Consider the following 144,179-nt stretch of genomic DNA (forward strand, 5'->3'; position numbering starts at 1 on the left):
GGGGGTGGGGGGGGGGGGGGGTGGGGGGGGGGGGGGGTGGGGGGGGGGGGGGGTGGGGGGGGGGGGGGGCTTCTTCTTCTTCTTCTTCTTCTTCTTCTTCTTCTTCTTCTTCTTCTTCTTCTTCTTCTTCTTCTTCCAGGATGAAGATGAGCCATTGATGAGCACCCTTTGAGTTCAGTCAGTCAACCAATTACAAATTCATCTAATAGTAGCATTGTCCAGTCCACATTTCACTAGCTTACTTGAAAGAATATTATGGGGTACCTTGTCAAAAGCTTTACTAAAATCAAGGTATACTACGGCCACAGCATTCCCTTCATCTACCAAGCTTGTCACTTCATCAAAAAAAAGAGAGAGATAAGATTAGTCTGGCATGACTTGTTTTTGAGAAACCCATGCTGACTTTTTGTTATCACAGTATTCTCTTCTAGGTGCTGGCAGACTGTCTGTTTAATGATCTGCTCCAGAATCTTCCCTGGTATTGATGTCAGGTGATGATAGAGACCTTCCTTCTTCCTCTGGCACCTGCTCCCTACTTCAGCCATCACCTCCTCTCTTTCTGCCCTTCCTCATTGAAGAGCAGCTTCTTCTTTTCTTCCCTTGTTGCTGTCACAATTGCACACTGCAACATTATTTCTAGGGATCACATAAAAATGGCAGCTGAGATTACACAATGTTTTATCATTAAAAATCCTTTAACTTTGGTAGGTTTTATATCCCTCATGTTTTTCTTCCTTTTTGCATTTCAGATTTTTCTGCAAACTTGAGACTTACACTTGATTTGTAGCAAATGTCCCCTCTTTTTTTTACATGGACTCATTGTATAGATGTTCTTATCTGCACTGTGGGGCCCTTGTTCAGAATTAGATATATTGATTACCTAAAAATAAAAAGCTGGTGGTCACTGTTGATTGCTTTTTAATTTATTTTACTCTTTCTCTGTAATCATGCACTCTTTAGCACCCTTTTTATGTTACAAATTTTCTGCAAAAGTTCTGGCAGTTGAATGACGAAAGTATTGATACTGATAATTTGTTAAAGGTTGCCTTGAAAATATCAACAGGGAAAAACATGCACATAATTTGCAGTCTGTCAGTAGATTTTTTAGAATCACTATTTGATCAAAGGGCATGCTGATGACACAGCACCTGTCTCCTTCTTTCCCTCTGTGTTTGTTTTTTTTAATTGATGTTAGTCACCAGGGCTGTTAATGGAGAAACAACATGATGCCGATTATGGCTTTCCACAAATATGTTCATGCCGAGCTGGGCTCTGTAATTGCCCACTCTCCTGCACATCTGTTGTTTCTGTGACACAAAATGCTTGATGATCATCTATACAACATCTCTACATGAAAAGATGGTCAAAAAGGAGAGCATGAAAAAATGGGGTACTGCTCACTCCAGAACATGAACCAAGAGACAGTGGTAGGAAGTGGTTAAGGAAGAGGCATAGGATACAGGTAAACTTTCCACTGCTGTTTTATGTTTATTTGTTTGTTTAAAATGTGTATATCCACTCCTTCTTACAGGCTCAGTGAATTAAAAACTGAAAAAAAATCTACATTTTTGAAATGCGAAATAATATACCATATAACAAATAACTTACTGTATAACATTCACTCCAAGACTACTTTCACAATTCACTGCATTATCATTGTATCAGATAACAGGAATAAAAAAGTTCTTGATCCCCTGGTCCAGTATTCATCAGTGAAAAGGATTTCAGAACAGATAACTTTTACATATTTTCCAAAGGCTAAAAGGGAAGAAGTCTCATGTACAGTTTCAAGGAGACTCAGGACCACATTATGCCATGAAGTCCTAACTTTGTTGTTCAAGAGGCCCCATATGATAAAAATTATACATTATTGTTATTCTCACAGAAAGGACACTGAAAATATAAATATGAATGCTTTAGTTTTGCATGTATACAAAGCAAAAGACACAAAGAAAAAACACAATCTTTTTTCTCATTTAACTCCACCTTCTACCGTGATACCCAAACCAGAGTTTATTTACAAAATTTACATTCCATCTTTCTGCCCTCACAAGGACCACCAAGGTCCTTGGTTAGGAAGGAGGGACCACTGAAGGAAGGCAAAGCAAAGAAAAAAGGCATCACATACTATGGAAGATGGCAACAGAAGGTGACAGACCCTTGGGAGACAGTTCCTAAACTTCGTGTCATGGCCAAGAAGGCCCTCTTCCATGTTGCCACCCACCTAAACTCAGAAGGCAAGGGCACCAAAGCAGGGCCCCCAGACAAGATCATAGTGATCAGACGTGTTCATAAAGGAGTAGGCAGTCCTTCAGGTATGTTGGTCCCATTCAAAGTACTGCTTTGAAGGTCAACTCCTATACATTGTATTATGCCTAGAAGCAAATTTGGAGCCAGTATAGATATGGCCCTGAGGGTCCACTCCAGTCAACATCCTGACTACATCAGTCCGTTCCAATTAAAGTTTCTGAACGCTTTTCAAGGGCAGCCCCATGTAGGTTCCCCGCAACTGGAGAATAATAAAAATTTAAAATGACTGTCAATTGCTTATGTGATGTCATTTCCAGATAAATGTAAACGTGATGTCATGCCTTTAGGAATTGGCTGGAATCATAGGATTAAACCATGGAGTTTGCAGTGATTTCTAGAGAGAATTGACATCACTTATTAAGTTTCCCTTGCAATTAACTGGCCTGGGAAACCTACACCAGAGACACACTAGCCCCAACTGAAGAGTGGTCCCGTCCCATTTGGGTGGTTCTCATAGCAGTCACAAGTGAGCCAGCAGCGCTTGCAACCACCACTGTAAAAATCTCTAGATTGCCCTCATGTGTTATGCTCATCATCTGGACTCGATGGGAAAGGTTTATTTTTGCCACGGTGCAGACATGTTGCTGACACAAGTTATAAAATAAATATACCCATTTTATCATCTGAAAATGCATTTCTTTGCATTTCTTACAATTTTAACAGCAACCTGCTTTCCCGGTACACTAAAGGGACTGGCATCAGGTCTTTTCAGGAAGTGCTAATGTCCTTAATAGGCTGGACAAATGGGTCTTTTTTTCAGAACTGCATCATTTGCTCAATGAAATTAAGTGAAACCACGGATGTGTATGAAACTGGATGCTGAGAGTTCAAAGACAGAACCCACGAAGGCCTCTTTGCTACTCTTCTGGTAATGAAAATATATTCTCTTTCCATTTAATCTAAATCCTGTTTTGGCCCAAGGCTATTTGCTACAAACATGACCAATGAGCACCTGCCTCTCTCTATCCATTTCTGTCTTGTCCACCTGCAGCCCTGGAATATGTCATGGACACTAATAGGGAATAGCACAGAGTCTCAACGTGTTCAGACTCCCTCATGCACTTCTATTAGGCACAGCAGAAGTGTCACAGGACTTTGCTTCAGGCATCCCTCCTCCCTTTGCTTCCCCATCAGATCACTTCTTCTCAGGGTTTGTCTCCAAGGCAACCCTTGGTGGAGCAGGCGAGGTTGTGTCATGGGTAGCCTGTCCATTGTTCATAATCTGTCCCTTCAGGGTCTGGTATTTGTGGCATTTCTGACCTTTGCTACCTGACCATGTACACGCAATGATGAGGACCAATTCAGCTTCCAACCACCTCTTGCTTTTAACTGCTTGTTTGCAGGGCAGGAAGGCATGCTCATCTTTACAGCTGTCGATAGGCTAAGTGTGAGAGAGGGATTAGGAAGAGTTAGCAAAAGTCAGCTGAAGATGTGGGGAAGGGGGGGGGGTCATTAAACTGCTTGCAAAAATTGTACTTTCCTGAAATGTGAGGAGGGAATGAGATGAAGATATTTTGAAAATATTGATGTTATTTTTTTCAACACTGTACAGAATCTGCTGCACTGTTGATTCTACATTAACATTCACTCCCACTAGTTTAACACCCTGACCACTCCACCCATTATTTTTTTAAGTGTATATTTATGAGGAAAATATACACAGAAATTCACAGATTGTATTCAAAAATTGCATCAAAAGTTTCTGCCCTTTGCCTTCAGTAACCTGTAGAAATATATGTCATAGCCTGATGAGATGACATTATGTTTCTCCAGTGACAGTCAAAAAGAACAGGAGTTGGTTGTACATGGGGGGCAGGGGAGATTTTCCATAGTGATCATGTTGGCAATGCAATAGTTGCTCCATTTGCAATTGCAGCAGAGATTCCAGACAGCACAGGGTAATTCAACTTTCCCCCTTTGTTAGTTGTGGTTTTCTCTTCATACCAGATGCAGATTGTAGTTGTATAGCAGTATATTAGGTCCCTCCACCTAGAAAACCAAAGAGAATTTAACAGGGTAAATGTTCAGGAAGCAAGAAGCAGGAAGCAAGAAGTGGATAAAACTGTGCTTCAGAGCCTCCTGAAGGAGCAGCAGTGGTTAAGAGCAGGTGCACTCTAATCTGGAAAACCGGTTTTGATTCCCAGCTCTGCTGCTTGAGCTGTGGAGGCTTATCTGGGGAATTCAGATTAGCCTGTGCACTCCCACACATGCCAGCTAGGTGACCTTGGGCTAGTCACAGCTCTTCAGAGCTCTCTCAGTCCCACCCACCTCACAGGGTGTTTGTTGTGAGGGGGGAAGGGCAAGGAGATTGTAATCCCCTTTGAGTCTCCTGCAGGAGAGAAACGGGGGATATAAATCCAAACTCTTCTTCTTCTCCAGACTATGTGCTCTGCACCTGCTGCAAACACCGGGCAAGTAGATATTGATTCATTCCCTTTTTCAAGTGGTCTAGAGTTCTGATTACTTATCTGACAGATGCTGCATACACTGCATTGTTCACTTCTTGTTTCAATATACTTGATGGAGAAGGTTTCTAGAATCTGCAAGGCCTTGAAAGAAAGCGATGATATACCCTTTTCTCCAAGGAAGTTTACAATTGGGCATGCTATCTGTCTGTTACGCAGGAGATCTGTGACCAGAACTCTCAACATTTTTATTTTCACATATAAGCAGCCATGTGGGAGGGAGAGTCAGAGCAACAATACTGGAGGAGGGAGCACTTAAACTTTGCCTGCATGTGATTTCCCTGACTCCATTGTTTGTCTCAGAAGGACAAACAACAGCCTATGAGCGAGGGGATGTGAAAACTGTGAAAATGCTGGGGGTTGGGGTAAACTGTGAAAATGATGGGGATTGGGGTAGGGGGATAGCCAATCTTCCCTAGATCCTTTGCTCTCACAACATTCCGCCCTGGTCACAATTGCCCTAAAATATCAATGATACTGTCTGGAAATCCAGTCACAGATCTTACACTGCACTGCTGCCATTATGAGTCTACATAGGACTACATAGGATATAAATATAACTGCACTGCTGCCATTATGAGTCTACATAGGACTGGTTTTAATTTGCCTAAGCAAATTATTGCTGGGGGGGGGTCCTTGATATCATCCTCACAATAACTCATGTGAGAAAGGTCTTGCCTCCTTTGCAGATTAGGGATTTACTCAGCAGTGATATCGATTATTTTCAATTGAGCTTGCTCCCAAATAAGTGTAAAAAAGGTTAGACCCTTACAGTACAATCCTATGCAGGGTAATGCCATTCTAATCCCATTCATTCCAGTGGATTTAGGCCAATTATACACTGGTGCTCTGCCTTGCAGCAAGGGTACATTTTCTTCAGGGCAGAGTTTTCATTGCAGATGCATTCCCACTTATGGTACCGCAGATCCCAGAAGCCCTGTGATTTCTGAAAGCAGGCAAACGCCAATGTTTTCCCTTGCTTTGGGATTTCCACTCCTTTTGGTCTCCCTGCCCCCCACTCCTCACAGGCATCTCTAGGAAACCAACAGCTAGCTTTTTTAAAAAAAAATACAAAAATGAATAAAAATGAGCCATTAAAATTGTGGTATAAGAAATATCGATATAAAAATTTAAAGGTTTTTTTAAAACAGCTGGCAATCTTGCGACAACTGGGAGTGACCAAGAATTGGGGGCAGGCAAGCTGCACAGCCTGCAGTCGGGCACCTCCTTGTGCATAAACAAGGGAACTTGAGGAGACCCCACTGCTACTCTTCTGTGGAGTGAAGAGTCTCAAGCAAAGTACTCCATGCATAATGGGTCTAGGATGGCAACAACTGAGCATTGAATAGCTACATGCAAGTCCAGTAGTACTCTAGAGACCAACACAATTTGGGGAGTATAACATTTCAGTAGTTAAATCTCTGGTTCTGGTGGGTTTTCCGGGTTGTGTGGCCGTGGTCTGGTGGATTTTGTTTTTAACGTTTCGCCTGCATCTGTGGCTGGCATCTTCGAAGATTGCTCTAAAGAAAAGATCTGTTTCACACTGATGATACAAGATGTGAAGAGAAAGTTTAGTGTGGTATATTGTCCATGTCCCAGGGTGGGGAACTAATCATTAAGTGTTTGGGTGGAACTTGCTATGCAAAGGTGTGGTTGAGTGCACTGTATTGCGGGTGGGGTTATCAGTCCATTTTTTAAGTACTGGGAGCCAGGCTTTGCTAATTTTTAATGTATTTTCTTTCTCATTGAAGTTGTCCTGGTGTTTGTGAATTTCAATGGCCTCCCTGTGCAGTCTGACATAGTAAGCTTCTGAATTGTCCAGAATGTCAGTGTTCTCAAATAAAATATTATGTCCAGTTTTGTTTAACACATGTTCTGCAACTGCAGATTTTTCAGGATGGTTAAGCTGACAGCATCTTTTGTGTTCCTTGTTACGTTCCTGAATGCTGCGTTTTGTGGTTCCTATGTACACCTTTCCACAGCTACAGGGTATGCAACCATCTAGACTGGGCTCTGCAGGCTAATGGCTACTCCACTACAGAAATCAGAAGAGCTTTAAGGCCAAGAAAAACCCAGAGGACTGAGGAGAAACAGCCCACCACCAGAAAAATATTTCTACCATACATCAAGGGAATCACAGATCAAATAGGGAAACTGTTGAAAAAGCATTACCTACAGACCATCTTCAAACCATCCAGGAAAATACAGCAAATGCTACGCTCAGCAAAGGACAAGAGAGAATCCCTCACTTCTGCAGGAGTATATTGCATACCCTGTAGCTATGGAAAGGTGTACATAGGAACCACAAAAGGTCTACAATGGTTCTGTTTGACTTTCACTGCTTGAGTGTTTCTGGTTTGTCTGGGCCTCCACACCTTCAGTTTCCACTTTAGAGATTCTCTGATTTGACATAGGTTCTGCTGGCTTGCACTGCCTGACTGGACCTGGGTTCTGATGGGCACCTGCATATTGCCAAGGATTTTTGCTGATTTTCTCCCCTCCCCATGTGCAAGGCTTCCAGGGACTGCCCTTGATTGTGAACAGGGGTGGTGGTGGTGGCAACATGTTAAAATGCTAACATTCTGTGGTTTGACAATGGTCCTGTTGGGCTAGTACTGCCAGAGTTGAGTCTGGGTTCTGGAAGGCACCTTAGTGTTGCATTTGGTTCATCTGGGCTCATCTGGGCTAGCAAATGTGCCCTCCTGGCTTGAGTTTTTGGTGATGCGATTCTCTGGTTTGACATTGGTTCTGTTAGGTTTTGCCATATTGACTTGCGCTTCTGCTGGTTTCCTGGATTCTGGTTTTATTCTGCTGGGCATGTGTAGGTTCTTTCAGTGGGAGGCATTGACCTGTGGTTGCTCACAGGCATGCCTCTTTGCTTTTCCCCTGGAGGAAAAAGCGCTGTTTTTCCCATTATTTTCAAAGGAGGATGGATAGGGGCACACTCCTGGGGCTCACTTAACCCAATCTTTACCAAACTAGGCAGTTTTTCTGAGGCTCACCAGCAGCTATGCTGCAAATTTTATGCCTCTCCCTTAACAAACGCACCCATAACCCCGGAAAGATCCCCCATATAATATAACCCTGGAAAGATCTCCCATAGGTTATAATGGAGCCAAAGCATTTTTTCTGACTTTTTTAGGATCAAGTGCCAGCTACATTTTAAAATGTCATTTTTTAAATCTGAAAAAATAGTCAAAAAATATCAGTAAGGTATTTTCCAACTATTATTTTACCTTGGCATTCCCAACTACACATCACTACTGGACACCACGGCAAGGAAAGAATTGAGTATAGTTGCTGTTGGCATGGTAACTCACAGGAGACATCGATTAAACTTATGCTTTGGGCATGTTCAGTCATTTCTACTGTTCTGGGAAGAACTTATTTCTTGTAACAATTTTGCATTAGAATTTTGGTGGCGATGTGTTTTTTTGAGGATGCTTATGTACCCAGCTTGCTGAGGATAAAGTGTATACAAATGGGGAAGGTTATAATATACCACCCCATAAACATAGTCTGTCTATGATCTCACCCCATGGGTCAGTATTGACCTGGTGCTCATATGGGAGACTATCTTACCACATGTATTTCACCATATGTATTTTTAACCTATCTCTTGTTCTTTTTTCTTGTTTTTTAAGGAAGAAATAAAAATAAAAAAGCAATTAGTACAACACCATTCCAAAATAGCTAGAGTTAACTAGCTGAAAATAACTACCTTTCTTTGCAGCCCATTCCAGAGTGAAGGGCAAAGACAGAGAAAGCCTAAGAAAGCTGAGATCAATTATCTCATCCTGTACAGTCATATGATAGGCAAGGAAGGCTGGGAAGAGCAAGCCCAACACACAGGTTCACATCTGAAGAGATGGCCCCATACCCCATATTTATCCCTCATGAAGATATAAAAGTGGCTTACACAATTTTCGTCTCCTCCATGTTGTTGTCAAAATAACACTGTGAGATAGATTCGAGTAAGTGCGTATGAATGACCCAAAGTCATCCAGGTAGCTAGGAGCAGCAGTGGTGTAGTGGTTAAGAGCAGGTGCATTCTAATCTAGAGGAACTGGGTTTGATTCCCCGCTCTGCTGCTTGAACTATAGAGGTTTATCTGAGGAATTCAGATTAGCCTGTGCACTCCAACACAAGCCAGCTGGGTGACCTTGAGCTAGTCACAGCTTCTTGGAGCTCTCTCAGCCCCACCCACCGCACAGGGTGTTTGTTGTGAGGGGGGAAGGGCACAGAGATTGTAAGCCCCTTTGAGTCTCCTACAGGAGAGAAACGGGGGATATAAATCTAAACCTTCTTTTTCTTCTAGCTTCCAAAGCAAAGTGGGGATTCAAACCTGGGTCTCTCAGATCTGAGTTTGACACTCTGAGCCCTATACAACACTGTGGCCGTTTCCGCACGGCCCATTAACAACGGCCTGGGGGCACTAAAAACGCTGCCCCCAGGCCACGGTTCGCACAGGCGCCGCTGCTGCAACGCAGCAGCGGCGACCTGACTCCGCTTCCCTCCCCCCAGGGCGGCCTCAGGCCGCCCTAAACAACAACCCTTTAAAGGGTTGTTGTTGGGGAGGAAGCATCTTCCCGGCGGCGCGGTGTGAACCGTTACCGCCCGGTACTAATCTCTCGCCCTCCTCCGTTCTACTCACGATGTCCTCCTGGAGTCATCTGCTGAGCGTCGCCAGCCCCGCCCACGCTGTCCTCCGACCTCCTGGAGGTGGGAGGACAGCGTCGGCGGGGCTGCGACGCCCAGCAGGCGACGACAAGGACATCGTGAGTGGGGCGCAGAAGTGCTAAGAGGCGCTTTCGTCTTGAACCGCCTGCAGTCTAGAGCCTCTGCTTGGCCCGTTCGCATGCTTGCATGCGAACGGGCTTCCGCCCCCACGCCGCCAGAACTCTTGGAGGCGTGGGGGCGAATGGAGGCCGTGCGGAAACGGCCTGAGTCATTATCCAAGATTTAAAACATTAAGCAAGTTGTAGTGTTTTAGTATATTCTTTACTTTGGGGAAAGCTTGTTCAACAGAAAGGCAGAACATAAATTAACTAAGTAAATATAACTGTATGCACACAGACTATCTTGAAAATAATAATTACTATGTCACAATTCACTTTTACAGACAATCCCCTTGTTGTGCTAAGCAAAGGACAGATTACTAGAGTAATTTTTACATGTTGTACAAAATTAAGCATATTGTTTACTTGACCTGACCCAGAGACACAGATGTGAAAGCCTTGAATCATTTTTATATGTACACAGCAGAGATAATTGTAATTACGAATAGTCATAAGTGACCTTTGCAGTGTCTGTGATGAAGGTCAACAAGATGGCTCTCCAATCCATTTTATAAATTGGAGGAACAGAGATTTTACTAAGAGCAGTCTGGTTGCTTGCTCATGTCTTATATTTTGCAGTGAATTAACAATCTTGTCTTAGATGATAATCAGCTGAAGGAAAGAGACCAATGCTTTCTGGGGGAGCTATCAATCATTGGTGCATTTTGGTATGGTTTCTAAGACACCATTGGGTGATCTGTATTTTGAGATAAATGGAGAGAATTTCTCCTTGTTGTTACTTTTAAAGCTCCCTGCAATTCTTCTCATTGTTGATCAATGTATTCCTCTATCCAGGATAGAACATTTGGTTAGCATCCATGATTAGCCCAGGAATTATTCCATTCATTTTTAAACTGATGGAGTCAAACTGTGGTCCTAAAAGCCCTGTTTTACTTGGCCAATTGAGTATTTTCTTATAGTATTCTACATTTGTCCAGAAGGAGGAGATGTTGTATTTCTATTTTAACAGCTATAAGAATGCACTCCAAGAATTTATCCTCTTAAAACATCAGCAACTGTCCATCACCTGAAGCAGCAACATTCTGGAATTTTGACTGGAGTTTTAAAATGTGATATCATAAATATACAGGCAAGGATGAGAAGTGCTCTCAAGTCACCTCCAACCCTGCTTAGCTTCCACCAGCTGACCAAATAGTGTGTCGGGAACAGTGCCTGGTGATTAAGGGGTGATTGAGGGGCTTTCCTAGCTTATTTCTGTTTGTAACAACTTGCACTGACAGAGATCATATCTGGATGATGGAAGGGAACTCTCACTTCAGTGCAATTGTTGCAAGATCTATGTAACCAGCCTGCTTTATGTAAAGGAACTTTACTTTTGCTTCTATTGATCTTCATGGCTTAACACATAGAGAACTAGGCTGACCCTGATGGATTACTCCCAAGAGAAAAAAGGATGTGCCAGTTGTCTTATGGGGGTAGACATGCCAGGTGGCTGTATCTTTCCCTAGTCCCAACCTTAGGGCCTAAACTCCAAAATAACTATTTTCACACATTTTTTTTGGAAAACTGGAGTGGGGCATTTTCAGGGATAAAAGAGACCAGCTAAGCCAGGTCTGGCAGAATGGGCTTTCTCAAGCTGGGTGCTTCGTTGCCTTTCACTTCTGATCAAGAATCCAGAGTCTGTTTATTCTGTGAAGGTACAGAACCTGACATAGTGCTAGTCTGGGCCATCCAGGTCAGGGAACTGATGTACTAGCGACACCATATTTTATATTTCATGATCTGCTGTCTTGGTGCTAAACCAAAGACTGGATGGCATGGTCTAGTGGATGAAAAACAAGGCCCTAAACAAGAAATACAAGCAGGTGACCAAACTATTTTGGCTTTTTCATCCCAGATAGGTATATTGCCTTCATCATTCTGCTACTTTGTACAGAGTATTCTGCCAAACATTACGTACAGGTGTGTGCTAAATGTATGGCTGAACATGGAGCAACCTGGCCATCTCTATGTGCTGAGAGATGATGCTAGTGGAGAATGCAAACACTTTAAAGGAAGTGTATATAACACTTACCAGTGGAGCATCAGTTGTCCACTAGAAAAGGTCCATACTTTGTAGGTGCACTTTGATCCAATGCCGTTTGGAAAGAACTGTTGGCTGTGACCAGTAGGGTTCATTGTCCATCAGTGGAAAATGCCAGAAGATTTGGGGTGGCATCACTTGGAGATGGTGGAATTTGGGGAGGATGTAAGGTAACTTCTAGGTTATGCTTCAGACTGCCTCCCCTAGTCTTGATGTCCTTTACCACATCAACTGAAGGGAAATCCTGTAGAGGTCATTTTTTCCCACTTCTTGAGGTCAGGAAATCAGGGCCTGGGACTGGTAATTCCTCACTCTAGATGGGTAAATGGGCTGCCTTGTGACTTGGAATCTTGTTAACAATTATATCTGATATTGGACTATTTACTACCTTCAGTTTTTAACAGTCGCAAAGCTACAAGGGGATGGGGTGCGCTATGTACCGCGCGATACCTTGAGGCCACATGGGGGGGGCGGAAAAGTAGAATATTGCACCGAACTTGGTTGGCCCAACTACGCATACTCTGGTTTCCAAAAGCCTGACTGATGTAATTCAGTTTTCATGGGAATGTCCTTGAAAATTCTACAAAAGCTTCCATTGTAGAGCAATGTGGCCTGTCTCCATATGGAGGCAAGGAGGCAGCAATATATTCACATTGTGTTGTACAATCCACTCTGGCCTCGAGTTAGCTTCTGGCCCCATTCTGTGCATTGCTTTTAATGGCCTGGTTTCTGCACAAGTCAGTAGCTCTTATCATAAACACATACACACTCACATCTTCTGGAGTGATGTTAATTGTTAAAACAGAGATAGAGCTTAAACTATAGTTGCTCATGGACTGACTTTTGTTTTTTGATTTTTGAGAAGGTATACCTGTTTCAGGAAGCCTTTGAAAAGAAGTGAATGTGGAAAAGTAGCATTCGCTGCAAAATAAATGGCTGTCAAAGGCACTAGTTCTCTGCTAGTTAGGCCAGTGAATCAGAAAAAGTAAGAGAGATTTTATGTCAGTTACTTCAAAGGGGAAAGGAATCATTGTGCTCTTCTTGGGGCGGGGGGGGGGGGTTAATCTGAAGTTTTAGGCTAAAGCCAAATCTGGTTCACTTACATTGCTTTCTCATGACCATAAAAAAAGAACATGAAGGAACTACTGAAGGTGTCAATAATGCTTATAGGTCTCCAGACCTTATTCTTAAGAAATAAAGCAAAGGGATCTTAAACTGGGAGTTACAGCAAGTTCTTGAAAAGTATCCTTTCTTCCTTAGTAAGTGTGGTGTCAGCTCCCCCTTGTGTATAGACTTAAGTAAACAGCCTTTAAAAATTCACATTTATCAGTCTAAATCTCACAACAGTAGATCTTTAAGAAGTAAAATCTGTGGACAAAGCCAGACTTTTAAGAACATAAGAACATAAGAACAAGCCAGCTGGATCAGACCAGAGTCTAGTCCATCTAGTCCAGCTCTCTGCTACTCGCAGTGGCCCACCAGGTGCCTTTGGGAGTTCACATGTAGGATGTGAAAGCAATGGCCTTCTGCGGCTGTTGCTCCCGAGCACCTGGACTGTTAAGGCATTTGCAATCTCAGATCAAAGAGGATCAAGATTGGTAGCCATAGATCGACTTCTCCTCCATAAATCTGTCCAAGCCCCTTTTAAAGCTATCCAGGTTGGTGGCCATCACCACCTCCTGTGGCAGCATATTCCAAACACCAATCACACGTTGCGTGAAGAAGTGTTTCCTTTTATTAGTCCTAATTCTTCCCCCCAGCATTTTCAATGAATGCCCCCTGGTTCTGGTATTGTGAGAAAGAGAGAAAAATTTCTCTCTGTCAACATTTTCTACCCCATGCATGGTACATAGACTTCAATCATATCCCCCCTCAGACGTCTCCTCTCCAAACTAAGGGGTCCCAGCGCTGCAGCCTTTCCTCATAAGGAAGGTTAACCAGTCCCTCAATCATCCTTGTTGCCCTTCTCTGCACTTTTTCTATCTCTTCAATATCCTTTTTTGAGATATTGGCGACCAGAACTGAACACAGTACTCCAAGTGCGGTCAAACCAACGGCTTTATATAAGGGCATTACAATCTTTGCGGTTTTATTATCAATTCCTTTCCTGTTATCCACAACTATTAGAGTTTGCCTTTTTCACGGCTTTACCATACATTGAGTTGACATTCCCATGGAACTATCAACTAAGAGCGGCCAAAATCCTTTCCTGATTCTGTGAGCTGATAGCACTGACCCCTGTAGCATGTATGTGAAGTTTGGATTTTTTGCCCCTATGTGCATCACTTTGCATTTTGCTAAATTGAACTGCATTTGCCATTTCTTAGCCCACTCACCTAATTTATCAAGGTCCGCTTGGAGCTCCTCGCAATCCTTTGTGGTTCTCACCACCCTACATAATTTGGTATCATCTGCAAACTTGGCCACCACGCTACCCACCCCTACTTCCACGCTACCCACCCCTACTTTTAAAAGAGGAACTTAATTGTCATGGTAAACTGTGCTATGGAGAATACAGGAAATATATTTAAGTTATGCAGATATTGAACCGGTTAATGTCTCCTAAACGGTCACAGCAAATTATCAGATATCTTTTAAAAAAAGACTAAAGAACATATTTGGGCAAATCACACCGATAACCACTGTGTATGTGTTAAGTGTCATCAAGTCACTTCCAACTCATGGCACCCCTATGAATAAATGCCCTCCAAAACATACTATCAGTAACAGCCTTGCTCAGGTCTCACAAACAGAGGGCCGTGGTTTCCTTTATAGAGCCTATCCACCTCATGTTGGGTCTTCCAGTTATTCCTCTAAGTAACCACTAGATGGAGCTATGACACTCTTTCATCAGTGATTAGAGTCACTGGCAGAGACACCGAACAGAGGAAAGTGAAAAACTTCACTCAGTTTGGAGAGATCATCATTATTAATTCTGTTTATTCTGCCTTACATTCAAGGGAACTTACTTGGTTCTCCCCTCCTCTGCTCTATTCTCATAACTCCCTGATGTCAATTAGAGTCAGCATGAGTGGCCCAATGTCACCCAGTGAACCACATGGCAGAGGTAAAATGTAAGCCTGGGTCTTCCGAGTCTTAGTCTAATAATCACAACTAGGAAAAGAGTCCACCTCTCAGGAAAACAGATGCTCAAGTCTCCTGTTAACCTCTTTAAATACATCCCTGAATGTACTGTTAATTGCATTTCTACTAAAAACTCCAGTGCGAAAATGCTTTTCAGTTTATTCTTGTAGTTCTGGGAGATAAGGTTGCAGATAACAGTTTGTTCAAAGCCACACTTTGAACTTCAAAAGCATAGTGGGGACTCAAACCTCTCTCAAGCATGCTGAATGCTTTATCCATTGCACCTCACACAATGAGACAAGTCTACTCATGCATTTGTAAACAAACTTTCCTGGCCTTCGTTGGGAGCTTCCAAATGGTGAGGAGGTACACCAGTGTCTAGCTTTTCTGTGCATTCCCTGTCCATTGCCTGTTCTCTTCCTAAGGAAAGTGAGAGACTGGAGAACCATTGTGGGTGAAGCGTTTATAGAGTCACACTGGGTTTGTGGACAGCCATATTCAACTCTCTGCTTGCCATGAAATTTAGTTCATTCCATCTCAGCATAACCCACCTCACTGGGCTATTATGAATACTTGAAAGAGAGTTCTACCAGGAAAAGCCCTGGCTGAGAACAGCTGAATAAGTTTGGGCCAGGAACCACCAGGAGATTATTTGTGAATGCAATGTTGGGGGCGGGGGAGGAACAGCAGGAGAGGCAGTCCTGGAGATATGATGATCCCAGATCATTTAGGGCTTCAAAGGTCAATATCAACATCTTGAACCTGATCCAGTTCCACTCCTAAACAGAATCCAGGTCAGAATCATAGTCAGAGTCGGGGTAGAGTGAGGGGAACTGCGCCCCTGCCATGCCCCCCCCCACATCCCCAGAATGCCGCAGCCATGCCCCCATTACACTCCCTTGGCACTACGCCACTGGTCAGAGTAGACCCAGAATCTGCTGCTTTCTGTTGTGTTCTATGCCCATTCTGGGAACATATGAGAGAGGTGCATAACATAGTCTGTTTGCCACATGTCGTATTACAGCCATCTCCCAGACTTGGATTCCTCCATTGCTTCAAGGAACTCATAAAATTAAAATTCTGAATAAGCCCTGGAGTATATTGACTGCTTTGAAGCCTTTTTCAGTCTGGGAAGAGGAACAGGAATATTTTAAACACAAATAAAGGGAGATCTAGAGTATGGCTCTCCAATGGACTCTCAGTGCCCACCGACACCTATCCTGGCACCTGCAATTAATTGTGCTAATCTTTAAAAATGTTGCCACTGCCGCCACAGCACAAGGATCTTCACCAAGTGTGCCAGAAAATATTTTAAACAATGTTTTCATTTAAAAGATTTTCTGCCTGGTGAGTTACTATTAGAGTTACACATCACCTCACTGCCTTACATTTTGTTCCTGGTCACAGAAAACCTCATTTAGTCTGCTCTGAAATTACTGGATTGCCCAGGAAATGATCTTCACAGAAAGCTGTAAGCTTTGTAATAGACAATGTGAGCTCTCATAAGCTTCAAACTGCTTCCACTGCACCAACTTTACAGAAAGAATGCTGTCTGCTTAGCATATCCAAAGTCTCAGATTTTAAGGAAATCCTAGAAAAACCCTGGGTTCTTTTCCTTACCTAGTATACAGATGTCAACCTGCACTTTCGTGGCCTGCCCACTAAGTGTAATGAGTGACTTGGAACACATGCAGAGCTGAGGTACTCTAGAAATGTTCAGACTGAATCCCTTTTAGATGCTGCGATTGCTTTGAAGTTTTGGTGGCACACAGTTATTTTATTTCATTCTCCACTATTGTCCATACTGGAGAAGTATGCAGTAACCATAGATGCATGAATGGACCCTTAGTTTTTCCTTTCTGGGAAATGGGAATAATAGAACTACATTGCCTAAGTATGTAATACACTACAAGGTATATGTATGACTGCCACTGCTGTAACATCAAAATCCATGTTCACAAGTGGATGCTAAGTTTGAGACAGCACTGAAGAAACCAGGTATTCAGTACAGCAGCTTCCCCACTTCTACTAGTTGCAGCAAACTTTCTGATCCTGAGTATTCAACCTGACAGTCTTGTGAAATATGCCCTAGGAACTTTTTTTTTTTCTTGCACAAGCTTTGTGGAACAGGTAAGACGTTTAATGGTAATAACAGATGATTTGTTACCGGCCAGGAACAAGTCCCTTCTGTAAAAACTTTACAGCCTAAGCTATAATAGTATTCCAGAGTCCTTTGAACTATGATTCCTTGAAGTATTTGCATAAAAATGGGTCTTTGTTGCCATGGTTGAAGTTTGTGGAGAGATACAAAGAAGGTAAGATGATAACTTTTACAGGACCAATTCCATGTTGGTGAAAGAGGATGAATGCTTACATGACCCACAAGGATCTAAGATGTAAAACAATTCAAATGGTTTAAACCAGAGCTAAACTAGATCCAATTCACATGTGTATTTTCTTCACATGCTCACTCCTGTGTAAAGGATCAGATAGAGCTTTATATAAAGTCTTACAAAATTTCATCAATAAAGGTTACAAAATATTTTTTTATTTCTGAAGTTCAAAAGTGTTCGTAGATCTCACCAAAGTGTCACAATCTCAGAAAAGTTATATAAAGAGGAATTTTTAAAAAGAGTTTTCTCGCTAGTAAAGATTGTCCAGAATGGTTCCTGTGGTAGCCACTCAATGAGTTCAGGATCAGATGGAAGGTTGAGCTCCGTGGAAACAACAAATTATGATTAAACTACTTTAAGTTGGCTGTGTCGATTTGCCCCTTAGGTATGATCAACTTAAATGTTGCAACTACATTTCTCCTTTTCGGTATGTAACTTGATTTAGTAATGCCTATAATAGAATGCTTAGCAATTAGCAACAGTTCTTCACTGCTATAGTATTCTAGAAATTTAAATTAGAAGTATTATTTGTGGGGTTTCTTTGCATAAATGTTTTTACATTTCATTGTAATTTCTAATCACATTGGTTAAATCCTTTCAGGAAGATATTTTGTCATGTTGACATTTTGTCATGTAATTGCCATTAATGGGAGAGATCACATGAACCAAGAGAGAAGTTGGCTTGTATGTATGAACTGGCCTTTGGAACCAAATCTTTCTGGCAATGAAGAAATTTTAGAAAACAAGCAAGTCTTAACACTTTCAAAACCTAGTAAGGTACATTATATTATGATAGTTACACAAGAAGCTTTAGCAGCATCTGACCAAAAAAAAACCCCTGGGAGCTTGGGGAGTTTCCTGGGCAAGATAAACACAGTTTTATCTGAATGGAAGTTCAGCCTTAAACTATTTAATTTCATGGGAATTCCTCCTCTTTCCCACTGGCCTTGAGCACAAGCAATTGCCTATCCGATAGCAGAGGTGAATTTTGAGTCTGAAGCTTGAAACAAGCAAGGACAGAGTTACAAGGCCAGGCTAAATCCTAGAATTTGCAAGATGGCAATAAGAGAAGTGATTGAACCATGTGCAGTCCCTTCTTTCAAACCCCCTGTTCTTAGACTGAGATCTTGAACAATAAAACCATAAAACTTAAATAAGACCCACTTTTAAAAACACCTATTTTTGACTCTTCTCTGCAGACTCTAAGAAATGAGCAACAAAATAAGTACACTGAGGTCGTTTCCACACAGTCAAAATATTCTGGTTTGAGCAAGAAAAATATCCCTGTGCAGCCAAGAATTCTGCAAGGTTCCCGGTCCTGAAGCTGGTTTGCCCTGCGATATTTCCTTCATCTCAGGGTATCCAAAAACTGCCAAAATGGAGATTCTTTTTTTAAAAAAAACCTGGGGTGAGCTGGCCACAGCCTGCTACCATGCAAAAACCAATTGGGAGCAAGACAGGTTTATTTTTCCCGCCTAGCTGCCTGATCTCCTCGCCTGACATTCATTCAAGCTGCCACTCAAAAACAACAGTCAATCAGAACACAGGACACTGGGCATGCTCAGAGATGCTTGCGGCTGCCACTCAAAAACAACAGTCAATCAGAATGTGGGACACAGGGCATGTTCAGATATGCTTTTGAAGTAAATACAGAAGTCTTGGGCATGTGCAAAACAAACTAGAAAATTTCCTCCCAGTCATCACTGAATTCCTTAAAAAACAGGCAGCCAGTGGATGGACACCCAAGGATAAATAGAACCAGGTTTTTAAAAATTGTGGTACACAGGTATAATTTTGCTGTGCGGAAATGACCTAAGAGGAACTAAGTCTTTTGCTCTAAAGTTGCTCAAGAAAACATGGACCATTTATTAAAACATGGTAAAATCAATTTTAGCCTCAGGTGGGACACATAAGGGCATTGCAAAAGGATATGTATCAAGGAGTCCACTGCCTGAAGGGAGCAGGGACATAGTCTGTTTGAAAAAGGGATCTTTAGAAGATGACCCAGAAAAACCATTGAAAAAAGGCAATGTGTGCATAAAGGTTCTGCCTATCTTCAACCGGAGAGTCCAAATAGGAAGGAATATTATCCTTAGATAGAAGGCCCATGACAAGTGATTAACATGTCCTCTAAGCATCAAAATCAATGTAACTCTTATCTCCAGCATAGATCAATTTAGCCACTTTTTAACATTGATCTACAGAAAAAGAGAAAAGATTTACTACCTTCAGACTTACAAGTGATAAAGTGTTTTGTATACTAGTTCAAAAAGTTGTTTTGTATACTAGCCTTTACTAGTCCCTGAGGGTTAAGCTTAGCAAACTTCCCATTTGCTAAGAATAAATGGAAACAGAGTTAAAAGGCACATCCCCAGACACAAGCTTCTATCAAGCTTAGTCCATAACAAAGAGCAGAAGACAGTGGCTTTACAGAAAATGGAGCCAGGGGAAAGAACTGGGGAAAGAACGAGCATCCAGCACCCATCTTGCTGGGGGTGGGGGAGGCTGGGAGAGCTTGCTCTGCCATGCATCCTCTGATCCATGGACAGAGAGGGCTTGCTGGGGGTGGGGGGAAGCTGGGAGAGCTTGCTCTGCCCATGCAACCTTTGATCCACGGACAGGGAGGGCTTGCTGGGGGTGGGGGGAAGCTGGGATACCTTGCTCTGCCTATAGATTCTCGGATCCCAGGGCATAGGGCTTGCTCTGGGCGAGGCTGGGAGGGCTTGCTCTGCCCATGGAGCCTCTGATTCACAAGCAGGGAGGCTGGCTGAGGGTGAGCGTGAGGTCAGGAGAGCTTCCTCTGCTCATGGATCTTCTGATCCCTGGGAAGGGATGGCTTGCTGGGGTGGGGGGGGGAGGCTGGGAGGACTTGCTCTGCCTGTGGATCCTCTGATCTATGGGCAGGGAGGGCTTGCTGGGAATGGGGGGAGGTCTGGAGGGCTTGCTGGGGGCAGGAGGAAGGCAGGGAGGGCTTGCTGTGGGTGGGGAAGGTCGGGAGGATTTGCTCTGCCCATGGATCCTCTGATCTACAGGTAAGGAAGGCTTGCTGGGGGTGAGGGGAGGCCAGGAAGACATGTGAAGGGCAGGGGGAAGTCAGGGAGGGCTTGCCAGGCCAGGCAGGGTGCAGCATGGGTTTCTCTAGGTAGGGGTGGTGGGAAGGGCCTGGCGGCTGGGCAAACAGATACTTAACTCCTTCCTCACTTGCTCCCTCACCACGTACCACTGGGCCCAGCTGGCTATGCCAAGTGCCCCAAGGCCAAGGAGGGTTTCTGGGGGGAAGGAGAAGGGGGTGGGGGTGATTTTCCACCCCCCACATGACCAAATGACCCCATATGTCCCCTTAGGCCCCTTGCAGATGATAAAATGCACCCAAAGAGCAGTCAATTGCTCAAAGGAACAAGGACTGCACCCTATAAATAGAGTCATCTACAGAAGAAATTCATATGGGGCACCCTACAAAAGGTGTGAAATCACTATTGAGTTAAAGACTCTAATAGCTGCTGGAATATAATGTGCTCCATTTGAAAAGAAAAACCACACTGCCTTCATAGTAGTCCTAGACTTCTGAGTGGCCAATTGTTTATGACATTTCCAAGACAAGGTGGAATGAAATAAGATACCCAGATACCTAAACCAGGAAACCTGAGAAATCTTCTTTGAAAAGGCATACTTACTAATCAAATGGGATAACAAACAAAAGTGGCCAAGTGTGCTATATCCTTTATGAAATCCCACTTGTTCTGGGCCAATGATCTTAGGGTTGGCATTCTGTTCAACAAAATGCTGCATAGATCTTACCAACTATTGTCAACAAACTAATAGATCAAAAATTCTTAGGGTTATCCTTACCTCCAGCTTTAGGAACAATTATATTGGAACACCATTCAATTGGATAAAAAGGTTAGCCTAAAGAGGCACCCACCAGTCCTTCTTATTAATAATACTTTCTGCTGGGATGCCATCAGGACCAGCAGCCTTCCAAGTATGAAGACCTTTAATAAGGTTCGCTGTCTTTGAACATAGAACTGACTGCCATTCTGGAAAATCAAGAGGCACTGTATTCTCTAGACTGTCATCATAATTTGATTTAGAATACAATGATGAAAAATGTGATACCTATCTCTGAAAACAGCATAAGGAAAACTACTGCTAGTTTTTAGAGAAGAAGAAACAAATTGACCAGAATCCAGAAGAAATATTGTACTGGGCAGTCTTAATTAACATATGCTATGATCCTGTTTTGGCAGCTTTCTTTTCCTTTTGAATTTGCTTACAAGCACTCATAGCAGCCAGTAGATCTTTCACTGAACTATTGTTGTCTGATGTTGTCTCAAACATCACAAATTATAAGATACTTAATGCTTAGCAACCGTACAAACTCTATCAAACCAATTATTTATGGGATTTCTTGGGATTGACAGGTATCTCAGGCAAAAACAGTAACAATTTTTCATCAATCGAGAAAAGAAACCAATTGCCTTCCTATGGTAAGCAGCACTCATGATCACTGTATGTGCTGATCTAGGCAGCCAACCAGAGGTGCCAGGTTACAGCAGGAGTAGGCTTGGTCAATACCCTAGAAATTCAGTAACATTCGGATTTGGATTTATTTGGGCATAAAATTATCTGTGTGCCTGAATAAGACAAATAACATATTTGGATATACCCTGAATATTCGGGTATACCCAAAAAATTCGGGTCCGTCTGATTTTTTTTGTATTTTGGGTGGTTTTTTTCATTTTGGCCTGCAGGGGGTGAAATTTTAGAGATAGTGGCACCAGAATTTTAGGGTATCATCCAGATACTGTCCTGATGATGCCACCCGAGTTTGGTGAAGTTTGGTTCAGGGAGGCCAAAGTTATGGACCCCCAATTGGGATGCCCCATCCCCCATTGTTTCCAATGGGAGCTAACGGGAGATGGGGGCTACCCCTTTGAGGGTCCATAACTTTGGCCCCCCTGAATAAAACTTCACAGGTGACATCATCAGGACAGTGTCTGGATGATACCCTGAAATTTTGGTGCCACTAGCTTTACAAATACATTAAATATTTGACCAATTTATAGAAAGTGATGAAAAGAAACTCAAGAAGGAAAATGGTAAGATATGTGAGGAACTGTTCTTGGCCAGTACCAAACTTAACCACTGATATAACAGGTGGTATTATTAACCACTTTTCTATACATACAGGAAGGCTGAGGGTATCCTGCAGAAATTCAAAATGACTAACTGTCTGATGTAACCAATAAAATGGCTTCATAAGGTAACAAGGAGTTGAAATTATACCTTCAGAAATATTACAGGCTGCAGGGCTGGGAAAGGCTACTGAAGAGTTCCAACACATCAAAACTAAGATTGGTAAACTAATGACCTGATATTGTAGAAGGCATATTCATGTGTTCATATGCAATTCCTCAACTAGGGTGGGCCTTGTCAGGTATACATTATTAATGAACATATCCCTAAGACCTAGAAGATTGATAATGTTATTCAGTTTTCGTTGTTGTATTGCATCTTTCACTATAACCAAATCCAAACCCCAATTATTACATCACATTGTTGGTATGGCTGCAGCCATTATACCAATTTATCACCAAATTCTGTAGGAGCTTCTTTCCACAGTTGCTGCCTTTTTGTTTAGAGAAAAAGTGGGAAAGGGTGGAAATGACAGCGGTTTATAAAGTTGTATGAAGAGTAGAGAAATCAGAGAGAGAGAGATAATGCTTTCTCCCTCTCCATTAGTCCAGAATTAATATGTATCCAAAAATCAGGAGCAACAGATTCAGGGGAGAAAAATGGTTGGCTTTGGGAATTCATTGTGGCAAGATGTGGTAATGGCAACTAGTTTTTGCTTTGGGTTAGAGAAGTTCATGGAGAACTGGTCAGCTGATAGCTATCAGTTACAGTGATGAAATATAGACTGTAACCTTCTAAAACTCAGATCTTCTTAGGAACAACAGGGGAAGGTTTTGCCCCCTGTCATGTCTGCTTGTTAACCTTTCATGGGCATTGACCACTGTGTGAATCAGGATACTGTGGATTAGATTAACTGTTTCTCTGGTCTAGAACCGCCCCTCTTAAGTTCTCACGTATGAAGATGGAGAATCAAGTACACCTGGGAAACCCTTCAAAGCTAAGGAATTCAATATTCTTCCATATCCATACAACAGTTTAGAGATGACCATATACTTAAGAAAACCAACAGCAGCCACCAGCCAGCATGACATATAAACAGGTTGCCAGCATGGTACACCTATATATATTTGAAGCCTTAAAGAGAGGAACTATAGGATGGCCAATAATTCCCCCCACCATAACATTTCAAATACAAAAAAAATAGAGTTTATCTTTTTATACATGGGCCATCATGACAGAACTACCCTCAGTTTGATAAGTCAATGCTGGTCCCTGAAACCGTCTGCCAGATCCTCTCTGATTATGCAAAAGACTCAGAGTCTTGAAAGGGAAATGGGATGGTGTACAAGTGTCTCTTGAGTCACCAGGAGAGCTTTGTCCTTTTTATATTCCTGAAGGAGATTTATCAGACAGACATTGTTGGGTCTTTAACTCTCTCCTCCTCTAAGCTCCCCTCCTTCTACACACACTCTCTGACCCCTAAATTAGCGATGAAAAGAATGATGTCCTTTTCATTGCTCCCACAGCGGCTGCTTCCTTGCTTTCCCTGTTCCTCTAGTAGCCTTTCAGGAGCTACTCAAAGGCAGAGGCAGTCTGACAGTCAACAGATGGTCTCACAGCAGGGGAACAAGCATTAAACAGAGGAGGAGGAGGAGGAGGAGGAGGAGGAGGAGGAGGAGGAGGCCTGACTACTCCCGATCTGTCTCATCTTGGTATCTGCATGGTCACTGTTGAGAAGTGGGGCAGGGCTGAATCTACCATCCTGCTCTGCTTCTCTCAAACTCCTGCCTCCAAATTCACTTCCTATCTGGGGCCACCTAGCCCTTAAACCAGACCAACTTCTTTGTTCTTGGCAACTGGCTTATTGCTCTTTCTGTAATGAGACATTTTTGAAATATTTAAATTGCCTTCCACCCTTTTCCTCTCATATTTTAATTTCAAATAAACCTTCCCTTTTAGGATGCATTTTTTTTTCAAAACAGGAACAGTCATACTCGTATCTATTGGATATGAAACCTCCTTATCTGTCCATTAGCACATATGAGTCATGAAGGGACAGATGACCTCATTATTACAGACAGCTGATGAGATGGCTAGCTAGCTGCAGCCTAAGCGTCATAATTTCAGACTGTAGTTGAGGGCTCACACAGTAAGGACATTAAGGGCGGGGGGGGGGGGGGCTTGATCTGAGCAATGGCCCACTTAGTCCAGCATACTGTTTCATGGCAGATAAATGGATAACAATATTAAATAGTACACCTTCAAAGCAAAATATGCTACCAAAAAGGCACTCAGTCAAACTTAAAACAGGTGATGAGAACATCTTGTACTGATTGCAGTGGTGCTTACCCAGGCTGAAAGCCAGGAACCTTCTGGTTCTTGCCAAAAGCCCACAACTGTAGCCAAACCCAGACTATATCTGCCAAAAGGTGAAGGGCCTATGCTCAGCCCAGCACTTGCCCCAGTAGCTTGTTAACAGGGCACAGAAGCTTTTGCCATGTTACCCCTCTCTCAACAAGTGTTATTCAGAGATATTCACTAAACATGATCCAGCGAAAGTACAGAACTTGATGGGGGGTGACAAAGGAGTTCTAACTTTATGTTCCCCTTGATATCTTTTCTGTTCCGGGCACTTTTTAAACAAGGGCATATTTTATCATGGCAACCCCCACTGCCAGTATGACATGGTACAATCCTACCACCTCCCATTATGAGACACCATTCTTGACAGCCCTCTTAATTTCAGACCTTTTGTTTGCGGGTTTCAAGTAATGTTGTGCTGTGAGATAATTCCCACATCACTGGCCCCTGGAACCAATGAAATGTGGGGGTGGGGGGAGTCATGAGTTTTACATAGTTCACTCCTTCTTTTGACTCAAAGACAAAGCTGCAGCTGCTTTCATCCTACTGCAGTTTGAGTCCTTACAGTCTTTCACTGGCATTCAAACCACAGGCATTGTCCAAGACAGCCGCATTGAAGAGAGTGGTGCCTGGCTGCCCGCTAGGCTTGTGCACTGGTGAATAGCCTGAGGATTAAAACTAAGGCCAATGGTTTCCCAAATAGTGGTTCAGGAAGACCCAGGATCCTTGTGGGTGGTTCATTAAACTGACAATGGAGAGTGTTTGAGGACAACTAAGCAAAAAAAAGAGGGTGGGGGACTGATGAGGTTTCTAAATTAGAAGCTGGGGCTGACAGGTGGGCTCCCTGCACAAAAGATTTCAGAACCATTTTGCTGGTTCCACTTTCCCTCCTCATCCCAAATCAAAATCGTAGCATCTACCAAAAAGAGAAGGTTATAGAAAAAGCTATATCCAAGTTTGTGGTGAAGAAACTGCAACAACAACAACAAAAACGGTGGTCAGCATGTCCCATCCAATTGGATTCTTTGATAGCCCAAAATCTTAGCTTGGCTAAGCAGCACACTGCATAAATATAAAGGATTTGACATAACATTTCACTTGAACGACTTTTTTAAGATATGTGTTTCACTTTGAACAATTAGGAGGTGTGAATTTCATTGAACTTGTACTTAAACATGCTTAAATTCTGGTGAGCCAGAATGTACTCTTTCATATGGGTCTCTTCTAAGACATAATTTTCCAATTATCTCATTATAAGAATCAGGGATGACGGTGTCATGTGAATAGTTTTCCTCCAACAAATGTTCCCTAAATTCCTGCTTTTTGAAGTGGCCCAAGGGTAATATGGTTCATACTGCAAAACTTAAGTCCTTATAGATCTAACCATGAGGGGATTGCCCGAATCCTTGTGTTCAAGAAATTACAGTCTACAGCATACCAAAGTGTCTTTATTCACCTGGCAAAGTAAGCTTGCTGCCTTTAGTTTTGTAGTCAATCCTAATTGCAAAGCTCAATTCAGTTGTAGCATCAAACTATTGAGTAAACTGACTATGGTTAGTTCAATTATCTGAACCTGGGATATTCAACAAACAATGCTCATTCAGGGTCTGAAATCATCCTTTAAGGTTAGTATTTTAACCATATTTAATTATGGTTTTTAAGTGAAATCTGTGTAACAGTGGTAAGCTGCTGCAGTACTGCAGTCAAAAGCTCTGCTCATGACCTGAGTTTGATCCCCACGGAAGCTGGTTTCAGGTTTTACATTCTTTTAACTATCCATTGTTTTAACTAAAGTTAAAAGGTTTAGCTAAAATCTCAAATGTTCAAAAATCATGGATGAGACCACTTCTGATTATGATGTTGTTTTCCAAAGTCAAGAAATTTATGAGTGGAGGAAGAATGCAGATGTCAATTTGTCATTTTGATTGTTACAGTTATGCTGCAATCATATTTCTAAACCTTTCTCTAAACTAAAAATATGATGTTTCTAAAGTAATAGTACAGTTCTATGCATGGTTACTTGGGAAAAAGCTCTACTGAACTCATTGGGGCTTCCTCCTTAATAAATTTATTTAGGACTGCACCACAATACCCTGATCCTATCCATGTTTACTGAACTGTACGTTCCATGAAAAGTGGTGATGCAGACATTTGAGTAAGTATGCTTAGGACTGTATCCCATGCTTCTATTGATCCCAGCAGCTGCAGCTTGGGAAAAAAACAACCTAAATATCATGCAAATTGAGAAGTTCACAACCCCCACACATTTATGTTGCTCTTTGTATTTGTACAACTTTGTATACACATAAAATTAGCTCCTTAAAAGAAACTGCTCTCGGTCCAAAGACTGATTTTCCTCCCTGAGCTTTAGAAACACAGAAAGAAACTTTCAAAATGTAAGGCATGAAAGACTGAAATTGAATTTAAAAAGTGAATAGATCGCAGGCACCATCACCACCAACAAAAGCAAAAACAATGGAACAAAAGGAATGAAAAGGAAAAGGGAGCGGAGACCAAAGAAGGGGAAAGTACTTAAAGTTTGTTCTGAATGCAACAGTGTCATGGTCTTTTTGCAGACCAAAGAGCCTTCTAGGGAAGCATGCAGCTCCATTATCGCACACTGAGAAGAAGTGATAAATGGTCACTGCTAACATTGACTCTAGCTGATTAACATTGACTCTGGCTGATAAACGTTCTGTTCCTTGGGGAGGCATAGGCAGGGGTCCATGGCACACCATAACCATTTGGGTCACTGACAATAAAAGGAAATTAAAATGCATCTGCTCCAATGGTGTTCTGAGAAGGGCCAGGGTAAGGAGGCCTGTAGGTGACATCGCCTTCTCCTCCTCCCTTTTTCTTCTTGCCTTTAATTCAGTCATCCCCCTAATCTGTATAGATGATGAAGTTCTTGCTGTGATTTCATGCCTGCCACATCCAGCTGCTCCTGAGCAGTCAGGACACACACCGGTTCCCCCTTCTACATCCCTTCCCCCACGTCTCTTTCTCTGAGGAGTTAGACCACAATTCATGTGAGAACAAAAGATTCAACTGCTGGGCTGGATCATAGGGAAACGTGGCAGGAGTCAATGTGCAAAGAAAGATTTGTTAGTGCCCGCAGAGCAGCCCTTGAACAAATGGTGATGTCCAGAAAGTCAAACTATTTTAAAGTCACAAGTTCAGCCTCCCTAAAATCATCAGCATGGCTTCAAAATAGTGGGTTTGATTTCAGTTTGTTTTCTGGATCCTGCATTCAAATACTCCCTGTGGCTGGTTCACAGAATATGTTTCCTGGCCATGCAAGTAATTCAGGCCATCCCCAAAGACAAATGCATATGATCAAATAGAATGTATAAGTCAGGCATGCACAGCTTGCTTGTTATCAACCCCATCTAAAATGCAAGTGCAGCCAATTGTCTCGTGGTTGTCCATATCAGTGTATGATCCAAAGAAGAGGGACTGTTCACTTGTGTTGAAACTGTATTTATATTTCAAGGATTCCTGATAGCCCCAAGGATTATAAATTTCTTAAACTTTTACAACGGGCATTGGATAGGCCTGTGCTGTTTTTTCTAGTTTTCTAATTCAAACATTCAGCCTTAATATAAAACTCAAGAGTTTCACACTTTGGAGAAGCATTTTTCAAAGACATCTCATCAGACATCCTCAGGGATTTTCCTAACTCAGGTGGTTTCTCTTTTCATTGTTGCACATGGTCAGGAAAAGCACTTTTATCTCGCTTATTTTTTGGTCCAATATCTGAGTTTTGCTTATTTCTTTTAGGATATTTTAATGTCACTTTAATGTTACCAACAGGCTTATGCCATTGATTTTGCTCAACTGAGTTTCAGCTTGACTCGTTTTTATCATTTACATGCAACCGATGCAACAACAGCCAATAGTACTACTGAATTATTTTAACATGGTTGGGGAAAGAGACAAGCACTGTTCTATCCCAAGTGTGGAGAAACAACGAAAGAAATTTGAACTTCCAAATTGAACCAAAGTTGTCATGACATTTGATAATGTCTATGGTTCTTGTTGTGGCAAAATGCCTTTACTCTGCCTTGAGTACACTAGGTCTTCTAAGTACACTTAAAATGTTTTAAAGTGAGCTTTTGGTGCTTGAACTAGAATCTGTCCTTGCTTCTTTCTGACTATCATGATTTCCTTGGCATTTACAAGGCTAAATAATCAGTATGTGTATCACCTACATACTCCCATTCTCTTGAATGTAACAAAGGAAGAAAAACTCAATAATGTTGCCTAAGATAGGCTAGCAAAGTTAAAGTGTACAACTGTCACCTAACTGAACGCCAGGTGACTGCACTTAGAGACAGTTACCTTTCAGAATAAGATGATTTCTAGGCTGGGCAACCCTATAAGCCAGCGGTGCTCAACCTGGGGGTCAGGACCCCTTTGGGGGTCGAACAACCCTTTCACAGGGGTCGCCTAAGACTCTCTGCATCAGTGTTCTCCATCTGTAAAATGGATAAATGTTAGGGTTGGGGGTCACCGCAACATGAGGAGCTGTATTAAAGGGTCGCGGTATTAGGAAGGTTGAGAACCACTGCTGTAAGCTTTGATGTACATCTAAATATACTATGGGGCCAAACGGCAAGGTATTAAGTTGACATTCAGGACACAAGCAAGGAGATACTCAATTAAATACATTTCCTTTTACCCTTTTTCTTTTTGTTATTCTGCACTTTCTCCAAGGGACTCATGGTGATAGGCATAGGCTTTTGTTCCCATCTCCAATTCATCCTTACAACAACCCTGTAATATGGGTTAAGCTGGATGACAAGGCCAAGAGCACCCTAGACAGGCAGCAATATAACCCTGAAATCTCCCACATATTGTACACTACAGTGGTTCTCACTCACTCCTTGACTCCTCTCTTCTAGTTTCCTCTCAGGTCGCATTTTACCTTTCCCATGTATATAGAAGTGCAAGGGAATAGTGCAGGAAATGAAGATAATACACAAGTGGTAAAGAATCCTCAAAATCATCAATCAGGCTGTGAAGTTTTCCATCCTGAAGAAAGACAATGAATGATTTTACTACAATTCCTTCTTTTGCTTTTCCCTTCAGCCTTCTATAAGAGGGAAGAACTCAGTGACCTTTAAGGACCAATAGAAAACTTGCTTTAAATGACAAGACCTAATAGATCATATGAAGTTCTAAGCCTTGATGTACTGTCTGTTTTCCAGACTCTCTGTAAGTTTAAGGTTTCCTTAACAACCGTCATACAGAAAGGCTGGTCTTGCTACAACCAACAGAACGGTATAATTCAGAAAACCCATTCTTTATATTGCAACATATTAGTTTCATTGGACAAGAAACTGACTTTTGCTGGACTATTAACTTACCTCAATTTTTAGGGCTGCCAGCTTCCAAGTGGGGTCTGGTGAGCTCCTATATTTACAACTGATCTCCAGACTGCAGAGATCAGTTTCCAAGGAAAAAGAGGCCACTCCGGATGTAGTACCTTTCATATCTATGGCTAAGATCCCCCTTCCTCAAAACTGTTTCTGGGTTCCAAATTAGACGCAGAAGAATAAGGAGTAGTTCAAACAGTTTTAATCTAAGTAGAAATTGCAATAGAAATTGCAACCTATGCAAGCATTTCCAACAATCTTGGTGTAGACGTTAAGAGCAGGTGCACTCTAGTCTGGGGAACCGGGTTTGATTCCCCACTCTGCCACTTGAGCTGTGGAGGCTTATCTGGTGAACCAGATTAGCTTGTACACTCCAGCACATGCCAGCTGGGTGACCTCGGGTTAGTCACAGTTCCTTGGAGCTCTCTCAGCCCCACCCACATCACAGGGGAGGGAAAGGAAGTTGTAGGCCTCTTTGAATCTCCTTACAGGCGTTAAAAGAAGGGTATAAATCCAAACTCCTCTTCTCTACCTGACCTACCTACCTGAACATGTATCCTTGGTGAAGGTCTTAAGACTAACATAGAAGAAGCAGAAGAAGAGGAGGAACAGTTTGGATTTATACCCTGCTTTTCTCAACTGCAGGGAGTCTCAAAGCAGCTTCCAAACTCCTTCCCTTCCTCTCCCCATAGTAGACACCTTGTGAAGTAGGTGGGGCTCAGAGAGTTCTGACAGAACTGTGACTAGCCCAAGGTCACCTAGCAGCCTTCATGTGTAGGGGAACAAATCCAGTTCACCAGATAAGAGACCATCACTCTTGTGGAGGAGTAGGGAATCAAACCCGGTTCTCAAGATTAGAGTTTACTGCTCTCAACCACTACACCACACTGGCTTTCTAGTCTAATACAAGGGGATACTTTGAAACTATAAGTTCTATGACTGCATATAATTGTTTAAAAATAATAACAATATAATAACTACTGGAATGGAAACACATTAACCAAATTGGCAATTCTCATTAACATGTCTCTGTAAGTCAGAGAATCATAGAATTGGAAGAAACCCCAAGGACCATCAAGCCCAGGAACACACAATCAAAGCACTCGTGACAGATGACCATCCAGCCTTTCTTTAAAAACCTCCAAAGAAGGAAATTCCACCACACTCTAAGGTAATGCATTTCACTGTTGAACAACCCAACTCTCAGGAGGTTGTTCCTGACGTTTAGATGGAATTTCTTTTCCCTCACCGTGAACTCATTATTCCTGATCCTATTCTCTGGAGCAGCAGAAAACAAGCTTGCTCCCTCACCAACATGACATCCCTTCAAATATCTAAACATGGCTATAGTGTCACCTCTTAACCTTCTCTTCACCAAACTAAACATACACAGCTCCCTAAATCTCTCCTTGTAGGGCATGGATTCCAGACCTTTTACCATTTTGGTTGCCCTCCTTTGGACCCGTTCCAGTTTGTTAATATCCTTCTTGAATTGCGGTGCCCAGAATTGTACACAATATTCCAGGTGAGGTCTAGCCAATGCATAATAGAGAGGTACAATTACATTCCTCAATCTACCAGTGGTTCTCAACCTTCCTAATGCCACGATCCTTTAATACAGTTCCTCATATTGTGGTGACCCCCAACCATAAAATTGGTATATATAAAATATAAAAAGACCGTTTTCTGATAGTCTTAGGCAACCCCTGTGAAAGGGTCATTCGACCCCCAAAGAGGTCACGACCCACAGGTTGAGAACCGCTGATCTAGACACCATACTCCTATTGATACAGCCCAGAATCGCATTGGCTTTCTTGGCTGCCACATCGCACTGCTGTCTCGTATTCAGTTTGTGGTCTACTAAGACTCTCAGATCCTTTTCGCATGTAGTGTTGTCAAGCCAGGTGTCACCCATCCTAGATCTGTGATTTCATTTTTTCTGCCTAAGTATAGTATCTTACATTTACCTCTGTTGAAATTCATTTTGTTTGTTTTGGCCCAGCTCTCCAACCCATCCTGGTCATCTTGAATCCTGACTCTGTCCTCTGGGGTACTTGCAACCTCTCCCAATTTGGTGTCATCCGCAAATTTCATTAGCATGCCCTCTATTCCATCATCCAAGTCATTAATAATAAATATTGAATAGCACTGGGCCCAGGACAAAACCCTGTGGCACCCCACATCACTTCTCTCCAGCATGAAGATGAGCCATTTTTGAGCACCCTTTGAGTTCGGTCAGTGAACCAATTACAAATCCATCTAATAGTAGCATTGTCTAGTCCACATTTCACTAGCTTACTTGCAAGAATATTATGGGGCACCTTGTCAAAAGGTTTACTAAAATCAAGGTATGTTACATCCACAGCATTCCCTTTATCTACTAAGCTTGAATGAATGTTTATTGTAAAGAGAATTGTGGGATACCAATATCCCAAATAAATATAAAGAAATAACATTTTCAGATTCGTGGACCAAAATTACATGGATATCCGAACGTTGGGCGCAGCAATCTATGTGGCTCATTGTGCTGAGAAAGGCCCAATATCTACTAAGCTTGTCACTCTATCAAAAAAAGTCATTCTGAGGTTTTATGGTCCTCATCAAATGTCTCAATGGTGACTCACTAGCTATATCTAATCAAACTGTCTGTAGACAGTCATGCATCTGATGTTCATCAGTAGCATCTGCCAATTGACTGTTACCATCATGACTGCCTTCTGGAGTGGAGATGTAGCTACTACCCTCTAAATAACATTAGGAGAACAGTCTAATGTCACAGCAATGATGATGCAACAAGTTACTATTGGCAGTTTGGATCATGTACAATCTGGGATAAGGTGGTTCCACAATTCATGTGGAAGTTGAAAAAAATTATCATGCAAATGTTATCACCTGATTCAAGTTTGGAAAGGTTAGCCTCTTGCCAAAGTATAGCTTCTGTTTTAGCTTCCAAATACCCTTAAGAGTCTTCCTCCTGAGTAGGAGACCAATTGGTTTCTAAAGGCATGCTTCTGTAATTCAGAAATAATTTATGTAAATTACCACCACTATCAAAAGCTTTCTTCATCAAGTTTTTGACAGTCTTAATGGACTTTTCTACAAGTACATTTGTCTGAGGAAAGTTTGACCTAGATAGGGAATGCTGAAAATCCCAGTCTTCAGCAAACTACCTAAATTCTGTGCAGAAAAACTGTGCGAATTACCAATGAAAAGCTCTTTGAGAATGCCATGCCGTGAAAATATTCCCGTCAGACGTGCAAAAATCAGTGATTTACTCATGGTCCTTGACAACTTCACCTCTGGGTGAAGTGAACAGTAGTTGGTGACTATTAACTAATCCATGGATTGCCAGTTGAATACATCAGTACCCACTTTCTGGTATGCCCAGTTGGAAATTGGATGTGGATGCAGTGACTCTGGTTGTTGGCATGGCTTGTACTTGAGGCAGATTAAACAGCCTTCTGTATATATTTTGAGTGATCCTGGGCCAATGTAACATCTCTTAGCTCCTTGTTTACATTTCTCAATGTCTAAATGACTCCCATCATTTTCTGCAAAATTTATTTGTGGAGGTTAGCAGTTATCACTACTTTGCTCCCCTTTAAGATCATTCCATCAGTGACTGTGAGTTCACATTTAAAGTTTCAGTAATCTTGGATATTCAGGTCATAGATATCTGACCAGAGACAGCATGAATGGAAATCTGTAAAAATGAGTCTAAAGCTATCTCATCTTTCATTCGAAGTAATGAAGAAAAAGGAGAAGAAGAAGAGTTTAGATTTATATCCCCCCTTTCTCTCCTGCAGGAGACTCAAAAGGGCTTACAATCTCCTTGCCCTTCTCCCCTCACAACAAACACCCTGTGAGGTAGGTGGGGCTGAGAAAGCTCAGAGAAGCTGTGACTAGCCCAAGGTCACCCAGCTGGCGTGTGTGGGAGTGTACTGGCTAATCTGAATTCCCTCAGATAAGCCTCCACAGCTCAGGCGACAGAGCTGGGAATCAAACCCGGTTCCTCCAGATTAGATACATGAGCTCTTAACCTCCTACGCCACTGCTGCTCCTGCTTTGGTAAACACTGCAAGGGAAGTAATAACCATGTCCATTGTCCCCACATGCTATTGATTCATGCTCTATAGCTTTTTCTTTGATTCTCACAGAAGGAATGGCTCCTGAAAGTGCATCAGCAGTGAATGAAAATTCACTTGGTGTATACCGTAAGTTACAGCCAAGTCATATTTCTACAGTTTGATCATCATTGTTTGATCTGCAATCCTTCAAATGTTTGCTGAATAAAGAGGCTTATGATCCGTTTTCACAGCCATGGCTATCCACAAATATATAGGTTGATCTTTATACAGTTCTTTAACAAGCAAATAAAATACTAAAGAGCTCCTTCTCAATTCACCCATATCTAGTTTCTGCATCAGTAAGAGACTTAGATGCATATGCCACAGGCTGCCAGCACTCATCATGTTTTTCTCAGAGGACTGCATCCAAGTCTCTTTGAGATGCACCTGTTGAAATTTTGATAGACTTCTGTGGGATGTAGAACTAACACTAGTTGTTGAATCAGGTGGTTCTTTAAAACTGTCTAGGATTCCTCTTGTGCTGCATCCCAGCACCACTCATTTTTCTGTTCCAAAAATCTCTGAAGACATGCTGCCAATTGTAGACAGATGAGGGATGAATTCTCCCAGGTAATTCACTATCACCAAGAACCACTGAACATCTTTCTGGGATTGTGGATGTGGCATCATGTCTATAGCTAGCACCTTCTTTTTGTCTGGTTTCATTCCCTCAGCAGAAATAACAACTCTGACAAATTTAAGTTCTGTGATCTCAAAAACACATTTGTCTCTCTTCAGCTTTAGGTTAGCTGCCCAGGTGGCACTCAGAACCTCCCAAAACCATTGATCATGCTCTGCTGTAGTTGAACCCAAGACAATGATGGTCATCCACAGAAGTATCTGATGTACTCCTAAATCACACTATGGTCTTATGATAAACCTCCAGGGCAAAACCAATACTGAAAAGGAGACTGAGACATTGATAGCACCCAAAAGGAGTGTTAAACATACAGCATTTTGAACCTTCATCAGTTAATTTTATCTTTCAAAATCCTGAGGATGCATCCAGCTTGTTATAAAATTATGTATTTGCAAACTGGGCCTAGTTAACAATTTGACTTGTTATCTTTTGATTGCTTTAATAAAGAATCTCGCATTGAAGAATGAGCACAATTGACCATTATGTTTTCCCACAAGTGCTAAGGAGCTTACCCAATCTGTTGGTTCCTCAACTGGTGTGATTGCTTCTTTCCATCATCCTTTGTAGTTAAGACTTAATTTGTCTCTAAAAGTAAATTATACTTTTCTGCCCAGATGGATGATGGGGGCATTTCCTTGTTGATCTGAATGGGGTATTCTCCTGGCAAACAACCCAGATTTACAAACAGATCCTTATGTTGGTCTGTGAGTGTTCCATAGTCATGGGTAACCTTCGCCTAACATACAAATATATGTTTCAGAAGGTTCAATTTTTCACAAACTGCCAACCCCAATATGGACAGAACCTTCTTCAGTACAACAATAAAGAAGAGCTTATACACAAAGCTGTTGTGTTTGACATGTAAAATGGAGCAGCCCATTACTGGAATATTAACCAGCAGTGTGTATTTTAATAGCTCTTAGATTTGGCCAAACTGGTAAATGTGTATAATTGTGTTCCAATAAGACATTAACTTGAGCATCAGTGCCCAATTTAAATAGAATAACAGTCCCATTCATGTGCAGTGATGAATCCCAGTCTTTATCTATACTCCTTGCATCTAGTGTGTCAACACAAAATTAATGCTCCAGACTGTCATCAACTGTGCACACTTCATTTGTTTGGGCTCTGGCCTGGCTGCATCTTGCAAAACGATTATGCTTCTCACAATGAAAACAGTGTTTTCCAAATGCATTCCACTGTGTAGGACCATGGGGAAATGCACAGTTTTTACATGCTTCTCTCTTTTGCACTTGTCCTTTAGAAATCACTTATGGAGAGGAAATAGCTGTTTTTGAAATTATATTTCCGGTACCATTCTTCTGCAAGTGCCCTGCATGAATAACACTGAATTCAAATATTTGGCCTGGGCCTTCACAACTTCTGAAGCTCTGTAAATCTGAAGAGCTTTATCCAAGGACAGGTCCTTGTCATGCAGGAATTTCTTTCTAATGGCATTATCCCTGATATTGCAAATAATCCTGTTTCAAATCAAAAACGCTTGCAAGTCACCAAAATCACTGTTCTGATGGAGCCTCCTTAACTGGGTTACACGCTGGTTCTCGGTTTGTTCTGCTTGTGCATGTGTAGCCTTCCTATCCTGGCCACATCAATCTCCATTGGAGACCTAGGAAATTAATATATGACAGAACCTTGTGACTTAACAAATATGAAACTGCTTGAACAAATTAACAGACCTTTAATTTAAACACAACTTTCTATCATTTAAGGATAAATAACAGTGAACATATATATGTATGTGTGTGTGTGTGTGTGTGTGTGTGTGTGTGTGTGTGTGTGTGTATATATATATATATATATATATATATACACACAGCACAACTCAATTGTACAAAATCTTCAGTGCTTTTTTGTTTAAGAAAAGCACTCAAAACAGTTACCACTACTAAAAGTCAAAATAAAGAAAGAACAGCAAGAAAGTCCAAACTATTACTAAAGCAGGGCTTCTTTATTTCATCTGGTCTTCTGCATAGGATGTAGCTGCTGCAGGTCTTTCCTCAACTTAGGCCTGTAAAAAATAAGTAATTCCCTCAATTGAGCTGTAGGCCTTCCTTCTCCTACTGCAGGCCAGATCAATTCAGGAGGGTGAAGCTCTTGCAGTTGGTAACAAGTAAGCAAGTTTACCAACTGCACATGCTCAGTGAGCTCTTATCCCCTGGGCCCTAATATCCCAACAAAGCACAAATACTACAATGGCATGGGCTACGCATGCATGTAAAAAAACATGGCACATTTAAAAAATTTATTTGTTGTAAGCGTGTAACATTTCTCAGACTTATATATTATCACCTTAAATTTCATGAGTTCACCTTCTGCAAAGCTAAAGATATTGTAAATGTCCAAAGCCTCTTCTCCTACAACAAGCAAAAAAAAAAAAAAATCAGATTACCAGACCTTATCTAGTTTCTCATCGTCTCTGATAATGGTCTGATAAAGATCAAATTGCTGTCTAATTTTTTTCCAGTTGTCTGTAAAGTCCCTGGAAAGCCTTAAGCCTAATGGTGGTTTCAACATATCCTTGCTGAACAATGGCTTCTTAGGAAGGCTGTCTTACTTGCTGCAGGTGGGGCATGCAAAGCTCCTAATTCACCAAATGAGTTGCAGTCAAACCGAGCACAAGCCTCATCCCTTGCTTCTGATACCATGTAATGTTTCTGCATTCCAAAACAGAGACCAGAAAGAGAAGGAGTAGTTCAAATCATTTTAATCTTAAAAATAACAGCTTTATGCAAATGCTCTCAACTAGGGGAACTGCCTACCTGAACATGTGATCTTAGGGAAGGTCTTCAAATTGACACACTTGATTTATATTTGAACTCATAAATTTTATCACTACAAAAACCCTCCCTCCCCTGTGTCCACCTTCAGATCCCCTGGAATTTGCAATTTGATGATGGCAACCCTACACCATGGATGACATTGGCCCTTTCTGCAAAAACCTCCTAAAATGTTTGTAAAATGTTTTCAATCCTCCAGCTTGTTCACACTCACTCTCTTGAAACGCTTCCTGTTTTCCCCAGTGTTTGGATAAACAGGTTCTTCTATGCTTCACAGCCTCGTAGCGCAATTCCCGGAGTCTAATGTAGTTGATGCTGTGAATATTAACCCCCTGCCCCATCTCAAAAATGCTCGGAAGTGCTACAAAAACAGGGCAAGAAGCTTCTGCAGGCAAGGATAGAGCTCACAAAAATGGCATCTTAAAAGGGACAGCACACAAATGAAATCTTTTAAGAAATGTTTCAGCCAAAAGAATCACTAGAGAAGAGGATTCATTTAAAATGTTTTGAGGTTGCAAATAAAATGGTTTGGCGGGTGGGGGGAGGGGTGAATGCAGAAAATGGAGAAAATATTTTATTTCCTGCTCCAAAGCATTTTCAAGATGACAAACAGTATATCTAAAAAAAAAATAATTATGCTAGAGCTGACTCTAGTATTGAAATAGTACTGTACTGCAAATCAACAAGTCTGTTTTCACATACATTTCTAATGAGATGTCTTATATTTGGCTACAGAGTTAAAATTTGGCAATTGTTTTTAACTGTGGCTATGTATATCAAATTGGAAATTTTAAATGTTAGTTTCAGTTTTAAAATGGTCAGAAGAAAATCCTTTGGGATTGATCCAGTTCATGTTGTACTCCTGCACCTTCGGATGGACCATGTGCACTGCCTTTTTAAGGTGAAATGACAGAAGAGAATCTAACTCCATTTTTCACCATGAAAATGCAAGCAAGGAGAATTTGCTTGAGAATTCTTCTCTCAACTGACTCCCTCAAACCCTCTTATTTTAGTTCTCATGGTCACTCCCAGTTCTAGATGTTGAGTGAACAACATCTTTTAGAATTGGGCCATAAGATATGTAACTGAACATAATTCTTTTCAGTCCATTGTGCAGATGAGCAACAAATCTCCTTTATAGGTTATATTGGAAAACAGAAGAGCTCTAACAAAATAGTGACAATTTTAACATGCATTTATGAGGGAGGAAACTGCTGAGTAATATACACAGAAAAGTATAATGGTTGATTTAAGAGTCTTAATAAATCATGGATGAAACTGGTGATTACCCCCAACCGACAGAACTGTTCAGTCCTGAAATGGTTATATCTCAAGAGATCTCTGGCAGATCTCTGGTTATATCTCAAGAGATCTCTGGCAGAATTTTATATATAATATAAACACAAAATAAGGTTAAATGAGGGAACAATGACAGTTTCTGTTTTAAAGGTTTTATAAAATAAAATACAAACTTCAGTCAAAAATGTGTAGATCTTTCTCCTAGTATGACTTGGAATGAAAACCTAACTTTCACATGTGTGCGTACATGTGCACGCCTGTCTAAAGCATACTGCCCATCCTCCACCTTCTCTCCCATTCTTTTGCTCTGAATGTCATCTGTGTTCCAAAATTAATCCTGCAGGGTTTGAAGACAACTTCTGTGCCTGGTGCCCTGTTAAATACCAGAGGGGAAGCAATAGCTCAGGCAGCTTTCTGACTATGCCTTGAAATGACACTTGGAAGGGGAAGGAAGAGTGGAAATGTCACCGTGTCACCACTGATGAGCTGGAGGGTCCTTCACACTCCCACAACCAAATGTGAAGGCACAGCTCACTCCTTCAGGGAGAAGGCAGAGGCACAGAGCCCAGGCCAAGGTGCAGCTATCTCTTTACTTGCTCTTTTCATGTCTGCAAAAGCCTAAAAACAGTCCCAAAGGCTTGTTAATGGTGCTGGGAAGGGGATTCAGATACACCACAGTGTGTGTTTGTGTGTGTATGTGTGTTGTTATCACTTGGGGAGGAGATTTTCTGTGCAACATACGCTACTCCTGACATTTTCAAGTTCAGAATCATTAAAGGCTATCTATTAAATGAGAGGAAAAAGCAGCTCCTTACTACATCATCCATTGGCTGAGATGTATTTTTTAATGACAGAAATGTATATATAACATACATGTGAGCCTGAATCCTACTCTAGTTCAGCAATCTATATACCTACCACATCTCTCCATTTATTACATCTTTATCCTATTTTCTTCCATGGCATTCTTCCCTTTCTAATTTTATACTCAGAACAACCCTGTGAGGCTGATCGTGCCAGTGGGTCTTATAAACCAGGTCAAGCCATGGTTGTATTTTTTTCTGACTAGTACTGCACTGCAGAACAGTTAATCAACATAACTTCATTCATCCCATGTCATAGCCTTTATTGGCATCACATAAATATGAACAACACACAGGTCACAAATATAAGGTTACATGGTTTTAAAATTGGGTTTTAAAACTCCAAACACAATATTATTTTTGAAAAGGAAAAAAAAACATCAAATCAGTCCTAGAATCACTAACAAATATAAATATAAAACTGTACTAAGTCCTATAGATTAACACCACAACAAATTTCTATTACTGCTTGCAAGAAACTAAAAATATCTTCACATATGGTTAGATCAGAAGTTTTTAATAAATAATATCAGGAAGTCCAGCTCTATAGATTGAAATGGATATATTTCTCACTGATCACATCATAAAAAGAGCAGTAAAAGAAAATGTGAATTACAGTCTCAGCACCACCCATCCCACAGGGACATAGCCTCTCTTCCTGAGGAACATTCTGAAACCTTCCATACAATAATGCAGAAGGTATAACATTAAATCTAGCTAGTGAAAAACCTCTGCATTGGATAGGGTTCTGAAGGTGATAAAAATAATCAGCTGCTTGACCATATTTAACTGGAATCTCCAAGCCCAAAGGAGAGCAGGTCTTGAAAGCAGCATTAAACAAAGTTCATACCTTCTATAATTGATAAGAGGATAATAATTAGACAACAATACTAAGGTCCATTATGCATAAGGTGTCTGCTGTGCGCCAAGAACAAATGTCCATCATAGCAAGATTTCTTGCACAGATGTATTCCCTCGAGTCTCACTTTCAATTTCCGTTCTCCCTGCATCAAGCAACACCATTTTAAACTTGACTTTAATTTTTTTTGCAGCCAGAGTGCAGGAGATTTGCCAGTGAGCACAGCTTTGCCTCAGACCTCCTCCGTCTGCCCACCCAGCCCCTCCCACTCCCTTGCACTCCGGTGCACACCTCTCCCCTTCACCCTTTTCAGATTTGATATTCTGTCAATTTTTATTTATCAGGCAAACAGACAGACACACACACACATACACACACACCTCCCCTTCCCCCTTTTCAGATTTGATATTCCTTCAATTTTTATTTATCAGACAGACAGACAGACAGAGAGACAGACAGACAGACAGACAGACATTAACAGAGAATCACTGTTTTTTATTGAATTGAAAACCTCCAAATGGCGTATCAGTCATTTTCCTCATGCTCTCACTTCCAGAGCCATTACAGTTAACAGCAGGCTGGGGAAAATACCTGTAAGATAGAGACTCTATCTTGGAGAGTCAGTTCTTACATAGCTAAGCAAAAAAGGATTTTTTGTAGCCTTTTTAGAAGAGGATTTCTTCGGAAAATTACAAGTAGGTTTCATTCCATTCACTTTGTGATACTATCCTATTGTTTCTGAAAAGTGTTTTGACAATGGTTATTTATTAATATTAGACAGGATAACGGGCCATTGTGAAGGTATACGAAGTCATTCAACAACCAAGGAATGACAGTCCATGTGGATATTGTTCAATGTTAATTTTGATGTTATCCCTTTGTACAGGGACTATTTGGTTTATGTTTCTTTGTAATAAGTCTGTGTAGAGATTGTTTATGTTATACAGTATAACAGCTTATTTGTAATTGTTTAAGTATATGAACATTGAATATTAGAGATATTGGTACATTAATGCCATTAGCCATACAGGTGCTTTTTGGATGGTTAACCCTCGAGCAACCTATCCAACTTTCATTATGGTTAATTGACAAATCTTAGTCAGCATGTTCCTTATAAGTTATTTGCTAGCATTGGTCTTTCCCTGTGCCTTCTAAAGAGTACTGGAAATAAATAGGTTTTGGTTAAGTATAGAGAGGTCTTAGGTTGTGTCTGTTGCTCCTTTTTCATGACAGTATAAATTCATTTTCCTAGTATTATTTTCAGTAAAAATATACTTTAGCTACTTTTCATAGTCTCAACATATACAATATACTATCAAAACCTTGTCATGATTTTTTTAAAGTAAACTATATGATTTTTGGCCAGGATTTCATTAGGTCTGGGAGAATTCCTCCTCTTTAGGAAGCAGGCTGGAAATACATACCTGAAGGTACAGCAGCTCCATCTGTGCACACAAAATGAATGTGTTGGTTTGGAGCAAAGTGAGATAAAGGTCATAAAGCATGTGATCAATATTACAGCAGACCTCAGGGCATACTTGCACTCCCTTTAGTCCTTCTGAACCTTAAGAAACCTACAGCCCAACCCCTATCAAGGCTACTGGGAGTATCTACTATATGTTTCCCTTTCATCCCTCCCTTCCTCCAAGGAATTCAGGGAAGCACTTGCAGCTCTACCTCCTCACCCCCAACCCCACCTCCATCTTATCCACCCCAAATTGTGACAGAGGTTAGGCTGAGATGAGCAGTGATAAGTAGGATCTTCCACATCCTAGTCCAGTACACAACACTACACAACACTCCCTCTACAGTCACACTCTAAGGCCGTTTCTGCGCTGGTGGCAGAAACAGCTGGGCCCCGGCATAGTTCATGACAGTGGAGCTATGGGACTGTTCACACGGAACTGTGCAGGCAGCCCCGAAGCCACTGCGGGCCACAGAGGTGTCTCCGCATGGAATCGCCTCTGGTCTGTGTTATTTGCTTACCTTTTCTTCCCTCCAAGGCTCCGGAGGGAGGAAGGGACATGCCCACGCTGCCCTCTGAACCCCAACACAAATAGGCAGCACCTAAAAGCGACGCCCTCATGCCAGTGCCCTTCACACGGCGCCAGTAGGAAGACGTTGCTTTCCAAATAACTCAGTCATTGAACGAGTTAGGAAAGGAGCATTTGCCTGCTGTTTTTGTGGGGGGGGGGGGGAGCACGGCACTGCTGCACTGCAGCAGCAGCAGCTGTGTGAACAGCACCCCAGGGATGTTGTTTTAACTGTCCCTAGGGCACTGTTTTTAGCCCATGCAGAAATGGCCCAAGCCTCATTTTGCTCAATGAATCTTATTGTTTGACATTTGCTTAGAGGTTGCTTGGCCATATACTGCCCAGGTTATAGCTGGAGTGATTCCTAATAATTAATCTAGACCCATTCTGCAACAACGCCTGCTCAATTAGGTGGTTCAGATTATATTGCCACCCAGTGCATTATGGAGAGGATGAGTGTGCCTTACTTTCCTGGCCAGACAGTATGCTGGCCCCATCATCAATGCCAGCAGGCACCCTTATGCAGCCATATCATTTGGTATATAAAACAAAAGGTAAACCCTGTGATCCATCCGGTTCCATATTTTGCTTCACACAGTAGCACAGCAGTTGCCTGGAAGGTCAACAAACAGAGCATAGAGCCCATGGCCTTCCCTTGATGTTGTTTCCTAGCACTGTGCTTCAAAGGTTTACTGCTTCGGTTTATGGAGGTTTCCTTTACTAATTATAGTTAGTTGCCTCCTGGAATATGTATAACCCCCTTTTAAAGCCATCTATGCTTGTGGCCTTCATGACCTCAAATGGCAGTGAATCCCACAATTTAATTACCCATTCAGTAAAGAAGGATTTTATTTTGACCATCCTGAATCTACCACTCATCATTTTCATCAGGTGTTCCTGAACTCTATACTCTTTTATTAAAAGATCTAGGTAACTTCATTCACCACATGCTGGACTGTCTTTGTTTTTGAATGCTCCACTTGGGTTCTAGTGCTACCTGACAGAACTAGGTAGGCACCTAACAGGATTAGGTAGGTTTTGGGATCCAAGCAGAACATTTGAAAACAAAGATGGTCCAGCATGTGGTGAATGAAGTTACAATTCTAGTTAGATCTTTCAGTGGAAAAGTGTATAGTGTTATGCAAGCAGAAGGAAAAGCTCCCTCTATTCACTTTTTCCACCTCATTCATAATTTTTAACAACCTCTATCACATCTCCTTTTTAAGGTTGCAAACCTTCAGGTGGAATCTGGAGTATTCCTAGAACAGTGGTGGCGAACCTATGGCACAGATGCCAGAGGTGGCACTCAGAGCCCTCTCTGTGGGCACGCGCAGAGTGCCCCTCCAACACACATCTAGGCTGGCCTGGGCCGCTGGGCTTGATTATTAGCATTAAACCTAAAACCTAGTTTTGGGGAAGCAGTGTAGGTAACCCTGTTAAGTGCTGATAAACCCCACTGATTTTCATGGGAAGAACTAAAGCATGATCCTTTATCTGGGAGTAAGCTTGGTTGCTGGCAATGGGGCTTGCTTCTGAGTAAACCCTCCTTGGGTCGTGATTCACCCGTTGGAAGCGTTTCACAGTTGCTTCAAAGCAAAGCCACCTACTACCGCCAAGCTTACTCCTGAGTAACGCACGCCTCAGAGCCAACCGTTTTTCTAAACTAAAACCTCAGGATTCAGCTTAAATTGCCATGTTGGCACTTTGTGATAAATAAGTGGGTTTTGGGTTGCAATTTGGGAACTCGGTCTTGAAAAGGTTCGCCACCACTGTCCTAGAATTACAATTGACCTCCAGACTACAGAGATCATTATCCCTGGAGGAAATGAGCATTATTGAAGGTGGACTCTATTACATCACATCCTCCCTTCGCCAAACTCTGCGCTCCCCAGGCACTGCCCTCAGATCTCCAGGAATTTCCCAAGCTGGATCAAAAACCCTAATCCTTCCAGTCACTTTTTCGCCTAAGCAGAAAAGTCCTCCTTGGAAAGGTGCTCCAGCCCCTTAATCATCTTGATTGATGAGAGAGGCAACTCCTCAAGATCAGCCTGACTAGAACGGGGGGGGGGGGGGCAAAACTTGCTACAGTAGCACCAAAGCATTGACCTAAACAGTATCTCTTCCTTGAGGGAATTTTTTTCGATACTCCAACTTTCAAGGTGTGAAATGCTGAGTTTCAAATCAGCAAAACACTTAACAATCTGCTTTTAGGCATGTAAATATACTATTGCCTTCAGCAGAGTTGTACAGATGTTGAAAATTACATACGTGTGTAGCTGGGTCGGATTAAGGTTCTTGTAGAATTCACTGAGGACCTCTCGGGGCCAGGTTTTGTTCAGTGAGTTGTAGCAACTTGTAATCAGGGATCCGATCTGGGGACCTGTATCCAAATATAGCATCACAAAGGAGTGCCTGAACACCCTGGACTCACACAGAGCTGAGCTGGAGATGGGAATAGGCTTGGCCTGAAATGAAAGGAATTGGCTTCCACTTGGAGGCAAAGGAGAAGGGTGGAGCTTTTATTTCAACTCAGAAATCAATAGGAAGCTGAAGAGAATTGCTCATTGTTTCAGGACCCCTTCTTGCAAAGACTTATATCACACAGCACACCACAATGTTCACTGGGAATAGCCCCATGTGCTCCACTTCATACAAACATAAATATTATCAGATTAAAATAATTTCTGCTATCTTCTATCAAGTTTGCCTGCAGGTTAACATTCTGGGTACTTCCAGACCACCATCTAGAAAATATGTGTGTTTGTGTGTGTGCATAGTACACAGTGTCTCTCTGTGTGTACACAGTTGTGTGAAACCCTCTGCTTGATATCTTTGGTGCCCCAGTAACATTTCTAGTTTCTTTGCCTGAAATGTTTCAGACACAGAAGGGCTGTTTCCTCCATTTGGCAGCTTGACAGTTTACTAACCTGCAATTTTCCCCCCTTTTAATTGCACTAATCAGGAGCAAGTTTGGACATATGCCCCTTTGCGGGCATCTGAGCTGGCATGAGATGGAGTCCACGCCTTGTCCTTTGAAGCAAACAAAACCTCCTGCAGAGATATGCTAATTTCAGTTCCTGCCCTTCATTTCTTGTGCATGAGATAGATGGATTTATTCCCTAGGTTTCCCTGAAAACTGCCTACTGTCCATCATAATGCCCTTGGTTTGAGAAAGAAAAAATTATGTATAGGTTGCAAAAATTAAGTACAACATTTGATACCATATGCATTATTTATTTACATTCACTCTTAAAGTTGTTCTCCTCTCTATTTTATTCTCACAATAGCCCTGTGAGGTCAATTAGGCTGAGAATGTGTGACTGGTCCAAGGTCATTCAGCAAGCTTTCATGGCAGACTTGGGATTCAATCCTGGGTCTCTTAGATTCTAGTCTGACACTCTAACCACCACACTAAACTGATACATCAGTTTTGTGATTTCAAATCACCTGACAGCTATTATACCCCGAAGTTATGAGTTCTTGTCCTGTGCCTAGGTAATTAGGAACTGGTTCACCTGCAAAAGGGGGAAAGGCACAGTGGAACCTGGCTCAATGATATGCTAGTCTGTGCCCAATGCAGCCAGCTTGGAAGAGCACAGATGTGGCAGTGGCCAGCTCTTCCAGGGAGAAGGAGCACAACCATGATAGCAGGTGATTTATCTAGAAATTAAGAGCAGGGCACCAGCTTCAACCTATGAAGGGAACATGAGAGTAACAGGTCTGGCTTCACCCTGTGCTTCACCCTGTGCAATAATGGTGGCAAAGATAAGCATGGGCATGGCAGTACCTGGCTTCACCCTAAGAGGAAGAACACGGGCCAAGCACTGCCTGGCTTTCCGTGACTGCCCAGCCTTTGCATGGTGTAGCTGGCAAGAAGAACTATGGCAGCACCGCCTTTTTCTTCAACAGGCTATCCATGGATGAAGGGATGGGTGGGATGGTGGGAGGGGCGTGGCCCTTTTCCAGGACTGTTTTGAACTCCCAGCCAACATCACAATATTAAAAACAAGCCATTCAAATGAGCCATTGGTCCAAGGACATAGGTAAGGGGGGGGGGGTTTCTCGGGTTCAACCCCCCCCATTCATGTCCGAAGCTCCGCCCACCCGTTTGTGGGTTTTTAAAACATTTTAGTGTTTTTTGGTTTTTGACCTACAGGGGGCGCATTATTTAGACTAGCATCACCAAACTTTCAGGATTTGTTTGGGGGACTCTCCTGATGATACCTGCCAGGTTTGGTGAGGTTTGGTTTGGGGGGGTCCAAAGTTATGGACTCCCAAAGGGGGTGCCCCATCCTCCATCGTTTCCAATGGAAGCTAATAAAACAGATGTATTTTGGCCTAATGCATAAAGAAAAGTAAAACGGGCACCAGGAGAGCCTCAGGGGGTAGAGCATACCAGAGGTGAAGTAGCAACAAAGAAAATATCCTCTTTATAGTCACCACTGACCTCATTTATGAAGATATGGGTATAGATAGCAGAGCTTGAGAAGCAGGCCCTCACTGATGGGCTTGGATAGTATAAAAAGAGATGATCTCTCAAGTACCTGGGACGTAGGTTAATGTGGGGTAAGAATCAACACTTTGAATTGTACTTGGAAACAGATGGGCAACCAAAACAGATCTTTCAGCACAAGGGTGATACAATCCCTTTAACCAATCCAACAAATAGATCAAGCAATGCATTTTAGACCAAAGGAATTTTATAGATTTATGGAACTTTATGACAGCCCCATGTACAACACATTACAGGAATCTAACCAGGATGTGATCAGAGCAAGAATCACAGTGGATAGATCATGCCATATAAGAAACCTTGTAGATTACTTCATAATTTCAACTATTTTTTCTGAACATTTATAAGAGCAGTGGTGGGATCCAAACATTTTAATAACAGGTTCCGATGGTGGTGGGATTCAAACAGTGGCGTGCCGCACACACGCACCTCCAGTCCCTATTGGGCAGGGAGGTTGCTTTAGTAACCCTTTCTCGGCACTCAGAAAAAATTAGTAACCACTTCTAGAAAAGTGGTGAGAACTGGTTGGATCCCACCTCTGTATAAGAGCCATATTTTCTGCATGGGAGCAGGAAATGTATTTCCTGTTTCCTTCCCCCACTTAATTCAATTCATTAAATTAGGATGTAGAAGAAGCTACAAATCCTTCTAGGAAATGATGTTTCCGTGCAGTGCCAAAAGCATAATTTCCAGTTAACAAGAGGGACAGGAAGGCTTCCCTTGTCTACCCTTGCACAGAACCCCCTCCATGTTATCAGATATAAGTTTTCTTGGTTGTGAAGAGAATAGGAATGCTGAGAACTTTGCCTTGGCCATGTCTTCAGGTGAGCATACAACCTTTTCAAAAGCTGAAATCCTACATGAGTCAAGCCTCATATCCCTTTACCTTTCCACCTTCAACCTTTTAGCAGCTGCTAAATAGCTTTGTGGCTATAGCTCTGTAGTGTAGGAGTTTCATTTTCTTTTGCTTTGTACTTCCAAGGTCATAGATGGTTGAGTCAGGGATGTGGGGACCCTCCAACTCCCATAAGCCTGTACAAAATAATGTTGATAATGCAATCTTGGGCTCATTCCGCACATGCAGAATAATGCACTTTCAAACTGCTTTCAGTGCTCTTTGAAGCTGTGCAGAATAGCAAAATCCACTTGCAAACAGTTGTGAAAGTGGTTTGAAAACACATTATTTTGCGTGTGCAGAAGGGGCCTTAGACAAATGGAAAGTATTTTTCAAAAATACAGCATTTAGTTAATGATAACTGACTGACTTATTTGCAGGGGTGAATCGGCTATTAACCAATGACCTAGGCCATGCACACTGGGCCACACTAGCCCTAAGAGAAGGTTGGGTGCATTCTGTCTGGAGGCCCATGCCTGGATGTTCCCTGTCCATCACAATAAAAGATGTGACTGGCCGGATCTTACCCAGTCTATCACAGTGACGGATGTGTCTGGCCTCAACTCATCATGCCTGGCAAAGGACAAGTCTGGCTCTGTCCACCAAGTAGGATTGTCAGATCTGAGTTTGCAAATACCTGGATTTTTTTGGGTTGGGCCTGAGGAGGGTAAGATTTGGAGAGAAGGGACTTCCGTGAGTATAGTGCCATAGAGTCTACCCTCCAGAGCAACCATTTTCTCCAGAGGAACTGACCTCTATTGCCTGGAAATCAAAGCCATTGAAACAATCTCACAAAATAAGATTTTTAAAATCCATCATTTATTCACCCTATAAGTCTGTTTCTTAAAACACAGTAAGGTAACCACTAAGAGAACCTTAAGGGGGAGGATATTCTAAAGGCAGTTGTCACCACAAAATATGCTCTGTCTGTATTTATTTTCTACAGCTTATTTACAAAATGTATACCCTGCGATTCTACCCTCACAAGGACCACCAAGGCATCCAACATTTTAAAGCATACATGATAAAAACACATTTTAAACCATTAAAATTAACCCCCAACAAACATCATTAAAACAAATAAAGCAATTAAAATACATACAGTCATAAAAGCAGCAATGAAAACATTGGTCGGGAAGGAGGGTTAACTAAGGGATGCCAAACAAAACAAAAACGTATTTACCTGCTGACAGAAGAAGATGATTGAAGGGGACAGATAAATCTCCCTAGGGAGTGAGTTCCAGAATTTTGTTATCACAACTGAAGAAACCCTTTCTTGGGTTAACATCTGTCTGGTCTCAGATGGCATGGGTAACCAAAGCAGGGATTCCAAAGATCACTAGAATGTACAAATAGGTTCATATGGGAGAAGGCAATTACTAGATATGTTGGTCCGAGGCCCTGCAGGGCTTTTAAGGTCAATACCAGTACCTTAAATTTAGCCTGGAAGCAAATTAGATGCCAGTGCAGGTGACTGGACTGATATGATCCCTACCATTAAATTAAGCCAACACTCTGACCACAGCATTCTGTTCCAACTGTAGTTTCTAGACAGTCTTCAAGGGCAGCATCACATAGATTGCATTGAAGTAATGCAGTCTAGATTTTACTGGGACATGTACCACAGTGGCAAAATCTTTTCTGCCCAAGAAGGACCAAAGCTGGTTCACCAGCTAAAGTTGGTAAAAGGCACCAGTGGCCACCACTGCTACCTGTTTATTCACTTATGACAACTTCAGTTATTATAAAACCACAGAACTTATCAACAGAACTAAGCCTTTGAAGGCTGATCTACGGATAACCAAGGAACTGGAAAAAACAGCTGATCACATTTTTGCTTGCTTTCCATTCATTAATTCCCCATTCAGTGGAGCCCTATTATCAATAAACAAAGAGGAAGCCAATGGCTCCACCAGTCCCAAAGACAAACTGTACCAGGAGAGTATATCCAAGCAAGTATCCGATATATTGATTACCTGTATATTATTATTGGCTTGGGACCTCTTCAGTGGTGACAACACAATGGTTATACTCTGTAGTGTATAGACTCTTAGCACAGCTAGTCTTCTTTATCATCATCTCTTGCTAAGCAAGTTCAGTTTTTCCCTTCCCTTGTAGACCTGTCACTTCTTGCCAGCCAATTTTGTAACTAAATAGTGAACAAATCAACCAGTATGTTAGAAATTATTTTAAAGTCTTTTAAGTTTGATATTCATTTCAGTCTGCGTTATCAAGTTTTGAGCATGTGCTTTCCCAAAGCCTTATGGGAAGTATAGTTCCTCTCCCACAACTTTTAATTGCCTGACCCAACCATGCATGGCCCTGTGGGGGAATTGGTTTTACCTACTGCACAAATAAAAAGTGCCTGGAGGCAAGGAATTGCAACTCCACCATCATAAGAAAACAAAACTCTACCACATAGCTGCTATTCAGCTGTAAAGCAGTTTGCTAGCTGCTCAATTCAAATCAATCAGATTCAAGGCTTGAGTTATGGCTCACCGTAACTATGCAAAACAATATGCTCTCCTGACGAATTTGCAAATGGTGATATTCACAGCATCCCGACTTGTGAACATTTAAAAATGTTTCTTCAAGTACATTGTTTTAAAAAACTACTGTAGAAAACCCACTGGTTAACCCATCATTAGTTAGGGATGCCAGCCTCCAAGTGGGAGATGGGGATCCCCTGGAATTATAGTTAATGTCCAGATGACAGTGATTAGTTTCCTTTGAGAAAAATGGCTGCTTTGGAGGGCGGACTCAATAGCATAGTATCCCACTGAAATCCCTGTACTCCCCAAATCTCCAGGAGTTCCCCATCCTGGATCTGGTAGCCCTACCCCCTGCCCCCATTCCCTGCCAGTGGCCAGAAAGGGAATGGCAACCCTATTGCTAGTACTGGTAGAGTACTGCCACAACAAGAGCGCATTATGGAAAAATGGTAATGTATGAGTAGATCTTCGTTACAATCTCATGTTCTCACCACAATGGCGAAACGTTTGTGCCTGCAAAGGAAGGGTGGGGGTGGGATGCTAATAAATACAGTTCCATAACTACTGTTCAGTCCATCTGTTTACCTTTCAGTCATCACGATCCCCATGTCTCTCTATGGGCAGCCTTCCATCCATCACAGATATGATAATGTTCTCCACTCTGAAATGAGACAGAACTACACTAGTCTGTGCATGTTGCTGTGAACGAGGGGGAGCAAAGCAAAGGGGGAGAGGTGCTGCCCAAAGGCACATGATGCAGAATTCAGCTACTAGTAGCTTTTTAACCCTGATTTAAAATACTTAATTACTGACAACAATCTAAAACACCTTTAACTGAAGCTAAGTACAGTGGTAGCCTACAGGAGGGTGGGCCTTTTTAAAAGTAGGTGGCATATATCCTTCCCCCATACCTATGTGCAAACTTGCAAATGGGCTTTGAAGAGTCAACAGCAGATATTTGTCTGTTCTGAACCACTGGCAAATAAATTGAAGGGGGAGAGCATTTCGCTGCAGCTTACCTAGAGGCAGACCACCTTTAGAGATGGCAGAAGTGTTGCTGAATCATCCAGGAGAAGGTTCTTAGAGAGTTTACTGGTTTGTTTGTCTGGGGGTGCTGGTCTGGGTTGCCTGTGTTCCACCTAATTTCAGTAGTACTAGCTGCCCCAGGGCTTACCTTGATGTTGCTTCAACCACAAAACCCTTGACTGCTTATCCTGCACTATTAAACATAAAAAGACTAGATTAGGTAACAATTTTCAGTCTTTTGTAACTCAATAATGGTAGTAAATCTCCTGACTAGATTTAGTTTTCTTGTTGCCTTCTCTAATCAGTTCTGTATTTCACACACCACTGTATGTAGTGCTAAAGGAGAACAGGGTTAGTAAAGGAAACTTTCCCCCTTCTGCTTACTCTCCCACCTTTTTTTAAATAACACTTTTTTTAAATGTCTTTGTTCTTCAAGGGTATTAAGTTGCATCTCACAAATTCTGCCCGGAGATACACAGCAAAACAAGCTGTCACTTCTCCAAGTTCCTAATTCTTTCCAGTCTCTCAGAACTTCCGCCTGGCTTGCTCCTGGTCTTGAGTCTTCCCAATAGATGCCTTTCCACCAGGTATAATGCCATCTGGAACTTTATGATAATAGCATCGATCAGATTCAGAGAAAGTTTTCCACCTGATACCAAGTTGTGTGATTGAAATATAGCAGAAGATAATGAATGGCAAGAATAGATAATCAACTAGCATCTGTAACAGGAAGGGAGCTGAATTGAACAGTGTAATTCTATGTACACTTACCTGTGAATAGCTCTTGTTGGCTACAGTGAGACTTAATGTCTGAGCAAACCTGTTCATCATGTTGTTAGCCACTGAATTGGAAGAATAGATGCTCTTGGCATCTCTTATCTCCTCTTCCCAAAGACTGCACTTTCAATAGTGATATGGAGCTGGTGTTCTGGAAAGGCTGAGTTGGTCATTTGACTAGCCATGAAATATTGAGGGGAGAACCAAGATGTCTGGGAAGTTCAGGGTATGGGAAGTTCAGGAATGAAGCAGGGAAGGACTTTATAAATTGATTTGGAGGCAAGCAGATGAGTAAAGCAGAGAAGAATACGAAGATACTGGTGACATCATTTATGTATAGATAACCTGTGCCTTATATCCAAAATAAATAGATCTGCCAGGCCCAGCCCAGTGAAGCTTCTTAATTATTGGCAGAAATGCTATGATTTTATTTATTCATTTCTTTTACACCATTTATACCTTATTTTACTGCCATCATAAAGGCCATCAAGAAGTGACATAACATCACTGTGGTGACAGTGATTTTCAGTGCATTTTTCTTCTACCAGCTGACAGAGCAGCACCAGGCAGTGGAGTGGTCAGATAGTGGGGGCATCATCAGCCATAGCAGGACACCTAGCAGCTCTGGTAACTACTCTGTAAACTCTACAAGTTCAGATCTAGAATTGTGTGAATGTGTGCTATCTAAACTGTCTCCTATCTTTGATAATAAACTGTCTCCTGGAGATTGGACAAGCCCCAGTATTTCGAGGTGCAATAATATTATGTTCATAGCTAGTTATAAATATTTCCTCCACAAAACACAGGTCAGTTCTGTCTTACCTCTCTGTTCTTTCACAAGTCTTACATACAGTTTTGCCCATCTCCAAGCAGGGCCTTGGGATGTCCCAACATTATAACTAATCTCCAATCTATAGAGGTGAGTTCTACTAGAGAAGGTGACCCTTATACCCTGCTGAGGTACTGTTAGGTCTCGAACCTTAAACCAACAAAGAAGACTCTGTATTGTTGATCAGTAGAGTTTATTGAGAAGTGTCATAGCACCCAAGCTTGGCAAAGCCAGTTCTGACAAACCTGGCTTTAGTCACCTCCTTTATCCTTTGCAAGTCCCCTCTCTCAAATTCCCAAGAAATGGTGAAAAACAGTCACCGCTGAGGTGCCCCAAGGTCGGTGGCAGATAGAAAAAGTCCACCAACCCCTCCATGTGTTTCCCAACAGCAGGAAATGTCACCCCTCCTAACCATACACTACCTGAAAGAGGCTTTTGCCCAAGCTGTGGTGGATCGTGTTGTTATAAGCAAATTCTGCAAAAGGCAACAATTCAACACAATGTGATAGTTCATGTAGCACCTTAGGTATTGTTCTAATACTGCATTCATCCTCTCGGTCTGGCAGTCTGTAGCTGCGTGATAGGCCGACGATAACCCCTGCTCCACCACTAGATACAATCCCCCTGACAGGTACCTACTTTCCCCAAATTTCACCTTTCCCAGGCTCCATCCACAAATCTCCAGGAATTTCCCAACCTGGAGTTGGCAACCCTACAAGTTATATACTAGTGAATTCTCCTTCATAAGGGTGTATCGTGTGCACATTCCTGGTGTGGCTAATGATCTAGGCAAAGTATCCTGAGGCAATATAATAAAGTAATCCCTACAATATTTTGATACTGAAATGCCACACAAGATTCCAGAGAATAGTAGATATATAGCCAAAACTTTATTGGGTCTGGGAAGTAAATCTGCCATTGCCATTGCTATGCAGCTTCTAGGGCCCTCATGGGCACATGACAGTGTTAAAAATTTTAAACCTGAGAACATTCATCCTTTGAAGCATGGATTTAAATCCAGCCTAAACCATTCAGATTATACTAGGAGGAATTATAGCCAAGGGCAATGAGATTTCAGAAAGAGATCTGGATTCTGGATACAGTTAATAGTGATTCTTGTGGTTGCTGAAATACAGAATTGTGAAAGCTTGGTCTTCAGAGCTACTTCTGTTAAATCCACAAAAATGGACAACCCTGTTAAAAAGGGCCTAAGGTACTGCAGTTAGCTTCTACAGAATAGGGATTATTTTTTTTTTCATTTATTCCTTCTGATTTAGCAAATGTCATCACAACATGTTTGTCCTCTTTCTAAAAGCACAGGGCAGGGTTGGAGAACTGACAGGTTCTGTGTAAACTAAGTCTCCAGCTTGCCAGTTTTTAATGACACACTGGAAGAAAAAAAATAGCCTTAAAGCCCTAGATTTTTGTATATGTTTCATTCTCTTTGAAAAGGAGTCTGCAGATGATATCAATTTATAAACGCATTGTACTTTCTTGATTATTTTTTTAAACTCAAAGGTTACCCTATGGTTGCATGCTGCCATCGATATTTAACTCAAGTTTTAAGATGTTTGTATTTAGGCCCACTGCATTACGTGACTCTCATAAGGGCTAAGAATAAAATACCTACTTCTAGTCTTTCAGCCATCTTTTGATGACACAGTGCCAGTTCTGTCACACAGAGGAGGCCATTGAGGGAAGATTGCTTTCGGCACTTGAAAAAAGGGCACCTCTTTCTGTCATTCTGCAGGATCGGGTCCTTGTGGCATTTTTAATTGACATTTTAGTCTTTAAAACGGTAGCAGCATTCACATGTCAAACACAAGAATGACGTCACATATACTTCAACCCTAAGAAGAGGCAGATTTGCCTTTCTTGCTTGAATGCTTTGTACTGGTAAAAATATAGGAACCGCACCCCTCCCATTATACATATGAATGGGTGGGCTCCTGCATAGTGAACCACCACCACAATACAATTACTTGTTTTAACTCCAATCGAAGAAGACTTTCTAAAGATCTTGAATCCCAAATCCATCATGCTCTCTCACGGAGACAGGTGATTTCATTGTCAACACTGCTATCTCTCCTGTTTCTTAAGTTGCTTGCTCTGTCCTTTGCAAGACTGCAAGGCAGGTGAGCTATCATCACTGAAATGAGGCAAAGATTGGATCTCTGCCTCTAATCCTCTACTCCAAGATGTTACCCCTGCCTACCAGCACACATGCAGCCCAGAGGCATAGCTAGGAAAAATGGAACCCAGTGCAAAATCTGAGTTTTGCTGCCCCCCACCATGTTTGTTTGTGTTTTTTGTTTTTTCAGTTTTCAGCCTGCAGGAGGCGCAGTTTGTAGGCTAGCAGTATCAAAATTTCAGGGTATCTTTGGGAGACTATCCTGATGATACCAGCCAGGTTTGATGAAGTTTGGTTCAGGGGGTCCAAAGTTATGGACTCTCAAAGGTGTAGCCCCCATCTCCTATTCGCTCCCATTGGAAACAATGGGGGATGGGGTCACCCCCTTTGGGAGTCCAAACCTTAATACCCCCCAAACCTCACCTAAATTGGGTGGTATCATCAGGAGAGTTCCCTGAAAACTCCCTGAAAGTTTGGTGCTGCTAGCCTAAAAACTGCGCCCCCTGCAGGTCAAAGACTGAAAAACATTTAAAAAATACAAAAGAAATCCTGAAATTTTTGCCCCCCTCCCCAGGCATGCGCCCGGTGCAACACGCACCCCCCTGGGTCCCCTTGTAGCTCTGCCTCTGATCCAGTCCCAGTTCACAAAACAGCTCAACTCAAACATGCTTCATTGAGAAAGTACTCTCATGCCCTTGAGTCAATGCCATTATTGCAGTTGTTCTCACCAAGCTTCAGTGTAATGTCTGGAAATCCAGGGGTAGCATATGTACATTTGAGGCATTCCCCAAATCTTCCCAAACAGGAACAGGTGGCAATACTCAGGACTATCTCTGGAGGCTAAGGATAGCTTGGACAGAGAAAGGCAAAGCCCCTTAGGGAGTAAAGGGGCACTGCATGAAAGAATTAGCGACACGTGCCCAGAGCTGGCCTCCTGCCCTGAGTTTATAGTATCAAGTAGGGTGCCGCCACTTTTCGACAGGAAGCATGAACAGTCATCAAATCATAAAGGAGAGCCGGTCTATGTTTTATCCCCTCTTTTATGACAACTTAAAATGATAAGCTCACTTTGAAACTGGTTTTTCTCCTTTTCGTGTAGTGGCACTTAAAACAAACTGGTTTATGACTCTCCTGATATCTCTGATTGCAGGTGGCAAAGGCAGGCCGGGTCTGATAAGATAACTGATATTGCTGTTTCAAATAAATGTGCTCGTTAAGCAGGAATCTTAAAATGTTGGGGCATTTGCCTGAGTTCTTCATTTCCTCCTTTGCCCTGTCTTTCTAACCACTACCTCTGGGATCATTGCACCCAGTTATACCTATCTGAATTGGAAGAAGCCTGGAATATAAATGGAATGGATGAGCCTTAATGGATAACGTTGTGTTCATTTTCAAAACTGTATAGAATGAAAAGATAATGTAACTCTAAGTGTGGCCATGGGTTTTGTTATGTTTTTGAAATGGCCAGAAATATTAGGTAACTCAAATATTTGACCTTGAGATGCACTTTCACTTCCTTTCCCCTAAGTGAGTAATATAATTGAAACATTTCAAGTAAATTAGGAAATTCCTTGACAATTTTTTCTTCCTTAATTGACTAATAAATCTGGCAGTTATGTTTGCTAAAGGAAGTGGAGAATAAGCTGAAGCACATTTCATTGAAACAGATGAGCACCCAAAAGCACAGTCTGAAATCAAGGGGCTCAGCTATGACTAACTCTTCATAAAATGTTGACCAGAAAAATGTTGAACAGAAAAATGATACGGTTTTCTTCCTGTCTTGCTGAAGTGTGAGGTCCAATTCTGCTGGATCTGAAGCTTTGTGTGTGTATGTGTCACTTGCTAGGACGAGACCAGCACTGCTGCTAAACAATCAAGACAAATCGTATTTCAATTGGAGCCCAGAGCCCTTCTTGGTAGGAAAACTTTCTGGACAATTTTGAGGAGTAAGTATGAATCTCACACTGCCTATGACAGACACCTATAACATTTGAAAAACTTATACAGTGGAAATACAGTTCATTGATACAAACTTTTTGTCCATGGAAAGTGGCCACTGGGGGTGAGAAGCAATTTTTTGTGTGGTATTTTTTCAAGCTTAGGCTTTAAAAACCCTGAAATTTTCAAAAAATCTGAAAAGTCAAACCAACATGCTGGCTTTTTGGGGTTTCCAAAAATTTTCAAGTTTTTCAAAGCCCACATCCCAAAAATACAGCTGCCTGAAGGAATCAAGAGACCCAACCCCCCAGCAGCCCTGACAACTTCCTCCCCACCAGAAAACCCATGTCGGAGAGCTGCCTGCAGGGCTCGAGAGGTTTGACCCCCACTCCAAATATACTAGCCAGAGGCTGTGGTGAAATGGTGGATGCACAGTTGACTGAAACTCAATCCATTGAAGATAAAAGTCCTGTGCCTGGGTCAGGAAGTTTCAAAACTGGGTTCAACCTGCCAAACGTAGATGGGGTAAAATTAACCCCTAGACCCACTATTTAAAGCATGGGTGGGATTCTGGATGCCTCTCTTTCTATGGAGGTCCAGGTCACAAATACAGCCAGAATTGCATTTTTCATCTAAGCAGTTTGGTGCCCTATCTGTTTCGCCTAACCCAGACACTGTGATCCATGTGACAGTTGCCTCCAGACTCAACTTCTGTAACTTTCTCTATGCAGGGCTGCTCCTGAGGAAGGAGAACAATTTGTGCTTGCCATGGGGAAACTTTGAAAATTGAACCTCTCAGCAATTTCTCCAACTGCTTGTTTAGAATATTCATTGCATTTATGTCTGTCACCAGTGAAAGCCATTCCATGTTACAATGAGGACTGTCCTTTTCATGTGATCTCCATTATGAGCTTAGCTTCTAATTCAGTTGTTACAATTGCTGTATAGATTCATAATAATCCATTGAGGATATGAGAAAATCTATAGCTACCGTGATTATCAGTCCTGCCAGGTGTTAAATTGAGAAGAAAAATAATAGAGTAAGGCTGCTAATCTTATGAATATGCTCTGGTACCTTGTTGATACTGCTTTAGTTCCACAATCCATAAGGATTGTGAATGGGAAAGGGGAGTTATTCAGCAGCTATAGGCCTGACGTTCATTTGCTGACATTTTGCTGAACTATCTGGCATTTCTCTAGTAGCCTTTCCACTTTTTGTTAATCTCAAGAGATTTCTGATCCAATATAGGTACTATGTATGTGCTCTTCCTTACGTGGGAGAAATCTATACTGTCTGATAAGCAGGAGCCTGGGGAAAAGTTTTCCTTCTCCCCTTTCCAGGCAAGCAGAGCTAGGAAGACACCAGCATCTTCAAGCCTGCAGCCCCGATCTGGATTTTCCCTGCCTCTGGGGTACCTTTGATGATAGCACAGTCGGGCAATCATTCTACACTGCTTGTTTTTATTAGGAAATTCCATGTATGTATGTCATACTTTTGTTTACAGACTTTCAGTTTTCAGCACTTGGGATGATTTTTTTTTTGCACTTGTATTTGAGCAACGGGGCAATTTAATGCTCCCAATTGGCCCCCACTGGCCAATTATCACCCTCAAGGCGCACTGGCAAATCATACCTTGCCTACATTTCTGTCCTTTTGTTGGTAAGCTGCTTTTCCATGTTAGGCTGCTTGTTATGATTGGCTGGGCTGCCCTTTCTTCATTTTTTAAATTATGGACAGTAGCTAAAGAATTTAGCATTCCTACAATTATGGCCGATTGCAGGGCTAAGGGAACATTGCTTTATTGTTGTTGTTTTTCAAAGCACCCTTACACTGGTCCTGTTATCAATAAAGAAATTTGCTGCATTTATGCTCCGTTCATTCTTACTGTGCACCAGTTTTGTTTGGGCAAAAGGGAACTGTACTCCATATAGTACTTTTTGGGTTGCAGTGTTGGCTTACCTTCCCAGAGTTCAAAAGGCTGTTGGTTCCACCATTGCTGTCTCAGCTCTTCCTCGCTCAAGGGCCTCATTGGGCTGGCAGATCTCTGCTGCTGCAGCTCACCTATCCTCACTTCATACAACATTGGAAAATGGCACCCAGGTGTGATGCCCAAATATGTTACCATGAGGTAGCAATGGGTGGCTGCTTGTTCTGGACCATCTGATTGACCAAGACGGTTGTGACGGACTACAGTAGAAATATGATTTTTAAAGTGCAGTTCTGTCTACAATCGTTTACCTTCAGAGTGAGGCAAAGAGGACTAGGAACAGGATAAGCCACCTAGTTGGCTGTGGTCTCCTGCACTCTGATTGGGCAAGTAACTGCATAATGCAGGGGGGGCGGGGGGCGGAGAGGATATGTCCCTTGTTACAAGAAGCCGAGGGGCTTTTGGAATTTTGAGTTCCTGACTAGAACAGCTATCTACCTTTGCTGAAAAAGAACATTACCTTTCTGGAAAAAAGTAGCAGCAGTCAGTGGTAGATTCTGTCTTGCCCTCCTGTGGTAACAGCCCTGCATGCTGTGGTTAAAGCAAATATACCCTTACTGGAAGATTTTGTGGTTAGGTTATTTAAGAAGAGTTCAGGCTTAGAGCTACAGATATAACCAGGGTCAGGAGAGAACTTCCAGGAGAGGGAAACAACTCCTAGAGACCAGGTAGTCTGTTGTATGGGTTATCTGCACAGGCATTTTAGACTCCCTAAAATACAAAATCAAGCCATTGGGGGTGGGGGGGGGGGGAGATCAGAGGGAAACAGATTTCAGAAGGACAGGGGAAAACATAGGAGAATCAGGACAGGAAGGAAAAAGAAACTGGAACATGAAGGCAGAGGGACAGAATCTTTCCATTTTTTTATAAAAATTTTACAGCTCACCAGTTTCACAGATTGGGGCAGACAGGCAGAGGATGATATGGAAGGACAAATAGTTTTATGACTGTTTAATGTTTGTCACCCTGAGCCCTGTTGGGGAGGGCGGGAGATGACAGAGAGAGAGAGAGAGAGAGAGAGAGAGAGAGAGAGAGAGATGATACCTTGAGTTTGCTCTATCCTCCATGATAGGTTGTCCCTGCATGGAGTGACCAAGGAAAATATTTTGCTTATTCTAGCAGGTAAACAGATCGAATTGCACAAACACCCCACCTCTGTGTAAAAGGTAGCTTGCCTGCTTTGCAAACTGGGGGCAAAATAGGTAGAAACCCAGGCTACCCCCCTCCAGCCAAATGTACACACCTAATCAGACTAATTGTGAAACAACAGTAATGAGGAACAAGCATACCATCTTTCTATATACGAAAGCAAAATGCTGATTCGGGATTTTTGTTCTTGCAGCATTGGTAATTTCACGTGGTTACTAAGCAGCTTCACCTTTTCCCCTATGCAAATCTCATACAACTGCTGCAATTAGCCCTTGCAGAGAAAAAAAAAAGATGAGAAGCCTTCCTATTCAATATGAAGCAAGTTATGTAGGGCTCTATATTTGTAAACCAAACTGGAGTGTGCAAGTGAAGAGAGAAAAACCCTGCAACAACCCCCCCCCCCCCCCTGCATTATTCTGGTTTTCCAGCTTTTTCCCCCTCATGTGTGCCTGAAACCAGAGTTCAGCTGAGCTGGGAGAAAAATGCCATAATTTGTCAAGCACAACAAGTTATATAGAGGAGGAATTGTGTGTGTAATGTGCTGTCAAGTTGCAGCAAACGTAGGGTGACCCAGGAGGGTTTTCAAAGCAAGAGACCAACAGCGATGGTTTGCCCTTCCTTACTCTGCATAGCAATCTTGGTATTCCCTAGTGGTCTCCCACCCAAGTACTATTCAGGATCAACCTGAGGAGAAATTAGCTAACCTCAAATGCACACTTCATTCTTTCATTAAAAGTACAGCTACAACCAGAGGTGGGATGCTCACACCAAGTTCACTTTTGGTTCGGATAGGAACCGGTTGTTTACATTGTAATCTTCAGTTCGGCGGAACCGGTTGGTTAAAGATTAACTTCAACTCCTCTTTGATCAATCTTCCTCAGTTCCTGCAAACTGCCCGGGTTAATGATTAACTGCTCAACTTCAACTGACCCAGCAAGTCTGTTAATGATTAATCCCCCTCCCCTCCATGGCAGATGCGCCCACCCTGCTTTGTTAAACGTTCTACCCCTGTGGCATGGGGATGGGGAGTGCAGAATTTGGCCAGTGTTTGGTTTCTGTGGGCAAATCTTGCTTCCCCTGCAGGGCAGTGGCGAAGATGGGCCCGGCTGCTCGGCTCTGGTCTCACCGGCCGCCGGGAGGCATACCACCTCGCAAAGCAGCGGGGCAGGCAGGAAGAGTAAAAGACACCATGACTGGCACGGCCTAGCCCAGGGGTTCGGAACCCAGCATTTCAAGCGAAAGCCGCAAGCTGCTACCTTCGCTGACTTCTTGTGAGCCTCCTGGCGCGGCTGCCCCTTCCCGGAAATTAAAGCTGAAACTTGAGTGTGAGCGGGTGATGCGAGCAGAGCCGGGGTGGGAGCAAGTGAGAGAGCAAGTGGGGGGAGCCGAGGGGGCAGTGGGGCAAGTGAGCGGGGCGAGACGGGCGTTTAGCGCAGGCAAGCAGGTAAGCTGTGGCGAGTGAGCGGGCGGGCAAGTGAGTGGGGCGAAGGCCGAGCGAGCCGGCGCAGGGGGGCGAATAACAAGCCGAGGCTCTTGAGGGGCAAGAAACAGTCAGGGTGGGCCGGGTGGGCAGGCAAGTGGAGTGGGCGGGCAAGGCAAGCAGGTGTTAGCCGGGCGGACAAGTGCAGCCGGGCGGGCAAGGCAGAGTAGGTAAGTGGGGCTGGAGCAAGTGGAGCGGGGGGCAAGGCAGAAGCAGGTAGTAGTGAGCCCGGGCAGTGGCAAGTGAGCTGGGCTGGGCAAGTGAGTGGAGCGGGTAGACAGGAGCAAGCAGGTAAGCTGGGCGGCGCAAGTGAGCAGGCCAGGGAGCAAGTGAAGCCCGGGGAGCAAGGACAGAAATAGAGTATGAGCCGGGCCGGGCAAGTGAGCGGGGGGGGCCAAGGTAAGCGGGAAGCCGGGGGGGCAAGTGAGCGGGGGGCGAGCAAGCCGCAGGAGGGGGGCGGGCAATGGAGCGGGCGGGCAAGGCAAGCAGGTAAGCGGGCGGACAAGTGAGCGGGCGGGAGGAGCAAGTGAGGGGGGGCGAGCAATCGAGGAGGGGGGCGGGCAATTGAGTGGGCGGGCAAGGCAAGCAGGTAAGCGGGCGGGCAAGTGAGCGGGGGGCAAGGCAAGCAGGTAAGCGGGCAGGCAAGTGAGCGGGCGGGCAAGTGAGTGGGCGGGCAAGGCAAGCAGGTAAGCGGGCGGGCAAGTGAGCGGGCGGGCAAGTGAGCGGGGGGGCAAGGCAAGCAGGTAAGCGGGCGGGCAAGTGAGCGGGGGGGCAAGGCAAGCAGGTAAGCGGGCGGGCAAGTGAGGGGGGGCGAGCAAGCGAGGAGGGGGGCGGGCAATTGAGCGGGCGGGCAAGGCAAGCAGGTAAGCGGGCGGGCAAGTGAGCGGGGGGGCAAGGCAAGCAGGTAAGCGGGCTGGCAAGTGAGCGGGCGGGCAAGGCAAGCAGGTAAGCGAACGGGCAAGTGAGCGGGCGGGCAAGGCAAGCAGGTGAGCGGGCGGGCAAGTGAGCGGGGGGGGCAAGGCAAGCAGGTAAGCGGGCAAGTGAGCGGGCGGGCAAAGCAAGCAGGTAAGCGGGTGGGCAAGTGAGTGGGCGGGCAAGGCAAGCAGGTAAGCGGACGGGCAAGTGAGCGGGCGGGCAAGGCAAGCAGGTAAGCGGGTGGGCAAGTGAGCGGGGGGCAAGGCAAGCAGGTAAGCGGGCGGGCGGGCAAGTGAGGGGGGCGAGCAAGCGAGGAGGGGGCGGGCAATTGAGCGGGCGGGCAAGGCAAGCAGGCGGGCAAGTGAGCGGGCGGGCAAGGCAAGCAGGTAAGCGGGCGGGCAAGTGAGCGGGGGGGCAAGGCAAGCAGGTAAGCGGGCAGGCAAGTGAGCGGGCGGGCAAGGCAAGCAGGTAAGCGGGTGGGCAAGTGAGCGGGGGGGCAAGGCAAGCAGGTAAGCGGGCGGGCGGGCAAGTGAGGGGGCGAGCAAGCGAGGAGGGGGGCGGGCAATTGAGCGGGCGGGCAAGGCAAGCAGGCGGGCAAGTGAGCGGGCGGGCAAGGCAAGCAGGTAAGCGGGCGGGCAAGTGAGCGGGGGGGCAAGGCAAGCAGGTAAGCGGGCAGGCAAGTGAGCGGGCGGGCAAGGCAAGCAGGTAAGCGGGCGGGCAAGTGAGCGGGCAGGCAAGGCAAGCAGGTAAGCGGGCGGGCAAGTGAGCGGGCGGGCAAGGCAAGCAGGTAAGCGGGCTGGCAAGTGAGCGGGCGGGCAAGGCAAGCAGGTAAGCGGACGGGCAAGTGAGCGGGCGGGCAAGGCAAGCAGGTGAGCGGGCGGGCAAGTGAGCGGGCGGGCAAGGCAAGCAGGTAAGCGGGCGGGCAAGTGAGCGGGCGGGCAAGGCAAGCAGGTAAGCGGGCGGGCAAGGCAAGCAGGTAAGCGGGCGGGCAAGTGAGCGGGCGGGCAAGGCAAGCAGGTAAGCGGGCGGGCAAGTGAGCGGGCAGGCAAGGCAAGCAGGTAAGCGGGCTGGCAAGTGAGCGGGCGGGCAAGGCAAGCAGGTAAGCGGGCGGGCAAGTGAGTGGGCGGGCAAGGCAAGCAGGTGAGCGGACGGGCAAGTGAGCGGGGGGGCAAGGCAAGCAGGTAAGCGGGCGGGCAAGTGAGCGGGGGGGGCAAGGCAAGCAGGTAAGCGGGCGGGCAAGTGAGCGGGCGGGCAAGGCAAGCAGGTAAGTGGGCGGGCAAGTGAGCGGGCGGGCAAGGCAAGCAGGTAAGCTGGTGGGCGGGCAAGTGAGGGGGGGCGAGCAAGCGAGGAGGGGGGCGTGCGGGGGGGCAAGCAAGCGGGCGGGCTAGTGGGGGCAAGCGGGCTGGGGGCAAGTGGGGGGCGGGCGAGCGAGCCAAATGGCTCTTTGAGTAAAAAAGGTTCCCGACCCCTGGCCTAGCCGGCTGCGGGCGAGAGATGCGCCCGCCCTGCTGCCTGCACGGCGGGCAAAGATGGGCCCGGCGGCTCGGCCTGGCTGGCCACCGGGAGAGCACCCGCCGCACAAGCAGCGGGGCGGGCAGGACGTAAAGACCGCGGCGCAGCCTGGCCGGCCGCGGGTGAGGGATGCGCCCGCCCTGATTCCTGCAGGGCGGGCAAAGATGGGCGCGGTAGTGGATCGGCCTGGCTGACCGCCGGGAGAGCGCCCGCCCCGCAAGCAGCGGGGCGGGCAGGAGGTAAAGCCCACGGCACGGCCTGGCCGGCCGCGGGCGAGAGATGCGCCCGCCCTGCTTCCTGCAGGGCGGGTGAAGATGGGGACGGCGGCTCGGCCTGGCCGGCCGCCGGGAGAGCACCCGCCCCGCAAGCACCAGGATGGGCAGGAGGTAAAGGCCACGGCACGGCCTGGCCGGCCGCGGGCAAGAGATGCGCCCGCCCTGATTCCTGCAGGGCGGGCGAAGATGGGCGCGGCGGTGGATCGGCCTGGCTGGCCGGCTTCCTGCAGGGCGGGCGAAGATTGGTCCGGCGGCTCGTCCTGGCCGGCTGCCGGGAAAGCGCCCGCCCCGCAAGCAGCGGGGCGGGCAGGAGGTAAAGCCCACGGCACAGCCTGGCCGGCCGCGGGCGAGAGATGCACCCGCCCTGCTTCCTGCAGGGCGGGCGAAGATGGGCCCGGCGGCTCCGCTCATGGAGCCGCAGAACAGTGGCGGAAGAGCCGCAAGCGGCTCGCGAGCCACGGGTTCCCTACCCCTGCCTTAGTAGGATGCAGGAACACCACAAAATAATTTGGCCATAATTTCCCTCCTGGCTATTGAAGTAGAAGTAACTCAGCATTCAACGTTCTACTGCTGTAGCATGCAGGGATGGGGGAGGGAGGCAGAATTTAGTAGTGTTTGGTTTCTGTAGGCAAAATCTTTCTATCCTAATTGTATGCCAGGGATGGGGAGGGCAGAATTTGGCCATGTTTGCTTTCTGTGGGCACGTCTTTCTACCCTAATTGCATGGGGATGGGGGAGTGCAGGGGCCCCTGGGCCCAGTGCTTGGTTTTCTGTGGGCAAGTCTTTTTCTACCCTGGTGTATGGGAATGGAGAGTGCAGAGATTTGTGCCAGTGCTTGGTTTCCTGTGGGCAATGAGTCTTTCTACCTAATTGGCATGGGAATGGAGAGTGCAGGGGTAGCCGGGTGCTTGGTTTCTGTAGACAGATCTCCTGCACCCTGGTGGCATGGGGTGGAATTTTGATTTTGTGCAGTGCTGAGACATGGGCGAATCTACTACCCTACAATTGTAGGGATGGGGAGAGGAGTTTTTGCTCAGTGCTTGGCTCCGTTTACCAAAGAAACTATCTGGAGGTGGCATTGGGGTGGAATTAGAGGGGAGATTTTGCCCAGTGCCCCTAAGACCCTGCTCCTGGAAGTCCAGCACAGGGCCTTGGACCATGCCCTCGCCATGTTGTGCCCCACCCTGCTCCGTTTGGCACTACGCGACTGTTTGAATCCCACCACCATCGGAACCTGTTGTTAAAATTTTTGAATCCCACCACTGGCTACAACCCTTTCTCAAGGATCCCAAGGAAGGAGTGAGAGGACCAATTCTTGCCTGCCTCTGCGAAGGTTATTTCATTGAAAACTAAGAGTGCTTTCTTCTATCTTTTTGGGATTTGGGCAAGGTGAATCAGATGGTTGAGCAGTACAACTTCACAGTAGTTCCTCCCAATAAGAGAAAAAATACAACAGCTACAATCCCATCAATGGAAATAAACAGAAAACAGAAGAAAGAATCCAGAACAGGTATAATAACTGAAGAAAAAATTAACAAAATGAATACAAAATGATCTGTCTAAATTTTTGGTACACCTCTTTACTATTTAAAATTAAGTGATCTTGAGCTGGTATGGTCCCAGGAGCCAGAATTATGTTTTGCCATGCACATGGACTTTTCTTGCAGCTTATAATAATCCATCATGAATCTGGGGCCATTTAGAAGTAAGTGCCTTAAAACTATAGAGCAGGTGCACTCAGAAATATAAACAGATATGCACATCATGTTACATGCAAAATCTTAAAGAATGGCGTGATCTCAAAGTGTGGTTTTTCTTCTTTTGATAAGAATAGCAGTCAATTTTTTTCATCCTGGCCAAAATTTGATGGGTTCTCCCAAAAAGCATATAAAATTGTCCCAGGAGCTAGAATTGGCCCACAGGCAACCAGCTGACCACCCATGATCTTAAATATGCAATACTACCATTAAAGTAAAAAACTAAATGATTACCGTCACCATTTCCACTGCAGACAAGGGGCAGTATGGAGTGGGGAAAAGGCCACCACTGTGGAGGGAAAGAAAGTCCAGCAATCATCTGCACGGACTTCATAAATAAAAGAGCAAGGAAGTACTGCTGGCTGCAAATTTAGTGAATCTTTGAAAGAGGAATAACTCTTCTGACATTCCAGAAATAGCATCACTAAGTCCCAGAGTGAATAAGTCACTGGACTGTGCCTTCAAGCTACAACATGCCAGATGCTGGTACCTCCTGTATTCTCCAAAGCAAACTGCCACAGCCAACTCCTCCCAGTATGGAGGTGACCATCCTTGGCAAGCAAAAAAGAAAAGACGCCCTGAATTACTAAGAGTGAAATAAGAGCCTTGCTTCAGGCAAAGCATTTGGATGGGTCTGCTGGGTCCATGAAAAGCAGCCGGCATGAGAAGACATGACACAACCTGCCGTAGGAATTGTACTGAAACTCAGAGCATGTCAGAGCAGGAGAGAATCAGAGCAGTGACTGATGAAGATTAGTCCAGATAGGGAGGAGGAATGGAATGTTGAAAGGGAGGGGGAGCAATCTGGCTGTGGGGAAGGAAGGGAAGGGTGCAGCTAGTGGTATGACTTGGTGCCTCGCCAAAGTACATATATGCTAATTGAGCAATCCTGTTTCACTGCTTTCTGAATCAGGTAACAAAAGGCCGGAGTGTGCATGGCTGGATACGGATGGGGGAGGGGAATTAAGAATGCACTGCTAGTAGCATCGAACTGCCAGCAGATAGACTTTCTTCATAAAATAAGAACCTGCTAGGTCTGGCATATTGCAGAGCAGGATTCTAGGCTATCTAAAAGACAAATAGGATCAGTTTGCAATATCTGTTTTGGACCACTTTTGTAAAACGCCCATATACTTGATGATAACTTCACAGAGGAAAGCAATGGTAAACCACTCATGCTTCTCCTTAGCCTTGAAATCCCTTTTTGGGGTCACCATAAATTGGCTGTGACAGCACTTTACACACACACCATACAGTTGTTGTATTGCTGAACTGTGGTGACTTGCCCTGGGCTCCAATCCCCACTCTGCCCCTTCTCCCCTTGCATGCCACCCCTCACTCACCCCCCTCACTCCACTTCCCTTGCATGGCACCCCTCCCCTTCCTCCGCTAGGGTGGGTGGGCCATGTCCAGATGCCGGGGGCCCTCCTCCTCCCCCTCCCTTACATGCCACCCCTCCATCCCTTTCCTTGCATGGCACCCCTCCCCCTCCCTTCCCTCCCTCCGCTAGGGTGGGTGGGCCATGTCCAGTTGCCAGGCCACCTCCCCCTCCCTTGCATGCCACCCCTCATTCCCTCCCTGCCCTCACTCCCCTTCCCTTGCATGGCACCCCTCCTCTCCCTCCACTAGGGTGGGTGGGCCATGTCAGTGGATGGCCTAGGGCTAGTCACCATCTCTCAGTCAAACCTGTATCTCATAGGGTTGCTGTAGGATAAAATGGAAAGAACATATTGTGTAAGCCATCCTAAGCTCTTTGGAAGAAGGATGGGGTAACAATAAATAAATGGTCATGAATAAGCAATTAGTTGTGTCATTGTTTATTTTATATGAAATGTGAAATTGACTGTTGAAGAACAAGAGTTGGGTTTTATACTCTGCTTTTCTTTACCTTAAGGAATCTCAAAGTGACTTACAATAATCTTTCCTTCCTCTCCCTACATAACAGACATCTTGTGAGGTAGGTGGGGCTGATAGAGTTCTGAGAGAACTGTGACTAGCCCAAGGTCACCCAGCAGGCTTCATGTGAAGGAGTGGGAATCAAACCCAGTTCTCCAGATCAGAATCCACCACTTTTGACCACTACATTACACTGGCTCCCTCTTTTTGAGTCTTATATCATTTGCCATAACCTTATGAAATTTCTGACTCTCACATTTTCCAGAAGTGGAACAAAGTTAGACAAACCGTGGATTGCTTATGGCAATGCAGTGAATTCATACCTGAACAGAAATAAGAACTGGGATATAACTAGAGTACTTTATCTACTATATCACATCAGAGATATAGTAAGACACAGAGAAAGCCCCTCCCCCTAAAAAAAATCCCAAAAGATTCAAAGGATTGATGCATCTAAACTAAAGTTATATCTAAATGAGAATCCTACTGGCTAGCTTTCAGAAAATGATAATCGACTCAAAAGAAAATTGATCTTCAGGTACAACAGCACTTTTCAGAAGGAATTTTAGGGAAGAGAGTTTATTCTCAAGGTTGTACACTATCCAGAGGCGTCTTATCCATCCCCCTTTGAAGGGGGAATAAACAGTTGGATGCAGTGACTAAAACTCCATTTTATTTGTAGTACCTGAGAAAGCCAGCATGATATAGTGGTTCATATGCTGCGCTTGGACCACAAAGGCCAGGGTTCACAGCTCACTAAGTAAACCTGGTGACTTCTGTTGCATGTAGGCAGCCCTTCTGTAATTGTCTTATCACTTAAACCCCATGATGGAACTGTTTACCGAATATACAGGGGGATAACTTTACAGCATACTTTTAGATGAGTGAAAGTCACTGGCATTTCACAGCTTTTTGTGACTTAAACTTTTTCTTCACATATTTTTACAAATTCAGTATGTTTGAAAATTTGATAACTATAACCTTGCCTTGAAAAACAGTGACACTACCATACTTTCTAGGTTTATTACAGAGTAAGAAGCTGGGATTAGAAGGGAGATCTTCTGCAGTGTAGAAATACATGTTAGTGTAATTCAGTTATTTTAATATCTATACAGTGGTTAAAAAAATGGCAGATACACTTGCAATCAGTGTTGCTTTGTTGGCAAGCAAATCACATGATGACACTTACTCCCAATAAGTGTTCAGCATAAAGTTGCAATAGAGTTGCAAATGCATTTGTGATTTTAGCTTTTTCTGCCCAACCATTCTAAGTCATCATGGGGGTAGGGCGATATATAAAACCCATAAATATAAATAAATAAATAAACAAATAAACAAACAAACAAATAAATAAATAAATAATAAAAAGTGTCTCCTCGTTTTTTTGTCTGGATAGCATGGACAAATGTTATTTAACATCTACATGTGTCCTCTCATCCTGCTGGTTTGGAGCTTTGGCTAGAATGTCACCAGTAGGCAGGGCAAATCCTAGAATGTCACCAGTAGGCAGATGTCAGTCACCTCTTTCTGTTCATGGGCAGTTGGCAAGACCCAATCCCAGATGTTTTTTCAAGCAGGTTTTTGCTCCACTGTGGCACCACGAAGTGTGGCACCACTGTGGCACCACGAAGTGTAATTGTTGTGTTCAGACAAGTGGCTTATGACTGGAGTTGTGATGTGCTGGTGATTTTGGGATGACTTAGTGCAAAAATCATGAGGATCTGTGTTTCTCAAGCAGTTTTTTGCACCATTGCAGTGCCACAGAGCGTGGGATGCATGATTGTTTTGGTCCTGCCAGTAGACTAGTTTCATGGTGGTTTCTTTTCATTCCAATGCGAAAATCATATGAATTCATGAGGATCCATTTAAAATCATTCGGGTCCTTCTTTTGCCCAGTTTTTTTTAGTTGGGGCATGTTCTATAATGTGATGGTGACTTTGAGATGATCTGGTGCTAAAAAAAAACTTTGTTTGGCTGCGGTGGGGGAGGGCGGCCGTCCATACCGGGTTGGGGTGTGTGTGCAAAACTCAGATTTTGCCCTGGGCTCCATTTTCCCTAGCTACACCTCTGCATCTTTTCATCCCAGTCTCTGCCTCCCCACAGCAGTGTGCATCTGTTGAGGGGATCAAAGTTAATCCCAGGATCAAAAACTGTAACTATTTCCATGAGCTCACGATCTGCTCTGCAGCTCTTTCCGATTGGCTCTTGTGTTGGGGCGGGAACATGACCCCGCGCCCTCTGCTTGAGGAAGTTTTTCTAAAAAAATTCTGGCTGCGCAGAAATAGAAACATAGTATGTCTATTCTTCAACTTTTTGGCTGTGCAGCTTCATTGATATACACACTCTGTACTAGCTCTGCTTCTCTTTTCAGAGTCATGCCTTTGAAGCCACAACCAGCACAAAAAAAAAAACCCTTCACGCGCTCTGTGTCCAGCCCACTGCACTCTGATTGGTGCATTCCTCCTAGGGCAGGAAAAATAAACCATAATGTTTTTCTGCTGCCTCCCCACCAATTGCGGCCTCAGCCCGCATTTTTCAAAAAGGTGTACCTTCCTGCTGGTTTTTGAAAAACACAGGATGAGGGGGAGAGCACGCACCAAGGGTGGGACAGAGCCGAGTTGGGCGCTGAAGCCATGGGGACCCCTTGCCCAAACCAGGACTTTTACCGTGAGTATCATTTTTTTGACAGTGGGGATTTTTTGACAGTGGGGATTTGCTCTGAGTTAGCTTTCACTTTCTGATCAGCTAGAATATCAGTGGTTCTCAACCTTCCTAATGCTGTGACCCTTTCATACAGTTCCTCATGTTGTGGTAACCCCCAACCCTAACATTTATCCATTTTACAGATGGAGAACACTGATGCAGAGAGTCTTAGGGTGAAAGGGTCAAAGGGTCCCGACCCATAGGTTGAGAACCACTGAGCTAGATGGTCTCAAGAGTTAGCAGACACATTTTTTCAAAATGTTGGCCAAAAGGACCAAGTAATAGCATGATATAAGACCAAATTTGTTAGAACTCCTCCAGACAGGAACATATAAATTTACTTAACTAAGCAGCTTAGTTTATTAATAACACAAAAACATGGAATTACAACCGAAAAAAGCACAGCTTTATTATTTAAAATATTTATATCCTGTACTCTTTATAATAATATGCTAAGTCAGCTTATGTATATCAAATGAAAACAATTCATAAGCAGCTAAAACTATAAAAGATCCAACTGTAAAACACTGGGGGTGGTGGGGGAACTAAACAGCTTGGGAGTAGGGTTGGTCAATACCAGCCAAATTCGTTCCAATTCGGATTCGGCCCAAATTCGGATCAATGGGTTCGGATTGGCCGAATTCCGAACCTTGCAGATTCGGACTGGGCCGAATCTGTGAGAAAATCCAGGAATTTGGGGTGTTTTTTTATTTTATGGGTGTTTTTCCACGTTCCGGCCTGCAGGGGGCGCATTTCTTGACATATTGGCACCAAAATTTCAGGTATCATCAGGAGACTGTCCTTATGCTACCCCCCAAGTTTGGTGACCTTTAAAGGGGGTGCCCTTATCCCCCATTGTTTCCAATGGGAACTAAGGAGATTGGGGCTACCCCTTTGAAGGTCCATAACTTTGCCCCCACTGATCCAAACTTCACCAAACTTGGGGGGTAGCATAAGGAAAGTCTCCTGATGATACCCTGAAATGTTGGTGCCAATATGTCAAAAAATGCACCCCCTGAAGGCACCCCCTGAAATTTGTCCAAGATTCTTTGTTCTACATTTACACAATCCATTGCTGTCAATGGGGAATTTCTGGGGGTGCCTGCAGGGGGCACATTCTTAAGGGTAGCAGCACCAAACCTTCAGGGTATCACCTGGAGAGCACTCCTGATGACACCCCCCAAGTTTGGGGTGAAGTTTGGATCCAGGGGAACCAAAGGTATGGACCCTCAAAGGGGGTGCGCCAGCCCCCAGTGTTTCCAGTGGGAGCTAATAGTAGAGTTGGTGACTCTTTTGGGGGTCCATAACTTGTGCCCCCCGGAGCCAAACTGCACCATACCTGGGTAGCAGTATCATCAGGAGAGTCTACAGATGATACCATGAACGTTTGGTGCTGCTAGCTTTAAAAATTCTCGTTTGTGTTGTTCACCGCTCACTCACTCCAGCAGGCTTCACCGTAGCGGAGGAGGGGTGAAAAACACAAACTATTTTAAAGCCCCAAAAGCAACAAACCTTCAGGAAAGTATCATTTGGAGACTGTCCTGATGATACCCCAAAGTTTGATGAAGTTTGGATCATGAGAGGCAAAGTTATGGACTCTAGCGAGCCACTATTTTTCTATTAGCTCCCATTGGCTGTAGCTAATGAGAATGAACACCCCCTGAATCCATAACTCAGCAGCTCCCATGATCCAAACTTCACCAAACTTTTGGCGTAGTAGAGCATCATCAGGACAGTCTCCAGATGATACGCCTGAAGGTTTGGTGCTGCTAGCCTTAAGAATGTGCCCCTACCGAGCACCCCAAATTCCATTGACTGGCGAATGGTGCTATATTTCAGATATTCTAGAACAAAGAATCTTGGACAGAAATTTCTGAAGGTACCTGCAGAGGGCGCATTTTTTGACATATTGGCACACCACAATTTCAGGGTATCATCAGGGGAGACATGTGCAGAGTGATACCCCCCCCCAAAGTTTGGTGCAGTTTGGTTCAGGGAGCCAAAGTTATGTGGACTTTCAAAGGTGTAGCCCCCATCCTATCAGCTCCCGAGGTGGAAACAATGGGGATAGGGGGCACCCCTTTTGAGGGTCCATACACTGAACCAAAGCTGCACAAAGCTTGGTGGGTATCATCAGGACAGTCTCCTGATGATACCCTGATAATTTGGTGCCTATAAATCTAAAAATCGCGTCCGTTATGCAGGCACCCCAGAAATTGGTCCAAGATTCTTTGTATTGCTGCAGTGAGCTTAGCTGTATTGCTGTCAATCAATGGAATTTCTGGTAGAGGGGCTGTTGAGGTGCACATTTCTGAAGGTATGGTCGCAAAACTTTCAGGGTATCTTCAGGAGAGTCTCTGGATGACACCATCCAGGGCTGGGAACTTTTGCTTCAGGGGTTCAATTCTATGGGACCCAAAAAGGGTGGGGCTCATCTCCCACTGCCTGAAGTAAAGTTCCCCAAACCTGGATGGTTGATCATCCAGAGACTTTCCCTGAAAGAATACCACAAGAAAGTTTTGTTGGAGTTTACCATGAGAAATGTGCACTCCACAGCTCCCCTCTATCAGAAATTCCCCATTGACAGCATTGCAGCTAAGTCACTGCAGAAGGCAAAGAATCTTGGATCAGAATTTCTGGGGATTTGCCTGCAGGGGGCGCATTTGTAGATGTATCGGTACCATAATATCAGGGGTATCATCGGGAGACTGTCCTGATGATACCCCCAAGCTTACAGTGCCGAGTTTGGTTCAGGGGGGGCCAAAGTTATGGACCCTCAAAGGGGTTGCAGCCTCATCTCTTTTAGCTCCAATTGGAAAGAATGGGATAGGGGCACCTTTTGAGGGTCCATAACAAGCCCCTGATCAAACTTCACCAAGCAAGGGGAGTAACACTCAGGACAGTCTCCTGATGATACCCTGAAATTTTGGTGCCGATATGTTTAAAAATGCGCTCCCTGCAGGCCAAAACACGAAAAAACAGCAAAAAAATAAAAACGCAATTCGGCTGGTGATCCGAATCTTATGGATTGGGATCTGATGGGATTCGGACAGCTCAGATTCGGCCCCTGCTCGTCCGAATCTGTCCGAATCAGTGCAGATTCGGTCAAAATCCAGATTCGGACTGTCCGAATCTCCAACCCTACTTGGGAGAATAAACATGCTTTTGGCCTTCTATCCCAAATAGTATAGATCTGGTTTCAAGCTAGCTTTTATGCAGAGGGAGTTCCATTATCTTGATACAACAACTGAAAAGGCCCTTTTTCTGGTTCTCATCCATTTGGTTCGGCCAGTGGGGGACACACAGAGCAAGGCCTCAGAAGTTGATCCCATAAAGGGAGCACACATGCACACACCCCATATTCTCTACTGCAGTATTTCCCAATTTTTTCCCATAGCTCGGTTATTTTAATAGCTATCCTCCATGACCCACTAAAAATTGTATGGCCTATTTATTAGTAAAATAAAACAAATTTGAATGTCACCTCACCATGTGTCTGCCCGTGTTGGCAGGGGCAAGCCCAGCCCTGTGCCAGGCTTCATCTGCATGCAGCAGCATCAGGGAGGCTCCCTGGAGTGCCACTTCTGCCCCCACCTTCTTTGCAGCACCAGCATCTGCTGCAAACTGTGGCTCTGTCCCCGCCCCTTTCTGGTGGTCGGCTGGCTGGGGAGGAGCCCTGAAGCCAGCCTCATCCTGAGCAGGTCAAGCTTCAGCTGGGGCGACAGGCACTCAAGAAAGGACTAGGGTGAGGTGGTCCAGGCTAGCCCCAAACTTTAGGTGACCCAACATTTTGCTTTGGTCACAACCCACCATTTGGAAAACACTATTCTACTGGTTTGTGTTTAAGGGGAATCTGGTATGAGAAGAAGTCAAATTTGCACAGTGCGAGCTGGCTAATTCTTTTGTCAATCACAAAACTGCCTTCTCAGAGCTACGCTATGCTTGGCACTGGTTGGCTGGACCTTTTTCAAGTATGAGGTATCTATCACAGTTAGACCACGGTTGTACACAGCTTAAGGATGCCATGAATTTTGTGGCAAACATGTTTGAGAAGTGAACATACCAGTTTAGTGGCCAAAGTCAGTCACTTGTGAGCTGGTACTTCAACCTGTTTACCATCGTGGCTGTGCTGTGGTGTTTCAGTTTTATTTCCTTCCGCCTTGCAAAGCCGTTTTCGCATCTGTGCAGTAGGTGGAATCAATTCTCCCTGAGGGCCATGAAAGGTCAGCCAGGCAATCAAATGGCATGCAAAAGTACAAACATGAAAACAGTTCTCCAGGTTGTGCATGGCCTGGTGGGCTGGCAATCCATGCATAAGACTCTTTTTTAAATGGTCAGTTTTAGTTTAATTTTCAATTGACCAATTACCATATTCTTTGTATTCATATGATTAACAGCCAAGCAGTGACAAGTCTGTAGTAGAAGGAAACAGGGAAACAGATCTGACTGTTTGAGAATAGCACATACATATTATATTTCCAGTTTCATTTGATCTCTACTGTAGTATTTGAATGTGCAAAAAATGACCTATCAAACAAGCTCAATAAACTTAACTAATCAGCACAAAATTGGCTGTTGGTCACCATCAGTGAACTGAATATGAACCGCATGGCCAGGCGTTTAAGCATCTTTATACAAAAAGCAGCAACCGAATCAACGGGTGCAGCCATTGCTGCCGGGGTGAGCCAAGGAGGCAAAATAGCCTTGCAAAGCATGGCCGGACGGCATGCTGCAAATGGGGTGCATTGATTGGCTCCGGGCCGGTAAAGGCGGGAGGAGCCTGAATATATAAAGGGCACCACACCCAGAGCTCGCCCTTCCCGGCGGTGAGACTCAGAAAAGCGTGGCCCACCCACCCGCCCTATGAGTAGGTGGTTGTTGTTTGGCCTTTTTACTGTTGCAGCCCTGGCGGGTTGGCAACGGGAGTCGCAACATCTGGGGAGAAAACGAGCCATCCAGCAGGTTCTCCCAGGCTTATGCCCTGCGGAAGGGCCGGGGGTGGGGTGGGCAGGCTGGCAGGCTGGGCCACTGCCCGACACCCCAGGGAGTGGGGAGGGTCGGGCTGGTAGGCGGCCATGGGCTTAGCTGGTGCCCGACACCCCAGCAAGCATGGAAGGGATGGCGGGCCGGTAGGCGGCCATGGGCTTAACCGGTGCCTGCCTCCTCAGCAGGAGCAGGAAGGGTGGAAGCCGGAGTGTTACCTCTGGGGCTCCCCTTCCTGCTAGTGGCCCCAATGGAGATTGGGGAACTTTGATGTTGCGACCCGTTTTGCTGCCCTAGCTTCTCTGTATATAGTTGATATTAATCATGTTTGTATATTAATAAATTGGGCTGCGGCCCAATCCATTTTCCAACCTGTCGTAGTTGTGTCATTATTTTGGCGGAGAAGGGTCTCACCATCTGCACGCAATGGTATTATGTCACCCATAAACTACAGTTCTTCTCTCAGAGCAATTATTACTTTGCTAAAAATAATTGTTTTAAAACATTTTTAAAGTACCAGGAAGTATATAGTATTTTAATAAGCTAATGTGTAATGTCTTTTTCACCATTCACCAGATTGAGAGTCCAAATTGGACAGAAAGGCAGCAGATAAATGTCTTAATAAGTAAATTTAAAAAATCACATATTCCTATTATGTTTTCCTTACAACAACCTTCTGAGAGGCTGAGACACAGTGGACCTCTCTGCACAGACCATTTAAAATGTTTAGGAAGTGTTTAAAAAGAACTATTTTGGCTTTTCTGTCTGCATAGCACGGATTTCATATGAGAATTAGCATGGATTCTCATATAGAGTATTAAAAACTGCAAAGATACCTCACCGAAAATTTTAAAAAGGGAAAACAATGCATTGCCATAATCAGCACACAAAACTGAGTTCATTCATGTACTTTAATCGTTGAAATGGCAACCAGCTCCAATGCTAGCAGAGGAAATGTCTGGGGGAAAGAATCAGAAAATGGTGGGTGGCATAGAGAATCAGACTGAAGCAGCAGAAAATGGTGAGTGCAAGCAACTGAGAAAATGACTCAGAGCTTTACATTCAGGTGGAAAAATAAAATGTTTTCTGCTCTCTGCACAGCAAGCAGGAAAAATTTAAAAACAGCTTCAGGAAAAACTTTGCTGATTTTTCAGAATAACCCATTTTGAGCACACATGAAATATTTTCCAAATGTTTCAGGGGGGAAACTGTACAAAACTCTACCCCAAAACACTTTTTTCCCTTTTCTGAAAACATTTCATTTGTGCTGTGCAGAATGGGCCAGTGACTGGACCAGGATCACCCAGCAATGGCTGAGTAGAATTTGAACACAGATCACCATTGCCCTTATGCTTTGTTAGACTCAGTAACCCATATTGTCTTTTGATATGATGATTCGTTTTAGCTCCGATCAATTTTTTTTTTGTCAGTGCTATGATTGCTCATGGGTGTGAGCCAGTTACTAGCATAAAGCAGAGTGCTGGCACATCACATAAGAATTTCACATTAAAGGCTTTTTAAAGTGTTTGCATGAAGGATGTCTTAAGCCAGATTTGCCTACCTCTGATTTTTATGGTTTCTATATAATAAATATATGAGATCATATGGTTCAGTTCCTCCAGCAAGTGCAAGTAGCAAAAAGCAGTTCAGGACATGTACAAAAGGGCATAATCCTTCCAACTGAAACTGCAAGGTGAAACTAATTCAAATGCCTGTTTGTCTCGGGCTATGCATATATATGAAAAACGCCGAGAGCAGCACCTCTAAAAGCACAAGGATGTCAGTTCAGCACAGAGAGAAATGTGAGTTCAACTAAAACACAGGCGCTCAGGCACCTTCTTTAGTACAGAGTAGTTTTGCTGTGCTGGCCCTGGATAATGAGAGACACAAAACAAACAAGGTCATGCATTTTATTTAGAAGAGATAAGTGAAGCCAGTGAGGTATAGTGGCCCAGGACCAGGGAAACTCAAGGTCAGAGCCCCACTTTGCCATGGAAGATTCTGGAGTAATCTTAGTTTCAATTTTCTTTCGGGAGAAAGTCAGAGTATAAATTAAATTGATTGTTTGTTTGTTAAATTGTTTTCGAGAATAGAGGATTCTTCAAGCCTGTTTAAAAGTAATAATTAGCACATTAAGAGCCTATCAAAACCAATTTACCTATAAAGACTCTACTTTAGCAGCAACATGGATACTTTGAGGGATTTTTAGGCAATCCAGACAGCAGATTAGACACTGCCTTTTCTCAGCATCTCACCTTCTTTCTGACCTCCAAGGAGAATCCCTAGATATTATCCCAAGCTTCCTTGTATTGCTGGGCTGCTGGCAAAGCCTCATTAAGTATTTAGCCAGCTTATTATTGAAAGTTCCAAAAAATAGGAGAGCTGGGGAGAAAAAATTGGAATTTTCTGCACGCTTGAGTGACTCCTGATTTCCTGGGAGTCAATCTACAAACATGGTTATCCCAGACATCTGCCCTCCCTGTGCATGTTCACAGTTGCAGAGTTAATTTTCTTCTGCACATGGCTCAAATAATGAAGCTTTTCAAAAGATGGTGCTATTATCATAATTGATATCATTGGTGGTGTCACAGCACCTCCCTTTTTTAAAGTCACTAAAATGTTGATATAGATATGCCTTTCCCCTTCTATCTCCACAAAGGAAGGAACTGGAGACTCATTTTTTGTGAAAATTGAAAACTAGAAATTCAGAGAGCCTCCTAAGCCTATTGTTACAACATTCCATCAACATATCCATATTGACCACAACAATCCAATCATTGTAAAGTGGGCTGGAGGTAGGTGGGAGAAATACCAGAAGGAATATTATACATGAGAAAAATGTCAACTTAAAATAAGCTGCCAGAAAAACATTGGAGTAAATGTGGTCTCAAAAGGAAAAAAAAAACCTCAAGGCACAAAAGGCACAAAAAATGTGTGCAGAAATCAGGGGATAACCTGAACTAGTATAGGGCCAGAAAACTAATGAGGAAATGATGGGGGAAAACATGCAGAAATAGAGGCACTACACTTCCCAAGGTCTCCCCTGAACTGCCCTAAAATGATGGGTTGGGTGCCTGGGCAACCAGGCAACCTTCCTCAAGCGGCCGCTGCTTCCACTTAATGGAGCAAAATAGCGGGAGGGGAGAATGGCATTGAGTGATGTTCTAGGAATTTGCATGTCAGTCATCCAGAAGTGTCTCACTGTATCATGTGGGGTGGTGGTGGTGGAATGGGGTGGTGGTGGAATGGACAATGCAGAATGCACACTGGGCACAGTATGGCCCAGCTACGCCTCTGTTCGGAAAAGTCCCCTTTTGACTAGCTATCACCTTTTCCTATGTCTTGGCCAGTGACGAGATTCAGCAGGTTCGCACCACTTTGGCAGAACTGGTTATAAAAGTGGTGCTTGTAAACAACCAGTTGTTAAATTATTTGAATCCCACCACCATAACTAGTTGTTAAATTATTTGAATTCCATCACTCATCTTGGCTATTGACCTCCCTTCCCTTGTCAATCCAACTCCTTCACTGAATTCCAGAATATTTTATCTTTGAACCAAAATAAATCTTTGCAGTCCCCAACTGCCTTTATATCTTGCCAATCATCAGCCACTGTTGACCCCACCATTTCTTTTCAACCACTTCAATGCATCCATAAGCCATACACTGAAACAAAGTGGATTTTTTTACAGCCTCTTCCTTTCTTTCTCGCCATTTCGCTGCATTTTAAATTTCTCCTCAAGAGAGACAGTTTTTGAAGCACAATCCTTTTCAAAAGAGAAGGCTACAGGAAAGAAGAAGAGAGTGTTCTCAGACAGTATCACTGAGAGCTGAATGCAAGTGGAGCTGAAGGTTTTTTGGTTGGTCTCCAATTCCTCCTGTATATGCAAGAGGCTAAAAGGTGAAGTTCTGCTGCACAAACTGGAATTGCAGCATTGAGACATCACAACAAACCACAGTTAAATCAGCTACAAGCCTTGTATTAGAACCCCAATTTAGTACTCATCAACAGCTCATATTGTGTTGGGTAGCCTGCATTCAAGTACCACACTAAACTGGAATTTATCAGTATATCTGAATGCAGACATACTATGTAAAGTGCTTTCCATTCTTCGTCATATTTGTCCTCATAGCATCTATGTGAACTAAGCCACCAAGTAAGAAAATGAGGGTACTAGAAGGGGAATTTGTCAGATCATCAGACTTGAACCAAGGTCTCTCCAGGTTCATTTCCTGCAATATTTTCACAGGACAATTTCTTGCTTTCCACAGTAAGCAGCATTTTACTACAGTTTGTTTCTATTGGGAAAAAAACCCCCAACCTTGTCAATTATGCACCAAGTAATCACTACAGGATTCCAAGGCTCTTTAGACATGGGCGGAATAGAGCACCTCAGGGATGGCAAAAACGCCATCCCTGGGGAGGGGTTCACACGGCCGCCGCTGCTGCATTGCAGCAGGGCCAGCCTCACCACCCCCAAGCAGCGTGAAGATGCTGCTTCCGAACCTCAGTGGCTGGAAGGCGCCATTTCCCCACTGCCAGCATCCCTGAACGCCGTACCTCTCCTCCTGGCTTCCAGCACGTCTCAGAGGCCAGGGGACACCCCCACCTGGCCTGCAACTCCAGAGCCACCGCTCCAGCCTCCGGGGGAGTGTCCCTGGCCTCTGCAACGTGCCAGGAGGAGAGGTACAGCGTTCAGGGATGGCGCAGCCTGTGCGAAGGCTATGCCGCCGCCTGCTGCCCTGCCAGGACCATCCAGGTGAACGGTCCCAGGGGGGTGCGTCAGCATTGTTTATGCCAACGCACCCCCGCTTGGTGCCCGTGCAGAAAGGGCCCAATTCAGAGATCAAGCTGAAATTTGTAAAAGTATTTCAGGCAACAGGCAGTTTTATACCTGCCCTCAAAGACTTATGGATCTAATTGGGTTAATGAATGCTCTGCAGCATCTGAAGTCCCCCCCCCCCCAAGTGATTCTCTTGCTAATAATCTGATGAATCTGATTAGTTGTCAATAATAATCTGATAAATAAAACTGCCCTTTTGACTAGCCACAGCACCTTTTCCAAATAATCTGATAAATCTGATTAGTTGTCACTTCTGTAGATGCCCTGCTTGGTTTTTCAAGTTAGGAATGATCCAAGAAAAAGTCTTTTCAGCCAGGGCACCAAAAGTTTGGATCTCTATCCCTGGGAGATCTGCCTGTTTCCCTTTATTGTTTTCTTCAATGGGTGAGGCCTTTTTTGTTTTATTTGGCATATCCCCAATAACTGTTGTTGGATCTCTTCCCTAGTTTGGTGTGCATTTGTATGTTTTTATTGAATTATTTTATATACACCTTATTTTAAATGTTATTTTAATGTTGGAAGTCTTTTAATTATATGATATTGCCACCTTGGAGAGCCTGTTTGAATGGAAAGGTGGCATTATTATTATTATTATTGTTTACATTTTTATACCGCCCCATCCCCTAGGGGCTCTGGGGGGCCAATTAAAATGTTATGAATAAAAAATAAAATAATTAATAACTTCCAGTTGCAAGGTTGTGTCCTTTAGCAATGGAATTATTTAGCACTGCTCTGTTTGAACTGCAATTTGATTGTAAATTGTCAATAACTTTAAAAAAATTGTTTTTCCTGAACTTGGTACCAGGGGCAGACTGGAATGCTGAAACAATCTTGGAAAACAGCTCACTCCCTGTCATGTTCCCTCCAAACAGTGGATGGAGAGATGAAGAACCTGGAGGAAAAAGAGGTGCCCCTATTTCCTCCTCCTTTATTTTAAAAGAAGCAATAAAGTCATGGCACGGAAAGCAAAAAAATGTGAAATCTAGTACCCAAGGCTATGCTACTAGTCTCTTATCAATTTGTTAAGATAGTAAATTACAGATCATCATACACTGGTTGAAGCTACAGTTGAGAATTCTTTAACGTTCACTTTTAGGGGGGAAAATCCTTATTTATTTAATGAATTTATATTTTGCAACATTTAACACATACAAATTCATAAGGCAGTTTTCACTGATCATAAACCCATACAATATAATACAGTTCATGAAACAATAAAACACAATGCAATACAAATACAATATATACCAATTATAAAACAGTCATAAACCAAATGAAATCCAATAACATCAACTAGTCAGAGCCAGAAATTATCTAAAAACAATAAAAGCAAAATTCAGTAATTTAACACAAGGTGGCAAAGGGAAAAATACCTGTGACCAAAGGCATAGATTAAAAAAAGAATAAACCGGGGCAAACCAGGGGCCTAAAACTAGCTGGATTAGGTTCCAGGGAATCTTCCATTGGGGAAGATGCTTCATAGATTGCAAATGGACAGTGTTAAAATAGACTTTGGGCAAGTGACTCAATTAACAGTGTCTGCCTCAGTACATTAATATGGGAAGGAGTGGGATATTTTCAAAGGCTCATGAAGGTGCTTTGAAATTATAAGTAAACACACAAGATTGCATTATACTGCCTGAATAGTGGTTCATCTAATTCTGTATTGTCTATTTTGACTAACAATTGAGCTCCCAGACTGCAGGATGCCAAAAAAAGCCATTGCTGTAGATGGTGAGACTCCCTCGCTCAATAAGTACACCTGCAGGCCCTATCCACGGCCGAGGGATCCACCGCTCCGCTCCAATGAGCCCGCTGCACCATCTCGGACCAAACCAAGGTCATATTAGGCCGGTGCCTGGCAAAGCTCCTGAGCGTGGCGGCCACCGCGAAAAATCCAGCAGGTCAAGGTCCGACCCGGCAGGGAGATCTTCCTCCTGCTGCGGATGCCCAGGAGGTCCGGTGTAGCCAGCTGAAAAATGTATTCAATGACCTTGGGCTCTAGCTCATGCCAAAGCATGTGCCCCTGCCCCAACCAGGAAATTCTTACGCGGCGCCCCGAAGTCCCAGATGCCGGCCTCATTCGGAACCAGGTATGAAGTCCCCGACTCTGTTGACGCAGGCTGTGCCCCACGCACCCACACCTGCCGATAGACAGTCTGCGGCAAGGCCCCTTGGAGGCACTGAGGAGGGAAATCAACAAGTCAGGTGTGTGGGCTAATGTAATACCGAAAGGCTCCCCGCCGGGCCACTCCGTCCAACCTGCGGATATCCTCCTCGCCCTTGCCTTCTGTTGCCGCGGCCGTATGCCCCTATTCTGAACCAGTGCAGGTCAACCTCGGGCAGCCGCAGTCTCCGGCATGAGCCAAGCATGCCCTGAACACCGCCAGCATTTGGAACCTGGTGAGGGGGGATCCCATCCTCCTGCACCTCAAGTAAGAGCATGCCACCCACCTGAGGCCTGTGCCGTAGGCCACTCACAAGGGGAGGGAGGGGGCAGGTGGGATCGCCCGGTAGGGCGGGCATGGTGAGCCAAGCGCCATGGGCCGCTTGGGCGGTTTTTGAATGAGCCAGCCAAGCGGTGGACCATGTCCCCGGCCAGGACGTAGGTGGTGTTCCCATTGCAGCATCGGGTGCTGGAAGGCCGTCAACCCTGGTAGGGCTTACTCAGTTCCCCAGGCCTGGAAAGCCCCGGCAGGAGCCAGGTGGAAGGCGGCGGCGGTGCAAGCGCTCATAGCTAAGCGCACACCTGCCCTCTAGAGCCCCAGTGACCGGGCCTCTCAACACTTCCTTGGTGACCGGGCTCCTGAGGTCCCCCTGTCTGGTGCTCCACCCGCCGCCATCCAGCCACTCAGGGCTGGCGAACTACAAACGCCTTTGGTGACGCCAGGAAAACCGGAAACCTTGCAGTAGAAAGCCATGCACTGCCAGGTGCACCCCCATAGTGCGCGGGTGCATCCCCCCCGCCCATGGAGCCAGACCAAATACTCGAGGAGGAGGCCAGTGTCCACCCCATCAGCAAACCGGGCGCTCGGAGGACGCAGCTGCTCAGGGAAATCAAGCGCAGACCGGCTCCATCAGACAAGTTGCCTGCACGCGGCCTGTGCCAATGAGTTCAAAACACCCGTGATGACGCCTCGCTGTTACAAGGCTCCAGAGGGAACGCCGGCACCAGCCTGGAACGGCTCACTCGGGGGCCTGTGGCCGGGAAACGATCCACCTGCTGGCGGTAGATAAAGCATCAGCAATCTCATTCTGCAAACCTGGAACAAAAGCAGCTTTGAAAGAGATGTTATGAGTGAGGCAGGTAAGAACCAAATTGGCAACCAGGCTTATGACCCGAGCCCATTTGCTCGACTGTCTGTTTACCACACACGCACCACCGCCTGGTTGTCGCACTCCAGAAAAGCACCCGCTTGTTTAGCCAGAGGTCGTGGCCAAATGTGCACCGCCACCAGGGATGGGAAACAGCTCCAGAAAAGTGCAAGATCCCTGGTGATGCACCTCTGCGCGTGGCAGCCACTCTGGGGGCTGGGGGCCCTGTGCCCACTGGACCCCGGAAGAACATGTGCTTCAAAACCAAAAGCCCCAGAGGCATCCTGAGTGCACCTGCAGCTCCAGGCCAGGTTCCAAAGCTGATTGCCACAAGGAGATGCCGCTGAAGCTTCGGACGAAGGACTAAAACCCAGACCAGTAGGTCTTCTTTCATGCCCCGGGAGACCCTGATGTGATGGTCAGGGGACTTGCAGCCCAACAAGGACCTCGCCAGCCGGGAGCAGAAAGCCCTGCCCGGGGCCACCACCCTGCAAGCAAAAATTAAGGTGGCCGTAGTAAGGACTGGACCAGGCGCACTTGCATTTTTGGAGGAGAAGAACGGACTGGAGCAGGGCTGAAAGGGGCTGTAAGCTTGTCAGCCGGAGGGTGAGGATGCGCTCTAGTATTATGTCCAGGTGAATGCCCAGGTAGCTGAGGGCAGTGGCGGTCCCCTCCGGCCTTGTTGGGAGCCAAGGGGACCCCCCAGCCCGGCTGCCAGGACCTGGAAAGCCTGAAGAGCCAGTTCACACTCCCGGGTGCCCTGCCTGCCGATAAAATAGCGAACCATCAAGGTAATGAGTCACCAAACTGGAGGGCACCCGGCTGCCTGGAAAGCCCATTCGAGGGAAGGTGTGCTGAAAGTCTCAAGTTACAGGCGGCGCAGGCAAAGGGAGCAGCCCATGGGCATGGCCTTGTCCACATACCCACCTCTCCTTGGAAGTGGATGCCCAGCAGCTCGAAGTCCGCGGGGAAATGGGCAGGAGCCGTGGAAGGCAGACTGAATGTCACACTTTGTTAGGGATGCCCCCCCCCGGACCCACTTGCCTGATGCAGAGGATGGCTTCGGCCCAAGGTGGCTTAACGGACCTAACAAACCTCTGGGTCAATGAAAAAATTCAATGGAGTCAGCCTGGGTAGGAGAGGTGTTGACTTAAGCTTAAACTCCCCCGGGGCTTTCTTAGGCACGACGCCAATTGGGGAGACCCTGAGGTTGGGGAGGGGCGGGTGACAGCAAGGGCCAGCAGCCGGCCGCCAGGGCCTGGACTTCCTTGTTGAGTTTATCAGCCACCGCTCCAGGGAGATCAAGGACAGACGGATTGCTGGCATGGGTAGACCTCCGGGGGCCTTGGTATGGAATGCGGAAGCCAGAAGAGAAACCCTCCCCCCAGCAGGCGCGCAGCCCCCCTGTCTGGGTAGAGCTGCAACCACTCCTACAGCACCCCCCCCCCCACTTGAACGGGGGAAGGGGCCAGAGACCGCAGCTGAGCGAAAGCACCTCAGTGTTTTATGGGGGCGGGAGTAACGCCCTGGCCACCGGGCATCTTTGTGGGAGGGCCCAGCGCCAAGCGACCGGGTCTTTCGCCGGTGGAGTGGGCATCCCGCCGGGCTTGGGACAGCTGATCCCGCTGTGGCTGCCGGAACAAAGCGAGCAAGAGTGCTCATATCTACATTTTTGCCGCTGGCAAGCACCTTTGTTGGAATTCCCCAACACAACCCCTTTGCCCCCCCACCCGCCTGGTAGGCTCTGCCGGGTTTTGTGGGAACGGGAGGATCCTCACGCTTCCTCCCATGGCGGGCTGGACCAATGCACTATCCAGGTTTGGCCGTGGATGAGGTCATCCCAGTCTAAAAGGCACTTGTGCCAAGCGTTCTTGCGGATGGCCTCGTCGTAAGGTTTATGGTCGCAGTCTCCCCAGCCAGCGCTCGAGTTCGCAGCACATGGGCCATGTGAGCCGCGCAGATGCCAGGGCTCACAAGGGATACGCTGCCCCGTATTAGGGCCGGTAGGAATTCGTAGAAGCCCTGCAGCCAGTTGTTGAAATTCGGGCCGGCCGCTGCCTGGTCCTTCCGCTTTTTGTCGGCCTTCCCACCGGCTGTGTCCCAACTCCCCCTCCCGCCGCAGGAACTTAAAGATATCCACATAATACCCATCCAGCGCTCGCCTCCCGGAGCTTCCTGGGGAGGTGGGACCCGGGCGGGTTGCCGCTGGCCGTCCCGAGCCGGGTCAATGGCGCCACACCGCCCCCGAAACGCCTGGCGCTTTGTGTAAGCCACGGTGGGAGAGCAGGCACCCTCTCCCCTCAAGCACTCCAAAATTCCCCAGTAACCTGCGCGTCATCATCCTCAGTAGACTCACCCGGACGACGTAAGAGCTGGGGGATCGCCTGGAGGAACGGGAACGCCTCTGATTCCACCGCTTCCTCCTCCAGCCCTCGCCGCTCGAAGGTTAATGGACGATTCCACCCATGTGGGACGCGAACCGGAGGCTTAAAGTTGCAGCACATCCGCTGTTCCGCTCGAGGCTCCCTCCGGCACCGCTATCGGCCTCCGCCGGCGCTGGGTGGGTTCGGGGCCCTCGACACCCGAGGTAGGGCCCGACTCGCCGGCCGCTCCGCCGAGGACTTGAGAAAGATGTAACAGGGTGTCCGGCCAGGTTGCGGACCAAGGCAGGATCGGTGCCCATATGGGTCGACGCGGTTCGGGGCGGGAAGATGCCGGGCTGGTTCCCCCCGGGACCGCTGGGAGGGCCTCCCTCCCAATGGAGACTGTCCCACCATGCCGACACCGCCCCCTGCCGATGGGAGACAAGTTCGAGCCTACGTCAGCCCTCGCCGTTGCTCCGACACGCTTCAACGACCGGGTGGTCAACCGACGTCCCCGGGCCAGTCTGGGTCTGGACCCTGTTCAAAGCAGAGCACGCCGCCTGCCCGATGGCTGCCGCCTCTGCAGCAGGCTGCCTGCTCTTGTCCCCTTTCGGCCCCATGATGGCCGCGAGACCGGCCCAGAAAAATGAAAGTGCTGGAAGAAAAGGCTGAAACGAGAGAAACAAGGAGGGCCAGAAGAAGAAGGAAAATCAGCTAAAAAGGAAAGGAAAGAAAAGGCCAGTCTCCTTCCAGGCCTTACGCGAGACGCCAACGCGACCACGCCTTGCTGGTTCTCGCCACTGGGAAGCGGGCTGGACCGGGGAAGGCGCCTAGATATACCCGGGCTCCTCCCGCCTTTTTCAGGGGGAGCCAATCATTGCACCCGGTTCTGCAGCTTGCCACCAGGCCATGCATGCCCCTTATCTTGCTGCGTTGCTCACCACGGCAGCAATGGCTGCCCCTGGTTATTCAGGTGCATCTTATTTCTCACAGTTTGTACAACATATGAACATGATAAAAATATATCAAAAAATATAATGGTATTAGTAAATCTCTGCAATAAGGCTTGGTTTCCCCACAACCACATAGCAACTGTGGGAACTGACTTTTAAAATAAAGGAAAGGCCAAACAGGCTTGGAATGCTATCACAAAGGGGAGAAGAGCTCCCATTTGTCTGCATGGGAAGAATGCTGTAGGGAGTTATTTCACCATTTTTGCTGCTCAACGTGAGGCTTGGGGTGAAAGCTAAGGTACACATTTACAGGTTTATTGTAATATGAGTTTTCTTGGCCAGAGCCTACTTTATCAGATGCATGAAGTGAATCCTTAATCAGCTGTTATGGCTACACATACAGATATTGGGAAGAAAAAATGTGAACTGTAGAGCTGGTTGCCCCTTATACCAGAGGGGTGGGCAATTACATGAGCTACTAGAGGTATAGGCCCTTTCCGCACGGGCCATAAACAGCGCCCTGGGGACGGCAAAAACGCCATCTCCAGGAAGCTGTTCGCACAGGGGGCGCAGCTGCTGCGCCGCCGCGCCGCCCTCGCACCTCCTGAGTGGCGCGAAGCCGCCATTTTCTGACCTCGCTTCCCCAGCAAGGTTTACGGAAAACGATGGCTTCGAGCCGCTGCCATGCGAATGGCAGTGGCTCGAATGTGCCATCCCTCCCCCCTCTGACCAGTTGACCTACCGTCTCTGCGGCCATCCGGCGCATCGCTGGTTGGCTCAAAGTGCCAGGTGGGTGGCAACACATGACATCCAGGGGAGGGCGGTATATGAACTCTGTTGTTGTTGTTGTTGTTGTTGTTGTTGTTGTTGTTGTTGTTGTTGTTGTTGTTGTTGTTGTTGTTGTTGTTGTAGATTTCACAGCTGCCAGATCTTTAGCTGGTTGTTGGCCTTCATGACAATTTGAGCCTCACCCAGAAGCCTAGGAAGTTGTAATGTATCGGCGTATTTGTGCGTATTTGTGCGGATCCCAGCAGGGCTGCCTTCTGAATTTGACAGATGTTAATTTTGTCAATTCGAAGATGTTTCAAGTGCTGCCCTAGTGTTTTTGGGATGGCACCCAGCGTGCCGATTACCACTGGGACAATCTCAGCTGGTTTGTGCCACAGACGTATGATGATGATGATGATGATGATGATGATGATGATGATGATGATGATGATGATGATGATGATGATGATGATGATGTGGCTAAGTACTATATAAATTTATATAAATTTTTGCTCCCAAAGGTGTGCTATGTCTTATTTTCAGGGGATGTCCTATTTTTCTGTGTTCTGTTTGTCAGGCATGCTTCCAAACAAAAACTTTGCTACATCTTACTTTCGGGGGATGCCTTATATTTCGCACTTCAGCAAAACCTCTACTATGTCTTATTTTCAGGGGATGTCTTATATTCGGGGAAACAGGGTATGAGTTGGGGAAAGACCTGGTGACCTGCCCTGTAAAACCTTCACCATGAAACTCTATGGATCAGAATCGACATGCTTCAAATATGGTGCTCAACAATAGCCCCCCAATCTAAGCAGCATCAACCATGCAACTGGGGAAGAGCGAAGGAGGACCCAAAGTATTCAGGACAAGGAACAACAACCAATTGAAAGAAGTTGTGGCAAACAAGGGAGCATGGAGGGGACTGGTTTACAGAGTATCCAAGAGTTGGACACGAAGAAGAGGAGGTAAATTCTAATTTACCAGCTATTTTTACTAGAATCTAGCTGTTATACTATACTAACAAGACCCTAAAACATTGATGTTGGTACTGTTAGTATCTTATGCTCATCTTATGCTTATCTTTGTTATCTTGGCTATCTGAAAATCCATTATAATAGTGGGTAATCTCCAGATGCCACCTGGACGCTGGCAACCCTAAACCCCACTAATACCTACTGACCATGATGCTGCATGCCTTCTGAAGACAAAAGTCATCTAAAGATGTCCACTTAAATAAATGATGCTCCATTCTGTGTATCCAGTCATTTGATCTATCCTGGCTGGTGTTTATCTGCTGAATATTTAATTGACATCCTCAAGCTGCATAAGGGCTTGGAGGCAGAATGGGAGGCTGGAAGAAGCAAGTTGTATTTTCACTCTGCATGCATTACAGGATTGTTGCCAGTGTAATGTTGCATAGATGCTGCAGACTGGAAAGTCTTTGAATGCAGACTAAGCCCTGGTGTGTTCCCAACACGCTTCTGATGCCACCCATTTCTACACTGACCCCATGAGCAACCACTCCTGGGGGTGGCTACCACAAAACTGTGTGGTGCCCCATGCTGGTGTCTTTGCTGCCTTCACCAGCTAGGTGCCCCTTGCACCAGCAGGGTGGGAAACATGCTGGCACAACCCTCCACCACTCCCATAGGTCAATTCACACACACACCCCAATCTGGATTAAACCCTTAATTGCTTACTTGGCATCATAAACAGTTTAGAGGCATAACTAATAATGGGACTATAAGTCCCACTGAGTCCAAGTTGCTTCACTCCCAAGTAAATACACATAAGACTACAGCTGTATACACTCTATCCATGTTTACTGAGTACACCCCCACCATGTTCAGTGGCTTCTTGGCATTTCTACATACATTTGGATAGGATTACACCCTTAGATTCAAAATAAAACTCGAAGAAACATTCTAAAATACATCTACAATGAGTTTGGTACCCTGACACATTCCTTTGTGTGTGTTTTTAAGGCTTTCTTAAGGAAATTACTTTCAAACATTTATAAAACTAAAATGAGCTCTAGCTTGAAAACCATGATCATTGAATTTATCAAATTTTATTAATATTACTATTAATGATTATTTTTATTCTACTACTATTACTACTACAATACATTAATGGCTAGTTTATGCAAGGTGCTGTACTGTGCAGCATTAGTAGATTTGTCTTCTGTCAGCTCTCTCATTCAGCTTTCAGCGGCTCTCATTAATTTAAACATTACATTTTAGGAGTCCGAGCCCTTGAGTAACAATAGATGCCTCATTTCTGCCATTTTCCTGGCTTCATTTATTTGCTGAAGTCACTGGAATGCAAGGGTTACTGACCCTCACATGTGCCTACACCTACATTCCAGCACACAGAACGTGCCCTCCAGCCAAGCGGATAGAAGAAGCTGCTTGCAACTGGGCGTTTTCATTCTAGCAAGTGTATACATAGCTGGAGGCATCATTTTTTAAAAGCAAGAAAAAATATACAAACTGATAATACCACTTGAGTTCCAAGTTATTGTGAAATATTTAACCCTCCTAGGTAAAGGTACAATGGGGAGGGGCATTAATTGTCTTTGGTGTTTGCCTATAATCAGCCTACGGTTGTTGACCCTATATGATATAGAACTTATCACCCAAGGCTATCCAACAGAATGGTGGAAGTTTTTTTCCATTAAATAAGAAGTCCAGTTAAAAAGTTATTTTTATTAATGTTCAGTGAATAGTTTACTAGTATCACTAGGCACTAGAATGTAAGAAATGGGAGTAACATGGTGGGTTAAATACACCAATATTTTGCTTTTGAAGTGTCAGTCTGGAATGCTTGAGTGTAGGGAAGGTTCTAAAACTTCACCAAGGACATCTGGACAGTTCACATATCCCAATTTAAAGTAGCACTTGTCAAAATTGTTTATGCATATACAATAAATGTAACATATATTTGCAAACATATGTATTCTATAAGAGAGATCCCCAAAATGGTTTCTGTGTTGTTTAGAAAGACAGTAAGACCAAGTAGGGCTTTTTAAGCTTCTGATGTTTATGGCATAATGTTGGCAGTGGTTTTATGTAAGGAACTTGACCTGTGAAAATGACAGAGTGAGATTTTAAAACACAGTGATACTTCCTTGTCACTACATACAATAGGTCAGAACAGCTAAAATGCTTAATGTGCCTAACAGGAACTTCTACTGAAGTCAGATTCTTCCCGTTTGAATATATTGTTATAATTAAGGTGGAAGTTGATCCTATCATATTTTGGTAAATTTTCACATTTTTCACAAATCATTGCTGTTCCTATCAAAATCAAATGACCAGAATCTCTTTTACTGTATATATCACATAGCCAATGAGCTCTTACCAGTCCTTCAGCACAAAATTCCATTCTTATATGAAATAGTGCAGACTGAAAATGTCTAGGTTCATGAGAATGGAGAAGCCAGGAGAAGGGTATTTTTTCTTTTCCTTTTGCATGTGTGTTAGATGCCTGAAAAATGAAGACAGATACTGTCAGATAAGAGTTTTTAGCTAGCTCAGTATGTACACTTATTTTGTACATATGCAAGAAAATATTTTTAACAAAAGGTATCCTATTAAACAGTATATCTGTCTGAAATTCTGAAGAGCTACTATCAGAGTGATATATAACCTCACTCCCTGACATTTTATGGTTGGCTTTGCCTCCCATGGCAGCCAATTTGGGAATGTGCTGACCACCCTCTGACATAATTCCAAATCTAGATGATTCCAGTCTAGATGATTGAGATGGAGATTGCTAACTTTTTCAATGAAGTGGGCTGAGTCTTTAACATAATGCGTTGTGAGTCTGATGTGACTCATCCCACTGTTTAATAGGATACCTTTTAAAAATTAAGGTATTGTTTAAAAATATTTTAATATTGCAAATACACACTTCCTTTGATTTTTTGTCACACTTAGAAATTACAGTTGGGGGAATGGTCTCTATTGTCTACCTGTCTCATAGATTGCTTGCATCATTCTTAGTAAGGCTGATTGGGATCTTTGCTTAAGATGGTCTGGACAGGAAAATTCATGAGGTGATGGTCCAATAGCACAATATAAAATAAAATAAAATAAAGCATGGCTCCTACCCCCATCAGTTGGTTCTCTATATGTCATTTGCTCAGAACAATTCAAATCAGAAATACATATCTTAACATGTGCTCCAAAAGCAATGGCTTGTAGGCAAGCTGCCCTGTACTGGTTCTCTAGTAGCCATAAATGTCAGTACTTTTATAACGTTTTAGGTAAACATTTCCAGTTCTTTATATGGAACATCCACTTCCATCTAAACCACTCCCCTCTCTTTACCGTTGATAATGAAATCTTCTATGGGTTTTATAAAGTGACAGAGTACAGCTTACACATTTATATATTTAGGGTTAAGTTAGGTAGTAAGCACAGCAATGATCTATCTAGTTCACATTTTATGTCACAAGGTATCCAAAAATCTGAATCATGTTTCCAACATTGCCACTGAATTGGGTGTTTAATGGGTTTTTCCACCTCACTTGAAAGGCTTGAGTAACGGGTATCATAAATTGAATCCCAACGAGGATTTCCATATCTGCATCAGCCCTTGTGCAAGTGAAAGCATTAACATTATTCCCCACTGACCACTTGTGCTAAGTAAAAATGTTTACTGGATGCACTGTTGTTCCTCAAAGCTCACCTGATATTGGTAGCCAGAAACATCTTTTTCAAACTCCACTTGGTAAAAAAAAAAAAAAAAAAAGGCTGCAGATCCAGATTTGACAGGTTCATTCCTAGTGATCTTCAGCCACTATTCTATTATTTATAATTTTCATAATTAGACTATTCTTCTTTTCAAGTGAGGTACAATCTCTCAAAATTTCAACCAAAATGTATGGAAATTAAAAAATTCATTTGAACGGAACATTTATTTCAGTAAAAAGCACACCCGTGCCAATAGTCTAACCCAAGGAAACAGCTCCCATGTTTACCTCTGTCTGTTTCTTTCCAGTGATGCAAGTTTGTGTACACACAGACTTTAAAAAAAGAGTAGGATTGCAAATTAGAAGGGCTGCATAAGCCTGAGGTCTGTATGTCCAGACTTTAATATCTCCATGTGCACTTTATAAACAAGCACTATTTGTTTAGGCCACATTTGTCAGTTAAGATAAACAATGTGCCATAAATCTGTATGGTGCACATGGAAGTGAAGAACATATGGATGAATTGGATAAGAATGCCAGAACAATTTTATAGCATTGAAGGCAAAGCTATCAAGCTGTGCTTTACTGTCAGCATGAATGAACATTCCAACAGTTGCAGGCTTCAGCTAGTGAATCTGATTCCTTATGAAGAATCCATATTTTGTTATATGATTATTATATAATTTAAAGAGGCAGATCTTCACAAAAGCTGATTCAGATAAACAGTAATCTGTCAAACCGTCAAACCATAAAGTGGGAAACTGAACAGAATTTGCAGAATGCCATCTCTAGTTACCCAACAATGCGGGACACTGTAATGATACTAATTTGATGTCAGATACCATGTGAAGTATAGAAACCATGGCAAAGTTGCTGTTATCCAGAATGCATTGACTGGTAAAATCGTGTAGATGCACATTTGATTATGATTGGCCATTCAGATTGGTAGACACTGGACTTCACAATAAGTTCTTCATGTTCAGAATGACATTCATGGAACTTCTCTGCACTGTTTGGGCTGCACTTGCTGTCACTTTGATACAAAAAAATATACCACATGGTTGATATAGCTGTTGTTTTGGCGTGGGAAATGCACATAAGCCTCCCATAAATATGATTGAAAACTATTGTTAAGATTTTCATATGAAAACAGCTAAAGATAATTCATAAGGAGACTGTATGCATTACATTAGTAATTACAATTAAAACCATATCACAATATTAAAAACAAGCCATTAGACGTAAACAGCATAAAACAGCACATAAAATACAAGCAGGTGAAATACAAACTTTAACTAAAAGCAATATTTGGCCTGGTAACTGAAAGAGAGTACAGTAAGCAGCAGTGGTGTAGTGAAGAACAGGTGTACTCTAATCTGGAGGAACCAGGTTTGATTCCTCGCTCTGCCGCTTGAGCTGCGGAGGCTTATCTGGGGAATTCAGATTAGCCTGTGCACTCCCACACACATCAACTGGGTGACCTTGGGCTAGTCACAGTTCTTCTGAGCTCTCTCAGCCCCACCTACCTCACAGGGTGATTGTTGTGAGGGGGAAGGGAAAGGTGTTTGTAAGCCCCTTTGAGTCTCCTTACAGGAGAGAAAAGGGGGGATATAAATCTAACTTCTTCTAAGCACCAGGTGAGCTTCAAGGAGGAGGGCATTCCCCATGTGCAGTACATAACTTTGGATATAATCAGACAAGGAGCACAATGGTTTATCAAGGGTATTCTTCAAGAGATGGTCGTCAAGGACAGGGATACAATGAGGAATTTGCTGTCAGAGATATCTTGGACAGACTCACATGTTTAGAAGACAGTTCACTTGCAACATAGCTTTGGTCCCCATGATCAGTTTTATTTCTCTGGGGTTGAAAAGTCTAGATTAGCAGGTGTCATATTTTGTAAGCTACTGCTGAAAGTAATCATCTTCTTTTCATCCCAGGTTATGCTCATTCTTGTTCTGGAGTTGTAAGAGGCATTTCTTATCATAGTTCTCTGTATGCCAACCAACACACTATCAGATACCAGTTTTCTAGAACTTGACAAAGTTTCTCATTTGAGCCACCAGTGTTGTTAATGCATTGCTAACATCCTCCCCACTCTTCTATGCCTGTCATTTGAACACTGACAGGATTGGTGGAGAATTGGTGAAAGATGGCCTGCCAACAGTAGACAAATGGCAAGCCTTAAGAAAGGGTGAATTGGTTTGCATGTCACTGTAGGAATTCAGATTAACTGTTGTTGTGAACAAAAACAACCAAATACAATTCCACTATCCTTTGTCAGCTCATTGAAAGTGGAACTCTAAAAACACTTTTCTAGCAGTAGGCCTGATTAAGTGGATAAGATTCTTGGTATACCTGCTTGAGATTATTCTCAAAATCATTTGCAGGCTCTCACTTTTACCACTTACTAGTGCATTTGAATAGCGTTACAATATGGACAGTGAGCAGCAGTGCCATTTTGTCCCTCTAAACATAGAGGAAGCCTCTTGACCTTGGGGTTTGTGATGGTGGGAGATATGTATAGCTCTCATAATTTTGAGGGGACTGTGGTACCAGAGCCATATGCTTTTGAAAGAGATTTATTCTCCCCACACATAGGCCGTTTCCGCACGGCCCATAAATGACGGCCTGGGGGCGGTAAAAACGCCACCGTCAGGCCAAGCCAAGAGATGGCACAAGCGCCGCTGCTGCAATGCAGAAGCGGCGCACTGAATGCGCTTTCCTCCCTCCAGGGCGGTGTCAGGTTGCCCAAACAACAAACAACCCTTTAAAGGGTTGTTGTTGTAGGAAGTGTCCCCTCAGCGGCATCGGGTGCTTAACCGCGCCGCCGGGAATATGCCACGCCTTCCTTCCGAGTTTTGTTTCTCACGAGCGGGCCTCGTCGTCGCCTGTTGGAGCCGCCGGAGCTCCCGCCCACACTGGCAGCATGGGCGGGGCTCCGACGGCCAGCAGTATGGCATCGCAGCGAGGGACATCGTGGAGTAGAACGGAGGAGGGCGAAGAGGCTGACCTCCAGCAGCCCTCTGCTTCGCCAAGCACGCTTGCGTGTGAGCGGGCTTGCACCCCCACGCAGCCAGCACTCTTGGCGGCGTGGGGGCACAAGGAGGCCGTGTGGAAACGGCCATAGAGACACACAAACACACATTTCTGTATCTCCTTCCTTTTTGTCTGAGTTTCACTCTCTTATAAATTCTTTCCCCTTTTACTTTCCATTTCCTGGCTTTATGAGAACTGAGAGGAGATGCGCAGAAATGGGACTGCATTGAAAACAATATATTCAATTGTTACATAGTTCTTTTCTGCATGGTCCAAATATCCCAGGTTAAGCAAGGGAAATATCCCAGTTTGGCCAAGAAGTTAACACGGTTCCCAGTCCTAAAGCAGGTTTGTCCTGCAATATTTCCCTCATCTCAGGATTTTCAAAAATCCTGCGATGAACCCACTACCATGCAAACACCATGGGAGCAGAACCAGTTTATTTTTCCCACTCAGCCACCTGATATCCACTCCTTGCCCCCTCCCCTCCTGATGTCATGTCAGTTTTCAATTCTGCTGAGCTTCTGGCAGTTGCAGCCCACCTTTCCCGAAATGTTCCCCCATGCACGTTTTTCTGCTTATGATATTGACTGGGTGAAATTTCACCTGGGTTAATCAGGAGTGTAGTCCCAAAATGTCCCCATTTCCTTTTCTGTACATGTACTGGTTGCTCAGAGCACATAGCTAGGGAAATGTGCACTTTGGTCTCTCATTTTCCGCAAAAATATGAGTGAGTGGGAATGTGATGTGCCCCATTGTTTTTTGCTGCCGCTTGCTATGTTGAGGCCTGCACCGGGCCCTATCTAGAACTGGAAAAAGGGGGCTTCATTTTCCCTCACTTCTGTCCCAAAACAACAGCCACTCAGAATGCGGGACATGGGGATGTTTGCACATGCATGGATACGCTTGTGGTGTAAATACTAAAGGCTCGGGGTCACGCAAAACAAGCTAGAGTTTTTCCTCCCGGTCTTGACTCGATTACTTCACAGAAATGGGCAGCCATGAGAAGGGAGAAACCAGGATAAAATAGACCCGGATTGTAAAATACCAATTGTAACCTGATATAATTGTGCCATACAGAAACGGCCATAGTGAGGGTAGGAGGAAATGTAAACCTACTTTGATAAATGAGAAATGTGTTTTCTACCAGAACAAGGAAATGAGTTAAGAGAATGTGGCGTTTGGCTAGGGTAGAACAGGATAAGACTGGCTGAGACCAGTTGAACTGAGTAACTAGGCTAAAGGGTAAGGCCTGCATCAGATTGTATGCTTAATGAGCTAATGAAAATAAACTTCTCCCACTCTGATGACAAACCTCATTTTAAAGTACATGTATGCAAAATTTGGGAAGGGGTACACATTAAGGAGTAACATGTTAATAGGCGGAATGGGAAGTTGTGACTCTAAGTACCCTTAGCCGATGGGGGGACAGAGAAGGTGTAGCGAATTTGGGAGAAGGGAATAAACATGCTGTGTTTTGGCCGAGTCTGCCCATGTGGGGATGGCTTCCCTTTCTTTGTAAATAAAGCTACTTAGAATTATTCCTGTTGGCTTGATATTTGGTAACAAGATATTGGGCACCAAACTACCAGAAAAGATGTTGTGAACATTTTGCAACCTATGAAGCAAATTGGCTTTCAATTTCAAAACACTGACATGAAAGCCAGAGTTAACTGAGAAAATACAGGATTTGCCTTTGCAAACATATATATTTACACCCCAAATCCAAAATTTTGTAAACAAAATGATATACATTTAAAATCTGATAACAGAATTTCTTATTTCCTGATTTCTTTTATTTTTGGCCACAACTACTCTACAAAGGCCACACTTATCTGAAGAAATGTTATGTTAGGAAAGCCATTTTACATTTGAAGAACCACAAGCACAATGATATACGGAGAGCAGCCTTCTGACACAGAAAAGGGAAAGGGGTTCCGATGATGATGAATATGATGAAAAATGGGCAGAGAGGTTTCAGAAATATTGAGGCAGCTGCTCTTTTAAGGGGAACAGGAAAGGATTTGGGGCAGAAAGACGGGTGCAAAAGCAGCATTCCTTTAAATCAGAGACAGCTGAGAGGGAAAAGGAGGCCGAGAATAGTGAAACAATAGGAAGGTCATAGCTAATGAGTTAAAAATATACATACTCTCTCTCCAGTTTGATTCTGTTTCCTGGAAAAAGTTTTATTTTATTGCTGCTGAAAGGCTGAAAGCTCTATGAAGCTTTTGCCAGCTGGAATAGCCTCTTTGCACCTGTCTTTTTGTTTACACAAATCCCTTCTCTAATAGAGCTAATCACTGAGCTTTGATAAATTTGCCAGGGCCCCGATAGGCGCTCCATTCTAGTCTTCAGTACTAAACAAACAGACTATTGTCTCCATCAGGCTAGCCAGCTTGTTAATAGTTAAACTGGAGCTTGTGGTAGGCGGAATGGAGGGCACCCCCACACAGGACAGAGCATTGGAGCATCAGACTGTGAACAATCAGCTTGTTTATGTAATTTTATTATAATTCATTGAAACTCAGATATTTTTCACATCTGTCTGCATGTTGCACAGAATAGAATCTGGTACAAAATTTGGCTTCCTGTGAATTTTACTGTGCTTTTTTTAAGGGACAAGATTCTTGCCCTTCTGGCTGCCAATAGAAGTACAGAAATGTTTGGGCCATGTTGTTGCCGTCTCAAGAGCAAAAGACAAGGCTTCCAGTGTTCATGACAGAGCTTTCCTGCCATATGCAGCTGCGCCTGGCTCATGTCCCTTTCTTCTGCTGCCCACCCCAACCTGTAGCGCCTTTCCTTCTTAGCTCTGCAGCATCCCAGTCTTTGGCAAACTATTCTGAATTCTTTGAGATGCCAGTATTGCACTTAAAAAACCATCATGCAGAAAAATATATTTTGCGCAATTTGGTGCTCTCTAAAATGATGGGCCAGTAGAATCATTTCAGTGGCAGCAGTCATACAGGGCAAGATGGGAGGGGAGGTATTTCAAGTAAATGGAGAATTCTCAAACAGTTAAACAGGGCTGCCTTAAATATATTTAAGATTAGATGCTGACAGATTTCATGGTGACTGTATTCACTGAGTAAGAGGGGAGGTGGCCAGAAGTATAGGTGTAAGCATGTTTGTTTGAAACACAGAAGAAGAGCAAATGTCCTCTGCACCCCTTAAATGCTGGTCCTACAGCATAAGGTAGCTATAGTGAATTGGTGTCTTTCCCCACATGCCAGTCGTGGTAAATCAGTTCCTGCCTGCCTGCCCAAAAATAAAGCAATTGCACACAATCCAGTCTGTCCATTGACACAGCATGTATTTTTTTTAAAAAAAATTATTGTATAGAATGTTTATATAATTGTTACATACAATATATTTATTCAAACTATACATTTTCCCCCTTTTTTCCCTCCCTCCCCCCCTTCTTTTTCCCGGTTGTTCAAGCAAGCAGCAGAAGGTTCATTCTCCGTGTTCTCTTCTCCCAGATTTCTTCGTTAAATCCGGCTTCTCTCATCCAGGTCTCAAACATTGTCCATATCTTCATAATATCTCTTAATTTCTCTTGCCATAGCATTTTTTTTGCCATCATCTCAAAAATTTCTAACTGTATTTGTTCCCATACATATTCCAACCATTTTGAGATTGTCCATTTCTTATTATCTTTCCAGCCCAATGCTATCACTGCATATGCAGCTCTGATCATAATTTTATACATTGGTCCCAGAATTCTATTTACCCTTTTATCTTCTATTATTCCTACCATTAATAAATCATTTTTGTATCAATTTTCACTTTTACTAATTGTTCTACATACTTCAAAAAATTTTCCCAAAACGTTTTTACCACGTTACATTCTATCCACATATGGATGTAGTATGCTCCCTGTTCACCACAATGCCAACATCTTGGGCTCAATCCCTTAATCATATAGGCTAGCTATATTGGGGTTCTATACCATTTAAGTATTACCTTTCTTTCCAGTTCCACTTGATATAGCATGTAGAGCTCTTCTCTTGAGAAAGATCCCCAAGATGCCCCTGAAAACTGCAGGCTAAGGCCTTTACAAGCAATCCTTTGCTATTGTATTTTGTGCATGAGGACTGCACATGTACAAAGCAGCATAAGAACATACTGGGAAGAATAATTTGCTGGCAACCATTTCCAGATCCATGTAATGTCTCAACTGTCCATGTGATTCTGACCCTGAAAAGAAAGGGAGTGCCACCCCATTTTCTCTTTTGCTACTGTCAGCAACAACAGCATCAGTAGAGCAAGCTGAGCAGCAGAGGAAATTGAGGCATAAGTCCACAGCAGGGGAAGATTGGCCATTTAACTTAATAATAAACTTTCCAATGGGTTGTTGTTCTGAATAGTTGGGAGCAGCTGCTAAAGGGCCAGTCCACATTCAAGGTGGTTGCTCCAGTCTGGTTTACCCCAGCTGTCTGCAGAAAATATGGGAGTTGCAGCAGGTGGCCACTGTCCTCCTCTTTGCTTTGAGAAGGAAATGATTGTGTTGTGATGGCTGTACTCCAGGTACAAGAGCAGGGATTGCCACGCCCTTGCCTTTTCACAAAAGAGGCACCTGGACTCTGCTCTTTGGAAGTAGGAAGACATGGCGCCCACACCACCACTTTGCCTCAGCAGTCATTGCCTCAGCATCTGTACACTCAGTATCTCTGTTCCAGTAGAGTTCATACCCAGGTTGAAACTGAAGTGCCACATGATATGCCTGGAGTTATCATACAATGAAGGTTGGCCATGTGTCATAAACTCTAGCACCATTGTGACATCCTAATCTACCCATGCCTCCAACAGCTCTTACTAATTGCTTGGCATTCGTTCCATTTTTGGAAACCCTTTCCATTTTGGCCCTTGGGAATTCTTAAAAGTCTATTAAATAATACTTAACTACCACTGCTTCTTCAAAGCAGTGACATACTGCCACAAAATGGCAAAATGCACCCACACATGACCCACCTTTCCCCACCCCACCCCCCTTAGATTTACCACTGCTTTAAAGCTATATGATTGTGACTACAGAACTATTATAGATGCCATGTGACACAATCCCTAGTGGTGCATGCAATTTCTAACATCATTTAATGTAACATCAGATGGATAAACTTAAGTTTCTCCAATCAAAAAACAGTGGCTCCCCAGGTCAAATAAGGAAAAAGCACAATGTGGAGAGTGAAACATTCTCTCCCCACTTGAATCGGACTGCCATGATCACGGAGGCACAGAACTCCAGAATACACCTTTGTAACCTGTGACTCTCTTTTCATGTCAGTTATAGAAAGTACCTGTATTAAAAATAGTTTACATTTTTTTCCTTGAATCTGCTGCAAGTTACTTTTCCAATTGATCCAAAAAAATTATTTGTTTAATTTAGCTTCTTATTTGACAACATGGTATAGTTTTATTGTTTACATTATAATATATGTATATACTGTACACAATTTACATATGGATATTATAGTATGAAAATAATGTCGCATGTGAAGCACTCTCAGAATAATATTTGCCTACATATAGAGAACATCAGTTGAAAGGACTGTTCATTTCTCTCAGCCTCACAGTTTGACTCTTCAATGACAATATTGTTATCCAACCCTGAGATGGCGGTTACAGGTAACTGGAGCCTAAGATAATGGTTATAGTAAATGGAGGCCATCTCCACCTTCAGCATGTGATTTGTACCCTCTTCCATCCCATCAATACCTTTAGGAAATGAAGACCATAGACAAGGTGTTGTATGCTAAGACTGCCCAAGTGCTGCCTAGGGGTGCAATCCTGAGCATGTTCACTCTGAAGTCTTTCTGGCTAGAGTGTAACTTATATCCTAGTATGTGTGTTCAGGACTATTGTCTAATTTAATCCCTGGTCACAGAACACTATATAGGATGTTTATGAAAGCCCATGAGATGGTGGCAAAGGCCATGAAAAGACACTATTTCACAGCAAACATCACGTCTGCAACTCAGTTGTTTAGGATAACTTGGCAATTAATAGCCTTGTCCAAGAGGCCCCAAAGTGGTAGTAATGTGGCTCTTAGTTGTAAGGATTCTGCAAGCTTCTTCATGGATAAGATCTTATCACTCCCCCAGGACGTTGCCACCAACCTGGAAGCAGTAAGTGAGCTAGAGGCCTCTTGCTCGTCTTCAAATCCCGTGTTGGACCACTTCAGATACCTTCCCAAGACATTATGGACAGAGTCCTGAGGGCTGTGAAGCCCCCATGTGCCTCTTGGATCCATTCCCTTCTTGGCTGGTGAAGGCCAGTGGGAATGCAGTATGGACCTCCTTAGGGAATGGTATTAATCTGTCCCTAAGAACATGGACCTTCCCTGAAGAATTAAGAGGCTGTTGTGAGGCCACTCTTTAAAAAAAAAGCCTTGGATCCTTTAGATCCTTCCAATTACCACTCAGTGTTCCATCTTTCCTTCCTGGGTAAGGTAGTTGAGAGTGTGGCTGTAGAGCACCTTCAGTCTCTTTTGGTCACGGGATGAAGACAGTTCTGATTAACCTCATGGACAACCTCTGGAGGGATCTGGACTGAGGCAGATTGATGCTGTTGTTACTGCTTGAGCTGACAGCAGTGTTCTACTTGGTCAATCATGACATCCTGGCCAACCATCTTGCCAACAAAGGTATTAATGGATCAGCCTTACAATGGTTGTGCTTATTTTTCCAGGGCTGGGAACAGAACGTAGCAATTGGTGAGAGAACTTTCGCACACCATTATTTGGTATGCAGAGTCCCGCAAAGGGCAATTCTCTCTCCAATATTATTTAACATCTATACATGTCTTCTTGCTGGGTTGATCTGCTGGGTTGAACATGCTGATGACACCCAGCTGCATGCGGATGCTACCCCAAGCCTGCTGCTTGGAGGCTTGGTGGTGCAATTGCTGAAAGGGAGCTGGTTGAAACTAAATCTAACTAAGACAGAGGTTGAGCTGAAGAAGTTCAGGTAGAGGATGCCAATTGCTGACTCTTGACAGCTTGTAGCTGAGTTCTGTGCCAATTGTCAAGAGTCTGAATGTATTCCTCGATGCCTCCTAGACAATGGAGGCTCAGGTCATACATGTGGCTTGCTTGGCTTTTTACCATCTCTGCCAGGCAAAACAATTGGCACCCAACTGTCCCAAACTGACCTACCCACAATTATCCACACAATAGTCACCTCTAGATTGGACTACTGCAACCTGCTGTATGCAAGGCTACTCCTGGACCAGCTCTAAAAACTCCAACTGGTGCAGAATGCAGAAGCATGGGTCCTTACGGGTACCCCATGGTGGGCACACATTCAACCAGTGCTTCACCAACTGCATGTAGAGTACCAGATCACAATCAAGGTTCTGTTACTCAACTTTAAAGCCCTGAATGATCTGGGGACAGTAGTCCTATGATACCATCTCTTCCCCAAAGATCACTGTGTTCAGCAAATGAAAATCTGTTGGTGATCCCTGATCTGAAAAAATGTCCAGCTAGCCTCAATCAGGGCCACGGAATTTTTAGTCCTGACCACAATCTTGTGGAATGTTTTGTCTGGCAATACCTGAGTCCTGTGAGATTTGATGCAGCTCGGCAGGGCCTGCAAACCAGAACTATTCCACCAGATGTATGACTGAGGCAGCTATGGTCTTCCACCATCCTGGCCTTCCCCACTCCCACTCCTTGCATTGGAAATGTCCTATCACCATCAGGGTTTACATTAGGTTTTAATTGATTATTTAATTGTGATGTAATTGTGTCTTATGAAATGTTGGAGGTCACCTTGATCCCAGGAGGGAAAGGACAGCATTTTAAACCAATAAATAAAAATTAACAAATAAGTAGGATTTTCAATATTCTTCAGGTTCAAGTTTAATGTACCCAGAATTTTTTTATTTTTTTCAGATTTTTCCAAAATTTCTGGGACATTCGGGGTTTTTTTTTGATTTGCAACATTTGGGGGGGGGGGTAACATGCTTCTCTCTGTGATACACCTCTGAAGAGGCCAGCCACAGATGCAGACGAAACATTAGGAATAAGATCTGCCAGACCATGGCCACACAGCCCAGAAAGCCCACAACAACGAACCAAACCCAAAAATTCCTGCCACCTCCAAATTCCACATGGGATTCAGACATGGTAGGTAGTGTAGAGCTGAATACTAAGCTTGGCTGAGCATAGTCCAGCATTCAGTTCCACACCACCTGTCACTTCCAAGATCCACATGGACTTGAGAGGTGGCAGTGCAGAGCTGAACACTTGGAAAAATGGTTAAAATTAACCATTTAAGATAACTCAAAGTTCAACAACAATGTGGACCTGTATACACCTATATTGGAATCTATCAGGTGCAAAAGTGGGACATTTTTGTTTCAACCTCAGCAGGAAGCTAAAAAGTAGATATTCAGGTCATTTTTACTGCCACAGATTTTTGGTACAGTGCAGTGCCTCCATATGGGCAGCCTTAGCCATGGATGTGTATGTGTGGGGTGGGGGTCTTACTGCTCTGTCAGTTCCTTCAAGGGATTCCCTTGGCTACTAAACAGGTAGAGGGGTTGCTTTGTAGGGAAGGTACCAGACTGAATTACAGCCCACTTCATTTAAAATCCTTGCATCTTTGTGAAAGCCTTCGACAATACATTGAACACCTCTACGGGGAGGTGAATCCGGCCGTGAAAGCCTTCGACAATACCTTGTATCTTTGATCAGTTATTCAGGACTCCATAAATCCCAGACTGTATTTTATTGTCAGCAAATGGCAGAAGAAGTCTAATGAATTTCCTGCACAATGTTCAAAGATATTATGACCATTGCATGTATTTGAGAATTTGAGAGTTTTTGAGAATATTTGAGAATATTTGTATTTGAGAATATTTGAGAGGATGATGACATACAGCAAAGACTTAAAATAACACCAATTGACCAGTACATGAGGCAGGCACGGCTAAGGTGGTATGGCCATGTCCTGCGCTGTGAGGAAACATCATGCACCATGAGAAACATCCGTAGCAAAGACAGCCCTGCACCTTGAACCTGGTGGATGCCACCCACGTGGCAGACCGAAAAAAACAGTGGATGGACACAATCAATGAAGACCTGTGGGCAAAGAACCTTACCCCAGAAGACACTCAAAATCGTGACCTTTGGAAGAGACAGTTACAAAACTGACCCAGTTCGAGGAGGAGGAGGAGGAGGAGGAGGAGGAGGAGGAGGAGGAGGAGGCTGTATTTGAGATTTGTGCCAGCAGTGGCACAAGTGCAATATGAATGTATAGTATAGTTTTGTGCTTGCAACACTGGCAGAGCTGTATGTCAGAAATGTTCATACCCCAAATCCAGGAATCAAGAAAGCAAAACAGGCCAAGTAAAACATGTAAATGATCATATGGCAAACAATATAATAGTCCTCTATAAAGTAGCAGAGGTTGGTAATGGTTTTCCCCTTCTTTTCCTCATAATATCAATGGAGAGAAGCAGGTGCTCCTGGCATCATGCCTTTTTTTTTTGTTTACAGAACACTCCTTGAGGATCATTTGTGTTGAAATCTTTTTTTGCTTTCCCCCTCTCTTTCTTCTCCCCTATCTTATTAACATTCTTCAAGCCAGAGTTTGTACCCAGAGGGCTTTCTGTGACAAACCCAACTCACACCCTACAATGTGAACTGCAGCCTGAGTGAGGGACCTCCCTCCCCCCACCCTCCATAGAAGCCTGGGGAGAACAACAGTAGCACACAGTCAACTTTGCAGTGAAGAATGAGGACTCTTCCAGCAAACATCTTCACTCACTCCTTTTGTCACTTGCCTCAGTGCACCATTGTCCAAAGGCAGTGTCAGCTCTACGCTTCTGACCTCATCATTTCCATTTGAAAAGCAGCATTAATGCAAAAGAAACTCTGTCAGGAGTCATGTTTAACTCTTCATCTTCATAACTCATGTCCTTCTACAACTGTTCATGGATTCTTTCTCTTTCCATTTATTTCCTCCTCACACTGAAACTGTACATTTCTCCCCCTCCCCCTTATTTTACTCTTTATGCACCTAAAATTGTTCTCTTTTTAATTTTGCCCCATTCATGCTGGGCTTACTCTAGAGTGTAAATCAATCTATTGTGCACTGCTTTGGTGTGGTGCCTTTGTAGCAAGTGCGGCCATACTTACTTGGTATTACAGGGCACATTCAAAATGATTCCACACCTTGTGGGTCAGTAGTTTCTGCCTAGCAACCTTAAACTTATTGTTTCTCTTTCAAAGAGAGTTTTGAGTACTCGCAGCAGACAAAAACAGACATTCTAGTTTCATCTCTATGCTCCAGGAAGACTAGAGTTGGAACTTCAAAGTTCAGACTTCTATCTTCACATCTCATTAATGAGATGAAATTTACTAAAATGTAAACATCAGTTCTGTGTAACCATTAATACATTATGTATCTATTCAAAAGTGCAAGATTTTTATTTTATGAATACCACACATACACACAACTTCCAGTCTTCTAGTCAAGGTTGATCTGCTTGATCGAATTAGACTATCTATTTATAGATGTGGCTATTTATAGATGTGACTGGCCATGTAACTCTGGAAACAAACACGGGAATCCAATTGCCCATTACAACTTTAAGAAAATGAAGGACTACTAATGTTAAAAAGTAAATTTAAAATAGTTTGTGCTATTTTATCTTTGTTGGACTGTTTGAGCTTTCAACAGACATTCATCTAGGATCGCCCAGTAAAGCCTGAGTACTGGTGGAAGTCTGGGTGGGTGGGGATGGGGGAGCACAATTGGCATTACTTCCAGGGAAAACCCAGTATTGGCATCTAGGAATCTCCAGAAACTTTCAGATAAGACCATATTTACCATTTACTCTGTTGTAAAACGATAGTGTTCCTGGTGATTCCTAGAGAAGACTGGTGTCATACTGGGGCCAATTATTATTTGTTTCTTCACTTTTTTCCCACCACTGCAAGAGAAGGTTGCCAGCAGGAAATCTCCTGTCCTTGCTGGAGACCTGACAACCTTATCCCCTTGGATAAAAATTTAATTTACAGAGCACATTGATTATCAATAATAGCAAGAAATGAAGTGACTTAAGAGATCCAGAGAGAACAATTGATGGATTGATTGGTTGGTCTGAAATGTTTTGATCCCGCCTTTCTCTTGGAGGGCCTAAGGCAGCTCAGAAAATATAGCAACAAAGCATTAAATAAATTCAACACATACAAATCAATTCATCATCTAACATTCAGCATATAGTTTACAACACTGATGAAACCCAATAACTATCAATTTAAATGCCACTGTAAATAATAGACAGGGAAAGTGCTCAATTCATCTCATTAAGATTGTTCTATAGGACTGGAGAAACTACTGAGAAAGCATTGGCAGGGGCCAAAAAAATTATATACACCTGAGAGGGAATCCTTCATCTTAACTCACTGAGGCAGTGAGTTCCTGGCAAACCCCTTCATAAGGCACAAAAGATAATACAGAGACAGATTTCAAACTTAAACAGAATCAGATTTATTTAACAGAGAGGAGATAGGCAAGGGAGATAAATAACTTCGAGGAAAGGAAAAGATAAGGCAGGAGAAATATATTTACAAAAGAGCTTTGGCAGAGAATAAATCAGTTATTTTAAGCACAGGCTTATTAAATTTCAGTTCAGATTCTGGTACAGCAGCTTAGATGTTCTTAGATGTTATGCTGGATAGGACAGTTAGGTGGTACTGGCTAATGGATACTACACTTAGGGTCTAAACCCTAAAACTGAACCATAACTCTGTGACTCTCTCTCTCTCTCTCTCTCTCTCTCTCTCTCTCTCTCTCTCTCTGTCTGTGTGTGTGTGTGTGTGTGTGTGTGTGTGTGTGTGTGTGTGTGTGTGTGTGTGTGTGTGTGTGTGTGTGTGTGTGTGTGTGTGTGTGTGTGTGTGTGTGTGTGTGTGTGTGTGTGTGTGTGTGTGTGTGTGTGTAAAATAAAGCAAAACCCCACACACCAGACTACTGGTCCCAGGAATTCTTCTTCCCTCTCTGGAAGATCTATTCCTCCCTGGTTATATATATGGCCACCTCAGCTTGGCCCCCTCAATAACCCTCTATCAGTTCTCTCAGTCTGTGGGTTGTTGTTGTTGTTGTTTTGCTTTCACTCAGCTCAAGGCTTTCACCAGTAGATCAAATCAGATTCTCACATACTCAGACTGAAGTACTCCTCAGAAAAGTTAAATTTAGCATAGTTAGGCAGTTAGATGTTCACACAAAGCCATCTAGATCCAAAAGCCTCTTAGATTGTTCTCTAGACAGTGAGTTGTCCTCCTCCTTCTCTGTGTCATCAAGTTACTTCACTCAATCATAAACAGAGTCCGCACAAGCCAAAAACAGTGCCCCAGGGACGGTAAAAACGCTGTCCCTGGGGTGCTGTTCACACGGCTGCCACTTCCACAATGAGGCAGCACCATGCTTTTTCCCCACACCGGGGTCGGAGGGCAGTTTGGGCATGCCTCCCTTTCCCTGCAGAGCTGCTCAGGGTCAGAAGGTAAACGTGGGGAAAGAAAATGGAGGCACCTCTGTACAGAGGTGCCTCCGTGGGCTGCAGCCGCTCTGGGGCCACTTGCCCCTCAGTGTGCGAACGGCCCCAGGGCTTCACCAGCATCATATATGGGAAGTCGCTGAAGGGGCCCATGCGGAATCTGCCCTAGTGCAGTAGCACATTCAATCAGGTAGCTTCCCTGTTTCCAATACTTTCCCCCCTTTACTCTGAAATGTAAACAAACTGGCTACTGACAGATCTTCACTTTTAAAAACTCATTTTTCCATTGCTGTTCGTCACAACACCTAATATTATTTTCTTCTTATTTACAAAATGTATATCACTTTGCTGCTCTCAAAAGGGCCACCAAGAAAACTCACATTTTAAAATATGCATGATAAAATCATATTTTAAAACCATTAAAATCAACCCCTTAAAAGACAAATCATTAAAACAATTAAAAACAGAACTTAAATACAGACAAAATATAAAAACAGCAACTGAGACATTGGTTGGGAAAGAGGGATTACTGGGAGAATGCCAAAACAAAACAAAGTCTTTGCCCACCAATGGATGAAGGCAACAAAAGAAAACAGACATTGGAGAGAGAGGTCCAGAGCTTTGGTGCCATGATCAAGAAGACCCTCTCTCAGGTTGCCACCTACCTAATCCCAGAAAGTGGGGGGGGGACCCAAAGCAGATGAGGCCTGGAGATCTCCCACTATTACAACTGATCTCCAGTCTGTCATCTCCAGGCTCCATCCTCAAAATCTCCTTATTTTATTTTATTGGGCTTGCTATCCTGCCCTTTCCCAGCCAAATCTGGGCTCAGGTCAGCTAACACACTAAGCATACAATATACAAAATTTCAGTATCGTAATCTAGAGTTGACAGACCTAGGGGCCTCCAAAGATGACTGTAGCGATTGGGCAGGTTCATCAGGGAGTAGATGATCCTTCAGGTATGTTGGTCTCTAACCATACCAGCCTTTGAAGGTCAAGACCAGCATTTTGAGCTGTGCACAGAAACAAACTGAGAGCCAGTATAGATTGGCCAAGACTGGAGAGATATGGTCCCTTTGACCCACTCTTTTCAACATCCTAACTGCACCATTCTGTACCAAGTGAAGTTTCTGAATACTTCTCCAGGGCAGTCCCATGTAGAACACATTGCAGTAATCTAATCTAGGAAATGAAACCTGTAGCAGGAATTGAATTATATGGTGTGGAAAAAAAACCTCAAGCTCTTTTGATTCATTGTTCATTAACAGTTTTGTGTCAGCTTTTGTTACTACAGGTATATGTGTTCAGATTTGTTTTTTAAAAAATGTTATTTGTTTACATTGGTTTCAGATGAAAACACTTCTCCACCTGTTAACTTCTTCCCTTTAAATGCAGTTGGGAAGTTAATTAATTATACTCCTTAGCCAAAACTACATTCCTGCCAAATTTCAAGCAGATTGGGCAAAGCATTTTGGATGCTCTTTTTTCCCACTGGTATAATAGCAAGGGGTGGTCTGAAATAGTGTGGTCCATTCCACACAGAACAAAAAATACATCTGTGGGATGTCTTAAAAAGAGGCAGCTGCCTCTTTTCACTCTGCACACCCAAAATAAGACGTCTTGGGGACTTTTTTTAAAAAAAAAGGTGGCCTCTAGTGTCCTTCCAGACAGCAGAGGCATCAGAGGGGAATAGGGGCTTTTTCCTGTCTCACCATTTTGCTCTCTGGTCAGTTTCACCTTCAGGGTGGGAAGACCCATCTGCCCCCCATTGAGAAGCATTGGGCTGACCTACCCTTTGCAGACAGACTGGGGGGTAATCAGGTCTTCCAGCTAAGAGTCTCATATTTGTGTCTGCATAGCTACGGAGATAGCTCATAGGAAATTTTTAAAAATAGGAAAACTATATATTGCAGGAATCGGCAGGACCAGCTGAGTACAACTGTGTACTTTTGTGACTGAAAAAGCACCTAGGATTGGAGCCTGCAAAGCAAGCGTCCTGCGGAAACCTTCAGCAAATGGTGGCAGGGAGAATCCTTTCAGCTGCATGCAAAATGTTGGGAACAAACTGAGAGTCAAACTGGCCAGAGAGCAAAATGGTCAGATGGGAAAAATAAGATACCCCCTGAGCTCTACAATCCACACAGCCAAGCAGAATATGTCTTGTATGCGGGGGTGTGGGGGGTGGGGGGGTGGAGTGGGGGTGGTAATACTTGGAAGCATTCTCCAAAAAGATACCTTGAGCTAAACTAAGGTGTTCTGAGGATATCTTGGGAAGAAAGCTGCATAGAGTGCCTTTTCAGGACACCTTTTTTATCATCCCCAATGTCTTATTTAGGCAGTGTGGAATGGACCTCTATAAATTTTTCTCCTTCCTCAGAATCCTCAGGTAGTTCTTGATTCCCCTCCCTGCCTTAACTATGACATGCAAAGGGAAACGCATGTGAGTATACCATAAGTCTGACATATTGCTGTCTTTTTCTTGCATTTCTGCTTGCACAAGAGTACTACCATAGAACAGGTGGAAATTTTGCTGTGGATCCAACTGCTTACTCTCAGCAAAGGATGTTGTGGTGGACCAAGAGGTGGCCTTGCTGCATGTGGTAAGTCCTTTCAAACTTCACTGCAAAGATCAGTAACCAAAGACAGCCATTTGTAAAACAAATATAGTATCTGGTTCTGGTGGGTCTGGGATCAGTAACCAAAGACAGCCATTTGTAAAACAAATATAGTATCTGGTTCTGGTGGGTTTTCTGAGCTGTATGGTCATGGTCTGGTGGATCTTGTTCCTATTGTTTCGCCTTCATCTGTGGCTGGCATCTTCAGAGGTGTATCACAGAGGGCATCTTCAGAGGTGTATCACCCTCTGTGATACACCTCTGAAGATGCCAGCTATAGATGCAGGTGAAACGTTAGGAACAATGTTAGGACCACGGCCACACAGCCCAGAAAACCCACCAGAACCAGTTGAATCTGGCCATGAAAGCCTTTGAAAATATAGTATCTGTTTCACATGTAAACAACCCCTTGGAGAATTCTATACAACATCTTTTTTTTAAAAGAACACTTATCCCTACATGACCTCTTGCTCACTGATTGATGTTCATTTATCCTTTTCTGAGTACCTTATAATGAGACAGTTTGTGGTTCTGGTTTTCCACAGACAGACATGAAGGTTGTTATCCTCTTTGGTTTCATCCACACAGCATTCAGACAACTACTTCCGTTCTTTCACTTCAGGTATGTTTCTCTTGATGTGCATTTTTCTCAACTGAGATTAGCCAAAAGCTATGTCAGAGTTCCAAACTAAACAGAAGATACATGGAAAAGTAAATTACAACATTTATATTAAACATAGGGAACTTCTCTTTCCCATGTTCTGTATTCAGCCCCCCTTTTCCCTGAACTGCTATGCTTTTGCCCTTTTGGCTATCCCAGCAGCATTCCAGAGCAGCAGAAAATTGAAAGAAGGGTAATAAAAGATCAACTGAACGACGTAACAAATTATGCACCTAGGGATGATGTGGTTGATTTTAATCTTCATTATAGACCTTGGCCAAAGTTAATTGAATATAGTGGTTTATAATTCAGTCATGTCTTTGAACTTGTGATTCATCATTTTAAAATGTTCTGAATTGTCAGGCTGTCACACTTAAAAACAGATGATCACAGAAATAATAGGCATTTTAAAAGTACCATCTATGCATTTCTCTCCAGCCATTTTGGTTCATTCACTTGAAATAAGAAAAGGAACATCACATATGATGCTAAACCAACTGCAAGCTTTTAGTAGGAAGAAAGACCCACTAACTTCAATTTTTTAAAAAAGGGTGAATCAGCCCCCTAAGCTCCCTTGAACCTCTCTTGTGCTATTTTTCTGTCAGTTCACTGATATGAAATGGGTCAACTAGAAACAAGAGTGAGGCTGATTCCGCATGGGTCAAAAGCAGTGGTGTGAAAATGGTGTGAAAACAGTATAAACCCTTTTACACTGTTTTAAACCCTTTAACACCATTTTCACACCGTTTTCACACTGCTGTTTTTGGCCCATGCGGAATCAGCCCGAGTTTCATGGGAAGAAACAGTATCTCAGTGGAAAATATTTGCTCCTATTTCAAGCCCCAGCACCTGCCATTTATTCATCTATTCCTGTTGTATCAACTATACCTCCCCCCCAAAAAGCACCTAGCAAAAAGGAAAAAAAATCCTACTAGGTGCTAGAGCATATTCTGTCATTGGCCGTTTCATACGGTAAAGCAGCGGCTTAGCGATGGCGTCATAAGTGCGGCAGCATCCCAAAAAAGCGTTCACACAGACAGGCGGGCTGCTGATCCGCGGCCCGCCAGAAATGACGATTACGCGCGGAAAGCTCGCGAGCGGGCGTCGCGAGCGTTAAGCCTGCGCACTTCTTGGCCGTGCAGGCCCGGCGCCATTGTAGCGACAGCTCCGTGGCGGCTGTTAAGCGCAGTGCGGCGTCGATGCGTCACATGGGGAAAAAAAAAGAGTGGTTTTAAAGCGTTTTTTCTGAATACACCGTCTTGGCGCCCGGTTTAAGCGTTTTCAGCGGCCGGCAGCGACTACGCTATCGCTTCGCAGCGTGCGAGCAGCTCGCTCTGGCTTCTTTTTTCCGTTCGCGGCAGCGTCATATTTTGCCACGTCGCGGAAGCTTGTGCATTGTTAGTACAGAGAAAGCACAATTTCTGTGGTGGTCACTCAGGCCCCTTTCACACACGCAAAATAATGCGTTTTCAAACCACTTTCACAACTGTTTGCAAGTGGATTTTGCCATTCCGCACAGCCTCAAAGAGCATTGAAAGCAGTTTGAAAGTGCATTATTCTGTATGTGCGGAATGAGCCTCAGTATTGGACCTAATAATTTTGTTGACAAGAGTTTTAAAATTCTAAAAATTCAGTGGTCTTTTCTGCACAATTAAAATATTTTCTCCATGGAGTTCTGCATGGTTTTAAGCCCCAAACATTTTATTTCCTGCCTGAAAACATTTTATTTGCATGCTGTTCCCTGGTGATTCTTTTTCGAAAATGTTTTGAAAATGTTTTCACTTGCTATGTGATTTCTTTAAAATGTAGCCTCTCCGCAGTTCCCAGACTTCCTTGTTGGCACAATTTTTTGAACTTGTGCCAGCCATCTCGCTCTGTATTCGCATCAGTTTCTTTAAATTTTGGGGAGTTGTGTCTATGTAATTATGTAGACACTGCCCCTAGAGAATTGCAGCACAAGGTTCTGAAGCTTTATAGCTACAAATCTAAGAAAGTTTTTTTAAAAAGGAACAACCACAAAATGGCAGCCAGAAAGTGTTTTTGAGGGAACGAGTGTGGACAAACACAGTTTTTTGAAAATGTTATGACAGTTTGCAAAACATTTTCAGGGGCTTGTGCAGAAAAGGCCACTATTTGGTTACCAAACCTGTATGATACATTGGGAAATATTCACTTTTACATTAATAATTTCTGCACAACAAATGCATAGTAAAACTGTCAAACTGCATAAACACACATTATTTTGATTCAAAAATCCAAACTTCTGACATGGTATGCACACCATGCACACCACCCACAATGGCAAGGAAATGTTATCAGGTTGTATCTTCATCCATGGAGTGGGTAGGGTTGCCAACTCCAGATCAGGAAATTCCTGGAGATTTGGGGGTGGGGCCTGGGGAGGGCAGTGTTTGGGTAGGGACCTGAGCAGAGTCTACTTTCCAAAGCAGTTATTTTCTCCAGGGGAACTGACCTCTATTGTCTGGAGATCAGCTGTAATTTCAGAAGATCTCAAGCTCCCATCACTCCCATCACAAAAGGTAGTTTGCTTTTTGCCCCCAAAACCCCAGAATAGATATCAAAAGCCCAGGCCAGCCCCCTCAAGAGATTAGCCCAGTCAAGAATAAGGAAGCCTACCAAGTCTGCAGTATGAGCACACTACCCTGAGGAATATGATCAGCCTCCTTCTCCTTTCCCCTCTCTCTCTCAACTCCTTGGAAGACCCACGCAGACAGAGAGGCCAATCTGCCAGGGGGCAGCCACCAAGGCATAGTAGGGATGTTCTGGAGTCGTGGCTGGTGGCGGAGCCAACAGTCAGCTTCCACCCCAGCTTTGTCTCCAGATGCGACACAACCCAGGGCTCTGACCTACACCTATGGAGGAGTTTCCAGTGGCAGAAGTTTTTACTTTTCTTTTTTGCTTCCCCATGCCTCCAGAAAGCCCTCTGGATTGGGCTGCCCATCTTCCAACTTTTATTTATTTGTGTGTGTGTGTGTGTGTGTGTGTGTGTGTGTGTTTATGTATGTATGTATGTATGTATGTATGTATATGTGTGTGTGCGTATAATTATTATTTTCCTCTTTCTTTCTTTTGCTAAAAAAGCCTTTAAATAATATTCTCTATTTTCCATGTTTGTAAGGTGATCATGCAGGAGAAATTGTAGATGCAAACACATACACACATATACAAAGACTAAATACCTTCTGAGCAAACAATGGAGATTTTAAAACAATGCTCACTGAGCATTTCTAAGCAGAGGAAGGCAGCTTTCCAAAACACTTTGTAACTTGCATCGCCCTAATTCTCCTGTGGAAAAGTCTGCCAGGCCTGTCATAACCTGTGTCAGGTGCATAAGCGATGCCCTGCCTTATGCCTTTCACAGCTCAAAGCTTGAGGCCTAAGGGCAAGTAAAGAAGAGGGGGTGGAGAAAGAGAGAGAGAGAGAGAGAATAGCATGCTCAAAATAAATGGAGCAGAAAGAAAAATCTGGAATCCACACTGCCTTGGGCCCCTGTACTAAACAGGTTCAACCTGATACTAAGAGAGCAAATGATCTGAGAGAGTTCAGACAGATCCCCCCCCCCCCAGTGTCTGGGTTGGGGTGTTGTGATGGCATTCATGAACATGGCAGCAGTCCTAGCCAAGCTTCAAAGCAAGCATGAAACTGGGAGGGACTCTGAGGATAGAGAGAGCTTCCTGCAGTAACAAATTTTCTTCCTTGTACTGTTTGTCCAGAATAATGAAAATAGGCCCAGGTTTTGCCTATTCTTTATCTATTGATTTTCTAGCCTTGCCTTTATTCCTTTTATGTGTTGTAAAATGATATGTAAACCCCTGTGCTTATGCAGGTCTGCAGAATGCGAAATAAATTAAATAGCTGATGATACTGCCTGGCCAGATTTTGCTGATAGATTTTTTGTATAGAATCACTCCAATTGACATTTTTAAAGACATTTACATATGTAGCACTCCTAATTTTAGCAAATCACAGGATAAAATTTTGGGGAGAGCCTTCTGATTGTTAATAGCATGGATCCAGTTTTATATCATAGTACTCTGAACTGTGTGAGACATTTTGGTATCTGGTGCTACTGCTGCTACAAGGCTGGTTATACGATTTTGTCTGTACATACTGCCGGCACACAAGACTGTGTAGATTGGGGAGAGGATAGAGGTAGAAGCCAAGTCTTTACAGTTACATGCAAACAAACTAATAGGTAGAATATCTGCCCTAGAGGAAATGGTAAAGGCAAGCAATCTGTTTGTGTCAACCAGGACAGGCAAGTGGACCTTGAGAGAGTAGATATTCATAGACAATATAAAGATGGGTCTATTCCATGTGCTATAAAAACACAGCTTATCTGCTTTGCAAACTTGAGAGGAGGTAAAGGCAAAGATTTAGGTTCACAATACATGTATACCCTCTAAACAGTAAACACATGCATGTAACATATGAGAGATCAGTTGATGTGGAAGAATCTCTGTCAACATGAAAGAAAACCACAAATTCAGCATCTCAGATCTTTTAACATGTACAGTTGCATAGAAATGCACTATAGCAGTGAGATCTTTTCTTTTACACAAATCGCCCTGACTTCCAGCTGCTATTAGCCCCTGTAGGGAAGAAGACAGGTAAACTTCCCTTCAGAGGCAGCAGTAATTAAGAGCAGGTGTACTCTAATATGGTTTGATTCCCCGCTCTGCCACTTGAGCTGGGGAGGCTTATCTGGGGAATTCAGATTAGCCTGTACACTCCAACACATGCCAGCTGGGTGACCTTGGGCTAGTCAAAGTTCTTCTGAGATCTCTCAGACTCACCTACCTCATAGGGTGTTTGTTGTGAGGGGGGAAGGGAAAGGAGTTTGTAAGCCCTTTTGAGACTCCTGTAGGAAAGAAAGGGGGAATATAAATCCAATTCTTCTTCTTCATTAATTAAAAAAATATGTAAAGCCAGAGCATACAAACGAGAGAGCTAACCTCTTCCCCTTCCACTCCTCAGTTTCCTGTTTTAAAATATTTTTTCCCAGCCAGCTTAGATACTGTAAGTCTGTTGGACTATTTTTTTTTAAAAAAAGGTAACACACATACCATGCTCACTGCTTAAAGATCCCCGGAGAGGGTTAAAAAAACTCATCTGTTCTTCTCTAATTTTTTCTCTATCTGCATGAAATTTTGTAGGGTGAGGGGTGTCTTCCCCCCAAAAAAATGACCTCTAAATTGCCCCAAAATATGTTTCCTATTGATACCATCCAAAACAAATGAAGATTAGTGGCTTATAGAGAAACATGACAGGCAGTGTCGTGAGTGATCAGTTTTGATGTCATCATTGTGAGTGATCAGTTTTGATGATCATCATTGGGAGGCAATTCTGACATAATACTGTTTTCTTAGCAGAAAAGCATAGATAAGCATCTGGTTGTTGTAGGTTTTCCAGGCTGTGTGGCCGTGTAGATCTTGTTCCAAACATTGGTAGATCTTGTTCCTAACATTTCACCTGCATCTGTGGCTGGCATTTTCAGAGGTGTATCACAGAGGGAAGTCTGTTACACACTGTGTCCAGTGAGAAGGGAACGTTTAGTGGGGTATGTAATGTCCATGTCCCAGTATTGCATTGCGGGTGGGGATTTTCAGTCCAGGCTGAGCAAAGGACAAGAGAGACCCTCTCACTTCTGCAGGAGTCTATCGCATACCCTGCAGCTGTGGAAAAGTCTACATTGGAACTACAAAATGCAGCATTCAGACATGTATTAAGGAGCACGAAAGACACTGTTGGCTTAACCTTCCCTGAAAAATCTGCAGTAGCTGAACATGCTCTAAACAAAACTGGACATAACATTCTGTTTGAAAACACTGAAATTCTGGACAACTCAGAAGGTTATTATGTCAGACTACACAGGGAGGCCATTGAAATCCATAAACACCAAGAAAACTTCAACAAGAAGGAAGAGACTCTGAGAATTAACAAAACTTGGCTACCCATAATTAAAAACACCAGAATCAATGACCAAGGGCATGCTAGCTTCATGGACAATGGACTCCACCCAGACACAGTGTTTGCATTCACTAAGACTGTTGCTGCTAAAGGTAATGCAAATGTCAATCACTCCCTGGACTAAAAAACCCCATCCGCAATACAATACTATCAACCACATCTTTGCATAGCAAGTTCCACCCAAACACTTACTGATTGGTTCCCCACCCTGGGACATTGACAATATATACCTGTGGTGGCGAACCTTTGGCACTCCAGATGTTATGGACTACAATTCCCATCAGCCCCTGCCAGCATGGCCAATTGGCCATGCTGGCAGGGGCTGATGGGAATTGTAGTCCATAACATCTGGAGTGCCAAAGGTTCGCCACCACTGATATATACCCTACTAAAACATTCCCTTCTCACTGGACGCAGTGTGTAACAGACTTCCCTCTGTGATACACCTCTGAAAATGCCAGCCACTGATGCAGGTGAAATGTTAGGAACAAGATCTACCAGACCACGGCCACACAGCCGAAAAACCCACAACAGCCAGTTGAATCTGGCTGTGAAAGCCTTCGAAATTGCATAGGTAAGCATGCTTAATGGAGTCAATTCTGCTGTGTTTCTGCATGTAGATGGAAGTGACTCATGCAGAGATACAAGAGGTAGTAGTCTCTGAGGTCAGTAACTTGACTGTATCTCTACATTTAAAATTCATGAATGATTCAGCCTCACCTGATGCAAATTTGTAGCTGCATGATCAGCCATGACTGATTGAAAGTAAGCAAGTCTAGATCTGTAAGTCATGCAGAGGTTCTGCAGCATTGTCTTTACTATATGCATCCATTGGACATATGGGAGACTTCAATTAGTTGATTAGTTACTTAAGGCACATGCTAACAGGCTCCTTTCGCAGTGCAATAATGTAGACCAATTTTAGAAGATCAAAGATGGAATTGGTGCAAAAATGTTAAAAATTGCCTCAGTTGAATAGAGTCCAATTTGCCCAAGAGAAGCAAAATTGAAATGGATTTTCAAGTAGGAATGATGAGACTGTGAAATTAGTTAACATCCTAGTCAAATTAAAGAGTCACCCTGCTGCTAAATCTTAAAATATGAAGTAACAAAGCTCAGGTCATTCCAGTGGTAATCGGCACGCTCAGCATCATCCCAAAAACACTAGGGCAGCACTTGAAACATCTTCGAATTGACAAAACTAACATCTGTCAAATTCAGAAGGCAACCCTGCTGGAATCCACACGAATACTACACCGATACATTACAACTTCCTAGGCCTCTGGGTGAGGCTCGAATTGTAATGAAGGCCAACAACCAGCTAAAGATCTGGCAGCTGTGAAATCTACAACAACAACAACAACAGCAACAGCAACAACAACAACAACAACAACAACAACAACAACAACAACAACAATAATAATAATAATAATAATAATAATAATAATAATAATAATAATAATAATAATAATAATAATAATAATAATGCAATGTCTATGGTATAAACAAGCAGCAGTGATTCCAGTGGCAACTGGTGCACTGGGTTCTGTCCCAAATTCTCTGGGACAGCACTTGCAACTATTTAACATCAATAAAATCACTGTCTACCAAATGCAAAAAGCTGCTCTACCCAGCTCTGCAAACATTTTACGCCAATACATCAAGTCTTCCTAAGTTCTAGGATGAAACTTGAAGTGGAGAGAAGGCCAACACCAACACCAACCAGTGATCTGGTGGTTGTGATACAATGTGTTCGGTTTTTTTGTCGATAATAATAATAGTAAAGTGGAACTGGTTTCTCTTACAGACTAGTATTTTGCCACTTTGTGGCTTCCAAACCACTTCCCCCTCTGAAGTCCAGATATTTTACTGCAGCAATAATACATATTTTAATTAAAAAATCAACAGTATGAATGAAAAGCTGTTCAGGAAATTGAGAACCAAGTATTTTAGGCTAGTTCAAGACAATAGGCGAATATAATGCACCCACTGACTACATCCAAGAACATTATCCTGAACCATAATTTGATTGAGGGACATGCTATTTAACATGCTATTTAACAAATATATAGTGCCATGATGTTGGCATAGTTGCCATTCTAAAGATTTTCAATTTCAAATAGGTAAGTTTCAATTTGCTAAGGCAGGTCAAACATATATTCAGTGGTAATGTCATTATGCTTTCAATAAGCCAGTTTTTTTCAGCTTGGCAGAAGCATTATGCACTTGGCACCAATTATACATTGGACTCTTTGATTCCTTTTGAATCCCACTACAAGATCACTACATTGTAAGATAAAATCTGCGCACCTGACAATGCAATCCTAAACACAGTTACGCATTTCTAAGTCCATTGAAGTCACTTGGCTTAGAATGATGTTGACTCTGTTTTGGTTTGCACTGCAGAACTACCAGGGAACGCTATTAACACCTTAACAAAAAATTAGGTATCTCTATCCACTCTATTCAGTTTTCAACTCAACCCATACAGGAGATGAAAAAGGATTACATAAAATCTTAGAGAGCACCTGTTGTGGCTCAGTGCCAGATGGTGTTACAATCAAAGAACTGTTAAATTACTGCAGTAGACCTGCTTTTGACTTGTATAGGGTAACCTGACATTATGTTGGGAAGGGGAAGAAGAGAGAGTTTAGACAAAAAACAGCTTCTTGCTGAGTAAGAAAATGTATCAATAGACTGTAGATTGTATCTTCCTACCAGCATAGCTCCACAGTATCTTGCATTCCCATTCTAGCCATCCAAGGTGAATGATGCTCCCCATCACTAACTCTAGTATTAGAGGCTTGTACCATCGCTAATAAGGAATCTTACATTAGGCAATTGAGTTAGAGATCTCTAGTTCTGCCCCATTTATCTCTAAAACCAGTTCAATCCCTCCTCAGCCTGAGGCCAATTGTCCACCTGTGTGGCCCAAGAGGCTGTTTGGGGTAGCACAATAAGGAATGTAATAACAGGCTGTTTGAGAATGTCTTGTTCCTGGTTGCTAGTGGCACGGGATGAGGCAGTTTATGCTCATCATCACTTCATGAATCCATTCCGCAGCCTGCCAAGTCAAAGCCTGAGATGCTCCTAGGGCTGCTGAAGCTCAATTTTAGCTGCAGGAGAAGGTGACAGGTTGTGTACCGGATTGGCATGACAAAATATTTTGAACCAGTCCTGCCACCACCTATGCAGACTGTAACATTAGGAGGACGGGGTCTCCCTGAAAATGTTGGCCGTTGGCATGCAACTGATGATGACCTCACCTCTCTTTTACTGTTTGCTTCCACACAGGGATAATTACCCATTGGGCTCTCATTTCCACTGTGAGGACAGCTGTATTTATAGCAGCAGCAGAGCATCCACATGGGGAGGGAGAGATTTGCCAGCTTTTGAAAAATTGCAACATGTGTATTGCTATATTGTTAGAGGAATGTTAGACTGTATTAGCTGCCATTTTTAAAAAACCAACAGAATTTTTTTTTCACTCCTAAATGAGATATCTGAAGCACATCACTTCAAGACTGTGATCATACACTCTTAACAGCAGGGCCATCTGGCCTTCACTGATTATTTAGATATGAATCATGGTAGCAGAGTTCAGCTTACAAAAACATAAAGATTATTCTTTGACAAATGAAGGAGCTGCATGTGGATAAGCCAAAGCATTCACAGTTCAACACAGACTCCTCCTTATTTTGGGGGGCATGTCTCCAAATGTGAGTAAATTGTCATTTCCTGTAAAATCAGGAAATTTTTAAAAATGAGACAATATTCATGAAGCACCCCAATATGAAGGCAGGTGGTGGGGGGGTGTAATGGCTAAGAATCCTGGATTTGTGTTACCATTCCAGAAAAACACAGTAACAACCCAAAACAGAAAATCTTATTTATGTTCTTGACTTAGGAATTTTGGAATCCACTCATCCTGTGAATAGGATAGAAACAGTTTCCTTGTTATCTATTGTTGTCTTCTGTCATTCGTGAATATTTTATGAAGTCTACTGACTGATGGATTCAAAACATTGTTACCAAACCTAATGGGGAGATGCTTTTTTATTTGTCATTTATAGTCCACATTTCTCACTGAGACTCAAGATAGATTGCACAGTGTAAGTCAATATGATCAACAGGATGAGACATACAGTGAACAGTGCAATAGGGTTTGGGCTGCAGAAAGCTGAAATCAAGCAGAAATCTTTGTAGTACTTTATATGAAACTCATCAGAACAACAGCAGAACAAATTATAGGGGAATGATCTACTTACAACCAAGATTTAATCCCATTGATTTTTTATTAAAGAACTTTACAGCACCATCCTAAGCAGCATTACACACTTCTAAGTCCATTGATGGGCTTAGGAGGGTGTAACTCTTAGGACAACAATATTAAGCACATGCTTTATTCTTCTATGTTGGGGTGTACCTGAGGACTCTGTTCAAAATACCTGCATTAGATTATTATCTAAGTCTTTTTATTTGCATTTGTATAATAATAGCAAATAAATTATTTACAGTCATGCATTATGATTTGATAGAGAGAGAGAGAGAGAGATAAAATCATATATATATATTTAAATCATTTAAATCATATATATATATATATGTATATATGATGTATATATGATGTGTATATATATATATATATGATGTATATATATAAATATGATGTGTGTGTGTGTGTGTGTATATATATATATATATATGATTTATATATATATATATATATATATATATATATATACACACACACACACACACACATATATATATATACACATACATACATACACATACACACACACACACACACACATCCATATAAAGGATGTTAGATTCCCCATTGTAAAGAATTAACAATTAGTATTTATGGGGTAGAACAGCAAGAAATTATAGGGATGCAATAAGATAATATAGTTCAGTGTGCTTGTGTCATGATATTCATTCATGGGATAACCAGTACAGACAACAGTTTGGAGTGCAGAAGTGCAGACAATAGTTTGCAGTGGGTTACTTACGTGTGGAACTGTGTCTTGTCATGAAAGGAGACAGGGTATGTTGGATTCTGTGGTAAGTCTCCACTTATGAAAAGCATTTCCATCAGTGGAATGGTACTTCCTTGCCTACTCCTATACTGCAGCCTAAAATGATCCCCCAAATGCTTCTCCTAGAGGACAGAGAGCCTCCAGGAACAAAATGAGGTGGAATGGGAGGTCTGCAGAGGGAGGGGGAATCAGCAAAAATCTTCAAGTAGTGGAAATTTTCCATAGAATCCACATAATTAGAATACACCAAATATGTATTTTCAAAAAAAAATGGAGAGGCAACAAGGATTAGTACCACGAACAGAGTTAAAGGAGAAGAAAGCTGTAGGTGGTGGAATGGGATGGATGGGAGAAGTTCTACATGGCTGAAGCAGCAGCAGTAGCAGCATATCAGTACGTTTAAAACTGCTCTATCAATTTGTGCCCTCAAATAATCTGTGCCCTCAAATAAATGCAAAGGCTTGTGCACAACAATCTGATCCCAAAATGGAGTGAATAATGTGCACCATTTAGCTCCCACATAAAAGAGAAGGACTTTGGGAGATGGTTTATCTTTGTCAGACTTGCAGCTACAGATATTGCACGCTGTTAACTTGTGCAGGCATTGCTAATACAGCATGTTTTAACAGCATGTTGCTTGCTTTTAGCTACCTAGCAGTAGCATCATTCATTCTTTGAGTGAAACTTTCCTCTTCACCGAGGGAACACAGCATTTGTTGTGTTGCACTGGCCCGATGATCAAAGTTCACCTTCACCTGAGTTGCTTAGTCAGCTCCAGTCCTGTTAATGACTCCCTTCCACCCTATTTATCACATGTATAAAGGCTCAGCCCTTGACCTTTGCTGAGCAGATAGATCTGAAATGAAAGTGTGCTCCTAAAGCCTTTTGCATGTAAGGATGGGTGTTGAGTTTCTGAACACTTCAATCTCAGTTGCTTTGAAGAAGTGCATCTGTAATCTTTACAAGGCCTTAGTGATATGGGTGCTCTGGATACACAAAGCACTGCTAACCATCTGGCTCTGTTGCAATATTCATACCTGCCAAGTCCCCACCCTTCCTATCTTACCATGCCAATGCAAGGTTAGCATGTCTACTTCATTTACAATAAAGACTCACAGAACTCTGCCTGTATCCAGCCAGCCAGGTAAACTCAAGGTCATGAATTCTTTCCAACATAACACTGTCCACCAATGCAACATCACTATCACCATCTGTTTCTGCCTATAGGTTCTTGTAGCAGCATACAATTTAACGAAGTTATCAATTTACAATAAGCTCAAAAAAATCAACTGGTTGTACTGGATATTTCAAACATCATTATTTAAAAAGTAATTTAAAGGACAGACAACAAGCAGCATGCAGGAGAACAGTCTCAACCTAGTGGCTACTCAACAGCAGATCTTAAATAGAAATAATCTTCACCTGCCCTTACTGGTCAGTAAAGGATGGAATGTAAAGCAGCTGTTGAGAGGAGAGGAAGGACATATGGAAGAATGTACCTCCTAAGGTACATTTGACCCAGGACAAACAGAATTTTAGTAATCACTATTTAACAAGAAATTGTGGGAACTAGTTGGAAAGTGCATCTGCAGGAACTTCTAAGCTTTCAAGTGCTTGAACAAGCACTTTTTTGCTAACTGACTCTCAGTAGCTCTCAGTATCAGTGGCGTAGTGCCAACGGGATAGAGGGGTGCAACGCCATGGGCGACGCCACGGCAAGGGCGTAGTCAAGTCGTGGAGGAGGTATTCTGGGGTTGTTCTGGGGTGGGGGTGGGCAGCGCTGCAGCATGGGTGCAGGGTGTACATGTGCCCCGGGCGCAGTTCCCCCTCACTCCACCCCTGCTCAGTATTCTTCCCCCTATGAAGCATATTCAGTTTTCATCAAGCTACTTTTTTAGGGTTTCTTTCATTTGGTTAATTTACAAATCAAGATGTTATTGATACATGGGGATTTTGTCTGCTAGTCCAGTTTTGCTATTTTTGCATTCTAGATGGTGGTGGGAAGTGTCATCAAGCCACATTTGACTTAGGGCAGCCATATAGGATCATCAAGGAAAGAGAAGAACAAAGGTGGCTTGCTATTGCCTGCCTCAGATGCAGGGAACTTACATGAGGTAGCTCACAAAATAAAACATAATAACAACAAAAGGAAGGAATTAATTAGCCAGTGTGGAGTTAGATAGTGCTGTTCTGCATCTGAACACAATATTCAGGAGCAGACAGAGGCTTTCCAGTCTGACAGTTGTCCTGGCACTTCATCATCTGTTGCCATTTTCTCAGAATATGGGAGGAAAAAAGCCACCCTCCCTTACACACTCCACTTGAGCATCCCAGGGAAGGAGGAAAATGTCCAATTACACACAGATACATCCTTCCTGTGTAAACTCTGCAAGTGAAGATTTTAATTGCCAATTGAATATGAGTATTTCCTCTTACCTGTATGAAAATTGGCAAGGAAAATCGCTTGGAGGAAAGCCAAGAGAACATCATCCTAATGAGGGGAATATGTTTCCCACTGAGATGGATAAGCATGAGAATTGGGTTAATTTCCCAGCATAATTGTTTGCATTCCAATAATAAACAATCCAGTCCAAGTTTTTCAAATGATTTTATTTATTATTTGCAAAATTTATGCATGGCCTTTTTGGTCTCATCATGTAACCAAGACAGCCGACAGGTTTAAAAAAATTATAAAATACTTCCTTAAGACCATTAAAACCAAATAAAACACATGACTATTATGATTAAAATCAAAGCTGAAATGCATATACAAAAACATAAACTCATAGAATATGATAAAATCCAGAACTGACCCTCTCTTTTATCTTTTCTTTGCACACCACTACTTGAGAATAGCTGTTGATGCATGCTGCTTGAAATGGCATTATTTCAAAAGAATGCTAGGTGCCAAATGATTGAGGGGCAAAAAATCCAAACTTCACATACACTCTACAGGGGTCAGTGCTATCAGTCACAGACCAGGAAAGGGATTTAGGCGTCTTAGTTGATAGTTCCATGGGAATGTCAACTCAATGCATGGCAGCTGTGAAAAAGGCAAACTCTATGCTGGGGATCATGAGAAAAGGAATTGATAATAAAACTGCAAAGATTGTCATGCCCTTATATAAAGCAGTGGTGCGACCGCACTTGGAGTACTGTGTCCAGTTCTGGTCGCCGCATCTCAAAAAGGATATTGAGGAGATAGAAAAAGTGCAGAGAAGGGCAACAAGGATGATTGAGGGACTGGAGCACCTTCCCTATGAGGAGAGGCTGCAGCGTTTGGGACTCTTTAGTTTGGAGAGGAGGCGGCTGAGGGGGGATATGATTGAAGTCTACAAAATTATGCATGGGGTAGAAAATGTTGACAGAGAGACATTTTTCTCCCTTTCTCACAATACTAGAACCAGGGGGCATTCATTGAAAATGCTGGGGGGAAGAATTAGGACTAATAAAAGGAAACACTTTTTCACGCAACGTGTGATTGGTGTTTGGAATATGCTGCCACAGGAGGTGGTGATGGCCACTAACCTGGATAGCTTTAAAAGGGGCTTGGACAGATTTATGGAGGAGAAGTTGATTTATGGCTACCAATCTTGATCCTCCTTGATCTGAGATTGCAAATGCCTTAACAGACCAGGTGATCGGGAGCAACAGCCGCAGAAGGCCATTGCGTTCACATCCTACATGTGAGCTCCCAAAGGCACCTGGTGGGCCACTGCGAGTAGCAGAGAGCTGGACTAGATGGACTTTGGTCTGATCCAGCTGGCTTGTTCTTATGTTCTTATGTTTGTTCTTAAGTCACAATACAAGTGCAGCACACCATGTTACATTATTGTCCTCTGATGAGTAAATCTCCAGTTCCTTGGAGATTCCATGGGACTTGACTTGCTCAAGCTTCCACAGAAAGCCTGTGTATTTCCAAATATATAGGTATCAGGCAAACAACTCTAACCTCTAGATCTTTATTCCATTATAGGAATCCTCTGCCATGATTACTTCTACCTCTTTATCTCCAAAGACATATTTTTAACTCTCTGGGCCAAACCAGACATTTGAGTTTCTATACAGTTGGGTTCCCTGCAGCCACACAGCAGCTGTAGGGAGTGGCTTTTCAAAATTAAAGGGCAGCCCAGATGGGCCAAAAACTGTGTGTGTGGGGGGGGGGGATGGCTGCCTCCTTCTCCTCCTTCTACACCAACTCAGAGCTGCCCCATGTCAGTATTCTATGCACATTGAGCAGCAAACACAGGGAAATACCACCCCTCAACACTGTTCAGTGTGGGAAAATGGTTGAAGGGTGGCAGGAACCCTTCCTCCCCACAAAGAGGCATTCTGATCTCATTTGAACTCTTTTTTAAAAAGGTTTTTAAATAAAAGCCATTCCATACAGCCAGAGGTGGAGCGAGGAGAAACTGTGCCCAGTATGCGTGCGTGCCCTGCGCCCCTGGCACAGCATCGCCCATTCCCACTTAACCCTGGAACGCCCACACCATGCCCCCTCAATGGCTTGGCCACGCATCCGCTGCTGCTCTGCCAGGGCATTGTGTGGACGCTACGCCACTGCTTACATCTGCAGTGTGGCTCCAGGGAATCCGGACTCAACTCTTTAAATAACTGAATGTGTTATGTGTTTTGTGTATGGGCTCAGCCAATAATGCAAGAATGATAACTAAAGTGCAAAAGTCCCTTCTGAAGATTAATGCAGTCCATGTACAAAGAATCTCTTTAGTGAAAGGATGCTGGAGCCAGGATTAATTGCATACCTTGAAGTGGAGTGGTTTATGTAAGGAAATAGATCTGGCAAGCTGCCTTTCCCAAGGCTGTATATACCTGATAGAGTCCCCACACCTGTCACACTGCACTTCAGAAGCATTGCAGACTTTCGGAACGAATAAAGGGATATTTCAATAGTACAGTTATTCTTCACTTGCTTTGCACTCAGTACAGGTTGTTGGCTTTTTTCCCTTCTAGTTTATTGGGAGGTTTCTGTATATGTCATTAAGTTGAATTATCTTGCTTCACTAGAAGTCCTAGGATAAAACAATAGCCCTTTCCACACAACCTAAATAATACCTTTTGAGGCAGGAAATAAAATGTCTGCTCTGTGGAATTCTGCATGGGTTTTTTGCTGCCACAACATTTTATTTTCAGCCTGAAAACGTTTTGTTCGTATCCTCTTCTTCATTTATTTATTATTTATTTATATGTTCGATTTAATAAACTGCTCTCCCCCGAAGGGCTTTAGCAAGTCTTTTGTAGAAATGTCTTCACAGCATTTTCACTTGCTGTGCATATTTCTTTAAAATGTTTCCCATGCCACTCTACAATCTGTAGACTGTACTTGGTGCCATTAGCTGAGCTTATGCAGGCTGTCTCACCTGTCAGTTCTGAGGTTGGGTTGTTTTTTTGAGGATTCTTCTTTCAAAGCTATGATTACACATTTTGTGGCAAATCACAGCCTGAAACATTGAAGAACTGAAGCATCGATCCACGGAGAAGACAAAATAAATGGGAGAGTCACAAAATGGCAGCCAGGAATCATTTCAAAAAGGTGAGTGTGAACGAGCAGCAGAGATTGAAAACTTTTGCAAACATTTTGCAAAAATGGCCAATATCTTTGCCACTGTGTTTTCTTTTATCATGCAAAGCAGGGCACAAATTTCAGAGGAGGAATGGTGGGAAGGTGCTGCTCATTATTTTCTGTTCTGCCTGTTTTTCTAGTCACTGAATTGCCCTGCCCAACTTGACATTATATTAGTACCTGTATTAAAAACAGCTAGAAGGGAAAAGACCAATCAGCAGCTTTGTCCCCCCCCCCTTACAACATATACACATTTTTTTCTGCTAGAACTATATTGCTTCCCCCAACTTTTTTGTGTCCCAGAGGAGGAAACACGGGAATAGGGTTGCCAGATCCAGGTTAGGAAACTTCTGGAGATTTGGGGATGGAGCCTAGAGATGGATGCCTCAGATGTGTAATAACATTCTCCAACACATTCACTTTCCAACACATGTTTTTCCCCAGGAGAACTAATCTGTGTATTCTGAGATGAGCTGTAATTCTGGGGGATGCCCAGGCTACACCTGGAGGCTGGCACTCCTGTACAGGTACCCAATATGTTTTTATTATTTTTTTCCATAGTAATTTTTATTTGTAAAAATTCCAAAACATAAAAAACCAGTTATATACTGTGCATATTAAGTAACATGTTTCATCACTCCATGTATAATGAACTTCTAAATTAAATACAAAGAATTCAATCTACTCTCTCTTTATCTTCCTAGTAACACTATATATCTACCCTTCTTATCCTATACTCTAATTTACAAGATGCTTCTATCTTAATATTCTACAAAAAAAGTGTACCCTGTGTCTCGCCTTAATATTTTTAAGTGCCAGTACTTATATATTAACTTGCTGTGTTTCCCATAAGTTCTCCTCTTCCTCTGCAGATCCCAAGTTTGTGAGGGTCCACTAACCTGCAGGAACAACATCTGGGATATTCACTAGGCTGCAGCCGAAGAGGGGGAATTGCTACTACATTCACTTAGGAAAAGGGTACTTAATTTGTCTTAATAGTGTGGTTGGCTAGAGGCCATTACCTGCCAGTCTCCAAGGGGTAAACACTGGTGTGAGACTCAGAAGCTGTGGCTTACCTAACATAAGACTACCTGTATGTTCAAAGCAGTGATGAAAATGGATCTGGGGCCATTCTGATCTTATTTCTACTTACTTTCCATCTGTGCACTGAACTCTTCTATTGTTGATTTGCTGGCAGAGTTGCGGACTGGTGAGAAAAAAACCCAACATCATAAGATGCCGATCTGTAGGAAGCAGGCAAAGTCTTTTTACAATGTGGAAATCAGTACTAATTTGAGTAGAGCAAGCTGCTCTGAAAGACATAGGAGCAGAGGCTAGCTAAAAACATAGTACCTTTATTTGGGAAATGTACCTTCAGATGGAGCTCAAAGGTTTAATTCAAAATTTTGCTTTAGAACAGGGGTCCCCTCCCCAACATGGTGTCTGTGGGCACCTGTCCTGGCACTTACCAAGGGTTTTTACGAAGTTGATTGAGGCAAGTGGTGGTTTTGCCAGCAAGGCTTCTGATTGGCTGGCCACTGGAGATTTGATTGGCTGTGCATTTAAAAAACAAATTGCGTTGGCAGCAGCTATAGATGCCAGCCTGCAGATGGGACTTGGGGATCCCCTAGAGTTACAGAGCATCTCCAGATTGCAGCTATCAGTTCCCTTAAAGAAAATCATTGTTTGGAAGGTGGACTCTATGGCATTGTACCCCACTGAGGTCCCTATCCTCTTCAAACTCCATCCCTAATTCTCCAGGTATTTCCCAAAGTGGAGCTGGCAACCATACCTCCACCACTCTGCTGGTGACTATGAAGGACCTGCCATCACAGCATCAGGATCTTCACTGAAGATCAGTGATTGCTGCCATTTCATGGCTGGCTCCACCTCCTGTGCTAGCCATTTTATGACAGCCACCACATTCCATCAGAATTCCAAAGGTACCCACAGGCTCAAAAGGTCTGCTGTAGAAGGAAGACATTTCATTTCTCCTAGGAAGGAGAGTGGAAATACAGGTCGCCAACTGCTACTTCCTCTTCCACTTGGCCCTTCTCCTACCACCTTCTTCTACCCAGCCTCTTCTCTCAGCCAAGTTCAGCACCTGCCTAATTCAGAGGGTAGCAGTGACTCCTTGTTTGTCTCACCCCATTGCCTGGCCAGACATCAGCCCAACCCCCACTCTATAAAGGAAGAAGGAAGAGAGAGCAATCTGTTCCACACCCACCTAGTTCACAGAGTGGTGGTGTTTGGGCACCTTCTTCCCACCTGGCTCATGTAAGTTAGCTCAGAGCACACCCAGATGCATGTGCACCAGGGTCCATTTTCTGTACCTAAAGCAGCTTGATTCTTGACAAGCACAGGTCTGTATGACAACCTCAGCCATGGCAGCTCAGGTCCCTGCACACCTGTCCTGGTGGCTCTGTGTATGCCTCCCCCAACCTATCACCCAGTGGTGGGATCCAAAAATTTTTGTAATAGGTTCCCATGGTGGTGGGATTCAAACTGTGGCGTAGCTCCAATGAAGCTGGGCGAGGCACGATGGGGGCGGGGCATTCCTGGGTGGGGCTGTGGCAAGGACGCAGCCGCTGCGCTGGTCCTTGGGCGGGAAACAAATGCATGCACGCTGGTGCACCTCCTGCTAGACTGCTTCAAGTTCTGCGCGCTACTGCTGAGAGGAGGGGTGTAACTAAGGCAAAAATCACGTGGCAAAATCACCAATTAGTAACCCCCTCTCGGCACACACAAATAATTAGTAACCTACTCTCAGGAACCTGTGAGAACCTGCTGGATCCCACCTCTGCTATCACCTCTATTCCTGGCTAAACAGGGCAGGCGAGGGCATGAGAATGAGGAATTTGGAGAGTATTACCCCGTAGTGGACCATGCCATCTTCTTGATGAGATATGTGAAGGTAGAAATATGTATCAGAGATACTTTGGATAGGTATAAATAATTCTTAGAGGGTTGGTATTGGCAGGATTTCTCGTATTCAATATTTATGTGAAGCCCATAGGAAAAATCTTTCATGGCTTTTGAGTTACCTGTCATCCATATGCTGAAAATATGCAGCTTTGTTTTTCTTTATCCATATCTTTTGGTAATATTAGAGTAATCTTGAGACACTGCCTGGAACCACTGCTGTCATTAAATGGCTAAGAATGAACAGATTGAAACTGAATCCTAACATGACAGGAGTAATGCTGGGTGGAAATAACTGAGATACTGAAGGTAATCGTGCTTCCTACATTTCATGGAGTTCAGCTGACACTTGAGGACTCTGTTAAGACACTAGGGGTTATGATGAGCCCTGCATTATTGCTGGAGAAAGAAGTCAACACAGCTGCAAAAAATGCATTCCCCCATCTTCATTTAGCTTAGGAGATAGTTCAGTGTACTGATTATCATGTACAAAGGCTTTCTTGGCCTTGAGCCTTTAGATTATCGCAAACAAAGGCTTTCATGGCCTTGGGCCTTTCTTGGGCAAGACCATCTCTCCTCCAGTTTTCTATCGTGACAGTTTTGTTCACCTGAGCAAAGCATTCTGAAGGTGCCACCTTGCAAAATGGTAAGACTGATAAGTGCCCATTGACATGCATTCACTGTTATGTCTTGCTCTTTGTGGAATGGCCTACTTGAGGAACTCAGAAAGGTTCCCCACACTTCAATAATTCTTCTGACTATGTAAAACCATTATTATTCAAGAGCATGTTTTACAAAGGGAACAGGGCTGTTGCATAATGGGATGGTTCAGAAGGAAGCTTTTATAAACAGGATCATGGCCTTTTCCACTGTTCAGTATATGTATTATTTTGCTCTTTTTCCATTATTTTCTGCTTTTGTAGTTCCATAGTTTGGAATTTTCTTTTGTAATTTCCATTGTTTGTGGCATATGGTGTCTGATACCTGTTCAGTATTGTTTCTGATTTTTGTAATACTAATCTTATTGCGTTGTTTACTGGCTGTCTTATGCTGTATGATTGTGCTGTTTTACAGTGTGTAGTCCACCCGCAGACCTACCCGAAACAACTGAACACGTGCTCCTTCATTGTAAAGATTTGGCAGACTATCGGTTGCCTTTTCTTGAGGCCATCCTGAAGAAATTTTCAGTGAGATCAGACAAGGAAATAGTTTCATACTTGCTTAGTGACCATCATCCCCACACTACTGAATCAGTTGCCAGGTTTCTAACAAAGGCACTTGGATCAAGAGTGAAACCTTTTTGTAAATTTTAGTCAATTGGTTTTAACATAATTTGTATTTTACCATTCTTTATATGCCATTAGAGGTTTTGTATTTGTATTTGTATTTGTTGTGTAGTCCACCCTGACACTCAGCAAGAAAGACAAGCTCTAAATAGTAGATAAATAAAAACTAAAATGAAATAGGCTGCTCTCCAGATGTGTAGCAAGGGAGCAAAGTGCCTGGTGCACTGGTGTGTCCTCTGCCCCGTTCCATCCCACAACACCCCTGCAACGCTTCCGCAATGCCCTCAACGCTTCCTCAATGCCCTTCCACCCCTGCAATGCCCTTGCAACACACCCACAGGGGCGTGTGTGCGATGCGTCAGGCCTACCCCCTTCCCCTTGGAGCTACGCCTCTGCTGCCCTCAGTTGGAGACAAAACACAAGTGACTGTGTAACCTCAGCTTGTGGGTTCTGTGGGGCAGAACTTGGAATGAGTTTGCAACAACAAATTTAAAAAACAAAAGGGTTTACTTTCTTAACACATAACATTAAACATCAACATTTAACATCACACTTCAAGGTCCTGTTCAGGTTGCATTTTCAAGTCCTTATATTTACAGTCTACTGATACTGCCAAGTCCAATTCTTCTATGCAAGTGGGTTGGCTCCTGAAGACTCCAAGGGCTTGATGAACAGGATTCAACATGATGAAGGTTTCCAGGAGAACTCTCACCCATTACAACCACAAAAAGAAACCCTGAAACATTTACAACATAGCAAAAATAAACAACTACCTTCCCAGTAGTTCCCAACAATATTGCAGTTTACCTTAGCAAGGTGTTAAGGGCTTATACAACCAAGGTCCGAGTCTGGTAGCCTTGTCTCCTCCAACTACATGAGCTCTGCAGCCTTCTGCTGCTTTGAGTCTCCACCCCTTTCTGGGTCAACCCATTCTGAGCATGGGGGTTACATTTGCAGGTAGTATGTAGTCTGAATCAACCCTGGGAAAGAGGGTTGCTTAGTTTGGAAACAATATTTGATAGAATGTTATAAAGCCAAATATTACAACTAGCTTGGGTAATAAACTATAATTAATATTTTGTTTTTATTTATTAATTTTGCTTCATTTATACATCATCTTTCTCCAGGGGAGTATCTGCCATGGGAACATGGGGAGTCAAATGTTCCCAGGCACCCATATTTGGTCACCCGGGGGGGGGGGGGTGCAAAAATTCAGGTTCGTTTGTGTGTTTTTTGTATTCTTAGTGTTTTTCAGTTTTTGGCCTGCAGGGGGTCCAGTTTTTAGGATAGCAGCACCAACATTTCAGGGATTTTTCAGGAAATTCTCCTAATGATACCACCCAAGTTAGGTGAAGTTTAGTTCAGGGGGTCCAAAGCTATAAACTCCCAAAGTGGGTGCCCCCATCCCCCATCGTTTCCAATGGGAGCTAAGAGGAGATGGGGCTACACATTTAAGAGTCCATAACTTTGGATCCCCTGAACCAAACTTCACCAAACCTGGTTGGTGTCATCAGGAGTGTCTCCTAAAGGTACCCTGGAAGTTTGGTGTTGCTAGCTTAACAATTGCACCCTTGACAGCAGGCACCCTTCAAATTTCCCCAGATTCTCCTTTTAAATCCATCCCCTTCGGCATAGATTTAAAGGGAGAATCTGAGGTCCCCATTTTAAACATTGAAAGTGATGCTGTTTCAGGGTGGGGGAGAATCCACCCCAAAACAGCATCACTTTCAATGTTGTTTTAACTGGGGACCCCAGATTCTCCCTTTAAGGTGGATTTAAAAGGAGAATCTGGGCTCCCTAGTTTAAACACCATTGAAAGTGATGCTGTTTGAGGATGGATTCCACTGCAGGTGTTTTGTGAGAGAAGATGCTGACATTTATTTGGTTAAATGTTTTGATGGGGGTGATTTGTGAGACATTTACATGCTTAATACCCACTTGCACTGGTTTGGAGCTGTTTCTCAGGCTAACAACCTACCTCATAGGGTTGGTGTGAGGACAAAATTAGGAAAGAGAGTTGGTGGGGAGAGAGCCATGTATGTTTTGCTGGGGATGGGAGGTGTTTTGTGAGCTGGTGCAAAAAAATCATTGTTTGGTCGGGATGAGAGAGGGTGGCCGCCCATACGGGGGGGGGGTGCCAAACTCAGGTTGTGTCCCCGGGCTCCAGTTTGCCTAGATACGCCTCTGTCTTTCTCTCCAGTGGTGACCCAAAGCTGCTTCCATCATTCTGCTTTCCTCCATTTTTTCTTCACAATGCTCCTGTGAGTTAAGTGACACTAACTTTGGTCCAAGGTCACCTAGGAAGTTTGCACAGAAGAGTGAAGATTCAAACCTGACTCTCTCAGGTCCTAGACAATCTACCACTGCATAATACTGTCTCTTTTTAATAGTAAAGATTGTGTTAGATTTTCAGAATAACCCTGGAGATACTGCTATAAATCATCCATCAGTGCAAAAGATATTACATTTTTTAAAAACATACACACACCATATTTCCAAGGCTACTTATCCATAGAACCAAGAATCCTGAGACTGATTAATCAAGTGATGAAAGAGCAAAAGATGTACATACATGTGTGAACCAGCCCTTAGTCAGCCAACATTTGGCCCACGTCCTTGAAAGTAAACAACAAAATATCTCACCCTGCTTTGCCTTGGCATAGTCAGTACCAATGCAATACTGTCTGTGTAATATCCTGGCACATGTGTTGTCTTGTTAAAGCTAAACAGGTCTCAGTCAGGTCAATAGATTTACATGATGATCAGTCAGTACTTGGAAACCCATGGAGACTGTTCAGAGTTTCCTAAAAAAAGAACAAGCTGTAAGTCCATGTAACAATAACAATAGTAATAATAAAAAGGTTTTGGGCACCTTAAAGGCTAACACAAATGTTATTGTAACCTAAGAATTTAGGAGGACTGCTACAATATATTTATTAGTCTTTAGGGTGCTGTATACTCTGTGATTGTCAGCAAAAGACTAATATGGCTATTATCTGGAACAGAAGTAATTAAGATGTTGAAGAAGGTATATGCCAGAATGCTTACTTACTCCAGTAGATATTTCAGGACACTTGTGCATCAATAAAAACTGCTCCCTGGTGTAGCTTCCATAAGTAGTGGATGATCCAAAATTATACATGTGGCTTTGGAAACCATAAGTGAAATTTCCTAACTGCTCCAGTTCCAAGAACTTTGTGTCAGACAGTCCAGAGTGACTTGAGGCAGACTCTGTGACCTGACTCTTAAAAGTATTTCGCTCAGAGGGGTGCTGTAGTTGGAGTAAATATATAATTATGATCCTCAGGCAGTCAGAGAAAGAAGAAAGAACCACTGAGTTTATTAAGAGTAGAAGATGAAAGCCTCTGTGTTTAATTGAAGCTGTGTGAGCAATACAAAAGCTATCTCTCGTTATGTCTGATTCCATACACATCTCCAGCCCTCACAAGTCTGAAAGAAAACTTTCAGATGTTGATAATATTTTTACCATCAGAAAAAACTCACTATGGAACCAGAGGCAAAGCAAGGGGAAACTGCGCCCAGGGTGCACGTGCGCCCCGCGCCCCTACCATGATGATGCCCGTCCCCGCCATGCCCCTTCCTGCCTCCTCCTTGCCCCCTCCACACCCCAGCCATGACTCCACCGCAACTCAGCCCATGGCATCACCGCCCAGTTGGTGCTACACCACTGTATGGAACAATGGCAAAGAGTAACCTGAGGTGTCTGGAACAAAAGCGGGTTTTTGTTTCCTACAAGGCCTGTTTTTTTCTATTTCTTCTTGAAATCATGAAATTAAACAAGTATGTTTTCATCATTTCCATATAATACAAAAAAACTGGCACCTATGACCATCCTCACATCAACCCAAACACTGAATGTGTGGGAAAGAAGCTGCATTTTCTAACTCTTTATTTCCACTACTGCCAGTTAACGTCCTACTGTCCTTCAACAAACATTTCATCACTAGATGTATTTAGTCACAAAAAATATTATATAATATTTTGAGAGTAAGAGGAAAGAGTACTTGTTACTTTTATGGATCATGTTACTTTTATGGATCATGTTACTGTAATACTGTACATGTCACTAGCTGCCAAGGTGTTTTTTAGTTCAGAATTTGATTTGTTCTTAGCGCCTCTATTCAAGCCTTTTTGAGAAAGGTCCAGAGCTAGAAGGCTCTGATATTGTTGTTCATATTAAACTACTAGTATGCAAGGTCCTACGCAGGCAAGAGTGCTGTCAGCTCTTTTTTTCATATGAGAGTTGAATTGCTCCAGGAAGGGTGATTGGGTATTCCTAGGTTTCTCAAAGCCAGCTTTTTAGACATTTTTGGTGGGAGAAGCCAACAGGGCACACTGAATCATGTTCTGGTTCTACAAAGGGCATGCCCTTGCTTTTGACTTAAGGGGTTCAAGTGTCCCATTTGTCATACTTGAGCACTGGGTGTTATTCCTAGATCAGTTATTGACCTGCTGAAGAACTCTGGGAACATTACATCATCCTCTTATAATTTTGCTTTCCCTTCTACCCTTCTCTGTCTTGTCATATTAAAATGTAAGTTGTATATGGCAAAACAAATCCAGTACATGGACAATGTGATTTAGAAGAGATCCCTGAAGAAGAATGGCTTCAGATTATCCAAACAAGTCAGAATAATGTCACAAAAGTTTTTTTTCATATATTTAGTGGGAAATAGTATTTTATCTCATAAAGCAAGGGGTTTTTTTTGCAAAGTAAAGAACCTGTATTCTGAACAGCTGAATGAATGAATTATAACTGATGTCCTGTCTCATCTATCTTCTACTTTATCCAAGTCTGCCACCATTCCCCACTACCATGACCACAGCCATTAGACTTCCACTGGGAAGCTACTAACTTGCACATTTCCCTCTTCCCTTCTCCACTTCTGATTTAAATTTCCTGCTGCTACCACTGTTGGCACCCCAGGTGGCATTGCTTCCTCATTTGGCCCAAAGTATATACTTTAATTTTGCTGAGCATGTACATTATAATTAAATAGGCACACTGGAAAATCACCAGATGTGGTTGGAATGTTAAGTAATCTCTAATGGAAGACACTGCTGGAAGCCTTAACACAGCTATTTTATTTGTTAAGAACTAGCGACAAAGTAGTGTAGAGGTGGCTTCTATTCCGACTGACCATTTCTCTAACTTTTTAACTCAGGTAGCAGAGATGTATCAAAAGAAGGGACTGCCTTTAAAATTTCAGCTGGTTCAAAATGTGAAGGCAAGAATATTGACAGGGGCACACTGCTCTGGTTATGTTACTTCTGTGGTTAAATATTTACATTGACTTCCTATTTGTTTCTGGCTACAATGTACAGTGCAGTGGCTACATGTTACTGGCTACAGTTTTAAAGCCCTACATGACATGGACCCTAGAGTATCTGAATTACCATCTCCTGCAATATGAATCTGCTCACCTATTGTGATCTTCATCTGAGGTTCTCCTCCATATTCTACAAAAATGAAGAGGATGGTAACCAAGAATTGGGTTTTCTGTGTGGTAATGTCACAAGTTACGCCAGGTGAAAGTTTTACTTTTGGTTCAGTTTGGTATTGGCAAATATTTAACCCTGACTATGATCTTAAAATGTTTATGATTGCTTTAATTGTGTTTTATGCTGGTGTCTTAATAGGCTATCTTATTCTGTTGTGGTTCTGTTACTGCATTAAACTCCTTTCAAGTGGCTGGTTTATATAGGCTTTGGTTATTTTAATTTCTATCATTTTTAATCTCAATTTTTACTTTAATTCCAGTGAACTTTGTATGTTTTATTGATTGTTGCAAACTGCTTTGAACAACTTGTAAAAACAGGATATAAATATTTATAATCAGTAACTACACATATTTCCTCACACTGAAACCCTCACAGTAATGTCACTTGTGGCTGAGCCTCTGTCAGGAATCCCCAGGCATTTCTTGGATTTCATAGACCAGGTACATAGTGAACTTCGTTTCATGACTGTATTTATCACGGAAACTGTTATATGTAATTTGCATAGTTAGTTATGATCTGATCATATAATAAGATGTTCTTAACATTAACCTAAGAGGCAGTGATATGTACATAAATGAGAGCATTTACAGCACATTTCAGTGTGTTCTTGAAGTCCAAAGTACACAAAAGGTATTCAAATAGCAGACAAATATTTGAGATTGATAAAAAGCTGTTTAAAAAAATGAAAGCCTGTTTGAGAGCATTGATCAAATGCTTTGAATTCATTTGAATATTAATTGGGGTTTGTTAGATTATTTGCATGCTTATCAATGGAAGGGCAACACTCAAAAGCTCTACAGCAATTCACTGGTATGCAATTCAAACTTATACCTTTTTTTCTCCATGAATTAAAGACAAGTAAAAAGCAAAGGGGACTGAAGGCTGATGGTAGCACAGCATAGAATTTACAACAGCCTTTTAACCCGCAGTACAAAATCTTCCCCAGCCAAAATTGATTTTACTGCTGAAGTAATCCTAGAACCCATCAGCACTGGAAGCTTTTGCAAATGTTCATATTTGGATTGATTTGCTCAGTTGACTATAGCTGATGTAGTCATTGGTGAATTGAAAGAATCACTTGAAGAAAAGCTTAAAGCAAAACATAGAAAACAAATGGGGTTTGTTTCTGACAAGAAATGGGGTTTAGAATTATCAGCTCTTGTTTACAAGCAGTTGTTGCAGTTGTTGCTGCATGTGACTTCAGTTCCATGTTTACTGTTCTGTGAATACCTCAAATGTGACTTCAGTTCCATGTTTACTGTTCTGTGAATACCTCAAAAGAGACCCATAGTGCTTGCCCATTTACTCTCTTACAGACGTGTACAGTGGCAGAAAAGAACAAAAGCGTTCAGATTTGTGAGTTGGGGCGTGTTCTATAATGTGGAAAGAATCATTGTTTGGTCACGGTGGGAGAGGGTGGCCGCCCATGGGGGGGGCATCAAACTCAGGTGTTGCCCAGGGTTCCAGTTTGCCTAGGTACGCCACTGATCCAGGTAAATTATGCCAATGCCCCATAGTTCAGCAGCATACACCAGCAAATGGTGATAGTGAAAGGTTGATGTTCAGAAATCATTATGCATGTCCGGATTTGCAAAAATGTATATCTCCCTGAGGCACATAAAATTAATCTCAGATTCAGGGGAATACAGAGGGAGTCTGAAATCTGGACTTAGAAATTATTTTAAAGCTTCTGATTACAACTGGCTATAACAAATCTAGACTGATTATCTCATACTGTGCTTCTCTGCAACATTCCATCTCCCTTTTGAAAGGTGGTTGGATGCTAGCAGCCCTCCCATAGACTCAGCTGACTGACATTTTTCCCCTTCAGGGGCAGGATAACCTCCTGTCCATCACAGATACATTTTCCATTGCCTTCATGTCCTGACAAAGACCAGTAGCATGAGTGACCAATTACAAAGATCCTTCCTACTTGCTTATCACATTCCCCCCTACCGACTGCCCATTACAGGAGATTATTACCTTGAAACAATCCACATCTTGGTGCTTGGCCTGTAAATGCTATGGCAGCATTATGGAATAAAGCCACTGCTAATATTATTTACTTTCTTTAAATCTCTTGGATCCTAATCTAAAACACTAACCATTACACTATACTGGCTGTCATGACCCTTGAAAGATCTTTAATTTTAATACCTTAACTGTCACTTCTACTGGCACTACTGATTGTACAACCAATTCATTTTCTGTGGCTGATTCCACTGTAGATGTAGATGATCAGGGATGTTCTGTTCATCAAACCTGTGTTTCATCTATATATAATAGAGTAAATCACTGCCCTTGTGATAATTTGCTGGTTCCAACTCCTTTGGAGCATCCACTTCCTACAGAAGCTGTGAATCTCATACACTCTCCCTTGAGTGTTAAGGAGACCCCACTAGAGTTTTTGGAGCCGCCAGACTGGAATATTGATAAAGTGTTGGATATCAATGGCCTCTGTGCCCCGCCCCACCCCCCAGGAAAATCTTGGGCTGCAGAGTTTAAAGAGTTGAATTCAACCCAGCCCCAGTCCCTAGCACCAAGAACATTTACAAAAAACAGCAACATGTATGGATGTGTAGTACATAACACAGAAAATGAAATCAGAGAATTTAATCTTATAGATTGACTAAAATCTCCAAATGTTCCTTTAACAGGCATAAGATTGTTTCTTTGAATATCGTGTCGTGGGGGAACGACACAATGGATCCTGTATTTAATTATCATGTCAACCAAGGCTATACATGCCAGGTCGGGATGTGGCTGGGATTCCTAGTGATTATGGGGCGGGGTAACTATTGCAGTGAGTGGAGACCATATGAGAGAAAGTGGAGGGGTAAAGGGTTATGCTCACCCAGTTTCTGATCTCCATTCCATTCCAAGACATGCAGTTAGTAGACCATAGGTATCTAACTCTGCTCCACTCCTGGTGTTGAATAATACCAAGTCTATTAACAATAAGGCAACCACGCTACAAGATTTTCTTGTAGCGGAGGATATGGACCTGGCCTGTATTACTGAAACCTGGGTTCAGGAGGGATAGACAATCTCCTTCCAACAGACACCCCTCCAGGTTTCATGTGTCTCCACCAGTTGCGGATTTAGGACTGGGGTGGTGGTGCAGCAATCTTGATCCGTGATTCCATTTCCTTCAGGACAACCCCCTTCCCAACAATCCCTGGTATTGAAGGTGTGAACCTAGTGTGGGAAGCCATTGAGAGATTGGCTGTCTCCTGGTGCACCTGTTGCCTAGTGTACCAGGGGACAGCCTGTCACAGCTCCTGGAGGTGGCGGCAGAGTGAATTTCCCAAAATGTATAGCCTTGGGGGACTTCAACGTCCATGTTGATGATGCCTCATCTGCAATGGCTGTGGACCTGATATCATCCATGACAGTGTTGGAACTCTCACTTGTTAGTACTGGCTCCACATGTTTAGCAGGCCACACCCTGGATTTGATCTTTGGGATGGGTGTTAATGTGGTCCCACGCTGTATAGACAGAGTGCCATGGTTGGACCACTTTGTCCTGAAGGTATGGCTAGATTTGGCTGTACACCCCAGTCTAGGTGACGAGTGTATTTTTGCTCGCCTGCAGAGTCTCATGGATCCAGAAGGTTTCCAGAATGCTCTATGGAACCCAAAGGCTACAAGCTCCCTGGATGACATGGTTAATGACCGGAATATTATATTCTCTGCGACCATTGACAGGATTGCTCCCCTGTGTGCTCTCCATCCCTGCCTTTGCCCCACTCCTTGGTATACTGAGGATTTGTGAGGTATGAAGCAGGAATTGAGACTACTTGAGTGAATGTGATGGAAATCTCATGATGAAGGGGTAACATAGGACATTTATGAAATGACTTATAGGACATTTATGAAAACCTATGAGATGGCAACAAAAGATGCGAAGAGGGACTTCTTTGCATCTACAATTGCATCTGCTAGCTCTCGCCCAGCTCAATTATTTAGGGTAATTCAGCAACTTTTGACATTACTGTCGAGTACAAAAAATGAGAAATTGGCCATTAGCTGTGAGGCATCTGTGAGCCTCTTTGTAAATACAGTCTCGTCCCTCTACCATGATCTTCCTGGCACTTTTGACACAGTAGCTTAACTAGAGGCTCCCTTGCCATCTTCCGGTCCATTTTTAGGCCACTTCTCTCCCCAGACAATATCAACAGGGTCTTAGCTGCTGTTAGACCTACTACTTACCTCCTAGATCTTTGTCTGTCCTGGCTAAAAAAGGCCAGTAAGGATAAAGTGAGTATCAACCTGTTGGATATTGTCAACCATTCCCTTGAGCAAGTGTTCCAGGGTCAACTGAAGGAGGCAGTGGTCCACCCGCTCTTAAAAAGACCATCTTTAGATCCTTGTGATCTGGCCAATTACCACCCAGTATTGAATCTCCCATTTCTGGGTAAGGTAATTGAGAGAGAAGAGGTGGAGCAGCTGCAGACATTTCTGGATTAGGCATCAGTGTGGGATCCCTTCCAGTCTGGCTTCCGCACTGGTCATGGGACAGAGACTGTACTAGCCACCATCACAAATGAACTCTGCTTACAATGGACTGAGGAGGAACAGCACTGCTGGTGCTGTTAGGTCTCACCGCAGCTTTTGATGTGGTTGATTTCGATCTTTTGATCCACCGCCTCATGGCTGCCAGAGTTCAAAGCTCAGCCTTGAGTTGGGTCTCTTCTTTTCTCCAGGGTCAGAGACAGCATGTCACACATGGCAACAGGCTCCACTTAGTTGTGGAGTGCAGCAGGGAGCACTCTTGTCGCCATAGCTATTTAATATCTACATGCATCTCCTCCCCCAACTGATGTGGGCTGAGTTGTCACCAATATGCTGATGACACCCAGCTCCTTCTGTTGATGGAGGGCTGTCCAGCTACCACCCCTGAAGCTCTCCAGCATTGTTTGGAGACCACTGCTGGTTGGTTGAAATAGAACAGATTGAAGCTAAATCCATCTAAGATGGAGGTCGTCTAGTTGGGCCACAGTGAGAGACCAAAGGGTATTCAGCTGCCATTGCTAGAGGGAACAGCTTCACAACCTGTAGGGGTGAGCCCACGAACCCAGCAGAACCGTAGATAGCGCGCCTGAAATGCCGGTGCCAGCTACAGCCTTCTGGGCGCACACGCTCCCCCACCCCCCATTCCCCCGTGAGTCACAGGTCATGAACTACCTGACTCACAGTCACCAGGTGTCCCAGACGAAGGGACAAAAGGGCTCTTGCCCCCAGGTGTGGATTAGACCCAGACGCGGACGCTTCCTCCTGCACGTAGCAGCCCGATGAGATCATGCATCATATGATGATCTCCCGCTCTCCCACCTATCCGACCCCTTTACACGCCCCCAGAGAAACCCTAATAAAAGGTGCCAGGGACTAGCACACGGCAGAGTTGCTAGGATCACGGATCCCGCTTCCTGCTGCTGGCTCTCTCCACCAGATGATATCTCCGCGTCTCGCCTCTCCCTTGCGACCTCGCGGGCACGACTACAAGCTGGTGCCGAAACCCGGGAATCTCCAACCTCCGCCCGCTTACTGTCGCCTGGGAAAGGGCCTCTCGGTACCGACCGTCCGCTGGATCGGCGCATCCTCGGACCCACGTTCTCGGTACCGACCGTCCGCTGGATCGGCGCATCCTCGGACCCGCGTTCTAGGACACTCTCTCGACTGACGAACCACCAGTAAGTATGGGAGCTTGCCAAAGCACGGCTTATGACAAGCACGTTAGCGAGCTGAAAGCGCTAACGAAAAGCAGCAGAGTCCCAGTAAAGAGAAGGGATCTGCGCAAATTGGTTGGGGAGATTGATAGGCAATGTCTATGGTACCCAGAGAGGGGGACATTGAATCTTAAGGACTGGGAAAACATCGGGCGCACTCTGCACAGAGAGCCTCGCGCGCCGATGTCGCTGCTACTGACGTGGAGGCAATGTTATGTCGCCATCAGCCTGCAGGTCCATGGTTTCTCTGCCATGGATCTCCCTCCTTTCGATCCTTCACCTACAATTTCAACCCCGGAATTTTCTCTATCCACTAAACCGGACGCCTGTCCTCCCCTTGTTTCACTTGCTTCCTTACCTCATTCAAACTCTCCCGCTCGCACTCTCGCGGCTCTACCGCCTCCTCCTTTCGCTCCGCCTTCTGCTCCGCTTCCCCCCTCCATTTCCGA

At 43.7% G+C, this 144,179-nt stretch overlaps 1 long non-coding RNA gene across 1 annotated transcript; it reads right to left on the reverse strand.

Moving 5' to 3' along the window:
* Positions 1-1,480: 1,480 nt before the first annotated feature.
* LOC125427013 lies at positions 1,481-66,626 on the reverse strand. The gene is made up of 5 exons (XR_007243623.1): positions 66,540-66,626; positions 51,114-51,189; positions 50,013-50,185; positions 49,220-49,375; positions 1,481-4,299 (listed from the first exon to the last, which is right to left on the reverse strand). It is a non-coding gene; the product is annotated as an uncharacterized LOC125427013 (long non-coding RNA).
* Positions 66,627-144,179: the final 77,553 nt, after the last annotated feature.

Source organism: Sphaerodactylus townsendi, linkage group LG02, assembly GCF_021028975.2.
Source record: "Sphaerodactylus townsendi isolate TG3544 linkage group LG02, MPM_Stown_v2.3, whole genome shotgun sequence".
NCBI classification, from domain to species: Eukaryota; Metazoa; Chordata; class Lepidosauria; order Squamata; family Sphaerodactylidae; genus Sphaerodactylus; species Sphaerodactylus townsendi.